Source organism: Carettochelys insculpta, chromosome 17 (assembly GCF_033958435.1).
Source record: "Carettochelys insculpta isolate YL-2023 chromosome 17, ASM3395843v1, whole genome shotgun sequence".
NCBI classification, from domain to species: Eukaryota; Metazoa; Chordata; order Testudines; family Carettochelyidae; genus Carettochelys; species Carettochelys insculpta.
The window spans coordinates 29529128-29655334 of NC_134153.1; the positions used below are offsets into that span (position 1 = coordinate 29529128).

Consider the following 126207-nt stretch of genomic DNA (forward strand, 5'->3'; position numbering starts at 1 on the left):
ACAGCTTCCATTTGAGGAGAGATTAGAAGACTGGGATTGTTCAGCATGGAAAAGAGAGGATTCCACTGATGCTCTGGATGTCCCGAAACATCTGACTGACAAATGTTGGTACAAGACGACCAGGTTTTGGTCATCCATCAAAACCCTGCTCTGTTCATTTTCTTTGAAGCATCTGCCATTGGCCACTGATGGATGGTGGGATACTGAGCTAGATGGACCTGTGGTTTTACCCATCGTGGCCATTCTTATGTTCTTAAGCACCACTGAGAGGCAGCCCCCTGTGAGGTGAGGAACAACTACATAACAATTCAAGATGTGACGTGGAGAAGAGTCTGCAGTAGTTGGAAGAAGGACATAGTGCATCTTACACTGGCCTGGGAGTCAGATGGCTTCGGTTCAACTCACAGCTCAGCTTCCACTTAATTTATCATTGACATCAGTGGGGCTAATGAAGGTGTAAAGTACTACTCAGTGTGAGGAAGGGTATCCCAATTTGTCCATTCTATTGCTGAGGAAAGCCCAGGGCATCTCCATGCCTACAGCTGGCTAAAGTCAGGGTCTTTATAAGGTTATCACCACCTCCATCATTTTAACACACTTCAGCAAGTGCAGAAGCAGTGGTCTATTACCGTCTCAGAGGAAGGACAGCCACCTCTTGAATTAGCAACATGTATCTAAGCTGATCTCCTGGTCCCATATTAATATAAAGTGCCATTTGAGAAAGCATGTGGGGTTTGCACATGAGGTTAAGCATGGTGAGGATGCTTCCCTAAATCAGGGCCTTAAAGCCGACACCAAAAACGAGTTGGATGCTGCAGTAGTTTTCTGTTTGAGTTGTTGAAAAGTCATTGAGGATTCCAGTGTACATGATTGGTCCCCTTTGCTAATCACAGGACCCATGGCCTCCTCATAACCCCCCTGGCCCCCCATGAAAGTGACCTCAGTGGTCTCCTCAGTATTATCAAAGTCAGGAGTCAATGTTGTTTGCGTCGCTGCACTCTGATTAGCTCCAGAATGCCCGTAACCTTATGGTAGTAAACCAGTGGCATATATAAAGTTGAACAATTATATGTATTGTGACTAAATTTCCCCTGAAGATCGCATTCAAGATGTTAGAGTGAAAGGATCATAAAATGAATTAATAGCTGATTCACTGTATAATTTCCTAGTTCAATATACTTTAGTGTACCAGCTAAATGAGCCATACACGGCATTCAGCTCGGCCAGTTAACAGCTTTATCATTGAGATCTCAGGCTTAGAAATCAAAGCAATTCTTCTGAAGTAATTGCGTCTAATTAAAAGAAACATTTAAAAAGTGTAACCAAAAGGAATTCATTTCAAATGGAAAATTAATGCTGAAAAATAGCCCTGAGCTCTCTTGTCTCTGCTAATAGCTAAGCATTCTCGGAATAATTAAACTGTTTCGAAATGTTGATACCTTCCTGTGTTAGAAATGATAGCCATCATGAAAGGCATTAGCAAATCATTGGTGGGGTTCTAGCTTTTAATAGTGTCCCATGTTCAGGTCAGCCCATGGACAGGGAGGGATGGCTGGATATGTGGGGTTTGTGAGGGAGGACGATTCAAAGTGTACAGCATTTTGTATTGCGCTGGATGTTTGGGACTTGTTTAAAGAAACAGCGTCACCCGATAAAAGGAGCTAAACTCAGTGCAGTGCTTTCATTAGGCTGTGTCAGATGCTGTGGCATAAGTAAATTGGTGTTATATGGGCTAATTAAATCAACACATCTGGGTAACACCTTGCAGTTTCCTGAGTTCTTCTGACATGGTGTGCTAGGGAACAGCTTTGCCTCACATGGCGCCTACGACAAACTCCAGATACACTCAGTGATATCCTGCAGCAGCACGTCATTTCACTCCATCTTGCTACCTGAACCTGAATGGAATTCATTGGTGCTGGGGGAGGCTGCTGTACTTCCCCCCACTCCCCAGCTTGAAGTGGTTTCTGTTATGTACAGGGTTTGCAGTTTGGTTCAAGGACTCCTCAAACCTCCATGATACATGTTGTTCCAGCACCCCCATTAGAATTGTGCATCATCAACTCTTGTCAGTTTTTAAATACTATAATGATGGAGGATCTACAGATGTAAGGTTGTTATAACACTAGATTTTCTATTCAAATTTTAACTTTCTCTTAACTCCCCTTCCATTGCATGCACAATCTCACACAGATGTATACACACCCAGGAATTCTGCCAGAATGTCTGTCTGTCTGTCACAACTGAGATGTGTTTGCATCCAGATCTGGTCTAGGCTAGGCTGTGACATTTAGCTTTAAGGGTGCACAAGAGCTGGCATTTGGTCCAATGACCAAGAAATCTCAAAGGCTGCTCTTTCTCTCTTGCTTTTGTACAGCTCTGAGTGCTCTGCTCAACACGTAGTGAAAATGATGATGTTGCAGTTCTGGACTGGGATACCAAAGATCTGGCCTTCATTCCAGGCTTTCCATGTCCAGACGTACTGTGTGATTTTTGGCATACCTCTTAATCTTTTTGTGCCTTGGTTCCCCACAACCCCACTATAAAATATGGGCAAACTTTATTTCTCATACCCACTCTCAGTCTCGTCTAGTTTAATTGTGAGCTCTTTGGGGCAGGGACCGTCTCTTACTGTGTGTGTACAGCACCTAGCACTACAGTAAACCCCCGACTTACACATGGATTGTGTTCCTGGGCAACCACGTGTAAATTGAATTTCACACAAATTGGGGGAACTGGGAAACTGACCAGCACTGCTGTGCTGGTTAGTTTCCTGGCTCCTGGGACTGGCAGGGAGCCAGGAACCAGGCAGCAGCTTGGTTACTGGGACTGGCGGGGAGCCACAAACCAGGGGACAGCCTGGCTCCTGGCTCCCCTCCCTGCAGGAGCCAAGAGTGAAGGGGAGCTGGGAGCCAGGCTGCCTCCTGTTCCTGGCTCTCTGCCACTCCTGGGAGCCAGGAAACTGACAAGTGCAGCAGCGCTGATCAGTTTCCCAGCTCCCACAAGCAGAGAGGAGCTGGGAGCCACCTGGTTCCCAGCTTCCTGCCACTCACGATTTTGACTTATGTTAATCCAAATAATACACAAGTCGAAGTCACATAAAGAGGGGGTTTACCGTACTGTGATAATAATAGTTTCAGCCCCAAAAGGGGGAGATCACACATGACCATGCCAGAACATGAGATTACCACCTACATGAGCCAACATGTAGACCCTCGCTCTGCAACTCCAAGGAATATGTTAACTTCTGTCCCATGAATCTTCCCATCCCTCTTTAGGGCCCAGCCATACTTCATTGATAAGAAAGGCAAAACCCTCATTGCAATCTGTGGGAAGGCCATAATTTGGTATTTGAAGTTTGCTTCTGAGATGAGAAACTGTTTGGCCAAATTTCAACCCTGAATGAGCTTGACGAGATTACATAAACACTCCTAAGCAGAGGGAGCTATTGTAAACAATGAGCTCACTTTAATTGCGTAAAGACCCATCATGAGCTTTTATCATCTTTGTGTGTATACAGTGTACAGGCTAATTGTAAACCACAAAGATCTCTGCATGGCTCAAGCTCTCCTGATGGCAAAGAGGTATTTAGGGATGCTATACAGACCCCCAGGTGCCACAGCGGCTGTGACTTGACTTGACTTAAGCCCTTGACCTCCACGTGGAGCACAAGCCATCAACAAGTATCCTCCACGTCACTCTGTCTCAAGACAAAACTTCTAACTGACTCCAGGAGTACTCCTGTTGTCCTTCAATCCCAATAGATCTTCTCCACATTGTCCAAGGTCTTTCTCTTTTGCATTTTCCTTGTGGGTTCCAATGGAGAGGGTGACGGATGATGCTGGACAGTGGTTTTCTGAGAGTGGGGCCTAGCCATCCCCACTTTCTTCCTAGATTTGAACGTCAAGTGGTTCTTGTCCTGCTCTGTTCCAAAGCTCCTCATTTGTGACCAAGTCTTGCCATTTGTTGCGAAGGATGACTGTAGTCACAGCAAAATAAAATTGGACATATTGGGAGTCCACCACCTATTGAATTAACACTATTGGATCCCTCTAACCCAATATCTTATCCTACTACCACAGCCAGTTCCAGATGCTTCTAAGGAAGTGAACAGCACAAGCCAATTATCAAGTGATCCATCCTTTGTCATACAGTCCCAGCTGCTGTCAGGCAAAGACTTATGGGCACTGAGTCCCTGGGGTTGCAGCCCTGACCACGCTGACCAACAGTCTTATGATTTTCCTGGCTTGTTTTTCCTGTACTTAAAATGAGGACACAATATTTTGCCTATAAAAACTTCCTGGTTTTAATTTAAAATGTTGTACAGAAGCTGTCCCTTAAATCTACGCTATGCTCATGTGGTATGCTGAGCCCACATGGCTGGGTTGAAAACAGGGTCCTTTTCTTGGCCTTCTCTTTACCTCTTCACTGACCACATTTTCACTTGGGGGTGGACATAAGACTCTTGAGACCCAGTGACCCTCATAGAAGTATGTTGCTTAACCTCCCTGGAAATAAATGAAATGCAGGTATCTGAGCAAAACAGAGCCAGCATATGAAGCAGGCTGCCCATATGCCTCTTAATAAATCTAATTAATTAACAGAAGTTTCCACTAAGCTGAGTTCACTCCACGCCATGTCCCATGAGACAGCATTGAGCAGGCAGATGACATACAGCTGCTGGGGGAACAGAGGGGAGGGGTTGGTCATCTCAGGGTGGCAAGAAATTATTTTACTTGATGTCGCCATTTGGCATCTCAAATCCAGATGTCACAGGCGCACATGCATTCACAGGCAGAGAGAAAATGGTCTCCGTGACCACTCAGGAGGCTAACCAAAATCAGCCACCCATGATAGCAGAGATGTTTGTTAGCAGAATTATACTGGAAACCTCGGAGATGTCTCAAAAGCTGTTTTTAGAAGGGGCAACATCCACTGAAAGTGCTCCTGAGTGCATCAAAAGGTAAATATGGCAAAAAGAACCATACTTATTATTGCCCATAGCCTAGATTTCCCCCTCAAATGTTTGCAGGGATCTATGTGTATCTACTATTTAATCTAGACCTATCAGCATTTATAGTAGAACCTATGCAGAATTACCACCATCTTTACTGTCCAAATTCTTTTCCTAAGCAAACCTATGCTATTACCGAACAAGTTCCATTTAATTCACAGTGAGCCAAAGCATCCTTTCCTTGACTTAAGAGAGCATTGGACGGATGTAACAGAGAATAGAATTTTCCTCAGTGGCTCAGTTACACAACATAGTGGTCTGAACTCCATAGCTTGCTGCAGGTGAAGTAGGGACCAAATCTTCCGAATATGTCAATAACCTGAACAGCACACTAAAAGTGAGCTCTCTTTGTATTCTTGGGTCATCCAGCACTTCCTCGAAATCCCTGAATTGTTTCTAATTGAGTTAACATTACTAGAAGGGGCTTTTGGGGGCAGGAAAAAAACAACAACAAAATTCCAAATTTTCTTATCATTTCAGCAGCTCTTTAATATGCAAGACAGCAAGAGATGAGCTGGGTCTAATTATGAGTCCCTGGAGTAGCCAGTCAGAAAATGAATTGATGCCTCTTTCCTTATGAACAATGCATGTACCACAAATTAGAGGAGCTATCACCAGAGATTTAATTACAAAATATCATTACTTTCACACATCATTTCGGATTTGGCCTGATCAAATCAAAGTGGCGGGGGCTGGGAACTGCACCACTGGCAGGGTCATTTGTTCAGGGGTATGTGGATGCAGGAGGGAATTGGCGTTATTTGAAGCTTCCCAAAAGGCATTTCTGCAAAGAGAAGCAATTGCACAGAGAGAGAAAATCACTTTCCTGTCACGAGGAAGGCCTAGGTAGTACAGTCACCTTGTGATGAAATCTGGTACAAGTAAGATCCCAGGGCTCTAATTCTGGTGCACCCTGAAGCTCTGTATTTAGAAGGTGAGACAGGCAAAGCCCAGCTACATCAGTTACTTTCTTGTGGCAATTTTTATCTCGGCCGTGGAAAGCCATGTAAAATTATTCTAGTTAGGAACACTGAGATTAAAATGGACTGTTATTCTGCCATGGGTCTGCTTCAGGTGGACTGCATCTGCTCTATTACTCTAGCAACAAAGACGGGTACTAAGACTTGCAGGCTGTGTTTGTATGTGAATTTTAGTGCTCACAAAAAAGGGAAGCTAATAGTTCTAAACTGGCTCCAGGCGTATTCCAGGCAAACACAGTGCAAGTTTTTCCTGCATTTCTACTAATGGACCTCAGTCCTGCCATGAAGCTTTTCCAGCTGTGGATCACTCCTGGCTAGAGATTGCCAAATGGGCCAGATTGTGTGACAACTTTTGTTTGCTATAGCAAACAGCTGCTAGGAAGCCTAAGGTGAAGAAACTCATTTATCCAGTGATTTAAACCTCCTCTATGTGGTTTTAAAGCAAATGCAAAGCTGTGGATAATCCAGTCTCCTATTTCAGAGTTTCAAGCCCTCTGGTAAGACAATCAACCTAGCAGAATCCATCTTTTGTGGGAAACCAGGAAGGGATTTCTCCCAGATCTCTAGCTCATTTATAGCATTGCATGTCTGACAGGAGAGCCAACGTTTTCAAAGATGGCCACTGATTTTGGGTCTCTCAGCCTGGAGGAGCACAGTGGCGTCTCATTTTGTAACCGAGCCTCTAGCTCTCTTGAAGATTGCTTAAGTTGAGCACCCAAAACCAGAGGCCCTTTTACAAAACCTTGGGCCCAGGTGCATTGTAAAGGATCAACATTATCCGCAACAACAAGTCAGAGTCACTGCTAGAGGAAGGATGATGGGCTTGAAGACCCAATGTCCCTGTGCTCCTAGAAGAAAGCATAAGCGTCAAGGGACTTCTAATGATGCACTGCTATTTCAGCAGGCATCTGCTGAAACTGAAGATTTCCGAGCATGCACCAGAGCAAAATACAGAGGCACATTCCCAGACCACCTAACGCATCCCTGAGCAAAGCCTGACTGATCAACGGGTTCTGTAGTAATAGAGAGACAGGTAGGTCCCACTGCACTGTAATTTTCCAGTGTGTGAGTTACATCATGTGCTTTGCTGTCACTCAGAGACTGGCTTTCCCATAGGGCTGTATGCTACCAGTTGATGCCGTAAACCAGGATGATATCTGAGTCAGAGGAGAGGGGGCAGGACCAGGGAGACAGAGCCCTCAGACTGATTTACAACCCTAGAAGACAGACTAGGCCATGGGCTGTGATTATTTCCCAGACAGGCAAGCTAATCCCTTCAAGGTGCTAAAACGCTCTTCAAAATTTATGAGAAAAATGACAGCTTGTTGAACACATGATGTAGCAAGATGTGGTTTTACATTAACTTAAGAGGCATTTATGGGGCAATATTCATCTTCTCTGTATTATGGAAAGTATAATAAGAGAAGCTGCTATGTCACAGGGATATTGTACCTGACAGAAAGACGTACGCAAAGCAAGGTTGCACTAGGTGTAACAGAAAGCGAGGGTGCCCCACTATCATGGACTAAGCATGGCAGGGCAGGCTATCATCAAAGCAGGAGCTAGGGGCCAGATCCTCAGTTGGTGTAAATCAGTGTGAGTTCACAAACATCAATGCACTAGCTGAAGATCTGGCCCCATGTGCACCACTTATTCCAGTAATAGCTTAGCAAGAATTAGAGGTGCGCCTCATTCATCAGACAAGAACCCCCTCAGCTTTATGTTGAGACTCAGTGGTTTGGTGTCCAAAGAGTTCATGATATTCACTTAGCTAGGAATCAAGGAGCAGCATGTACCATGGCTGGGGGGAGTATTCTGAAGCACTCCCACATACAGAAGTATTCCAGTTAACAGCATCCTGCACAGCAATTACATCTGAATGCACGACCACATTTGTACAGGTTGAACCTCTGAAATCCAGGACTTTTGGGTCTAGCAACATCCATAATCCAACAGCATCATGGATGTTGCCAAACCAGTGAGATCCAGCAGCTGGGAGTGAGGGCCAGGCACTGTTCCTTGCTTCTGGCAACTGGAAGCCAAGGAATCTTGGCCAGGCTGGTGGCAGGGGGACCAGTGGCAGCCAGGAAGCGAGTGGCAGCCAGGGCTGGGCCAGCAGCAGGGAAGCTGCCAGTGGCCAGGATTCCTGGCCAGGCTGGTGACAGAGGGGGCTGGCAGTGGCTAGGGAGCTAGTGATGGCTGAGGAGCTGCAGCCAGAATCCCCCACCAGGACCAGGCCAGCAGCAGGGAAATCAATGGCAGCCAGGGAGATGCAACCAGGAGCCCCCAGCAGAGCTGGGAGGCTACAGCTGGACTGGTGACAGTGGGGCTACTGGCTGGGAGCCCTACCAGACCCGGAGTGGAGCCCAGAGGCTAGGGCTGACAGCCAGAAGTGATGGCCAGGAGGGGAGCCTAGGAGTGGAAGGTGATGATGAGCAGGAGAACATTGACCTGCCCTGGTCCTGCAAACTCCCTGGTTCAGGTCCGCTCAGCTCCAGAGGGTGCCAGACCAAGGAGGTCCAACCCATACCCGAAAAGCGTGAGGGGGTTGCTCAAGTCTCTGGAAGCATGGCCAGAGAAGAAGCGAGTTCTGGGAAAGCCTCCCTGCTTTGTGGCTTATCTCTAAAGATAGCTGAGCGTTTGTAGCATTCACCACAGCTGGTACAACAAGTGGCCGTCTGCGACTTGTTCCCCCCGGGTTGCTCGTGCTATTGCCATGAGCGCGTAGTGGGCCAAATATTCATCCTGATCACCACTAGGCCTCCAATTTCTGCAGCCAGGAAACAGTAGGGTTAATTGCCCAAAAGGCTTGCACGCCCAATTTGACACCAGCAGGATGTCAGCTAGCAACACAGTTACAGGCACAATGTTGTGTGCAGCCATTCACATCTGTCAGCTGAAAGAGAGAACAGTGCCTGCAAATCTGGTCCCTCACGAGGTGTGGAGTGAGGAATTGAAAGGACACCCATAGCCGTACCTGCTGTGTATTGTACACGCCGTTCAGAGATCCTCACTAGCCTGGGTTGCTCACCAGTGCAGCATGGCGCATTAATGAATGACAGGCAGAGGACCTGAAGCCAGACGTTTGCCATGAGAAATGTTGCTCCCTAGAAGAGTGAAAATTGTTTGCCAAGGTGTAACTCGCATATCGTTGCCTCGTCCCAGTCAATAATCCATGTGTTAGGGATGCCTGTTTAAAGCATGCCCAGCCACGTTTGAAACACGCCAAGTGAGACAAAGCACTCTGCTATATTAGCGTGGATTAGAAAGGAGCTCTGCTGTAATCTTTGAGCAGGCCAGAGTTTGTGCGTGTGGAGCCATGGTTTGAATTCAAGCCTTATCTCTGCTTAGAGGTCAGAATCTGCTCTGAAATCTTTTTTAATAGTTTTAACTTAGCCTGCAGCCATTTGTCCTCTTGTCCACCCTTCCCAAACTCCTAGCACAGTCACTTGCCTTCAGTACACCGGTAAAAGTCGGAGGTCAAGGTTGTCTCCTGGTTGAGCATACTGGACAGAGTTATTTTATTTCTATTCTTATTTTAAACTAGCACCATGGACTTGTGTACTGCCAGGCAGACAAATATGCATTGTGAGTCCTGCCCTGAAGAATTTATAAGCTACTGGAGTAAGAAAGATGGCCTTGAGGTCAAGCCAACAGACCTGGATTCAGGGGAGCTGGGCTCAATTCCTAGCTATAGCACAGAACTTCTTGTGGGACCTCAGGCAAGTTACTCAATCTTTCTGTGCCACAGCCCCCCATTTGGCAAAAGGACACTGCCCACCCTTTGGCTGACTTGTCTGTGCACACTGTACCTCTCTGAGATAAGAGCAGTTCTTCGGTAGGGGTCCACTCCTGCTGGGAAAGCGTTTTGTTCTAACCTTGTCTTAGCTAACACGAGGTAAATTCTGGATGAAGGCGAGGGAGTCTGTAGATTCCCATGTGTTAGCAGGTCATAGGAATCACTATGCTGGACCGGGGGCTTACCTCAGCCTGTACACCACATGTTCAGACTACAGTTGCCTGGCCTGCACTAGGACTTTACCTCATTTTCACTAACACAGGGACAGAAGATACTTTTACTAAGGGAGGACAAGGCCTAAATGTCTGTACAGCACCTACCACAAGGAAGTCCTGATGTCACGTGGGGTCTTTGCAGCTGCTGTAATATCAATAATAGATTATGTAGTGGGGCCTCTCATGCTCCTGGGCCCCAGGCCCCTGTTCTGTCCACAAACTCAGCAGGGACCACTCCAGTTCCAGCACTCATGCTTTTATGATGTGTGAAAGTCCCACTACCTCTTACGTAGAGTTGATTGCAATAATCTCTCTAGTTAGTCAGCTACAAAGCAGCAGAGCATGCCATGCCCCGGCTCCGCTCCTTCCCATCCCCTCTCTCTCTCTCTAGCATTCTTGCACTCTGCCAGCTGCCTTATATAACCCCTCTGCTCCAGGGGCTCACAGCTGCCAGTCATAAGGCCCGGGTTTGTCAGCCGTTTCCTATGACCTTCTTAGAGTGGGGCTGCCCTATCAGAGCTCCGGCTCAGGCTCTCTGGCCAGTCATCTGTCACAGTGCAGCTGGGAGAGACTTTTGACAGTGACTGCAGAACACGTGGCATCAGAGAAGAACCCTTAAGGCAGGTGCTGTCTGGGGACAAGGAGGCGGAAGCCAGAACAGCAGGATGACTTATCACACCCATTCTGTTGAGGAGAAATTAAAAGGATTGATTGATCTCAATTATTGGGTACAATTTGTTACTGTGCAATTGACACGTTAATCACCTCCCTGCTGCATTTCAGCATGGCAAGAATTATTTTTTGGACCAATTTGAAAGGTTTACAGCAACAATATGATGCTGATTTATTTCTCCTTAATAAAAAAGTGATCAACTGAAACCTGCATCCATCATTCTGTTTATCACTCATGGTGATTTATTAACTAATTATACTTACAGTGGGTCTCTTTCTATACATATGGATAATACAGTGATGCAGTGTCAGTCCAAGTCATAAATAATGCCACCGTACAGTATGCTTAATACTTACTTCTAGGGCCAAGACATAACAAGGTGCCTTGATGAAGGGAACCGGCCGGCTTTGTTTGTCAGCAACAGTCCCAGAACGCACAGGCAGGAAAATCATCTATTTCTTCATAGACCTCCTGTACTATATATTAGCTAAAAAGCCTTGTCCAGATAACGTGGGTCAGGTGAAATACTTCAGACTGGCCCTTTGCTCTAGGCCTTGCCTTAGCACTCATCACACAATACATACAAGATCGAATAGTTATACTTACCGGGCATTGCTTGGGTCCTTAACTCAAGGGGATGGGGATGTGGGGCTCCGTGCGCAGGCTGTCCCAGGGACAGAGGACACCTCCAGCCCCCTCCACCCACTGCTGCTGCTCCAGTGGGCACAGCTACGAGAGGAGCATGTCTGCTGACTGGGGCAGGTCCAGGTTCACCTGCCCCCTGAGTGAGGAATGCAGCAAACTGAGCACTTTCCCCTCACCCCCAGACAAAGGGGAACAGCCAGCAATGTCCTCGTATAATTCAGGGGTGGTGGGAGCTGCAGCTCCCCACCCTCTCCCTGCAGGTCACCAGGGTGGTAGGAAGCTCAGACCGGCGGAAGTCCCCAGTGGGGGGTGTGGCGGGAGCTCCCAGCCAGCACCTTTCACCTGTGAGTTTGTCTCTCTTCTGTGTGTTTTTATGAGACGAAATCCCACTCCAGGCACATTGCATCCTGACCTTGCTTTACGTAAGGATAAAAGCTGCATACCAAATTTCATGATTTTAGCGCTTAATGTTTAGGAGGAGTTCTTGCACAAACAGACAGATAAATCACAGACAAGCTCTCTCAAAACATATATAACATTTTCCCAGCTCTTTGGGACCAAGCTCGTTGCTTAACAGAAATTGAGGAGAGGCTAAGTAAAGAACATGGCAATTAAGAATCAGCCAGGGCAAAAAATTCAATAAAACCAGTCAACAGCTGGGGGCTCCAAACAAGAAAAAAATCTGTGAGGTTACAAGAACTGGATGAAACATCTCACACTTAGAAGTGGTATCATTAATTAGGAGACCATAGAGAGGTTCCAAGATGGGGATTTACATCACAGAGAACAAGAAAGCCAAAAGGAGAAGTACGCAGAGAATTCTATGATACAGGAATAAAAATATGGGCCATTTTCTGTCTTCCCATAATGGAGGAGTCGCTTCAGTAGAGAAGGTGAGTAAATAAGGAACACTCTGCTGCTTCTGAGACCAGCAAGTAAGGAGAGAAGGGAATTGTCTGAAGGGAAATCTCTGAACTTATATCTCCATCCATCAAAAACATCTTTATAACATTTGTAGGTACCATAATTGGCAAATATATACTTGTCAGTTTTCCTTCTTGACAAAAATCTGTGGTCAGTCAGTCACGTTGCCTCACCCCAGGGGACTGTGCTGTGACTCTGTTAAATAATTATATCCGGTAATCAAGTAAGCTCAAGGAGAAAGGAACTTCTCAAATGACACATCGGACAGCTCCATACTGCAAAGCATCTTCACAGGCAGGGCATGGATCTGCAGGTGCCTTTCAAGCTTGAGACAGAAGAGGTTCTGATGAGAGACACAGAGACACCATTGGCAGAGGACCCTTGGCCAGAGAAAATGGAACAGATGCGCTTTAAGATTCTTTTTGTTTCCCTGACTATGAAACCCTGGAAAGCCTGTATCAGGGTTATTATCTTCATGTGGCAGAAAGCAATGCAAACACTAAGGGCAGGATTTTCAAGACCAGTCTTTAGCATTAAGATTCAGTACACAGGTCCGGCTGGGTCAAGCATCTGAGAGGAACTCCCAGGCCTTAACGATCAATCCTTCCTGGAGGACCTCTTTTCTACTCCTCCAACTGGAATGGGGTGTGGCAAGGCCTCTGCTCTCTCGCGGGGAGCATTGGCGCTTAGTCCAGCCCATTACCCATACGCAGATCACTTCATCCACCGCTGGAATGCATCTACTTCAGCCTGTCAGAGAACACAGCAGCTGCTTAACAGCACACAACCACACCCCACAATAACTTCTTAGAGGAAATGAAACCAGAATTCTATATCCAACTGAAAGTACAGGGTGCATCAAGGGAGGCGGAAGAGAATTTGCATGCCAGCTGCATGAAATCTAACCAAAAAGGGAACAAGTCTAAACATGAAAGAAAACTTATCTTAAAAAACTGAAGGTAAAAAAGTTGAAGTCCCATTATGCAGACACTTCAGAATGTCGTCCTGGCACAGACGGTGCCATGCAATGCAAGGGCAGCTGCAGAGAAGCTGCAAGAAATATATAGCACCTCTTAGGGAGGTGGAGGGGAATAAGTAACAGATCAGTAATTTGTGGGGGGCAGTCAGCACTTAATAAGTAACACATAAGGTCCACTAAGCCAGTCTAGTGATGGGCAGGCAGGGACTGTTTTCATAGATCATAGAATCATAGCATCCTAGGGCTGGAAGGGATCTCAGGAGGTCATCCAGTCAAGCCCCCTGCCTAAAGCAGTACCAACCCTAACTAAAGCATATGGCGCCCTTTGAACAGCCCTGACCTGAGGGTGGGACAGCTCAGTGTTAGAAAATTGACTCTGTAAACCTATGGTTGTGAGCTCAGTCCTTGGGGGAAGGGGCCTTTCAAGGGTCCAGGGTAGATCAGATTTAAAAAATCTGTCGGGGATCCATCCGCTTCTCCTCCCAAGAATTTATGTAAATGCGAGTGCTTTGCCCTCAGTCATGGGAAGCCCTTGAAACATTTTATGAACATTAATCCCTCGGTGTTCCTCTTCAGTCTCCTGACAAATGGAGGGAAGTTTTCCAGGAGTCAGGTTCAGCGTGAATGGACATTGCAGAGGTGTGTATGGAGAGGAATGTGTGTTTTACTTCCAGGACCTAATGAAGCACAACAGAACCCTGCCAGTGACTTGTCTGAAAGAAAAACTGCCAGTTGTCAAGAAAAATAACCTCTGCCCCATAATCAGGAATCATGTGCCATTGTATGAACAGCTCGTGCCTCCTGTCCCCATTGTGTCCCAGAACTTGACTAGCGCACTGGAGCTACTATTACAACAGCATCACAGCACCCAAAAGTACAGTGAGTGGAGCAAGGGGTTATTCCCAGGAACCAGACCAAACTCCAGCTCAGATAATCACATCCAACTCCTTCAATTTCTGCCTGCAGTATCAATTAGATGAGGGCTTCTTCATTTCCTGCCCTCTTCAGTTGTACATTGTTGTTAGGAGTTGTTAGACAGCTGCTGTGTTCCACCCCAGAGGCAGCTGCATTTCACCCAAGGGTAAACATCCGTGTCTCCCAGAAGTGTTGCAAGGCTGAATCAGATAATATCTCTGATGTGCTCTGATATTCTTGGACAACACAATCATTGTTTACATCACTATTCTAATAATACTGATGCCACTAGCACAGTGTATCATGGCAGGTGCAGTCACTACTATAGGACAGATGGCTTCAGCATAGCTGGTATATGAAGCAGCAGCAGAGGGGTTAAAATTGTCCTTCCTATGTGGTCCCTAAGATCTAGCAGGTACAAAATTGGTAGGAATTGGGGTGGAAAAAATGACCTAGCTTCATCGTTTTCTCATTTTATAAAAATAAATTTTTGAAAAACCTCCACGGTTTCACTATTTTGGGGCCCTAAATCACACAGCCTGACAGCCTGTCTAGAGCTATTTATTGCCAGACTCTGAGGAAGCCATCTTCCTGGAGCCAGAGGGGCTGTTTGGAAGAACAAGAGCAGCATCTGCTGGAAGTTTGCTGTAATATTGTCCCAGCCCCTTATCCCTTGGAGCGGTTATGCCATAAATCTCACTGCCCTGCAGGGAAATGGCTCAGAATAGTCCTAATAATAAGTGCATGTGTAGCTCTTTTTAGCTCTAGATTGCAAAACACTTTACAGAGGTAGGCAAGCACCCTCCTTCACGCATCACATCACTAAGGCTAGGGGACAGGATGTGACTTGTCCAAGGTCCTAGCAAGGCGGCACCAGGGCGGGCAACAGAAACCAGACCGTCCGATGGGTAACACAGACCATGCTGCCTCCTGCTTGGTGGCACTGTTGGGTGCCACCAGCCAGCTCATCAACTTTGTGAGGATGATTATCAGGTCTAGTTCAGCACACTCTTCTGTGTTATGATGGGCATGGGATTGGGGTCATGAGTAAGGTTCCCTCCAGTGTTTTCCATCCACGGGCAGAGTAAATTTTGTTATATGCACCGGGGCATGTGTGAATGGATGCACCAGGAATGCTGCCCCCGTGGGTGCTCTGCTAATCAGCTGGGTGGCACCTGTATCTTTACCGAGCAGCTGCCCAAGTGCTCAGCACACAGGGAACACGGGTCACAAGTCACTCTCTCGCAGATTAAACTGAACCCATTAGACTCAGCTGTGGCCGCTGCATGCATTCCGGTACAAAGAGAGCCTGAGGGGAGTGATTCCTGGCTCACAGGTACACGCTTGCCTAGCTCTCATCTCAGCTAGCGCACTGCGTAGAGCGGTGCAGGTTCAGTGCAAACCCACTGGAACCTTGTGGGTGCCTGCTCAAAGCAGCAGTCTTGTGCCGCTGCTGCTGCCGTGGCCACACTCCTATTCCGAGCGTGCTAGCTCAGCTGAGACCTGGCATGAGTGCATCTACACGTGTGGGAATCACACCCTTAGCACCCAGTGCAGAGGCAACCACAAACCTGTTGTGTTTCATGTGCACCGTGGGCTGCAGGGCACAGTCCCATGCCACAGAGAATTCGACCCCTATGGAGGAATGAACGGACACTGCCGGGGAAGTCAGAGGCAGGATCATTGGAACGGGTCAGGGTGAGCACAGACTATGTGGGCTTTGTCCAGTAGTGCCAGTGACACTGGATGAAGTGTTTTGATGTACAGTGCTTCAGTGCTTGTGCAGCCACAGGGATGTCTAGAGTCTGACAAGTGAGGCCCAACTCAGCAAGGTACAGAAGCAATACAATTGAATTAGGGCCTGGTGGACAGGTATTTCCGTACGAAACTGCAGAAGAGTCCTCCAGCAGAGGTTTACATGCCACTTCCAAGAGCTGCATGAAACCAGTCCCTTGCTCATGGTACTTGTGTCACCTGCCCACACCCTGGAGTACAATTCCGTCCTCTGCCACTGACTTCCTATGTAACCGTAGGTATGTCACTTGGCCTCTTTCTGTCTCAGTTCCCCATCCATAAAGTGGGGATAACATCCCCATGCTTCCTGGTGAGGGTAAATACAAGACAGACTATGAGGTGCCTAGATACTATGGTAATTGGGGATGGGTAGGTAGATAAGTTAGGGAACGTGTTACAAATCCCTGTCTGTGGCCAAACTGCTAAGGATCTGAGTCAGTTACAGACCAGGTATGCTTCACTCTGGAAGTCCTCAGTTCCAGTTCATTTGTTGGCCAGGATGATAGCTGTCACTTTCCTGCCTTTGGAGAAAATGTCCTTCAAAGATGAAGTTTTCACCAGGCCTTGGATTTTGGCCTGGCCAAATTTTCAAAGGCATTTAGGTGCCTAAGGAGGCAGACAGGGGCCTAACTGGACTTTCAGGAGTGCCTAGGACCCTAAAGCCCATAGATGCCAAAATCTCAGGTATGGAGGTGTTCAGAGATTAAGAGTGTGGTTAAGAATTAGAACTGGCCTGGGAAAAACTAGGAACAGGTGAGTATCTTCTTCAAATGCTGAACAATCCCAATTTCCATATTCCTGGCCATCCCCCTTCCGGCTCCTCCTAGTCCCCGATGAAGCTGATGCTTACTGACAGGCTTCACTTAAACAGCGCTACTGACTGTGGGGCTACCAGCCAAAGAACTGATCATTTTGGATACACTTTATCGCCGGAGGTCTCTTGATGAGAGTCCTGCATGTAAGGTGAGTCCTTAGGCACCTCCTTACCTAACTTGCATGCAGATATGCCATGTGTACCTGTGGCTGGGAAATCCCAAAGCTGAAATGCTGAGAGTTTGGAGGCAGCTTTAAAGCACTCAGGCCATCAGTTTCTGACCATTTCTCATGTTGCCCACAAAATGGTGGTGAAAGCTCTGGCTGCTGCTTCCCTCCTTGTGCAGTGCAAACACCAAGGAAGAGGGTGCATCTTAGACACTCCCCTTCCGACTGGGCCTGTCCCTACAAACTTTGTTCCCTCTTTGGTGTTTATAAATGTGCAGCTCTGAATCATTGTGTTGTTGATGGTGGTTGTTTTCCCAGCGTTGGCTGTTCCTCTTGCCAATGACCAGAGCGAATGGGCTGAGTAAACTCTCGTTTGCTGTACTGCCCACAAAAAAATGAACCATGCTTGGAACCCAGAAAGCTGGAGCAAACACCTGGCATGTGGAGCCAATACCTTGCTGCATCCCCCTAATCTCCCATCCATTGGTCTGTACCTGCCCATTGTTGTTTGCCTTGTACTTACATGGTGAGCTCCTAGGGGCACTGCACTGGCTTTTATTCATAGTTGTGAAGCACGTACAGCAACAGGGTCTGTGTGCATGACTGAGGCACCTAATGCTACTGCAACACAAGGGATGCACTAGCACAGAGGCACCAAGCGGGACTGTGCTCGGAGAATATTATCTGGCCATAAAAATATACCTGTTTTGTTCAGTGAAGACAGAGCCTGAGAATGAAACCACCCCCAAAAAAACATATGAAACTGACCGGTCTAGTTGCATCCCCCAAAAGAAATGAAATGCAAAAAAAGTAAACAGGCTGCCAAGGCGGAAAAGAGCAAATTGGACTTTAAAAAAAAAATTGGCCACTCAGGTCAGGTTAAGGACACGCCGAAGGGAATTACTGGTGATATTTAGGCCGAAAGTTTTGATTTTCACAAAAACAGCAAACTGTCACTGTCAAGCCCCCGCCACGTGTTTTTATGGTATGAAAAGTAGCATCATGTTTGTGTATTACTGAGTAGCTGGGGCCTGCAACAGTCACACGTGGGGCAACATAAGTTCTGTCTTCTCCATCTTGTTGCCATTTTGATCATGACCAAATGGCTCAACAGTTTCATCAAATGACACCGCTGTGTGCACATTAACTGCTGTGTTGGTGCTTGATGTGCCCAGTTCCTAGGACGGAACATCTCCTGCTGTATCTAAAACATTATCCCTGAAGGGCAACCTTCCTTGTATCAGATACATTGCCTCTGAACACCCTCCTGCCCCCCAACTCTGAGCTACAGCAGAGGACATCAACACGGGGTTACTACATGAAGAAAACACCCACCAAGACCTTCAGTGAACCCCCAGCACTTGTTACATTCATATCCCAGGCTCATTCGCCAACACCTTGCACCCTCATTTATACCAGTGCAAAGTGGGCGAGCAAGATAATGTCCTGGTTTGGGAATATTTTACATTGCTGGCAGGGACCGAGCAGGGTGATGGAGGCTCTGGTGCATGACACGAGGCACAGGAGAGGCAGCGTCTCCAGTCTGACTCCAGGACCAAATGACAGCTCCAATTTTGTATTAAGAACAAGCAACTGTCTGCCTTTCCCACCACACAGATCCGAGCCCTGGAGCAACCTGGAGAGTCAGAAAGAGAATCCTTGTTTCCTGTTGCAAGGGCTTCCCCTCAGAATTAATTTTCCTCTGAACAGGCCAGGACAAACAGAGTGAGGAGAGGGGAGGGCGGAGACGCCTGTTCTCGTCGGAATGTCCAGTTTCAGTCCAGCCAGCCCTGTGACAAAGGCAAAGACATAAATGCTGATTGGGTGTCGCTGACCTGAGTTCTGGGGTGCAGCCAAAGCAACAAGACGTGCCTGCAGGTTTCACAAGGGAAGGTCAGAGCTTCACCCAGCACTACAACAGGCCAGGGGTGTGGGGAGGCTGAGTGCTTTGGATCCTGCCCTCCTCCCCTTTCTTTCCTCTCTGCAAATGAACCTAGATAATAGCCAGGTCACTGGGGCTCAGCATTGGACTTCTCATCTTTGTGCAGTGAACTGACTGCCTGGAGGAGGAACAGTGTCTGTGTGTGAGCCTGGAGAAAGGCTCTCTCCAGCAGATGACACTAGGATCCAGAGAAGTCCTCATCGGCACTAAGACTATGATAAGTGGCACTCCAGGGCCCTAAAGGTCATGGGAGCTGAAGCAACACACAGCTTCAGCCAGCTGCACTTGCACTTGGACCCATCTCTGCACTGATCAATGATTGTGACCCCTGTTCCCCCAGTACAAGCGAAGACCTGGATCCAGGGTGCAATGGTGGTAACCCACAGCATCTGCATCTCCTTCAGCTCAGCTAGAACTGTCTCTGCTACCTGCTTCCTCTCTGATGGGGCTGACCCAGGAAAGAGTGGTGGGTGATGTGCCCCCCATGCACATGCTAAAAGCATTAAAGGAGGCTAAATGGGCCAATTAACTGCCAAAGCTGCACCCGCGTTCAGCAATGCTGAAAGAAGGATGCTGCTCACCTGGCAGGAGCAGGTAGGTTTCTGTTAAGCTGAGCAGCTGAGCCCTGAAGTGTCCTTTCCCTGACAGGTAGGAGAGATGGTGGAGATGGCAGCGTCTGGCAAGAAGTCAACAGGGAAAGAAGCCACAGGGAGCGGAGGAAGGTCAGACTGGTGGTAACCCCAGAGGATGGGAGGAGGGGGTTGGCTGAAGCCCAAGAAACCAGCAAGCAGCTCTGGGAGTAACTTGATGATAGCTGTGGTGCTTGGGGTCCCTGGGCTGGAACCTGGAGCCAAGAGTGGGCCTGGGTTCCTCCTACAAGTCCCTGAGCAAGTAGCACAGCCCTTGGAGAGAGGACTGCCTGGACCAGCAGGGGAACTCCTCATCCCGGAAGACATTGATCAACCCCAGAAGGAGAGGACAATAGCAGCCTGGACAGAGGGCCAGCTCAGGAACAGGGAGCAGGAGAGTGCTGAAGAAGGCTGTGCTGAGTCCTGGAAGTTGAGATTGAGCCAATGGGCTAAGCTATGTAGGAAGGAGCATCTGACGAGGGGTGAGCTCAGTCCCAGTGAGCCCTGAGGCAGTGTGCCAGCGATGACAGCATTCCAGCCACATCTGGTCGCCCCCCATTGTCCCTCACCCTGCCACAGACATGGGCTAAGAGGAGGTGCAAGGCTGGGTCAGAAGCCACCTCCCAAGGCTGCAGGGAGCACTCTTTGCGGTCTTTGCAGCAGCTCTCCATTTCCTGGGTGCCCCACTTCATTCTCATGGACTGGCTGTTCCCTCTTTAAGGCCCCATCTCCTAGCAGAGTAATGTCCAGGGGACCTTTGTATGACTACGAATGGGGCCCAGTGACCCCACACAGACCTGCAACCATGAGCTTTCACTCGCAGAGAAGCCAACGGTGAGGTCACTCAAAAGGCAGGGATTCATAGTTGCGTGGAAGTGCTTGGTTCTCTTTATTCAAGGCCTTATTTTTATGCTAGTGTTGGGGGTTTAATAGCTGTTAAACACAGCATATGGTTATTTTAAAATAAAACGGTGACGGAAGAATGAACATAAGCTATATTTGTGACTTCAAATGCATTATTTAATAAGTAACAAGCAGTCGTGTAACACCTTAGTGACTAAGGCCTGGTCTACACTGGACCTTAAAGTCGATTGCAGATATGCAATTCCAGCTATGACAATTGCACAGCTGGAATTGATGTATCTACAATCAACTTACCTGGCATCCTCCCTGAAGGAAATCGAGGGGAGAAACTCTCCCATCAACCTCCCTTACTCCTCGCAAGATTGAGGAGTGCAGGAGTTGACTGTTGGCCCCTGAGAGTTCAAGTGGTAAACCCAGAAATTAGACGCATCTGTATGATTATGCCCCTTGCCCCCAAGTGTGGAAATCAAACTCTGCCTATAGACAGGCACAAACATCCACATACCTAGAGTCCCTAGAGTTGGACCCAGCATTGCCCTCAGGGGCTATTGTGCATTTCCTACTGAAGTTAATCAGTATTGCAGGGGTTTCTTGCAAAGCAGAATTTGGCCCCTGTACCATGAAGTAAATTACTTCACCACCCTTGCAGAGCAGATGCCGCTGGCCTGGGACACAGTGGCTGTAGAACTGACATGCCGGGAAGTGAAGAATTCCACAGCCAATTGAAAATGTAGGGGGAAGCTGGAGATAGAAGGCAGGTTATAATTAACCACTTTGTAGCCTTTGTAGTAAGAAAGCTAGACCCCACTGCTACCTCCATCCTCTGCCTTTCTGCCACACTGGCCCAGGGAGTAAGACACTAGAACCAAAAATCAGTCCCAGGCATCTGGCATGCCCGTACAAAGCATTATTTCTGCACAAGCTTGGTGGCTTTCAAGTTGGTTTAACGTTGTGATTCCTGGTTTTGTCCACTAGATGTCTCATTTCCCAAATTAATAAAGGTACATTTGATCGGTGCTAATCTCTCAGGCAGGCTGTGGATGTGTAGAGCTGTGTTTTGGAAACATGGCATTACTACTGGATATTTCTGGAAGGGGAAAAGCTAAGCCTTCCCTACCTGTGGGCTTTGAGCCTGAGACTTGGGACTTGGGGAGATTTCTCAGCGCTACCTCCAATCTCTGGAGTTTTGCTGTCCCCTTTGGTGGCTTCTGCTAGTGCTGTCACCCTGAAAGTGTCATTGGACAGATGGGGAACAGCGACCAGCTCCTCAGCTGCTAGAGATCAGTCTATCTCCTTTGAAGAAATGGAGCCACACGGATGGAGATTTCAGCCTGGCATAGTTGCCGAGTTCTGAAGCCTAAATTTGCTTCACTTTGGAGATAGACTATTTTTCCTAATCAAAGGCAGAATTCATCCAGGTGAAGGACATTTGATACCATCTGCACGGCATTCCGTGGCAGGTATTCCAACCCACTCACTTGTTGTCCTCAGTTTACAGTGAAGAAGATAGTGCACAGGAGAGGACACCAAAGAGTTGGTGAGTAGGAAGGCTCAGCTGGCACCAGCCACAGAGGTAATTTGCAGGTAGGAAGCTAATGGACACACAGGTTCAATAGCAGCAGCAGCAGCAGTATCAGCTCTTTTTTCCAACATCAAGGATGGGTGGGGTGAAATTTTGAGCAGATTCTATCCATGGCTGTTTCGAGCCACCACCTGAACCTTTAGGCATGTTGCCTTTTTGAATCAACTGTTATCTCACTGTCTCCTTGGACATCTACAGCCTCTCTCCGCATGTGCTCTTCCACAGTGAACCATGTTAGGTGGTCAGTATGGAGCCATTCTAGTGACATGGCCAAAATGTTGTAATTGGCACCTGTTGATGATGGTAGGCATGCATCCACCCTGGATCCAGGATGCAATGGTGGTAGCCCAAACATCTGCCATGAACTGCAGACTCCAGGACTCAGCTCCTCAGCTTAATAGAAAGTGCACTGCATTTTCAGTCCTTCTGTAAATGCCTTGGATAACAAGGAGAAGATCTACTGAGATCAAAGGACAGCAACTGGGATACTTCTGAGGTCAGCTAGAAGTTTTGTCCCAAGACAGAGTGAAGTGGAGAAGGTGTGTAGAGAACCTACGCTCCACATGGAGTACAAGGGTTTAAGTCAAGTAAATCAGTCTGTCTAGCCTATGATGCCTAGGATACACATGCAGACACCTCAGTTCAAATGTTGGTGGCTTTTGCTTCATATGTTTTGTCAGGTCCTGGATATCACTACCATACAGTGGACAACATCACCATTGCACAGAACGTAGGTTTAGCTGTCACTGACACTCCTTTAAGGCTTCAAATACTTCTATTCTGGCATGCAGCCATTCTGCTGGCAGTAGCTATTGCTGGTTGATGGCACCTTCATGGCAGATGTTATATGTTATGATGGAACCCAAGCAGCAGAAATTGACCGGTAGTTTGGGGCCCACACCATGAGTTACTGGTCATTACTGGTCTGGGCTTTTGTTCACTCACTTGTGTCTGTTGTGCAAAGATTTGTTGCTGCTTTTTAGCAGTACTCCCCCACAGGCTGTCATCATACTATCATCCACTCAGTCAAGGTGACTGATAATTTGTCCCAACATCCTGCTGTCTCCACCAGTGTTACTAAGGGAGTTGAAAAAGATGTTGCTATATATAGAGCAAGACATATTGGACAGAGTACGCATCCTTGTTTGACTCCAGTTTTCACTTCAAACCTCTCGCAGCTCACAACTGACTCATACCACACACCAAGCTAAGCTATGCGTGCTCTGCAGCATTTGAATCAACTTGCTGCTAAAATAGTACCACTTGAGCAGCTTTCACAAAGCCTCTCTGTTAACAGAGCCAAAGTCATCTTCACATCAACACATGCACAAAATGGAGTTGTTGAAGTCTGTCTCCAGCACCTGATGAAACACAAATATCTGATCTATAGTGGACTATCCAGATCTAAACCTGTCTTGTGATTCTGCTCTTCTTTTAATTCAGCCAAGGATCAATCTACAGAATAAGCTGCTAGGACTGTTCATCAGATATTCCTCTGGAGTTGTCAGAATCTTCCAGGGCACCTTGTTTGAAGTGTGGTACAATGGCTGAGTGTTGCTACTCTTCAGGAACTTTACCCCTCGTCCAAATGAGGCTAAATAGCTTGCAGGAAGCATGACCTTGCTTCTTCTATCAGACTGTAACACCTCAGCAGGCCTATCATCTGGGCCAGGTGCCTTGGGGATTTGATTGTGGCTTCAGTTACTTTGTTGCCTTTGTAGTTAATAGCCTCAAAGACAGCTGGGTCAACTTCATGATTCACATTCCTTAGATGATACGAACATTCTTTCCACCTTCCGATCTCTCTACTAGAGAGGTCTCTCGAGCATTGTGTAGTTGGCTGGTGACAGATGTTCAGTTCTGTGATAGTAATCCAACTTTCTGAAAGAACTCTCCGGCTGGGGCTACGCTTACCTTGAATGTCCATGGCTGCTTTTAGATATGCCAATTACATACCAAACATCGATTTTGCAGTCATTGATATTTGTCCCTGTCCTCACTGCAGAATGCGGACAGGAGTGCCGGTCCCCTTAGCATTCCTTAATCCTTCTGGCTTGCAAGGAGTTCCAGGGTCAGCGTTGACCTCAGAACACACCGTTTCACACATGCACAAAACAGCACCCTGGAAGATCGAACCTGAGCATTCGATCTTCCGCAGCAAGTGTAGACCCAGTCTCCCTTTTCTGAAAGTTGTACGAAGTTTTTCACCTTCTGTCTTCAAGCCAGGCTTGTAGCTTGTCAACCATTCAGTTGAGTTCCATGGTGAGCGCGCTTTTTGTCCTCTCACAGCAACCCTCAGCTTTCAAGGACACAAACTACGCTTCGTGGGTGCATGCATGTGCCAGGAGGTCTTTAACATCACTGTGCACCCACACGCCCTCATTCGGTGCTTTGAAACTGGAGAGGAACAGGCAGAAAGGTAGAGCCCAAGTGTCACATGAAAAGGTTTGGTTTCAGCCATGTGTGATGGCCCAGACCTGTGAGTTCCCACCTGGCTGTCAAATCCTGGCCTCCACACAACGGCTATTGAACCTTGGCAGACAGAGAAGATACTAAGCCACGTCTACACGTGCTGGCTACTTTGAAGTAGCTGCGCCAACTTCGAAATAGCGCCCGCCACGTCTATATGTGGCGAGCGCTATTTCGAAGTTGAAATCGACGTTAGGTGGCGAGACGTCGAAGTCGCTATCCCCATCAGGAGATGGGAATAGCACCCTACTTCGATGTTGAACGTCGAAGTAGGGCACATGTAGCCGATCCGCATCCCGCAACATCTAAATAGCGGGGTCCACCATGGCGGCCATCAGCTGAGGGGTTGAGAGACACTCTCTCCAGCCCCTGAGCTCTATGGTCGCCGCGTGCAGCGGCCCATTAAAGCTCCCCACCCCCTGTGTTCCTGTGCAGGAAGCTGAGAGCACGTGCAGGCAGCAGCACTGCCATGCGGCCAGCCTGCACGCCTCCCTGCAGCCACAGACACCCCCCACTGCAATGGCCGCCCGCCAGCCCCCTAAGCGCCCCCAGGCCGCCCCCCCCAAGGGGAGCCAGGGCTCCCAGCTAGCCAGCCAGACTGGGAAGAGGCAGCGGGGCCCCTCCTGGATGGAGCCGAGAGCCGGGACCTGCTGGGGCTCTGGGGCGAGGAGGAGGTGCTCCAGGTAATGGGGAGCAAGAGGCGGAATGTGGATGCGTTTGCTCGGCTGGCCGAGGGCCTGGCTGCCCGGGGTCACCCTGCCCGCACTCCTGACCACGTCAGGAGTAAGATTAAGGAGCTGCAGCAGGGTTACGCCCGGGCCCGCGATGCAGCCAGCCGATCTGGGGCTGCCCCCGCCACTTGCCCCTTTTACAGGGAGCTCAGGGCCATCCTGGGCCCCCGGTACACCTCCTCCCCCCCAGCCACTCTTGACACCTCGGCCGACAAGCCCCAGCAGGCCCCGGAGACAGAGTCCACCCCGGAGGCAAGTCCTGCACCCCAGGGCCCCCCCAGGAGCCCACCCCTGGGATGCCGGAGGAGGAGGAGGGGGAATCCTCCTCCAGCGACAGGGGGGCTGCGGATCGCCATCCCATCCCGGAGCTCCAGCAGGTCATACACCCAGAGGGTGTCCCCCGACCCTGGGAGTGGGCCATCAGGTATGTACCCCCCTGTGGTGCACACCCCCAGGGTTAAGGGGTGGGGACAACAGACATGACCAGGGCCCTCCACATGCCCAGGTGACCATGGCCCCAAGGACAGCAGTGGCATGTCCCTCAGAAGAGTGCATCAGCCCCTGCCCCCCAGCAGGACAGTGCCATGCCCCATCCCTGGGGATGGTGGGAGCGGAACCTAGGGTCCCCCAGGAGGGGAACACCCATCATCATCATCAGCATCTCCCAGGGATGGGGATGGGGAACCAGCAGCAGAGAGGTGGGGGGACAAGGGCCATGGGTCAGGGCCCACACTAACGGCTGTCTCCACTCTTCTTCCCCCCTGTGTTCCGCAGCTGCACCATCGGAGGGCCCGGAGAGCGCCGGCGAGATGTCCGTGGTCCCGGAGAGCCCACTGGGGCCATCCCAGCAGGCCAGCCCCTTGGCGGAGAACAGACCAGCCCCAGGACGAGGCCGACGGCGGAGCCACCAGCAGAGGACGGCCATGGACCCCCAGCTGCTCGCGACCCTCCGGCATCAGCTGGAGGTGTCGGAGCGGCGCCTGCGGGTGGAGGAGTGGCGGCTGGAGCTCCAGGAGCGAGCGCTGGCCTGGTGCCAGGAGGCATGGGGGGCCTTCATGTGCACATTCGAGCGCATCGCGGAATACCTGGCCCCCCATGCCGTGCCACCCGCCACTCTGCCCGCCGCTCTGACCGCCGTCCCACCGCCATCCGCCACCCTGGGGCCTGCCGCCAAGGGGGGCCTGGGGTCTGCAGACACCCGCCGGCCGTATCTGCCAGTTCCCCCGGCCCTCACCCAGCCTCGGCCAGGGCTCCAGCCAAGGCGAGGATCGCGCCCTCCAACTGCGGGCGCTGGACAGTAGGGGTGCGGGGCCGAGGACATGGCCCCCCCCTTTGTACATATCCCCCATTATATTTGTATATAGTTTGTGTTGGACCCCTGATTCTGTTATGATACCTGCCCCCCCCATGTAAATAGTTCCCCCCTTTTGTTCTATATATATATATTGTATTAATAAGACATTTCACTGTTTTGGTTTCAAAAAACAGGTCAATTTATTTGCAAGAAAAGTTGGGGGGGGGTGCTCTTGGGTGCTCTGTGGTGTGGGCATGGGGGCAGGGAGTGTTGTGGAGGATGGGGGGGTGCAGTGGGGGGCCTGCCAACATTCACCCTGTGGCCTGGTTGAAATGGGCCCGCAGGGCCTCCTGGACCCGGATCCCCTCGGGGTCCACCTGGAGACTGGGGGCAGCGGGTGGCTGCACATCGGTCCTGCCAGCCTCCACAGCCCAGCCCTGGAAGAAGGCCTCCCCCTTGCTCTCCACCAGGTTGTGGAGTGCGCTGCATGCGCCCACAGTCTGGGGGATGTTGGTGGGCCCCGCATCCAGGCGGGTGAGGAGACACCTCCAGCGCCCTTTGAGGCGGCCAAAAGTGCGCTCGACCACCTGGCGCGCATGGTTCAAGCGCGTGTTGAACTGCTCCTGGCTGGCTGTGAGATGGCCCGTGTAAGGGTGCATGAGCCAGGGCCGGAGGGGGTGTGCCGCGTCTGCGCCGACGCAGAGTAGCACAGTGGTGTCTCCCACAGGGATCTCCCACTGGGGGATGTAGGTCCCCACTTCCAGCTGGCGGCACAGGCCCGAATTCCTGAATACCCGGGCGTCGTGGGTGCTGCCAGGCCAGCCAACATAAATGTCCAGGAAGCAGCCCCGGCTGTCCAGCAAGGCCTGGAGGACCACCGAATGGTAGCCCTTCCTGTTGAGGAAGAGTCCTCTGCTGTGCTCCAGGGCACGGATGGGGATATGGGTCCCATCCAGAGCCCCAAAGCAATTTGGGAAGCCCAGGCTGGCAAACCCCGCGATGGCGGCATCCGGGTCCCCAAGCTGCATGAGCCTGTGGAGGAGCAGGGCATTGATTGCGCGGACGACCTGCAGGGGAAGGACATGAGAGAGCACCAGTGAGGGGTGTGCAAGGTGTGTCTGGCGCTCCACCCCATGGCTCCCCCCTCCCAGGGCTCCCCCAGGGTTCCCCTCTCCCAGGGTTCCCCTCTCCCAGGGCTCCCCCCTCCCAGGGCTCCCCCCGCCAGTTCCTCTTACCTCCATGAGGACAGCCCCGACGGTTGCCTTGCTGACGCCAAACTGCTGCCCCACGGATCTATAGCTGTCTGGAGTGGCCAGCTTCCAGACAGCGATGCCAACCCGTTTCTCGACCATGAGGGCACGTCGCATGGAGGTGTCCTGGTGCCGTAAGGCAGGGGTGAGCCACTGGCAGAGCTCCAGGAATGTCTGCTGGCTCATGCGGAAGTTCTGGAGCCAGCGGTCGTTGTCCCACTTGCCGAGCACCAGCCGCTCCCACCAGTCGGTGCTCGTGGGGTAGCTCCACAGCCGGTGGTGTGTGCAGCGGGGGGGGCGGGTCGGAGGGCAGCAAGGTCTGGGGCTGCTTCCTCATCCCCTGGGGGCAGCTCCTCTTCCACGAATAAAAGGTGATCAGCTGCCTCCTGCATAGCATTGAGCAGGGCAAGCACTGCTCCTGCAGGGGCGGCTGGGTGGACGTCTGGCTGCCGCTGCTGCTGGGGGTCCATATTGCTTCGCCGAGGTGTGCGTGCCTGTGGCTCTGCAGACCTCGTGCTGTGCAGGCTGTGTGTGTCTGGGAGGGGCCCTTTAAGGGAGCGGCTAGCTGTTGCCCGGGAAGTGCTAGTCCGCCCTGTGACCCTGTCTGCAGCTGTTCCTGGCACCCTTATTTCGATGTGGGCCGCTTTGGTGTGTAGATGCTCCCCTGCAGCGCCTACTTCGATGTGGTGCTGCCCAACGTCGACGTTGAACGTCGACGGCACCAGCCCTGGAGGACGTGTAGACGTTATTCATTGAAATAGCCTATTTCGATTTCGCTACATTGAAATAAGCTATTTTGATGTAGCGTCCCCATGTAGACGTAGCTCTAGTGTGATAGTCCCAGTCAAGGCAGCACTGATGAGGCTCTGACTGGAGGCGATTGAGCCAACCACATTCTCACTGCTAGGCAAAGGAACAGGATGGAAATTTGTCTGAGCAACAAGGTGCATTCCTGCTGGGTCTGCATTGGATCCTGCTTGTGTCTGCCACATTCCTCGAGTCCTGCTCTGCTCCTGCTTTACTCCTGCCTTGACTCCTATTCCCACTTGGCATATGCACCATGTTTGATCCTTGCCGCTCCTCACACCTCACCTCCACGCCTCCTGCATCTGACTTCTGATCTTCGCTCTTGTATTTGGCATCTGATCTTGACTCTCTGACCCACAGCTTCAGTTCCTGGTTCAGACTCCGGCTCAATGCCTGGCTCTGGGAACTGACAGCTGATTCTAGCCCTGAACTGTAGCTTCATTCCCAAGCCTGGGCACCTGTTCCACTCACTAGACTGACTCCTGCTTTGACTACTAGGTAAGAACACCTACATCCTGCTCCCTAAAGGCCTATTTCTGCTGCACAGCTGCCCCAGTGGTGACATGGACGTGTTCACCCCCCACTTTGCCATCATAAAAGACCACAAACTCCCTGCTCCCCTCAGAGAGATCCCTCCCCTAGATCAGGCTCGAGATCCATTGGAAGGGAAGGCTGAGCACACTGTGGCTAAACATCGCATCACCCCTTGGGACCATCCCTCCGGTCTCTGTTACCAAACACACCACTCACATGGCCCTTCAGCATGTGCCAGGGCTGCCCACATGGCTGCCAGCACCAGGGGATGTTGAAGTAAATCCTCAAAAACACTGAAAGGGCATTGTTCCCACCAGCCTCCTCCTGAGCTGCAGTCTGCAGACTGTGCCTTGTGCATTCTGGCCCACCACTGCATTTGTGGTTTCAGAGAAAAGTTCCCCTTCTATTCGGGGGCCCTGCACCACTCACATAAAGAACAATAATAATACACTGACATTTACAGATTAATCCTTTGCTCCTGGAAGCTGGTGGCATATGGAACTGGGACAGCAAGCCCAATGCTGTGACATAATTTCTCTGGATTTGTGTCCCTTCTCTCCTGCTACTGTCTTTCTTCTCTTACTCCTTGATTGGCACAGTCCTTCGTGAATCAGAGCAGGAAATGCCCAGCCTGGTTCCTCTGCACTGGCAACTGACAACGTCCCCTTTCACCTGTGTGGGCTCCAGCATTGACATTCTGACATGCCAGGAGGCCAGACTGACATTTTGCTGTCTCAGGGCTAGCTCCTGGCTCACAAGCTGCGTTTAGCAGGACCACCTTCTCAAAACTTTTTTTGCACTTAGGTGCTAATCCTGCAAACTAGTGTGCAAGAGATCCCTGCTCCCCAGCAAAAGTCCTGCTGACCTCAGGAGGACTCTGCAGAGGCCCAGTGGACCACCCACCCCAGGGAGTGCTTTGCCAGATTGGAGCCTCAGTCTCTTAAACCGAGCCTACACTGACAATTGTCAGGAAATCTTCCACCTTCGCAGCTCCAGCGATGGGAGCATGAAGCAACACGGGCAGCAGGTGTTTTTATCACCAGACTGCCAACTTCAAGGGTTACAGAAACTCACCAACAAGGACCCCAAATTCATGATGTTGGCTGAACAATGATGAAAGGTAAAGAAATCACACAGCTGGGGTCTGCTGGGGTTGAGCCTTTTGGCGTCACATTTTCCAGCTTTCCTCTGCACCCAAGAAAAGTACTCTCACTCCTTTTTTTCCTAAGCTGAGTGTCACAATTCAGGGAACTGGAGCCTGAAGGAAAACACCCATTATCTTGAGACTGGAGATAAAGTCATAAGAGTTGGCAGCCTGCCAAGAGCTGCTCCGAACGAGGCCCCAGCCCCCATGTGTAATTCTAGTCAGGAGACTACTCTAGTGGTGCATGTGAGTGTAGGCAAGATGGGGGCCCTTGCCAGTCCCCCATTGTTTGTGAAGGGCAGTAGCATCGTTATGTTCTAAATGGGAGAGTGTAACAGCACAGACTGGGGGCGCGGCTCAGCAACAGGGCCTGCCCCCGGAAATTAGCTCTCATTTCATGGGTTGGGTTAGGTTTGGTTTGGTTTGGTTTTCTCCATGGTCCAGCCTGCACATTGAACTGAGTGGCCCTTTAAATTTTACATTTGCTCAGCATAAAGGCTGCCAAGAATAGAAGCCAGGTGTCATGAGACCCAGGCCAGTGCTCTGTCCACTAGGACATAGTGATGTAAACAGTGCCTCTCATCCCTCTATCCCTTGCATAGTTTTTCCTTAAATTTCCTGAGTCATGTTAACCCCCACCAGCGTTCCCCATAAGCTGAGTACTTGAGTGCCACCCAGGAGAGATTCATCTGCTCATGCCTCAGTGCACGTAACAAAATTTATTCCCCCCAGGGACATTGATTCCCACCTGTATGACAAGCAGCTCACATTATGTACTCACCTCAGAAAACAGGCTAACTTGTCAGCATAAAGGGTGGGTCATTTCTCTACTGCCCACCTCAGCTTCTTGAAGGGAGGCTGGCTGGGTATGAGGCACCTGGAATTAACAGCCAGGTGAGGGATGGTAGAGGGTGGTGGGTAGCATTGGTCTCCAGAAAGGAGACCATGAGCTGGGAGAGCTGGGGGCAGGCTTGCGGCCTGTAGCTGTGATCACAAATGTGTAGGCCCCTGAGGTGCAGAAATGCACCGAGGTTTCTGACTCAGACGCCAAGATGATTAAAACAGTCGATGTGGTGGGAAGAGGGCATCCGAGATACATATTTAATGAGAGGAACTCTTCTTCCCCTTTAGTCGCCTTCCTCCCACATGGCACTCGATGCTGTACTTCTGTGTAACAAAATAACTAATGTTCCCCCTCTTCCCTCCCAGCTCCTCCTCAATTCCAGACCTTGGCCAGCAGTCGTTTCATGAATGAACCCTGCCCCCACTTTGCACTGTGACAGAGGTCCCTATGGTTCCCAGAGATCTGGTGTGGCTAATTCCTGGCACTCAGAAGGATCCTTTTATTCTTAAATTTCAGCTAACGGGGGCTGTCGGATCAGAGTCTGTGCTGCAGCTCTGAAGATTCATAATTCATAGATTCCCAGGCCAGAGGTGACCACTAGTTTAATTTAATCTGACTTTCTGTATCTCTCACACCAGAGAGTTTCCCCACAATAATTCCTAGAGCAGGAAAGCCTTGCAAGTCCACGGCTAGTGGCTTTACGTCCACAGCTCTCCGTGTCCACGGATGTGGATGCAGATAATCCAGGGCTCCTTCTGGAAGATGCAAATGTAGTATCTAGAATCCTGCAAATTTGCAAAGATCTGCTTTTCCTCCATGGATCCCTGCATCCATGGACACAGATGCGTATCGCCACCGCTCATTTCTGTGGCTATGGGTGGGGCTACAAATTGCGTATCCGCATAGAGTGCTAAAGAGCAGGTCTCTGAAAAACTCCCAATCTTGATTTACAATTGATCGTTGGTGGAGAAATCACTGCGGCCCTCAGTAAATTGTTCTGTTGATTAATTGCCTCCACTGTAGAAAAAGGGCTGTTTCCAGACAGACATTGTCAAGCTTCAGTGGATTCTGTTCTACCCACGGCTGCTGATAGAGGTACAGGGGGAGCAGTAAAGGGGACAGCACGGAGGTCTGGCTGTTTCAAGCCCGATCCCTTCCGCACAAGGCCCCACCCCTCACAGGAGCATGGAGCTGCTCCCCCCTCTACGCACACACTCCTTCCCCAGAGGCCTGGCAATTCAGTCACCCCCACCCCCCACCCCAGTTCTATCTGTCTGTGTTAGACTGAAGAATCCATTATTAAATATTGATTTCCCATATAGCTACATACAGACTGTAACAAGTTATCCATTAATCTTCCCTTTGTTAAACTAAACAGGTTGAGTTCCTTGAGTCTCTCACTGTAAAGCATGTTTGCTAATCGATCTCATGGCTCTTCTCTGAACCCTCCAATTTATCCACATCCTTTGGGAATTGTAGACACCAGACTTGAAGCCAGTATTCCAGCAGTAGTCATGCCATTGCCATATATAGCGGTAACTCTACCAATCCCTGGACTTGTGTGCAGACTGGGGAAAGGCATGACTCTGAGTTCAAATCCAGGTGTACCTTGCCATAAGGACATATTCTTAGAGGCTAGACAGCAGGGACTGCCTTGAAAGTTAGTCTAAATTAGAAAAGTTGCACCAGGAAACAAAATCCATTTGAACTTGATCTACTTACTCTGGTATGAATGCTTTATGTAGACACATTTAAACAGATTGAAATCTTACTTGGATTGGTTCAACTGGTCAATTTCTGATACAAGCTAAATCTGAACCATCTGGGATTTAAGTAGATCTAGTTACAATGAGGGAATGTAAAGTCCCATTTAATCAGTTAACTGCTCCAGCCGAGCTGAAGAGCCCCCACGAGCAGCGCACTCCAGGCCACTGCTGAAGAGGGCTGCTCTGGTTGGGCTGGAGCACCCCCCACACAATGATGACCCCCCCACATGCAGCAGGTGAGGGGCTGCTCCAGCCCCCATCAGTTCATCATAATCAGAAGGGCTCATCTATTTTGGGTGAGATTTAGTGGTTAGCCATTAACATCCCTAGTCACAATGGAAAACTTTCTCAAGTAGACAAGTCTAATGTACTGCATTCTGGCTAATCCATTTCCTCAAATGACGTCCCTCTCTTACATGCCACATCCCCCTGTATGTTCCTCTCTGCCATGGAGTGTATAGAAGGGACAGTACAGAAGTTTATCAGTTTATGGGTTTGTACTTCAGCTGTACCATTAGCTAAAATCCCTGCTCAGACCAAGATTCTAACTTCAGCTCTGACCTGCTCTGTGACCTTGACCAAGTCCTTTAAAGCCACAGTTTTGAAACGGCCCTTTTATTTGGGGTGACTTCTGTTTGCAGGGGAGTGCAGCACTCCTTGAACTTAGGCCCAAAGCTTCTCATTTGTAGACCTCAAAAATGAAGGCACTCAGTAGTATCTGCTCTTGCAAACGGCAGCTTTAAATGTGACTCAGTTCTCCTACATGCAAACTATTTCCCCCTTGGTTGTGGAAAGCCAAAATATTTACCCTATTATGTTTGGAAGGAACCCTGTCCTTAAATAAAGTTACCAGATTTTGGTTTGTGAATGCTTTTTAAAAACCTTTCATGTAAAACCTAATCTGAAAATATTTTAGACAAACATTTCCCTGCAGCGTTGTGAGTGTGACAGCAGTTGGGTGTTACAGCATGAGAAATGGTAAGTGCAATTGATGGTGAGGTGGGCTGGAAGAAGTGAAACTGACTAACCAAAATTCAATTTTAAAGTGAGGAAACCCTTCTAGGGCAACTGATTAGATGGTTTCTCGTCTGTTGCACTTGCAGCCCTTTAGCATTGTAACAGAGCCATCTTGTTGCACTACGTCCCATGCGAGGGTAGCTTTTGCCAGAGCTTTCTGGGACTACTGAAGTGCCTACCTTAGGATGCCCATTACTGCTGCTGACAGCAAAACCTGTGGTATAGCTTCCAAATATGAGGCACTGCTGCTATGGGATGGAGCTAGAAGAGTGACTGCATCAATGTACTGCTTGTAGCTTCCTGAATGCATATTAAAGAGGATCCTCTGCACAGGTTAGCAGTGAAGAGCATGTGACACAGAAGAGGAGTTTGGGGTTTATCCAGTAGAAGGCAGTGTTAACACACAAGATGACCAGTTCATTATGAAACTGCTGAACGTATTGCACACGGTGTAATGCATTTTCAGAGATTCCTGACAAATGTCTGAAGATATAATTTTACCCTCATAATATAATTCAAAAAATATTGCTTTCACTCCTTTCCTGTTATCTACCTCTCTTCTTTCCATCTGACTCTTGGCACCAATAATAATGGCAAACAATAACAGCAAATGCAAGCTTTCCTTTGATAAAGCAAGCCAATATCAGCCGTCATACTCTAACTAGCAACTACCCAGGATTAGTCCATGCCTCTCCCCACCCAGGTGCAACTCAATAATTAAAGATAACCTTTGAAAGTGACCACTCACAATGACACCTGCTAGTTCTGCTTTATTTGCTCCTGCACCCTCCATATAAAACTGTTGGGCTCTAGACTGTCTTGGCCTTTCTCCCTACCTCCTCCCCACAGCCCTGGCCCTTTCCCCACCTCACCCCGCACCTCCCTGCCACCAGCCCTGGGATTTGCTTAAGAGGAGAGGGGTGGGGTGGAGCTGTGTGTGTGTATCTGTATGCGTGTCTGTGAGTGCATCAGACACAGGCCTTCTTTCAATGTGTACCGTATTGTCCGTACACACAAAATACAACAGCGTGCTGGGGTGCCAGCCTGGTTCACTCACTCAGTCATAGTGTTGGTGAAAGCCGTCCTAAATAAGAAATTACAACAATATGGTGACACTTGCGAGCACTTATTCCCATTTAAATCCCAAGGCAGGGGAAGGAGGTGACAGGCTGCTACACTGTTGCAGGCTCCATCAAATGGAGAGCAGGGTCTTCTCTGCTGAACAGGCAGGATGCAGGCATTGCTTCATTTCACCCCATTGATCCCATTAGACTCCACCCTGCTGGTATCCCCAGGGCCTCTGGGAGGATGTTGCTCACTGCTAGTAGTTCAGCATGCCCTGTCAGAAAGGGGACAGTACCACCAGCCTAATGCTGGCCACCCTTACCAGCTGCACCGTTCTAGTGCAGGATCCAGTCCCCTTTCAAAGGGTAGCAGAACTTCCAGAGACACAAGCTGTGTCTACACGTGCACGCTACTTCGAAGTAGCGGCACTAACTTCGAAATAGCGCCCGTTGCGGCTACACGCGTCGGGCGCTATTTCGAAGTTAACTTCGACGTTAGGCGGCGAGACGTCGAAGTCGCTAACCTCATGAGGGGATCGGAATAGCGCCCTACTTTGACATTCAACGTCGAAGTAGGGACCGTGTAGACGATCCACGTCCCGCAACGTCGAAATTGCCGGGTCCTCCATGGTGGCCATCAGCTGAGGGGTTGAGAGATGCTCTCTCTCCAGCCCCTGCGGGGCTCTCTGGTCACCGTGGGCAGCAGCCACAGTGCAGCCACAAGGGAATTTCTCGCAGCCCTGAAGTGCTCCTCGGAGCATAGTCCAGTTGGGCTGGTGCTAACTGCAGGATTTGACCTATAGATGTTCAGATACTAGGGGGAGGTGATAGCCAGGACATTGAGGTTCCACCTCTCTCTTTCAGATGTGCTATAAGATTGTTATCATATACCTTCATAGAACTAAATGATGAAAATATATCGGAGCCTGGAAAGTAGAAATTCAGGCAATCTCAAGATTTTAGATTTTCCTGAAGATTTTTTTAAATTCACCAGGATTTGTGATTTCATTCACAAATCTAGTTTCCAGCCATTTCTTTCCAAAGTTATCCCCTCAGACAATCCACAGTGGTCTTGTGGAGTCTGCTCAGGGACACATTAAACAACCACATTCAAGGATGTGGACTTTCCCATTTCCCTTAAGCTACCATGGCCCCCCAGAAGATATCAAAGTTTCACTTTGCGGTTAACTGCTTCTCTGCTGGTCAGTGTAACTGAAATGTCCGATTGAACTGGGTATCATGTACTGATGTTACATTCATCTGAATGGATGTTCCAGAGCACTAACAATGAAAGTTCTGAATGACAGATAGCTTCTCACTTATGAAGATAATGGATTGGTTCGCTGCTCTGCTTATAAATTAGGGTACAAAGTGATGTCAACTAAAACACTGCCGGACTTCTTTGCTGCAGTTTATAGGATCTTGCAGGGTCCTGTGAGATTTTGTGAGTTTTATAGAAACCTGGGCCAGCAGAAATAGCTACTCGGGTATTTCTGGTTAGCATGCTTATAAATTTCTTTTGAATTACCATCTTTTTGTCTGCCACTGATATCTGGTAATTGGCGGAGGCACATGACATCCAAAGATGGGAAGAGAAAACTGATGCATTAAGGTACGCTCAGAGCCAATTTACAACCATGGGTAAGATCATAATGTACCTGACTCAAAGCAGGGTAGGCACTGCAGGTGTTGAGTCTCTATGGCAGGTTACAAAGCACAAAATCACGGCTAAGCACAAGAGAACAATAATGGGGAAAAATCTGCATGGATGTTGGAAATATTTCTATTGTCTGCCTGTAGATTGGACTCCCAACAGAGACACAGTTCCATAACCTCAATCTCTTTTGTGGACAGGGTTTAATATTAAGGTTCTATTGTCCCTGATCAGGAGTAATTTTTATGCTAATCCTGTCTCTCCATGACCTCTTTCAAGGATCAGGTTAGAGAAAGGGTTGTAGTACTTTTCCAAGCCTAACCCATGAACCAGGTTCCACTCACTGGAGACACCAAAACCATGTGATGCTCAAGATATGACCTCTGCTGGGTTCCTTGGGATTAGTTCCATCATAGCAGGCTCAGCTGTCCTGCTGGGCTCTGCAAGGAGGCTTGTATTTCCCACCTGCTTGAGAAGCGAGTCATGAGGGTGGCACTATCACCCAAGCACCAGCCATCTGGGGTGCCAAAATGAGTTGTTACTAAATGCTTTGATCAACAGTAAAATAATTAACAATGTCAGGATTTAAATTATCATTAGTGGGATCTGAATTCACACTTCACCGATGGCTTCTCTACACAGTGCCAACAAAGTGTGCTCAAGGGGTTGTCTTGTACAGCCCTCTAATGTGTCACACTTTATTTGCTGGGAGCAGACCCTGCTGGTGTACTCTACAGAGTATCTAGTGTTAATGTCGCACTCATCTTCAGGGAAGGTTCAAAAATCACTGGTGCTGTTGTTTCAGGCTAGCAGCAGACATCATTTCACATGCTGAAGGTTTTCTTTGCAAACAAAAGAACTAGAAATATTTAAAAAAAAATCTAAGCAGAGAGTTGGCGCATGAGATCATACTCGTTACAGGTGATTGTCATTGTGGTATGCTGTACCCCAAGTTTGTTATAGTAAATTAAACTGCTGCTTCAAACAAATGTATCTAGGGCCTAGATACATTTGTTTGAAGCAGCAGTTTGAGGTTTCTAATACTGCCTCAATGCCATCATTTTGGCACCAGATAAATATCCAGCTGTAACAAAATGCAAATGGTGTAACAAACCATGGGACTCCTGAATTCCTGTACTCCCATAATAACCATTCAGAACTTCAGTGTGAGTGTAGAATAGAACTCAGATATGCGTGCTCTTTCCACTGGAACCAAAGGAGAATATTTGTTAGTGCCCATGTGACATAATTAACTGTCCGTACTAAGATATGTTGAAAAAGCTGTCACTAAATTAGTAGACATACATAAACGGATTTGGAGCCAGACATCTTTGGCTGCTGGTGGTAAAAGGGGAGTACTTAGAGCCACTTCTGAAGATTGGGAGAAAGTGATAGGGTATTGCCTTGAAGGAATACAAATATTCAGAGCAAAGAGGTAGTAGTGGCAGCTGCCTGATCGTGTTTCTAAGATCTTCATTTAGCCTGGCAGAATAGGATTATTTTAATGCCAAATCAAGAATCCAGTAGCATAAAAGAGCAAGGAAAAGATACATTTCACATGTAGCCATAGAAGGAAATGCCAAAATGAGGATTTGAAGCAGTTAGGTGAGATACAGTACCATCCCCATATAGCTAAACTTTCAGTAGATTAGAGAAAAAGTCAGTGAACTGTTGCAGAACAGAAACAGATGTTTTCATAATTGTTTATAGGAAAGCAAATTATTCATTCTCTCTCAATTTCCATCTAGGAAATTATGTTTATGGGCCTGTCTACACTACAAAAAATATGTTGACTGATCCCATTTTCAGAAGAAAAGATTCAGCCTATGGAGTATTCCTGACTATTGCCCTTGTCTTGAAGCCTTAAAGTACAAGTTTAGCTGAACATTTCTACAGCACCTAGTACAGTGTGTCTCTTGATCATGCTTATAATCTCCAGGTGCTACTGTGACACATTATACAATTTGGTAATCTGTTCAGGGTTCTCCACTGTATTCCCACCCACCCCCCACCCACATACTCACACGCAGTCCTGCTATGATTATCTTGCCATTTGATTTTGAACATTTCATAGGTTTAGATAGTAGTCACTGGGCCTGATTCTCCAGTCTCTGATCCCTGTTCTACAGTGGCACAATTCATCTAATTGTAGTGGAACTACTCTGTTGGGAGAACAGTGTGATGGAGCAGTGAATCAGGTCACAAATACATTATCAACTGCATTTTTTGAGAAAGATTTCAGGAAATGAAACAGCCAAAGTCAAGCCATCAAAATTAATTATTATTTATACTATGCATATTGTTACTCCTGGAGTTTACTAAAATATAAGAAGACTTGTTCCTACTCCAAAAAGTTAACAATCTTAAATAAACCATAACACAGAACTAAGCAAACAGCTGAAGTGGTGGGCTAGGCGTTATAAAAACACACAGTTAGTCACAGTCCCTGTCCCAGAGAGTTTACAATCTAATTGATCAAATATGACTCTGAAAATGAGCAATTAGGCTTACACTTGAACCCTTCTTGTGCTAGGAAATGGGCTTAATGAGAAAAAGAATTGGGGGGGGCTGGGAGATTATGTTGGCATCCTGTGGGCGGGGGGGCACACAGCCCCACCCAGTCCCATCCACTTCTTGCTACCCAATTGACAGCCTTCTCTCAGCCTGCTTGATGGGCTGTCATGTATTGTCCATTCTGGTCTCCCTGCCACGGCACATTCCTGTACTCCCTCCTCCCCAACACCCCAAAACCTGTTTGATCCCTGTGCAATGTACTGAGGTCAGAGGCAGCTGATAAGAGCTTGGAGGAGGCAGGTCGGAAAATAAAGCTGTTACTGCTGGTGCTCCCCAAATTCGGCACCTGGCTCTTCTCCCCTTCTAATGCAACCATTAGCTGTAGCGGCCACTCAGCAATCGGTAGTCCTTGCAACGAAAGGGGCGTGGCCTCACATGCAAATAGAGCATCTCTGCAGGGGAGTCCTTGCGCATGAGCATTATGCGCACGCTGGAACGGAATTTCAGGCAATCCTCCTTGGTGGGTGGGCATGAGTCGTCCCTCCGAGGAGGCGTGGCCGGATATGCAGATAGGAGCCTGCTTTTCCTTACTTGACTGGAGGAGAGCTATGGAGGGGCGGGACCGGATATGTAAATCGCGCCCGGCGTTCTGAAAGGAGGGAAGACAGCAGCGTACGCAAGCCGGCGTTTTTCGTAAATGTCGGAGAGCGGAGAAAGGGGCGTGGCTCTACATGCAAATCTAACGCAGAGCTCTGAGAGCGGGGCGGGGGCGTGGTCAAGCACGCAAATAATGGAACTCGCTCCGCTTCTCGTCCTCTTCCAGCTGCCAGCCCCGCCTCCACTTAAAAGCAGCGGCGCCTGCGCAGTGAGGGGAAATGAGGACTTAGTCTGTTACACAACCGGCTGCCGTGGTGAGTGAGGGGGCTGCATTCTCCCTTCGGCCAGAGACTCCGCTGCTCCCAGGCACCTCTGCTCCCGTGCAGGCCTCCCCAGCAGCCGGCATGAGCGGGGACCAGCTGCACAACGACTCCCAGGTGAGGGATGCGCCCGCAATCCCCCCGATATCCCCGCAGACAAGCGGGGCCCTCCAGCCCCCCCCCAGTTTTCCCTCGAGCAGTCCGAGGTGCCCCCGTCTCGTGGGGCCACGGGGTGACCCCCCATCACCATAGGGGGGAGCCCCGTCCCCTACCCCGAGCTCGGGTCCCTAACCCCCTTGCCCTGGGACGCTTAGGTGGGATGCCTCGGTCCCTGGCCGGGGGCATCTCCGGCCTCTCTGTGATTGGTGATTTCCCCATAAAGGGTCAGTAACTCCCCCTGCCCACCCCAGGAAAAATCCCAGCCAAGCCAACCACTAGGGGGGAGGGATTTTTCCCCTGTAAAAGGGCGCTCCCGAGGGGAGGGTGCCCGGCTGGGGTGGCCCAGAGAATGGGTGAATACGAGGAAGGGGGGGGGGGTTGGAAGTGGGAGTCACTGGGGAGCCTGAATGTGGCCGCTGCCCTTGGCTCGGGGGACACCCGTGGGGAGCTGAGCCCGCTTCCTCCTCCCGTGGAAGCTGCCCCCGGGATCAGGCTCTCGGCTGCCTTCGGAAAGAGCCGCGATTCTTTATTTCACTCGCCTCCCCTTGTCCTTACAGATCGAGGCGGATTTCCGAGCGAACGGTGAGTCCCTGCCCCCCCGGCCCCGCCTTTGGGGGCGATTTGCCCCACTCTGCCTCCCCCCGTCGCTCCCCCATCTGTGCGCCGGAGGGTGGTAAAGGACAGACATGGCGTCCCAGAGACTAAGTCCCGTCTCCTCGCTCACCGGCCCCATTGTTCCCATCGAGCTGCCAAATGCTCCCGCTTCCGAGCGGCTTAGGCCCCATCTAACCCGCCTTTCCTCTAGTGGGGGCAATGCAGGCTCCAGATCCGGCCCCCCGGGCTGCCTGGGCTCCCCTTCGGCCCCCGATTCCTGCCTGGAAAGTCGCCTTGTCGACGGTCAGGACTTAGTCTCTGCGCCATTTTCTTTTTCTCTCTGCTCTCTTCTGTGTGTGTGTCTCTTTCTCTCCTTCTCCTCCTCCCCTGAGCTGCGGAGCAGGAGCCTCCTGCAGAGAAACACGGGAGAAATCTCCCCCTCCCGACCCACAGACCCTCCCCGAGAAGGGGAAGGCAAAGTTTTTGAGGTGAAATAAATCACCGAGCTGGTTTTGTTCAACCCACGCCTCCCCAGTAAGGTTTCTTTCAGTCATTCCCTCTCATCTCCTAAAATGAACGGTGGTTGCAACATGTTGCTCTTTAAAAGGTTCTGCTGCATCCATTTTAAGAGCAGATTTATTTCTTATTGTGCTGTTTAATTGATCTAACTTTACTTCGTAGGCTGGAGAATTTTAATTTAAAAAGGTGCCTTTTTACTTGCTTTTTTATTTTTTTAAAGGACTGTCAGCAATTCCAGAACAGTATCCAGCATCACTTCAGAAAGTTTGCAAGTTGGCTGTTCATTTTAGGGGGATTAGGTTGTGGGTGGTTGCCTTTAGGAGGAGGATGGCTACTGATATTTTATTTTGTTTTAAATATTTATTTATTTATTTTCATGCTGCTGGATGGCATATTGGTTTCAGGCTTTTTGCAAGCTGGTATATTTAATGGGGGGCGGGGTGGTGGCTTGTAAAGCTTTTGCATATGTCACTGTCAAAGGACTGGATTTACATGAATAGCTCCGTCTGTCCCCTAAGTAATCTGGGTGACTGGGGGGATAGGCATGTTTAAAAGTGTTTGAGTTGATTGGCTCTTTATAAACATGTTTTCCTCTTGCCTGAGTAAATAATTATTTACAGGAAGAGGCTAAGAACTGCAATAGGCATTTTTAGAATTACTTCAGTATAAATATGTCTACAAAAATTTATAACCCACCATGTGTTGGAAATACAGGTTGAACCTCTATAGTACAGCACTCTCCTGTCCAGCAACATTTGTAATCAGGCGTGATTTTAGTTACCGGATGTCTACTTACGACGGGTGTGGCCAAGTTTCCCATGGTCCTGTAAAGTTTGTTTACAGCCACCAATCCTGGCTCTCAGTGTTCTATGCTGTTGTTATTTAGCTGTAATTTACCCCAAATGTCTTCTTAAGAGCTCAGTAAGCAATGGAAGCATTGGTAATGCTCCTAGAAAATATTGACCTCTTATGGTCCGGTAAATTCTCTCATTTGGCACCAGGAAGGTCACAAGGGTGTCAGGTTGGAGAGGTTCATCCTGTATTTGCTTAAGGGTAAGGTTCTGCTGTGGGGGACAAAAAAAACCAACCTCAATTTTTATGCTAATTTTTAGATACATGAAATAATTGACTGCTCCAGTCCTACTTCCAGTGGATAATCTTAACAGGGTTTCCCCCCCTTCCAATATATTAAGGCTGTCTGTACGTTGCTTTTATTTTTCTCAATTAGGAGTGGTTTAGTAATGTAGAGCACTTGACACCCCTTAGACTTGTACGTTTTCTATTGTCATCTCATACCTGCTGAATGGAGTCTAGTACACAGGTATAAACTAAGAATGTGCCACATATCGTAGAATTGTAGGGCTGAAAGTGACCTCAGGAGGTCATCTAGTCCAGCCCCTTGCCCAGAGCATGATCAACCCAACTAAATCATCCCAGCCAGTACTATGTCAAGCCAGGACTTAAAAACCTCTGGGGATGGAGATTCCACCACCTCTCTCTATAACGCATTCCAGTGCTTCACCACGCTCCTGGTGAAATAGTTTTTCCTAATATCCAACCCACACCTCTCCCTCTGTAGCTTGAGACCATCGCTCCTACCATCTCTCTCAATAACTGGAGAATCAGCTGTTCCTCATGAATTTCATGTAATGATGGTGTCATAGAACTCTTCCTCCCCTTCTTGATTCCAAGTCTTCCTTTTAACTGCCATTAATCATTGTTAGTAACAGAGAGGTAGCCATGTTAGTCCATATCTTAACAAAACAAAAAAGCAGTCATGTAGCACTTAAGACTAGCAAAATAATTTATTAGGCAATGAGCTTTCTTGGGGCAGACCCACTTCTTCACATCTGGCAATAGTGCTGTACTGCAAATAGCGCTATTGCCAGATCTGAAGAAGTGGGTCTGCCCCATGAAAGGTCATTGCCTAACAAATTATTTTGCTAGTCTTTAAAGTGCTACATGACTGACTGCTTTTTTGTTTTGTTAATCATCGTTTGTCTCAGACAACAGAGGCAAAATCCTCTTCTTCATTGAAGGCTTGTTAAGGCAGTCATGTAGTTGAAAGTGCGTATCCTTTCTAACCTTGTCACAGAAACTGAGCCTACTTTGGAAATTGAGAAACTTGGAATTTGTGTTTATGCCCATGTAAGGTGATCACATCAGATGGCACAACCTAAGCAAGGCTGGGTGTGCATCCTTTAGTTAATAGGAGATATCCAGTGTCTTAGGAACTGGTGATTTTAGTTTTGTCGTTGTCTTTTACTAGGGGCTAAAGTGATGTCCTAGAATGATGATAGGATCAAGGGGCTCTAGAATTGAGGTCAAGTGTACAATATAAGTGCTAACCATTTCTGATCATTAAATATCTGTGCCACTCCTAGCAGGTGTGTCCCAGGCACCTTCAAGCTTTGGTAATTGTGTTTTGTGTAACTGCCCAGAATCTCATTGCTATGTAATTAGTTGAAGAAAAATATTATTTCCTAGAGTGTCTTTTTTTGCTGAGAATTTGCCACCTTCAGTCCTAGAAGTGGGTGAAGTGGTTCCTGTTTTTGTATATAATTTAAGGTGACCAATCTTGTACATGGTGTGTTGTTGGAAATGCCAACTTGAAGTGCATGGGTTATCTGTAAAATGGGGTAATGCTTTCCTTCTTTGTAAAATGATTTGCTATCTAAAGATGAGTCTTTTTATGGAAGAGCTAAAAACGATCCTTGAGATCTGAATGCAGTAAAAGGATAACATGTTTTTTAGTATTAACTATTTTAAAGTACATTTATGGTCACTTTATGCAAATGACACCGTCTTGCGCCATAGGGTTGCATCTATGCTAGCAAGTCCTTTAGGAAAAGCAAGCCCTCTTCTGAAACAACAAGCAGAGTGTCCACACACAAAATGCTCTCAAATTCACATGATGCTTCTTCCAGAGGCCCTCTTCCTCTCCCAAATGAAGAGCACCTTTTTCTGAAAGATTCTTTTGGAAAAAAGCGTGATTAGATACTCTGTGGGCCCTTTGTTCAAAAGAGTGGTCCTCATGGTGCTGGATTTGTCTATCCCTATCCTGTTCTTTTCAAAGGGCCAGGGCTCTGTGGACACTCTCTTTCAAAAGAGCAGTTGCTCTTTTGGGCTGCTTTTTTGTGTGTGGATGTGCCCTTTCAAAAGAAGGTTTTCCAGAAGATCATCATATTTCGAAAGATAACTAGATTGTAGACACAGCCACAATGTGTACTCTGAATCATGTCTCTCTACTACAGATAAAACTAGATGTTACTCTTTTTTTTTTTTTTTTTTTTTTTTTTAAAGTTCTGTTGGGCTACAGAGAAAGAATTAAATATGCAGTCACTAGCTAGATTCATTTCTGCCTTTAACTTCAGCACATTGTTAACGAGGTTCAAGTTAAAGAACCTCTTATTGGCAATGGAGTAGGAAGAATCCATCTTGATTTCCAGTTCTCCTGTTGTGTTTGCAGAACATTGCAATTGGAAAAATATCTTTGTAAATTGAACAAACTGGATGTGGAACCCTATAGATGTTCAAGACCTACAATTATATTTCAGTAGTGTAAAGCCATAACTTGCCTGCCTATTCTGCATTCAAAACTCCTGTTAAAATTAAATGGTGATTTTACATAAAAATTAAGATGTGCTCCCTCAGTGAATTTCCACTTTTGTTGATTTAACTAAATATTTTTAAGATGGGATTTAAAGCCAACATCACTACAGTAATCAGTGAAATATTAACTGGGCTCAAGCACAAATTTTGATTGTCTGACTTTGTGGAAGCTTATTTTTAGACACTGAGGCCGTGTCTACCCTAGCCCCAAACTTCGAAATGGCCATTCAAATGGCTATTTCGAAGTTTACTAATGAAGTGCTGAAATGCATATTCAGCGCTTCATTAGCATGCGGGCAGCCGCGGCGCTTCGAAATTGACGCACCTTGCCGCCGTGCGGCTCATCCCGACAGGGCTCCTTTTCGAAATGACTCCACCTACTTCGAAGTCCCCTTATTCCCATGAGCTGATGGGAATAAGGGGACTCCGAAGTAGGCGGGGTCCTTTCGAAAAGGAGCCCTGTCGCGATGATCCGTCCGGCGGCGAGGCGTGTCAGTTTTGAAGTGCTGCGGCTGCCCGCATGTTAATGAAGCGCTGAATATGCATTTCAGTGCTTCATTAGTAAACTTCGAAATGGCCATTTGCGTGGCCATTTTGAAGTTTGGGGCTAGTGTAGACGTAGTCTGAATGTGTCTGACTGAGAGGTGCTTCCTTTAATAGGTAACTTTTTTAAAATGCCCAAAGTGTGGAAAAGCAAGTATCTTATCAAAAATTGACAGTGCTGTCCTGGTCGTTAATATGACAGCTTCGAGGCTATTATGAGGGGAGCACTTGAAAAGGAGTAAGCAATGGAAAAGGGAAATTTTAAATTGAATGGCATTCGAGCTGAGCAAGTGCATTGTAAGTGATGACAATTCAGAAGCCACTTCAGCATATGTTTTTCTATCTTGCACGAACTGCACATTTCATTTAAGCTGACAGAACAGGACATGCGAAAAATGTGAGTGAACAGAAAGAAATAAATATTTATCAACTTTCTTAGAAAAAGAAGATTATGCAAGGTATTTTGTCAGATTTTTTGTTGCATACAGCAGTTGTATATTGCTAATGCTGTCAGGAAAGTAAGAAGTTCAGGAAATACCATCCTGCTCCCAATTTTAATAATTAGGAAAACCCTTTTTTTTTTTTTTTTTTTTTGTTAAATCTTTTCCACTAGTCTTGTGACTAACAAGTATATTCAGTTTAAATGTGTTGTGAGTTATACTGGGCAGTAATTAGGAGTAGTAGGAGTGGACTAGCTCTCTAGATTTCTGCTTGCTAAGTCACTGGCAAAGCCAGGAATAGAGAGTGACCTTTGGCAAGTCACTTAGTCTCTCTGCTGCTGTTTCATCACCTATAAATATGTGGGTGTTAACGCTTACCTAGTTTGATCTTAACTTTAAAAGAAGATGGAAGAACTCCAAGCTTCTCAAAGCCATTCTCAAGCTTGTATATGACTTTGCTCAGTTGGGTGTCTAGCAAGTGTAGTTTTTTTGTGATCCAAAAGACACAATTGTAATAACATTTTAAAAACAGGTTGTTTGCTTGTCTGCAGATGCTCTCCTCTCTTCATATGATAAATGTATGTTCTGAGTCCTAAGAAATAGAAGAATTTAGAGTGCCATCACTTCTGAACTTAAGTGGTTTCATGATTCAGGCACCTATGAGGGCTGTGCAGATCCTGTATTTAGCTCATAAGCAGCTGTGATTGCTTGTAATTTGAAAACTGCTCATCTTTGGTTTTTAAAGCATTTTTAAATATCTCTGGTTTTGAACCAATGGTATGCCACAGCATTGGTCCCAAACACTGTTGCTTATGATAGCATTAATAGTGTTTGGAGCTAATAGTAGCATAGTTTTATGGGGAGTGCTGCAGCCTTTGTTACAAATGTAACACTGTGTAGCAGGCTGGAGATTCCTAGCATAAGTCTCAGAAATAACAGCTGCAAATTAAACTTAAGTGAAATGTAAATTTTAAAAACGTACTCCTAGTATCATCTTTTTAACATTATTTTGAGTAAAACTGGTGTTTCATTAGGGATGTTTGTGTTAATTGTTTTGGTGTATAAGTGGGCAGCTTTTAGGTTAAAACTTGTTGTACATCTTTTGGGAAAGCAGAGATGCAAGTTTCTGCTAAATTCAATTAATTGTGTTTCTATTATGTTCCAGCAAAGCTCCCTGAAATGATTAGAAGTATGTGTCAGGGACTAATGGGCCTGCAGAGTTTATGCTTGGCTACGACATTAAGACTTATTTTATCAATGAGAGGGGAAAAAAACTCTTAAGGTAACGGCTGTTCATCAGCAGTACCCTTTATGTCCTAAAATAAACTTCTTCCACAGCTGATATGTCTTTTTATGCAAAGTTTCAGATCTGTGCATGATTTCACATTTGAATTAGACACCCAGTTTATCTTTTTCATTTAACTGTAGCAGGGCAAAGAGCACAACTGTAACTTCAGTGGCCTACCCAACAAATAACTGAATCCCAACCTCTTACTGAGCTGCGCTGTCAGTAGAACAGGCTATAATATGTAATTATAGCAAGTACTTCACATTTCATTGGCTCAAGTTCGTCTATTAGTGACTTCACAGAATACTTGTTAAGGCAATACCTGGTAAAATAACAAAAGCTCTTTGGCTTATATCTTATTAAAAACTAGCCCAGGTTTTACAGAAAGTCCCACAATTCACAAGATGGGAGTAGAATGCGGTTTAGCAGCTGTGGGCAACTTAGGCTAGTCAGTGGGCTGCATGAGTGTCTGCAAATTGTTGTAATCATGATGGTCTCCTAAGATGGGTTGTCTTAGTCGCTGTGCCTGCATATCGATATTTTGGAGTGTGCCAGTTGACCTGTAACGGTGCTTTGATTGGATGCAAAGGGGAGCGCGTGGCTCTTGGGGACTTCTGTGTGCAGTCAACACGCACCTCACTTCTGAATGTTCTTGCTTTACCTGTGCGTCGTTTTAGTAATACTGGTGAGGGGGGAAAAACTATCCAGATGGAAAGCAGTGAAGTCTGGCAACCCTGTGCATCGGCAGCAGTAAACAAAAGGTCTCACAGGCCATACATAAAATCCCAATGCAGGCTGCCCACTGCTGCTGTTTAATGTTATGGCATTTTATATATTCCTAGCTATAGTTTGCAAAGAACTTAATCCAGTGTCTCATTTATCCAAATAGCAAAGATAATATTAATAGTTGTATATTCCAGGTTTATAGCCTTCATCTTCTGAGGCGTCTGATTTGATTCACACAGCAAACAGGACATGACAGATACGTCCAGCCATAGCTTTTTTTTAAAACCTCTTCCTGCTCAGCATAATTACTAGTTCTACCTGTTCAGCAATGTCAGCATTTATTAGACTTCAAGATGAACTCCCCCAATAAGGTAACTTAAGGAGGGTTTCCACTTAGACCGCGTCTACATGTGCACGCTACTTCGAAGTAGCGGCGCCAACTTTGAAATAGCGCCCGTCACGGCTACACGTGTTGGCGCTATTTCGAAGTTGAAATCGACGTTAGGCAGCGAGACGTCGAAGTCGCTAACCCCATGAGGGGATCGGAATAGCGCCCTACTTCGAAGTTGAACGTCGAAGTAGGGCATGTGTAGATGATCCACGTCCCGCAACATCGAAATAGCGGGGTCCGCCATGGCGGCCATCAGCTGAGGGGTTGAGAGACACTCTCTCTCCAGCCCCTGCGGGGCTCTATGGTCACTGTGTGCAGCAGCCCTTAGCCCAGGGCTTCTGGCTGCTGCTGCTGCAGCTGGGGATCCATGCTGCATGCACAGGGTCTGCAACCAGTTGTCGGCTCTGTGGATCTTGTGTTGTTTAGTGCAACTGTGTCTGGGAGGGGCCCTTTAAGGGAGCGGCTTGCTGTTGAGTCCGCCCTGTGACCCTGTCTGCAGCTGTTCCTGGCACCCTTATTTCGATGTGTGCTACTTTGGCATGTAGACGTTCCCTCGCAGCTCCTATTTTGACGTGGTGCTGCCCAACATCGAAGTTGAACGTCGACGTTGCCAGCCTTGGAGGACGTGTAGACGTTATTCTATTTCGATGTCGCTACATCGAAATAAGCTATTTCGATGTAGCGTGCACGTGTAGATGTAGCCTTAGAGTTGTTTAACTGGCAAGCCAAAAGGCAACAACATTCTGGATTATATTGTAAAACTGTTTTACCGCAAGATGGGCTAGGAAATGACAAATAAAAAGATAGAACCAACATTCTTCTGCAACTACAGTGAAATCTATGTTGCAGAATAGCATTAATGACTCACTGTTGTCCTTGGACTCTTATTGACTGTCTGCTCTAGGGAACTTCCACCATACATGCCTCTGGTAGCTTCCAGCATTTACAGCTGTTCATTAAACTGCTGAAAAGCATGTTTAATTGATGCAGTAGTTAAAAAATCCTCTTTTGGTCATGCCTGTGGAGACCTGTCTGTTCTATGGTTCCCACCATTGGTTTAACTAGTTGTAGCTCTGGTAATGATTTTTTAGTTTTAAATTCCGTGGTTTGGCCAAGATTGTAGTATCTAACATATTTTCAGCATAATGTTTGTAAAATTGCTGGTGCTGCTGTAAATTCAAGCTAACACCTTTGATTGTAGCACAGTTCAAGTTTACAGTGCTTTGAGATCAGAATCTGACCCAAATGTTCTTTGTATACACATTTAACACGCCTCCCCCCCCCCCCCCCCCAAAAAAAAAAACCCTGATCACCATAGGTTCTGCTGGTCCTGTTCACGAGTGAGCAAAGTTTACGTTGGGCCCAATTTTTCATCCCTACAGTTAGCAGGGCAACCTGCTCCCACGCCCATTTAATGTAATCAAAACCAATGGAAACTTAAATGATCAGTATATAAATGTGAATGCATATATATAAAAACAGTAACATATTTCTACATATTTAATTAGATGGATGAATCCATCACCCAGTAGCCAATTGTGCTGCACCTTCCCCTTACAAAATTTCACACACACACACACACACACACACCCCAGTTTACAAACCTTGCTTTAAAGGGTGATTTGCAAAAGGGGAAGAAAATCGTGCTTGTGCCTTCTTGCTGTATAAAGGATGCTTGAAAGCTATCGGTTGCCCTTGGTGTATGGGCATGCTCATGTTCTAAAATTGAGAAATTTGGGTCCTGTTTGGGCTATAAAAAGACCACATTGGTGACTGAAAAACTTCCAGAATTGTTGACATCCAATCTAAGAGTGAAGGTTGAGCAACTGAGAAGGAAAGGGAATTCAGCTGGACTCACTCAGTCCTTTCTGTTTGTTTGCTTGTGTGAATACCTACTTCACTTCAGTGATTAAAATTTGGCTGACACCTTTTTAGTCATACTGATGCAAATTACAATAACATAAAACAATTGAGTTATTTCTAACAATAAACATCATCCTCAGAGGTCACCAAAACCAGTGGAGACTGGAATTGACTCTTCTGATATTGGTAAGATGGTCGCAAGTGGAATGAGATGGAGCAGCCCTTTATACACCAAAGAAGAAGGAGGAAGGCTGGGATGGAGGGAGGTGAAGGGACGGGGGGAAGGGCTTTTTTTTTTTTTCTTTAAATAAGTCCTTGGCAGGGCACCTTTAGCAACTACTCTTTGGGCACGAAAGGGAGAAGATGGAATCTGGTGTGAGAAAAGATGATCAGAAAAGGGATGGCTCTCAGATACATAGCAAAAATACTTTTCTGTCATATTTTAGCACAAATATCAGACATTAACATACTATATTTCTTCGTTATCCCCCGTCAATGAGCAAATTGCAGAACAGTACCCCTTAATGTGATGTTTCAGACTGTAGTTTCATTTAGAAGAACCTCTGTTAAATCTTTTGCTTAAATTTTGATGTCTTTTTCTGTTGAAAGCAGTCTCCTTGGTTTATCCAGAGAAAACTTAGCTTGTCCTGGGAACTGCTCTGCAGTTGGAAACAGCTGGTTTCCAACATGAAGGAATTACAAGATCAGACAGCACTGAATGTGCTTTACTCTTGCTTTTGGAAAACTTTGGGGAAAACATAATCGTTTTGAAATGCTTATCTTGATAGAATGAGGGCAGTGCAGGCTCGGATATGGGGAGAGAAGTAGTGAGGCCAGTAATTGTTACATGTCATTGAGCTTCAGTGTACAATTTTTATTCCAGGAAAACAAATTTGTACATTTAGTTGTATAAATAGTTTTTTGAAGTTGGAAGCAATAATCTATGGAAAACATGATAATTACGGTGTGGAGGGGAATACACCAAGACAATAAACATTTTTTTTTTTTTTTATTAGAGGGTTCCTGTCCATCTGTTATGGCTAAAAATTGTTTCCCAAACAAATCCTGGTCAGTATCTTTTTAGGTTCCTGGTTGTTATTTTTTGGTCATCCCACTTGTAAACCCATTTGTGCATTCTCATAATCTGCTACGATTATTACTGGTTGAACCCCCTAAAACTGGCACTCCCTGGCCTGGCAGGACCAGGGATTCTCCTGGACCAGAAAGCTGGGATAGGAGGACAAGCAGAGCTGTCCTTCTGGCAGCCCCACAGGGAGCAGCGGTACTGGACCCAGAGTGCCAGCATCCCGTGGGTGGCTGTGGGGGCTGGCATCTCACAGCTGCTGTATGGGGTTGGAGAGCCGTTGGCAGGCAGGAAGTGGGATTTGGATGGCAGTAGCCTCTCTTGGTCCAGCAACATCTCTTGTTCGGGACCACTTAGGTCCCGAGGGTCCTGGACCAGGGGTGCAACCTGTACGTGTGCAGTCTGTACTTGTACGTAGTTTTGTAGGTACACTTGTTAAACTGCTTTGTCCGCATTAGATTTAAAAATGGCATTGGGCCTTATTGAAACACTGCCTTTTGCTACGCTCAGATAATGGCGTGTTAGGGTGCCTCTGAAGGAGTGAGTCAGTGTTTTGTCATCACAGTCCGTGTAGAGTTTTGTGTTTAAAGACAGGATTTCTCTCGTATGGATAATTTCTTAGCTAGAGTGGTTCTGCATTTAGCAGATTTCTTTAAAACAGTAAATTGAGATCATTTTCTGCCTCAAGAAGACCGCTGTGTACCTCCAGCTCCACTAATCTGTTATGCATCCTGCTCAAAACATCCTTTAGAGTCAGATTTCAAGACCAGAAGGACTACATAGATCAAGGCAATAATTTTTGATGAGAGGGGCCACTCTCAAGAATTTGGTAAGTGGTCAATGGCCGCACTCTTCCATGATATTAATCAGGAGGTGGTGGATCTGGGATGGTGGTTGGGTAGAGAAGGGAGCTTGGGGTAGGGGACTGGGATGCAGGAGGGGAGTGTTGGACATCTGGGAGGCAGTTTGGGTATAGGAGGAGGGTGTGACCTGGAGCAGGGGATTGGGGTACAGGAGGAGGCAGGGGTGTGGGTGCAGGAGAGGATTCTGACCTGGAGGGTGGATGCAGGGTCTCAAACAGGGTTGTGACCTGGGTCGGGTGTAGGAGGGGGTGCAAGGGTTAGGGTTATAACCTGGGTCAGAAGGGTGTTGTGACCTGGGGCAGGGGTGCAGGAGTTCGGTTTGTGACCTAGAGTAGGGGATTAGGATGCAGGGTCTGGGATGGGTTATGGGTGCAGGAGCAGGGGTGCGAACGGTTAACAATTTGACTTTGAGCAGAGGTATGGGATGGGAGAGCAGAGCTGGGGTGTGGAAGAGGCCGGGATGCCCGGTGCAGGTTGTGACTGGGAGGTGCTTACCTATGCACCTCCCAACAGCATGTCCCGCGGGCAGGCTTCCAACCTCTCCCGCAGCCAACCCCTTTTGCTTCTCTGTAACTGGCCACTTTGAGCAGCATGGGGGAGCAAGGAAGCAGGAGGACCAGTGGAGGCTCCTGCTGGGCTGTGTGCTGGATCAGGCAGCCTGGGAGGCTTGATTTTGTACACCCCTGATCTAGATCATGTATCAGTTCTCTCCAAAGATATTCTGTACAGTCATGCTTTACTAGTTAAGTGTATATTTTATGTTTTGACAGCTGCAGTATTTAATGTTATTTAAAGAGCCCCTAAGCTTTCAGGGAGAACTTAAGATGTTTTCAATATAGATCCAATGGAAGATTATTCAGTTTGAGGTAGGTGATGAAACATAGGAGTACATGAATTCCAAGGCCTCATCTACAATGTGGCTAAAGCAATGTATAAAAGCAGTTATTCCCAAGCTCTCTAAATCCAGTGTTCCCTGTAAGCTGAGCACTTGGGCAGTTGCCCAGCAGAGGTTCAGATGCACCCCCAGCTCATTAGCAGAGCACCCACAGCCAGCGGCTTATGTTTCTACTGGTGGTGCACTTTCCCATATGCCTAGTTGCACATAAAAATGTATTCTGCCCATGGATGGAAAAAAAATCAGAGGGAACCGTGTCTAAGACCCACTTGGACTACAGTAGTGTTGCAACATTCGTGAGAGCTCAGTGTTCAGAACCCTCGCAAATGTTGATTTTTCACGAACACAGGCGTACTCAGAGCCCCAGGGACGCAGTGGCCATCAGTGCTCCTAGCCCTGGGGAAGCAGCCGCTCGCAAATAATTGAATTTGCAGAGGTTAAGTTTGTGAATGTGGGGACCTTACAGTACTTGAATGAACTCTGATAAGCCACGGTTGACCAGGTCTAACTACTTAGGCCTTCCCAAAGTATTGGTGGACTACTCCCCTGTATAGATGTGGGACTTCTAAGCTCTCATTTCAGTGCACATGTTCATAGTAAAGCACCATCAGGAAAGAGCTATAGAATATTTTAAATTTTTTCATTAGACATCAGCTGTACATTAAAGTGCAGCTGCATGGTAAAAGTTAGCAAAATAAGTAATGGGAATTTATCAGTCCCTAAACATAGATAGCTTTTTATTTGTCACTTGTGCTCTGCAGCCTAATGCTGCTCCTGACACATGAAAACTGAAATTGCTGAGTGGGGACTCTTTGGGGCCTGGTGTTCTCCCTGTGCAGCTACTTTTATAGGCTTTAATTTAACAATTGCTTTTAAACTTTTGTGTTAAAATCCCATTTTAATATGGAATGTGGGGCTGGAGTCTCTTCCTGTCCCCTTCTAAGCCTTGGCAAGGTTTTATATTGAAGATTTTCTTCCCCAGAAATGTGTTCTTGATCAGGTTGTATATTGCAATATTCAAAGAAGGGTCAGACTAATTGAAACAGTTCTTCCTTCATCTTATTCTAAGATTGCAGTCTCTTGTTTGAGAGAGATTTAGGAGATGCTACAGGTGGAGATGGGACACTTTTTCTTCCATATACGTTCCTGTTAGAGAATGCCTTTTGATCTTTAAGCAAGGACATAATTGAATAACACTGTGGTCTTGTTAATTGGAAGTGTAAAGACTCTATAGACTTGAACTATTTGGTGTTGCATAATAAGTAGCACGAGATGGGTTTCTGTTTTTTGTTTTGTTTTGTTCCTTTTTTTTTCTTGTTGGTTTCTGCAAGCAGAATTTGAGAACATAGAAATGCATGTGCTGAATAAATATCAAATAAGTAGCATGTAGGAAACGGAGTATGACCCTGCTTGGGAGGTGGGATTGTTTGGAGGATTGATTTCATGTACGGAGTCTCTACTTGGGGTTGTTCTGAATCTGACCCATGTCATGTGAAAGCTACTCCCTTTGAGTGGAGAATAATAGCATCTGTAAAAACAAGTTCTGTATTTTCAATCCAGGTCCAGTTTGTGTGACAGTATTCTGATCTCACCATGTCACCATAGTTTCTAGTACTTGGGACACTTGTAGACAATATAAGGGTCAGTCTATGTCTACATAGCAAGTGGAAACCTGAAGCATTGAGTCTCAGAACCTGGGTCTACACTACAGACTAAGGCTCATGTTACAGTGCTAGCAATAGCTGTGTAGAGGCTTTGGCTCTGAAGCCTAGGAAGGGGAGTGGGTCTCAGAGCTTAAGTGTAACTAGCATCTATCCAGCATACTTTCTTCTACTGGTGCTGTTGCATAGTCCTGACAAGTGTGAGTAAGAGCCCATAGAAGAGAGGTGAAGCAAAATAGTCAGGATGGTCATGCTCCAGTTCCAACTTGTCTGGGAAGTTAGGTTCTCGGGTTAGACAAGTGCTGTCTTCTGGTGAAACGGAAGCATGAGCAAGGTGGAGAGATCTGTGTGATGCCATGATTCATTACAACATTAGCAGTGTACGCAAAATGGAGTAATTGACCAACACCAACAACAAGCTCCAAGGTTTGTATGGAAGACTTAACGACCACTAGATGGGGAGTTAAAAAACCCACCTGCTCCTTTGCAGAGTTAATGTCATTAATATTGTAAAAAAAAGATAATGTAAAGATGTCTCTTATTGAAATGCTATTCATTTTAAATGCCTTCAGCATGAAACTGAATCACTGTTGTTTAACTAGTATTTCCCCTCTAATATGTGCAAGCTGAGAGTAGGAGTTAAAATATTCAAGCATTTTATTGCAGCAGAAGAGAAGCAAATCCTTTTCAGATATTTACACGCACTCTGTAAACACTTCTAGAGATAATAGGTCCATGTGCATAACATAATAAGTAGGGGTCACCAAAGGAAATTAATGGGGAGCAGGTTTAAAACTAACGAAGATTTTCATCATGCAGTGCAGGGTAGGCCTGTGGAACTCCTTGCCTGAGGATGTTGTAAAGACCAAGACTTAACAGCGTTCAAAAGTAACTAGATAAATTCATGGAGGTTGTGTCCAACAACAGCTATTAGCCAGGATGGGCAGGAATGGTGTCCCTAGCCTTTGTTTGTCAGAAGCTGGAAATGGATGACAGGAGAGGGACTGCTCAATGACTACCTGCCCCTCTGTGGCACCTAGCATTGGCCGCTATTGGAAGATAGAATGCTGGGCTAGACGGACCTTTGGTCTAACCCAGTGTGGCTGTTCTTACGCTGCTAGTGGTTGGATCTTTTTTAACTGAAAGTTTTCCGTCTCCAGTGTTGCCCTATCCTGGGCAAGCCAATTGACTGTGATCCTTCCTTACAACAGTAGGACTGTGGCCACACTAGCCCCTCCTTTTGGAGGGGCTATGGTAATGTTGTACTTTGGAATATCCTAGTGAGGTGCTGCTGTGAATATACAGTGCCTCATTTGCATAATGGCAGCCTCGTGCTTCAAAACTACCGGTTTCAAAATGCATGCCACCCATGGGGGCCTTTCGAAACAACCCCCCGATTTTGAAAGCCCCTTCTTCCAAAACAAAAATGGGAAGAAGGGGCTTTTGAAATCAGGGGGCCTTTCTGAAAGGCCCCCAGCTACATGGGTTGTGTGCATTTCAAAGTGCGCACGGTTGCCATTATGCTAAAGATGTACTGCATATTCATAGCAGAACTTCATTAGCATATCCCAAAGTGCCACATTACCATAGCCCCTCTGAAAGGAGGGGCTAGTGTGGCCACAGCCTAGGAGACAGGTAAAGATCAGTTGAGATAGCAGTACTTCACTGTATTTGGTACTTGCTGGCTATCATCCTTGAATTGATTTGCTCCAGCATGAGAAAACAAGTTCCCTATTTGTCTGGGATGGTTTTTCAAAGGAGAGCTGAGTTGCCTGCATTCTGTGAATTTTGTGCCTTCTGTTTTGTGGAATTGTAAGACTGCAAGGGACCTTGAGGGATCAGCTAGACCAGTCCCCTGCATTCATGGCAGCACTTAGACCATCCCTGACAGATGTTTTCTAACTCGCTTTTTAAAATCTCCAATGATGGAGGTTGCACAGCCTCCATAACAGTTAGCAAGTGTGTCCTAATGTCCAAACTAAACCACCCTTGCTGCAATTTTAGCCCATTGCTTTTTGTCATGCCCTCAGAGGTTAAAGAGAACAATTTTATTCCTCCACCTTGTAACAACTTTTTGTGTACTTGAAAACTGTTGTCATATGCCCTGAGTCATCTCTTCTCCTGACTTTTTCCTTGTCTGTCTTCCACCACCAATCAGGAATCTCTTCAAAGGACACTGAGGCACATCTTAGTCATACTTCCTGTTGTATGTGCTGAAAGATCTTCTGTGAAGGACAGCTTGCTATGTTTTATTAAAATACACTTAAATCAGAGACACAATCTTCTGCTTTTATAGCTGCAGAATTGTTTTTTTTTAAATATTCTAGTTATAAAGAATTAGCTGTGTTATCAGAGTTCTGAGATGTGCTTACATAGAGACAAATCTTAAATGCACATGTAGGTTTATAGGATCTGTTTAACTGAACGTCGAAGAAATATACTCATTCAGAAAGTGCCACGGGCTCAAATACTTGGGTATGTTAACTCTTTCTTATTGGAGGCTATTAGGGGTGTGACTATGCTTGGTCCCTGTTTGCTGTTGCGTCGTCTTGTTGACTTGCTGAACTTGACCTCCTGTTAGGCTCTCTTCTGGCCCTATATCCAGCTTCTGTGAGTTGAAATACTTGACTTACAATCCATCGGCTCAAGGATGCGTGGTTGAAGGAAGTGGTGGCAGCTTTACCACATCATCAGTTGTGCCTCCAGCATCTGTTGTTCCACTCATTTCATTTCCTTCAATGGGTGTGTCTTTATTTTCTCCCCACTTGTCCCTGTGTATAATAATCTTAAAATATACACACCCAGCAACATTTATCTTCCTTGATAACCAGTCAGCTTTTTCTCAGAGCTGTCTTCATATTGAAACTGACCTGTTAAGAACACAGTGTATTAGAACATAAGTCAGACCAATAGTACATCTAGCCCAGTATCCTGTTTTCCAACAGTGCCTGGAGCCAGATGTTTCAAATGGAATTATTGAGGGAGCCACCTCATAGTATAGATTCCCAGCGTCAGGTTGGCAGAGGTTCAGAGACACCCAGCTATTATCTGCTGAGGGTGCCCATGCAGCTATCCTCTGGATGTCCCTAAACTTCTGATGCCCAAAGCTGGACTTCATAACCTTTTACAGACCTGTAAACTCCATTGTGTGAGCTCTGGTTCATGTATTTTGTGAAGGAGCAAATAACACTTGCTTTTCAGCATTTGTGATTTTATAAACCTTTATTATATACTCTGTCATTTCTTTTCTAAGATTAGCAATCTGCCTTTTAAAGGTTTCCTCATATCGAAGCGGTTCCTATACCCCAACCTGTTCTAATTTTAATACTTTTTTTGAGGTGGGGAAATGAATACTGCTTTCATTCCTTCCTACTATTCTGTTCTCTTTTAGACCTTATCAGTTTGTGTGTGTAAGTGGATTATATTTTCCAATCGCTTAAGTTTGGACTTAGAATTGAAAGTCATCTGCAGTTTTGTTGCCCAGTCACCCCACTTTTTTTTGAGATTGCATGAGTTACTTTGAGTCTCCACAGGCTGGATTGGATCAGCCATGAATTAATCTGCCCTTGGATTGAAACATAGCTCATATCTCTCTATTTTGTTAGAATGACAAATGATTATTATCATCAGGCAGTAAGGAAGAGCATTTACAAGGTCTAGATGTTATATAGATATCTAAATAGGTCTTGCATTTCACATAGATTGCTTTTGAGAGAATATATTAGCTGGGCTTGTTCTTGTAAAATGTTTTGTTCTTAAGAAATCTGTCTTTGTTCAGTTGTGTTCAAGACACTCTAAAGAATCCCATTCCCTGCTAAATTCAAGGCTGACTTTTAAAAAAACCTCTTCCGTTTTTCCCGCTTTGTAAATACAGGGTTTTCTTCATCTTATTACGTTTCTCTTTCCACTGAATTCTAAAGAGTGAGAAGAGTGCCCAGAGCCCCACTGCTTTAACCATAACCAAAGACAGTAAGGGCCAAGTCAAGCCTGTCTGTATCCAGTGCCCAGGTTCCTCTGTTTTACCAATGCTAATATTTTTGGAAAATAGGAAAAAATTGTGTGTGTGTGACTTCCACTGATCATAAAGCTTGGGTAATGAGTGTGAATGGAGAAGTCTCTAGCAGTTTGCTGTTGTCAAATAAGCCTGCTGGTTTTATTTAGCATGTATAGGTTTGTTGTGCCTTTTTTTACTAGATCAGGGTGGGCAATAGTTTTTGATGATAGGGGAAGGGGGGCATTCTAGGAATTTGATAAGTTGTCAAGGGCTGCACTATCATGATAGGGTGCATCTACGCTTGCATTCCTCTTTCAAAAGAGGTATGCAAATGAGGTAAATCAAAAATGCAAGTGAGGTATAAATTTGTCTATTTGCCACCTCATTTGCATATTCTAATTTCAAAATAGCTTCTTTTGAAAGAAGAAAGCCAGTGTAGATGCTGCTCTTTTTCAAAAGTAAACGCCATCTTCAAAAGAATCCTTCTTCCCATTAAATAAAGGGAAGAAGGATTCTTTCGAAGATGGGGTTTACTTTCGAAAGAGCAGCGTCTACGTTGGCTTTCTCCTTTCGAAATTAGAATATACAAATTTATACCTTTTTTTGCATTTTCTATTTACCTCATTTGCATACATCTTTCGAAAGAGGAATGCAAGTGTAGACGCACCCAGTATGAATGGAGGAGGTGCAGGATCTGGAATGGAAGTTGGATGCAAAGGGAACTCAGGGTAAAGGATTAGAATGCAGAGTGCGTTGTGGTGTGTGGGAAGGAGAATGTTGTGACCTGGGGTGGGGGTTAGGGGGCAGGGTCTGGGAGATGGTGTGGGCGCAAGATTTTCATTTGAAGGAGGGAGTGCAGGTTTTGGAAGGAGTTCATGACTTGGAGCAGAGGTGCAGGAGGGGATGCAGGGGTTTGGATTGTGACCTGGGGAAGGGCATTGGGGTACAGTCTGGGAGGGGTGTGGGTGCAGGAGTAGGAGTGCAGAGGATTGGAGGAAGGGAGGGGATGAAGTTTCAGGTGTATACCCTGGCCAGGAGGCACTTAGCTGGCTTACGGCCAGAACCTCAGCCAGGTGCCCTGCCTGCCATGCTCCCACATGCAGCTCAAAGCGGCTGGCTGCGAGGGGCCAGGCACACTTCTGTGCACCCCTTGTGGGACAGGGGCTCAGTGTGCTGCCTGTGCAAGGCAATTTCCATGAGATTGTGCTGGCAGCGCATGACCAACTCTACCCTTCTTCCCCCCTCCTGGCACACAGCCCGCAGAGACAGTACTACTTTTCAGCAGCGGATAGGGGTGCAGCAGCACAGACCCTGCCCAAGTCTCTGAGTGGGCTGCAGAACAGTGGCAGGGCAGATGCAGCCTGCAGGCCAGCCCTGTGCTAAAACATCTTTCTTTTGTGTACTAACAACATTGCCTAGTATCAGTACAGCTTTGGCAGTAGGGTTCATTCAACTACATTAAGGAAGTGTTTTTGTGTTGTTTTTTTTTTTTGTTTTTCCAGATACAGCAGACATGACTGAATAATTTTGTGTTAGAAATACTTGGTAGCAAATCACTTTAATCTACATTACAATCCATTATGTTCCTAACTACCACAGAGCCTGGAAATCCTTTTCTTTGTCTTCTTCACATTGAAAGACCAACTCTCACAAGGATACCTGTGTGGTGTTTGGAGATATAAAAATGGTTCAGTACTTCTGTGTTATTTGTAGGTTTCTCTTGATTCTTTCTCTCATCCTGTGTTCTGAAGTCAAAGTACAGCTCCAGAATTTGAAAATGACACATGCCAGGAACTGGTTCTGAAGTCAGAGCAGTTTAAAAATGTTTTGTGGTGGGGAAAGATGGTTTAAAAAGTCAAAATATCATACTGAACAGTGCTGGTGCTATTGGTTGAATTAATGCTATGTGATCTAAATCTCTTGGTCTGACTCTCAACTTGCAATGACCACTCTTTGATTAATTGGAGGTATCTATCTTAAGTTAAATCCCACCCTTTTTTGTTGGGAAGAAAAACCTTGCATTTCACCCGTGATTTACTACTGCAGTCATAAATATTTACCTGGGGCTCAGATGCTGCAGAGTCAAGGGCTGAGATTCTATGGTGATGAGCGCTCTCTATAAAAATTATGTAAAATAGACTTTCAAATGCCTTTTTTAACGAATGCTCTTTTAGAAACTATGTTTAGCTCATTAGACTCTCTCTCATTTATTGGGACCAAAGGTTCATTATTACGAACCCAAATCTCCATAAGTTAAAAACTTATTATTAAGACTTGTCCTGTCACCCAGTCTATGTGTCTCTTATTTGGGAAAAACTTTATTCCACTGGACAGCTTTAGGGATGGGATGTTAAGATCACAACCTTAAAAGCTTCAGGGAGCCATGTTAGTCTATTTCAGGAAAAACAACCAGGAGTCCTGTGACACCTTGAAGGCTAACATTTATTTGGGCCTAAGTTTTCATGGACTGGCACCCACTTCATCAGGTGCATAATAAAATTTTCACTCACTGATATTTTAAGATCTTCCTTTTTATTGTATTAAACCCACAGCTCACAATCCATTCCTTCTTGGACCCTTAATACATGTTTACTCCAAAACATTGATCTAAAATTAAGTAAAACTGACTTATGACAGCTTTTACCTCCTAAAAGAAGCAGATAGCTTAAAACCAAAAACAGGTATGATTCTGTAAATCTTTGGAATTATATAACAAATATATCTAGATTACTAGTATATTAGGAGTATCTGGCTACAGCTACGCTACCCAGATGTTTTAAAATGACAGCAGTTATTTCGAAATAACTGAGCTGTCGTCTATATTATGCACATGCTATTTTGAAATAGTGGATGCTTTATTTTGAAATTGGTAGCCCTCAAAGGTGGTGGCTACACTAACCCTGTTTCAAAATGCATTTTGTGTGTAGTTGTGTTATTTTGAAAAAGTGTTGTGGTGTAGCCATAGTCTCCAACTTTTGTAGTTTTCTGAAATCACTGAGGCTGCTTTCAGAGGCTTCTCTTCTGATGCTGTTGAACAAATAGCAGTCTGCCACTTTGGTTGTAAGCTAGCTTCCTGCCTACAGGAGAGAACACAGAATCCATGGTCTCCATTGTAGGTGTGGTCCCTCCCAGTTCTGTCTGAAGTACATGGACAAGGCAGCATAGAAGTTTGTGCTGCTGCTTCATCTGATCTGTGAAGTACAAAACGAGTTAAATGGCCTCAGTGTCTGGAGCTTTCAAACTATAATCTTTCCAAAGAATTAAATGGGTTTAAACACATTACAATACATGTGCACTTAATTTTGATTTTTTTTAATAAAGATCATCATAAAGCAGCCACTCACATCACTGAGTGTCCTAACACTTAAAATTCACAGCTAAGTTGTTTAAAAACTGAATGCTTATATAAACAGTGCACTGCATCATTTGACTGTAAGGACAAACAGATTTAACCACCATAATTGTTAAATGACTCCTTATAATCTTTTCCATCTCTGTCTCTGACTGCACATATGGAAAGAGCTGTTCTTTCTCACCCATCTCACAAATATTTGCATGTGCTCAAGCCTATTTCAGCTGATTGCTATTCTCTTTCAGGGGAATCTGAAGAGAAAAGCAAAGGACACTTATTGCTAGGGCTCACCTCAGTGGTTCTTAGCAATCTCAAAGCTGTGCTTGTTATTGCTTAATGAGTTGACGTGTACAGTAACTAGTACAGAAGTCCAAAGCCTAGTTGGTCTGAGTACTTCTTCCTACATATCTCACCCCCCAGCTCCACTCCAACTTGCCTCAAAGAAATTTATAGGTGCTTCAGGAAGTGGTATAAATTATTGCATCCACATTGAAATGCTACTCCATCTTATTATTCAGTACACTTTGCTTGGAGATAGTCTATAGTGGCTGAAGTTGTAAAACCATGTTCTTGTTTTATAATGCTCAATCATGGAGAAAATAGCAGTCTTTCTTTCCTTCCCTTTGGAAGGTTTGTCTTCCTTTCAAAGCAGATTCATATGATTGACACTTGAGTTGGCGTAACTGGAATCAAAGCAGTTACAGTCAGGCGTAGTGGTCAGGTTAGCAGCTCAAGTGTTGAATACCTCTGGGATAGCTAGCTGAGATGCAAAGCACCACCACAGAAGTGAGATGGGCTTTAATGTGGTGATGACCCTTTGGTGAGGGACAGTAAAACAGGAGACGTACTCAAGTGAAAACCTGAGTTAACTCTGCAGTGAAAATAAGCCCTGAGTGAGATAACTTATAAGTCTGTCTGTCTCTTCTGGAACAAATTTAGACAAACTTCGGTCCCAGTCCTACAATCAGCATGTGCGCATGGATCTCCTTGTTTAAAGAGAGCCAATGACATCAGCAGGTCCCTGCAGGTGTCTGCATTAGTGGATTTGGTTGCAGGATCAGAGTATGTGCTTATTTTGAGCAGAGAGCAAGACTGACCTGCAAAAAGAATTACAAATAAAACAAATTTGAATTTTTACTAAGCTCATCCTGATCTTTTTGTCTCAGTTCACAATTTGATAGTGCTCAGCAATGAAGTTATATAACCCATAGCCAATATTGTATCCTCTTGGATTTCTTGAGCAGAGCATGTAGGAGAGTAGTACTGCCTGAATCCATGTCATGCTCACAACAGATCCTCTGCACAGAGAGAGGAAAAAATAATCACTTACCGCTCTAACCTCTTCACTGGGGATGCTGCATATGTTTCAGCCTAGAGGCTCTGCTGTTTATATCACAGATGAAATCCTAACCCTAATGCTTTTGCCACTGACTTCACTGCTCTGGATTTCACCCTGGTCTTCCTTGTTCCTCAGTGAAGATCTGACTTGGAGGAGACCCTCTTCTGGATCAAGCCAAGGTATCCAGATGTACCTGGTATGTCCTTGTATTGATATGAGTAGAAGCATTATTTGAAGCATTGTTGAGACCCTGCTGCCAACACGGCTTAATGAAAGCTTTACAAACATCTTTTTAGCATATCCAAAAATGTTAGCAATGTAAGATTTGTGCTGTGCGGTCAACAAGTGAAAATATTTTCCAGTTCACTGTAAACACTGTTACAGTGTGATTTATTCTTGACAATACAGGAGTTTTCCTGTTGGCTGAAGTAGCATTGAAACCCAAACTTTGTTCAGATTCTCAGCCTGTTTTGGGAATTAGACTATGCTAGGAACTGTGCAGTTTCACACTTCTGTAAAGATGCGGCATGCATTCAGTTACATTACAGTGAATAGAAATAGAAAACTATTACTAGGTTGAATCTCAGCCTCTGCAGTGGTAGGATACAGTCCACACAGTCCTGACTTTATCTCACTAGGTTTGCACAGTGCCAAGTATTCAGTGGTCAATAAATAGTAATCGTCCCTGATATAGCTTGTACCGGCTGACACTATGGTAAATCTTAGGCATGTGGCCAAGAAGCCATTCATTTCATCTACTGATAGGTTAGCTGCAAAAGCATTAGGCAGGAACTCTGAAGTAAAAAATAAAGGACTTTATGGAGTTGTTCAGGAGCCGAAGGGTTAACTGAGCTGTTTTGCTTTTGATCTTGAGGAAGTAAGGGACACATTATCTCCTGTGGTTGGCTGATTACTCTGAAGTCTAAACAGGGCTGTGATGTTGCAATAACGTCTGCATGGGGAACACTTCTGGAAAACTGAAGAGCAGAATTTTCATAGCTGAGGAAGTGCTTGTAATTAGTGCTTGTTGTTCTTGCTGTGAATGTAACTCCAAATGGCTCCTGGCAGTTCCTTTGTATTCCTACTGACATGAGTGCCTTTCTCCACTTTCCTCTGTTGGAGCTGTGTGGAGGAGAATGGCACCAGCATCGACTGGGATATTTGGTCATGTCCAGTGAAATAAAGATACTTAATATTAAGCCAAAGCTTTAGCTGAGAGGAAATTGTGAAGTCTGACTGTCCCAGTAGTGTACTAGCACATAATTTGATAACTGCCTTTCATATAGTCCCATGAATGCCCAAATGCTATTTTCTGTCAAGATTTAGTAATGATAATGTATGGAGATACCCATCTCATAGAGGTGGAAGGGACCTTGGGAGGCTAAGTCCAGGCCCCTGCCCTCTTGACAGGGCCAACCACCATCCTTGACAGATTTTTTTTTTTTTTTTTTTTTTTTTAAAATCTATTTGCCTCGGACCCCTGAATGGCCACCTCAAGGCTTGAGCTCACAACTCTGGGCTTCAGCAGGCAAATGCTCAAACCACTGAGCTATTCCTCCCCGGTTTCTGTGTGACTCAACATAAACCATGGCCCGGCCTTGCGTTTCTTAGTAGGTACAGTTGTTTTTGCTGTGCTTGTTTGCTGTATTTAGCACAGCTGTGGTAGGTGTAACTTAAGGAGTGATGGAAGAACAAAGTAGTCTGGAAAAGATTTGATACTTTGATTTAAAAAAAAAAAAAAGCCTCCTTGAAATATATCTCAACTAACTTTGTGCAGCAGGATTTGCCCAAAGCTTCCTCTCACTCATTTACGTTCCCATTTCTCTTGCAACATCATTAGAGGACTTGTGCAACCTTCTAATTAATGATGTATCTTCATACTTTTGCCATATGAAATAGAACTTGTCTGGTTTTTGTAGCTGGGAATAAAGTTCTAAAACCAGGTTCAATTATATGACTGCCTGTTGCAGTTGTGCAGTGGGTTCTAACTGGGCCAAGGTGTTCAAGTCAACACAGATCTAATTTTGAAATGAAAGAGCCTTGGTGGTCACAGTTAACTAGTTGGGGCTGCTCCAGCCCGGGTGGGTCTGCCGCCTAGCCCAAGAGCACTGTGGGCAGGAGTGCTCCAGCCAGGCAAGACATACCCCTCTACTCTCCTCTCCACCCCCTGCTGCTCTCCCTCACGTTTGATCGGTCAGCCAAGTGGGATTTTATATCCCTAGCTGGGAAAGATGGAGATTCAGCACTTATGAAAGCAAGACCCCAGTGAAACAGAATGTATCTTGGTGTGATGCATACTTTCACACTCAGTTCTGTCAACATGTCCCTGTTTCTGACCTACACCCTCTGCTATATTCAAATTGAGAACTCCCACAGAGAGTGCTATGGGCAGTTTTTAATACACCTTATTCCTGAAGTAGCATTACTGTTCTAGTCCTGGGTTTCTGCTGAGCAGAGAACTATGGAATTTACTCATGCACAGTAAGCACATACATATGCCTTTGTTTTTACAACTAAAGGCTAAACCATGTCTTCAGTATAGCTTTTTTTTCTTTCGTGATGTACACACAGCATGGTCACTTAGGCACAGATGCACTCCAGCTGGGGAAAAACCTCATCAAACTATTTCTCCTAGAAGCGGGAAGAGGGAAAGAAAGCACTCTTAAAATGAGTGCTAGTATGTGTGGTGCAGGAAGTGAGTATAAGTATTAAAATTTCATTCAGACCATATTATGTCGTCTTATCAAAAGGACAAAATAGAGGGAGACTCTCTTTTTTTTTTTTTAAGTCTTAATTACTCTTCCCAATTGATAACATTTTATCCAAAATAGAAAATGAAAATAAACTGATTAATTTCATTGTCTGGTTCTCATTTACACAACCACAGAGGAATGTTTCACATTATCTGTCTGTGAAAATGTATTTCTATTCATACTAGAGTACATAAAATCTTTTATGGTGACAAGTATCAGAGAGGTAGCCGTGTTAGTCTGTAGCTTCGAAAACAACAAAACGTGTTGTGGCACCTTACAGACTAACAGATATTTTGGAGCATAAGCTTTCGTGGGCAAAGACCTGCTTCATCAGATGCATGAGAGAGGGTGGTTTCGGAGGGGTATTTAAAGAGTGGGGTCCCAGTAAAGGGGGAGGACCTTCTGACAGCTCTGGCCCTCCCCCTTTACTGGGACCCTACTCTTTAAATACCCCTCTGAAACCACACACACACCCCGCTCATGCATCTGATGAAGCCCATCTTTGCCCACAAAAGCTTATGCTCCAAAACATCTGTTAGTCTATAAGGTGCCACAGGACTTCTTGTTGTTCTGTAAAATCTTTTGAGTTTTTTAAATACAAAAGTTGCATTGAAATCTTTTTGACACAATTGACATGTGAAAGAAAATCTTTTAATTCCGACACAGCTAGTGTAAAAACCTTTTCCCAGCTGTAAAGTAATCAAACATTCCTATTTTTATACTTGAAGGTTTCTCTTCCTTTTTCTTTTCCATAGTATCTTCTTGTGAAATGGAATTATTTTCAGTTTATGAATAAGAGCATACAAACAAGCCTCATCTTTCAGAAATAGCCATGTAAAATGCTTGCACATATCTTGCATGTTACAACTGTATTCAATCTCTCAAATTACTCACCTCGCTGTATATTTTTTTCAAATACCTCTTTAATGGTTAATCCAAATCTTAGTCTCATTCCTATGGTTTTTGAACACCTCACAATCTTTAATGCCTCTCTTTAAAATATCCCCATAAAATAGAGAGGTATTTTTACATAATGTTGCCAATTGGAAACAGAGGCATAGGGACACTGTGACTTACCCCAGGTCACACAGGAAGTCTGTGATAGAGCAGAAACTTGAACACAGCTCTCCTAACTCTTGGGTTAGTGACCTAACCGCTAAGACATCCTCCCTCTCTATAGAATGGCTGCTCTCTCACTGCATCTTGCTTAATATATCTGCCTCCTACCTGCCATAGGATTGTTCAGGTTATTTAAATGCCAACAATAATGTGATCTGACTTCAGCCTTTGGTATCCTGGAGACTTCAGTCACGCAAAGAGTGGGCGTTAGTGATCATTGCAGTCTGTCTTTCTTTCTGGCCAATTAAACCAGTCAATTAAATTGTGGAACTTGACTTGCATACAAGATGTGAATAAATCTTTGGGAAGCCAGATTTAGTTTGCAGACTGACATGAGTGTGTGGAATAACTTTGCCTTAATAGTTTTGTTGAACACGTGTCAGATGCGGCAGTTCTCGTCTTATGCCCAAGCTACTGATGAGTAGTTGCCCTCAGATGAAAGTTCATATAGAATGCAAGAGATATGAAGACTGGGTGGTACATTCACACTTTATGGTGCTGTATAAACCATGCTCTTTGGTTTTGGTGTTTAAAATTTCCTGCCAGCTCATTGGTGATCGTTACAAAAATTAAAATTAGGTGAGAGCTGATGCAAAAAATCAACTTCACTGTTTTCTGTTTATATTGAGGGATAGGAGGACAGAGAAAAAGAGCAACAAATAGAGAAAAGTAAAAGTACTTCTGACTCTTCTTCCCTCCATTCGTAGAAAGATAGCTGCTTGATAACTCGGGCACCCCAAAGTACCCAACCACCTTCTCTCCTTTCAGATCAGGCCTGGTGGTGAAAGGTTCAGAGCACCGTCACTTTGTACCATCTCTTCTGCTTCTGCATCCACTTCAGGAAGAGAGATGGCTGTGTGGTTACTTGCACTTCTTTTTTTTTTTAGGCTTCATCAGTGACATACATATGTGCATAAGATTTTTATAATTTGCTATGTTACCTTTAACAGTATCGCATTTGCATTTGGACTTTAAGATATTGCATGTCTTTACTGGCATCATCTAAAATATGGATGAAAACTGGTTAAAAAACAAACAATAAATACTTGTGGATTGTTTTGGGTAAAAAATCAGTAAAAACTACAAATGAAGGATTTTGTGTATAAATAAAATAACACACCTCTGCCGTGTCTACACTAGCCCCAAACTTCGAAATGGCCATTTACATGGCCATTTCGAAGTTTACTAATGAAGCGCTGAAATGCATATTCAGTGCTTCATTAGCATGCAGGTGGCCGCGGTGCTTCGAAATTGACGCGGCTCGCCGCCGTGCGGCTCATCCAGACAGGGCTCCTTTTCGAAAGGACCCCGCCTACTTCGAAGTCCCCTTATTCCCGTCTGCTCATAGGAATAAGGGGACTTCGAAGTAGGCGGGGTACTTTCGAAAAGGAGCCCCATCTGGGCAAGCCGCATCAATTTCGAAGCGCTGCGGCCGCCCGCATGCTAATGAAGCTCTGAATATGCATTTCAGTGCTTCATTAGTAAACTTCAAAATGGCCATTTGCATGGCCATTTCGAAGTTTGGGGCTAGTGTAGACGTAGCCCTCGTGTCTATCTTGATAACATACTGCTTTAGCAATGCCTGTCCTGCATCATTGTGCAGACTTTGGGGATATGAATTGTAGAGCTCTCCAGAGAGTTGCACTACACCTGCCCTGTGTGGATGCTGCTGGCACAAATTAATTTACCTACTTCGTGTTAACATGGTCTTACTTGGAAGAGGACAATATCAATGTGAAGTAGGTCAGTGTTTCTCAGCCAGTGGTACGAGTGCCCTTGGGAGGTACACCAAGGTCTTCAAGAGGTACACTCCTCTAGATATATGTCTAGGTTTACTACAGGCTACATAAAAACACTGGTAAAATCAGTACAGTCTAGAAGTTAATTTAGACGATGACTTGTTTTTACTGCTTCCTATGCCTTATGCTGAAATATAAATGCAATATTTCTATTGCAATTCATTTATTTGATAATAAGATGGTAGAAAGTCAGCGAGTTTTCAGTAGTAGTCTTCTGTGACATTTTTGCATCTTTTTGTAAGTAAGTAGTTTGAGTGAGGTGTAACTTGGCGGCCTGCAAAACAGATCTGACTCCTAAAAAGGGTACAGTGATCTGTAAAGGCTGAATGACACTTATTTCAAGAAAAAACAATGAGAAGTCCTGTGGCACTTTATAGACTGACAGATTTATTGGACCATAAGCTTTCATGGGCAAAGATCCACTTCATCAGATGCATGAATCTAACTACGTGGATCTTTGCCCACAAAAGCTTATGATCCAATAAATCTGTTAGCCTATAAGGTGCCAAAGGACTTCTCATTGTTTTTACAGATACGGACTAACATGGCTATACCCCCCGATACTCCATGCTACTCCATGTTTCAAGACCTCAGGTTACCTTGTTCTCAGCCAGTGGTACGCATACCCTTAGAGGTACACGAGAGAAGTCTTAGGGTACGTATTATTTTTTAAAGGGGTACTTTATTTTAAAAAAAAAAAAGGTTGAGAAACACTTAACTAGGCAGCTTTTAGTTCACGCCCTTTGGTAAGGTACAGTTCGAATCCTCATAGTCTTCTCTGGAGTGCAGTGTGAGCAAGACCTTTGAGCGATTGGTTTTAGTTCCTCCAGAGTCTGTGTGGCCCATCCCAGAGGATTCAAAGAAAAAAGTCGGGGGGGGAAGGGTGTTAAAAGCAAAAAAAAAAAAAATTTTTTTTTTTTTTTTTTTTGCAAGTAGCTCTTTCTCCCTTTATAAATGCCCCCTCATCAAGGTTCTGTGCAATATTATTTCCTTGATATCCCCCCCCCCACACACTTCCTTCTCTGCTGCACAGTGATGGGAAGTACGGGGGGCGGGGTGTATTCAAATCTAGAAGTTCAGCTCCTATGGTTTATTTCCTTTATTGAAAAGAGAGTTACCAGGAATTGTATCAAAATTCTGTGCTACAAAAGTACCTGGTTTCTTTCTTTATCCCATTGTATCTGACTGGGGCAGAATCCTGAGGATGCTGGAGCTCTAACTAGAGGGTCATATTAGTTTCTAGAAGTTAGGTGGTTACAAGACCATAGGCCTCATCCTGCTCTAATAACATTTACTGTTAAAATCTGCCTTGACTGTAGTGAGAGCAAGATTCAGCTTTTATATACCCCACAGTTCATTCCTCTCTTTCATGCTTGTGAGGATTGTCGGTCACCTGCTGAGTCTGCTTAATGAACGGGGTATCTAGAAGCAGAGGATTCTTGGTGTCTGTTTGTCTCTAGCCTGGAGAGTAGTTGGAGCTTTTAGACTGGAGATGCTGGATTTCCTTCTCTTCTCCACTTAAGAAAAAACACTTCAGGAGTGTTGCCATGCTGCTCCTTAGTTTAAGAAGTTCCTATTTTGATTGGTAGGATATTCTACCTTGTTTGCCCTGAAATTTTGATCACTAGTTTCTTGTTGTACTCTGTTAGTGAATCTAGAAAATGGATGATTTGAGTTTCAAATGAAACATAAATTATGATTCTAATTTTGAGGCTTGTTAGCTCCTGTGTAGGGTTTTCTGTGTTCCCAGCTCACAGCTAACGCCAACATTTATCGTGACACAGTGATGTGAAAATCTTGCATCTTGTGATTAAGTTTAAGGAACTGAGGTGTTTGTCCCAACCATCACTTAAAGTGTACCAGACCCCACCTCCTCTTAAATAACCAATCTGAACTGGAGAAGACCACAAATAAACAGGTCCAGATAGATCCATGGCATGTTTTTTTGCATTAGATGGTAAAAGCATCTAACAAGTTTTTTAAAAATAGTGTCTACTGTTTTCATTAAGGCCAGATAGTTTCCTTGGGACGTCATATTATTTGAAAATATAAACCCACTTTCTTTTTTTGTCTTTTCTTTTTGAGCAAACATTTTATTCCACCCACTGTTTCTAAGGGAACAGAATTTGCATGATCTGCCACTTAAAATCCAGAGAACTGTCCCGTCTCAGACAATTTAAGGAGAATCAGAAAATGGGTACATAGAATGTGTTTTGTGAATTATAATAATTCAAAAGCACTTCTGTGGTACCTTTCATTTGAGTATCAAACATTTTACAAGCGTTTAATGAGCTGAACCTTGTAACACCTCTCTCAAGTAAGAATTGGTGGGCCTGTTCCACAGTTGGGGAAATTAAGACCCTGGGACATTCAGCAACTTATCCAAAGTCTATCCCAGTCCAGTTTGTTATCCACAAATCCATATTTCAGCTTGTAAAAGTGCCATTTAAGTGTACTGATTCCTCTTAGGCCTCCAGCCACGTGCAGAGATCTGGAAAACAGCTACATCTTCCGCCTCCTTCTGGTGCTGCTGTTTTCGTCTGATTAGTCTCTTTTCTACCCTCAGTCCTGCCTTTGCTTAAGGCTGTATGGTCCATGATACTGCACGTAATTCTGTTGTCCCTTCTGAAATCATCTCCTTCCCATCTAGAGCTTCAACCACTCTCCTCACCAAGTGCATCTCTTATCTCTATACCAATCCCACATAATAGAAATTCAGAAACATGGCGCAGTCTCATAAGTAATTTAGAAACCCAAAGTATAACCATGGCAGTTATAGTATTTTTTTTTTTTTTTTTTTTTTACCTGAAGAACTCAGGCTTATAAATGCTTCTCAAAAGGCCTGCGAGTACAGAAGCATTACTATTACTTTAAAGCTGGTTAAACTGAAGTGTGTAATATTTAGATGACATTTTCATGGCTGCAGAAAGAGTCTAGCTATCTGGAGTCCTAGATGCCAGTCTCCCTCCCTCTGCTACCAATCTTACTTCCTCCTTTATACATCTGGTTTTGTCAACATGCATGAGGGCCTTGCTACTGCCTTTCTGCTCCTTCTCACTCTTGTACTTATCGGAAGCTGTCTGAATCTCTTCTTTGTGACATACACTTCTTAACAGTTAAAAACTAGCCACAATCTGCCCAGAACTAATTTTATAAATGGGATCACAGTTAGGCTGATAGATAATCTTCCTCTGTAACCAAGTCACTTTGTTCACTTTAAAGAGCTTGCATAACTGCTAAATGTTAAGGTGCACGATTTTTTTTCTTTCTGCTGTAATATATGTCCGACTTTTTACTACAGTACATCATTATAAACTGATGCCTATCAAGGTAAAGTGGGGGTGGGGGTTGTTTTTGTCCTCAGTGCCATGACTGATACAATTCCTTGAGCTTCATGTATGCAGTGAAAATTTTAAGTTTAATCCTTTTCAGTGTAACCTCCCAGGATTCTTTCAGCAACTGAGATAGAATCTTCTTGCTTCAAGTCATTCTTAGAATACAGTAGAACCCCAAAATACTTGCATTCAAGTTGTGCAAATCTTGGGTTAACGCGACTTAGTGGTGGGAGCTGGCGCCTGTCTCTGGGCTGCGTCCTACTCTGGGGAGCTCGGAAACTGACCAGTGCAGCAGTGCTAGTCAGTTTCCCAACTTCTGTGATTGGCTGCAGCTAGGAGCCAGACACCAGCTGCCTGCCACTCTGGGAAGCTGGGAAACTGACCACTGCAGCACCAGTCAGTTTCATGACCCCTGTGAATGGCCTCAGCTGGAGAGCCTGACTCTGGGCTGCTTCTACAAACAGGAGCAGCTGCCGCCTCTGACAGAAGTGGGGAGACCACTTCTGTAAGGCGTGGTGAGAGTCAGGCTGCTGCCCTGGCAGGAGCTGGGAAACTGCCAGCACAGCAGTGCTGATCAGTTTCCTGTATCCTGTGAGTGGCAAGGATCTGGGTGCCAGGCTCCAGCTCCCTACCAGTCATAGGAGATGGGAAAACTGTCCAGCGCTGCTGTGCTGGTCAGTTTCCTGGTTCCCCCTAGTAATGTGAAATTTGACTTATGCGGGGTTTTGCAGGTGTGCAGCCACCGTGTAAATCGTTCTACTGTAATGCTGTATCATAGTATATCAGCCTGCCTCTCCCTGCCAAAGAATGACTCTGAACGCCATTGTGAGTCAAGAAGAAGGCCTGGCTGCAAGGGATCTGAAGGAAAGATGAACTTATCAAGTGTGTCCAGTGGGGCAATTTTTGGGCATGTGGTTTTGGAAAATATTTTTTTCCTGTGCTTATAGGAGGTGGAATTAAAGGAACTGGAGTCTAAAACCAGACTGTCCACAAAAGAGGTGATAGCACATGCAGCAATTGTATAATTTCCCTAAAGTTTCTTCAGGATGCTGGTTAAGATAGGTGGAAATCATATCGAGGAGCCAGTGGAATTCAGTTTTCATGCCCTTCCTGTGACACTGGTTTCTGTAGTGTGGGTACCTGAGCTGGAATGAGATGACAGAACTCACTCCAGGCAAGCCAACAAGTAGGAGTCAGTAGTGACCCCTGGATGCGTTCCTCTGAAAAAGAGGGGTTTACGTCATTCTTTTGGGGAAAAAAGGTGTGTTTTTTTTAAATGAAGCCCATCAACACTGCCGTTTTTTTTTAAATCTCTTCCGAAAAAGCGATTGGACAAGATTATGCAAATGATGCACAATATTTGTAAATGAGTGCTTCATTTGCATTTTTGATTTCCCTCATTTTCATTTCTCTTTCAAAAGAGGAAGGTAGTATATGCGTAGCCTTATTTAGTGAATGCTATCCTATTAGCCAAAGTTACTTTTTGTGCACCTATCATTCATCCCATACCTCCACCAAGAGTGTGCTCCATTCTAAGTAACCCCCTGTTCTGCTTCTGTAGGGAGCTCTCCCTCCATCTTTGGGTGAGTTTGGCTAAATGTTTTCTCCTTGTTTTCCCCCTTAATTGCTACTAAACAGCTGTCTGCTTCCCACTTGTTTCCCTCTGCCTGTTGGTCTCTGTCATATGGCAGTATTCTGGCCTTGCCACTAAATATCCCTCCTTTCTCTCCCCTCAGCCCCGTCCTATATCAGAAAGTGACAGAAAAGCTGGGAGGAACTTGATGGTTCAGAGGCAGGATTAGTCCTAGTGGCCAGAAACACCACTGTTGTTGTACCTGAAAAATCAGCCAGTCTGCAGAGTTGCTTCCTCCAGAAGAGCTATGGAGTTAGGACTGTAAGCATGTCTTTCTTTTTGAGGAGCATTTCCTTGATTTCCTGTGCACTGGGATGGAATAGATGGATGGTGTTACCCATCCTCTTCAGTATATGTTTTGTGGTGTTTGCTTCTCAGGATAGGTCACAAATTCTGAATTGCACAGAGAATTCCTTTCTAAGCTTGACTCAGGTGTTTACTGTTTGGCCCTGCCAATAATTCCAGCAGGAGCTTGCCAATAATAAATGTCAGATTTAAATGGAAAGCAAGTGGACTTGCTTGGAACGGAGTCCCGATGCGAAGATAGAGAACATTTCCTTCCCTTATTCCCTCCCATTTAAAAAAAATAAATAAATAAAAGGTAATCTTGCTACTGTCTGAGTAAAAGAGACTAGTTTCACTAGCATGGCCACCTACAAATATTGTACAACATTGGAATCAAGGGAACTAGCTGCCATAAAATATGACACCACATCAATGTAAAAATCAAATGCAGTATAAAATAAGTATGTTTATGCAGTTGTACATATAGCAGTGTTTGTGATAATTTTTCTAGTGATTTAGCCCATTTTTCAAATGTAAATGGGTGGTGGTTTTCTTCAGCAACTGCTTTAAGAATCCCAGAGGAAGGTCCTGTGGAATAAAACCCCAGCAGTTTCCAAATTGGTTGGGCTTCCAGTCAGCAACCTTATTGAAGAATTGTGAGATTGGTATGTACTGCCATGGAAAAGTGTGCTTTTGTTTTTTGGTTTTTTTTGTTTTGTTTATAACAAGAAATCCCTTCTTGGCAGTTCTGCGCTGTAAACATACCTGCCCAGAATTTGCTGAACAATTGCTGCCAGGCTTTAAGTATGCTGGGACTTTGGAATACTCTCCTGCTTGTGTTGCTCAAAACTCTTACTTGATTAGAGCAGCAGCACTAAAATCCTGAAATATCCCATCACTCTGTCAGCAGTGAGAGTTGAAGTTTTATTGGCATATTATTTTGTTAGCATTTGTGCTAAAAGTAAATGAATGTTTTGAGGGTCTTTGAGCCAGGTTTGGACAGGAAAAAGAATGAGTTTGTCTTTTGCTCTAGACACAGGGTTATGTCTACACTAGAAACCAAGTCAAACAATATTAGGCTGACTTGCAGCCATCACAGTAATTATTTTGGGGGCTCGTGTCTGTGCTACTTCACTGGGTCCACTTCCTCAAGAGAAGCACTTCCACTGACCCAAGAGGGGTAGTTAGAGAGAACTGAGAACCTGATCTATAAGCTCTGCTGGGACCCTTACTGCACTGAAGATGTCTAACAAGCTGGCACTTCCCTTGTCTACCCAACCCCCTCTAGGAGTGGGAGGCAAGTTGCCTGGTGCTTCTTGCCACCTCCCACCACCATTTACTCCCCACTGGGTGCTGAGCAGCTTACAAGGTAGCCAACCTTCTCAGCTGGGTGCAGCCCCACAGCTCTTCACAGAAACAGGGGACAGCTGTCTAGCTTTCACACTGATTTCATGCCTTCAGCCATGAAATTGACAAGACAGCCAAACTAAGTAAGGAAGTGTCAGCACAAATGCTGTATCACCCTAATTACACTGGTATAAGCCCTACACCTTTCACAAAGGTGGAGCTATTATTTAGGTGTAGTAGGGTGCTCACATTGGCGGCAGCAAGGCATGGGTATAATCAGATTGACACACACTGCTGAACTGTGCAGTGTAAACCAGGCCTAAGTTCTAGACAACGGATTCTCTATCCGATTCTGAAAAAGTCGCTAATCTGTTGTGCTTCAGTGGCCCCATCTTTATATTGAGTGTAATAGCTGCTTTACAGAGGAGATGTGAGGATTATACATTTGTGAAGAGTTCTGGGATTCCGAGACATAAGTCACAGTGGAGATGCCATCATCAGAAATCCAATGGAGCTACTATACATGTTATTGTAAGTTTGGAGTTGCTGATTTATTCTGTCTTACTGAATCAAAGCCAGCAGCAGTGCATTCTAGTTAATAAATGGGTGTCCTGAAGAGAGCTACTTACCAGGTTAGTGGCCTTAAAGAGTGCACCTAGAATAAGGAAGTGTGTGAGGGTGAATTCTTGTGGATGCATTGCATATATTTTTACTTACAAACAACATCACATGCCTTGCAATCCCTAAAGAAACCGATGACAGTGAGGTGGCTTTCCAGATCAGGTCAACGCAACTGTGTTTCAAACATTGGCTACTTTTAAAATCTTCCTCTTTAAAAATAGGTTTTAAAAAAACCTTGTTTTACCTCTGTTTTTCCTGTGTTTGGCCATCTATTTGTTCTGACGATTTAAATGGATTTTGTTAGATAGCATTGTACAATACCACAAGCACCAGTCAGATGGGAGAAAGCACTTCTGAAAATAAAATTATTGAATTATTGTATTTGTCTAAACTTTATTCTCCTGCTGTATGAATAACCCTGATCTGTGTAGCGTGGCTTCTGCCTGGTTATGCATATCGTGAAGGGTTGTCAGAGGCAGCTTTCTTGACTAATCTCTTCTTGAAGACAGTTACAAATTTTTGTGGTGTTTTGGCTCTAAAAGGAGAGATGTTTTCTGCTGCTGAAAACTGAGAAAGAAGGTTCATAGCCTTCTCTTATTGTCTGCTTTTGCCTTGTTCTGTGTCAGACAGCCCACTCACCATGTGGCTAGAGGTAGTGTACTTCAGTTCTTTAAAGGCCTCTTCTCCAGTATTAAATACTGCTGGAGGTAGCATGACCTACCTGTTAGAGCCAGAAGACCAAACATAATTATAACAGAAAGAAAGCCATGCTAGTCCATATACTATCAAAAAAAAAAAAAGCAGTAAAGTAGCACTTTATAGACTAACAAAATAGTTTTATTAGGTGAGCTTCCGTGGGACAGACCCACTTCTTCAGACCATAGCCAGACCAGAACAGACTGTTCTGGTCTGGCTATGGTCTGAAGAAGTGGGTCTGTCCCACGGAAGCTCACCTAATAAAACTATTTTGTTAGTCTATAAAGCGCTACTTTACTGCTTTTTTTTTTTCTGTAATTATAACAATGTTTGTAAAGCATTGCAGAATTGTTGGTGCATAGGCTCTATAAAGTGCAGCTGCTGCTATCTTGAGGTAATTTGTCTCAACACAGTGTTGTATTAAATTAACACCATCGGATCTTTCAGTGCTGAGATTGTGTTCCTATGTTTGGTGAAGGACATTTTAAAAAAATAAATACAAAGCTGGGTCAGGGAGTCATGACTTGACACACATTTCCCTCCTGATGTTATTTCTTCCTTTCCTCTTCTGCTTACAGATTCTCACAAACACAAAGATAAACACAAAGACCGAGAACACCGGCACAAAGAGCACAAGAAAGACAAGGAAAAAGACCGGGAAAAGTCTAAGCACAGCAATAGGTGAGGAAAATCAATCAGCAGGTCACTGTTGCCAAAACCATTGCTCACCTACAGTCAAGGCTTGGAGAGTTAACATGGCAATTACAAATAGCAGTACTCTGCATATTAGGTGCTTTAAAAGCATGCTCACAGATAAGTGCATGCATTTCTACATGAAAAGTTTTAAATCATGTAATTTTAAAAATTAAGATGTGTGTTCATATAGATTAGTATAATTAAAAATCAGTTGAGAAAATGACTGTAACTGCCAACTATGGGAACTGTAGCTTAATCCTATTGATACTTCGATTTTTTTGTGGTATTGTGTATTTATTGTTAATAGCATCATTAAATTATGCATCTTAGATGTTCAGAAATGGCAGACACTTTCGTCTGTTGCAACCAATTTAATATTGCTAGCTTACTTCTTGATCTTCTTGTTTTTTATTTTTGTTATTAAATCATACAGCAGTGTTGTATAGTTTTGTTTATGTACTTCTTTATAGTAAATATCTTACCATTTAATCTCCTTGGGATTTTAAGCCTATTTGCAAGAAAAATAGTTTACGAGACTTACCAGTTTCAACAGAAAAAATTGTTAAAAACCTTGTGCATGACTACTCCATGTTGTTGCTCTCATATTGGCAACACAATATCTTTGTGTGCATTCTTGGTCCCACATTTCCAAAAGATTTTCACTTACTTTAAAAAGTAAAAAAATCTTTTGCAAACTTAGTAAAGCGCATGCCCTTCAATTACATGCTAATGTATTTGTTGTATTAGAAGTTTCAAGCTCACTTATATTTTGAGCCCCTTTCCATAGGGTAAAAAATGGTGGAAAAATCTTCCACTGGTTCTAAATTTCATATTTTGGCAGCTAAAAGTTTAGGGAATGGAATTGATGGATTATAATGGTGGTAATGAAAGTGATTGCTCCATGAGGGTTGGCCCTTTCATGAGTTAGGGGAAAAAAATCTCTCATTAAATACTATCTTACTCTACAAGTACTTCCATTGAAGTCAGTGGGACTGCTCATGGTATGTGGGCTGTCTCTTGTGATAACAGGCAACATAGTGTCTTCTGTTACATCTACAGCCTTCAGGCACTCTTGCCTTGTTCTTGTCCTGAGGGCAAAACTTCACAGCTCTTGCAAAAAAAAAAAAAAAAAAGTCAGTGAATTCTTTAACAGATACACATGGTGTATATGAGGCTTGTGGTTTTGAAAAGCCTGGCACATCTGGCTGTGCATGTACAACAGATTTTTGCTTGTTTGGCAAATGTTTACCTAATATTGTTGTTCTCCTTTCCTATGCATAAGTGGTCTGCAAGGCTCATAAACGGAGGCTCATAAACTTCCCTTTGGCAGTTTACTTCCCCAGTCTGTGCACACAAGTCTCAGGTGTGTGTGCTTGCATTTTCAGCCTTTTCAAAAGATGTCCCTGAAAGTGACATATCAGGGCTGTTGTATCAGTCTCACTCAGGAGTATCAGCCTGCAATCATGATAATGTCTATCTCAATCTCACTCCACACACACGCACACAGAGAGAGAGAGAGAGAGAGAAGGAGGGAGAGAACATTTCAACAGGACTTTTTATTGAGGAACACTGGGAAAACACCTGACTCTACCTCAGCCACACTGTCACGTGCAGCATAGCAGCTGCTCACTGAGTCAAATATTATTTTTAAAGTAGACTTGACTGACTAGTGGAAATGATGGACTTTATTGTGCAATCCTTTCTCTCCTATATTTTCTTAATAATATTCACCAAAATAATTCCATAAATATAAACCCTGCCTATATAAATCCCAGAATAAATAATCCCTCCCTTATAAAGTGAGTTCAGAATGGGGGCCACAGTTTAGAAGAGTGATCAGTGGTGAGGAAAACTATTGGGGGAAAATTGATGGACTTTATTATTATTAATTATTTGAAAAAAAGCCGGTCCTTGGTAGATGAAAAGTGAGGAAACTTCCAAGTGCAGGGAGACCTAACAGAAGGCATGAATTTACTGTGAGGAGGAGTCTGAGCAGAAAAATCAGAGGATTGGGAGGAAATGGAGAAGCAAGATAAGTAGGGGGAAACTGTGCTGTGATGTAGCGCTTTTGGGACAAGGATGAAGGCGTCTGAACCTGAAGAATGAAAGTCTGCTTGAGATGGGGACTCAAGGAAGATGGCAATAGGGTCAGCAGTGAGAGCAGAAGATACAAAAACTCTTTAGGTGTGTCTACACTACAGAGTTCTGTTGACAGGTATTTCCTGACAGAATGTCTGTCTATAGAACATGTCCACTCCTAATAAAGGTGCCCCATGCTGATGCTGTCTGTTGAAACAGAGAGGCCAGACTGCCCAGCCCTCTGACAGAACAGCCAACTGGAAGCTCTGTAAACAGGGTTGGCTGATGAACTGGAATCTCTCTCTCTGTCAACAGAGCATCTACGCTATTTTTCTGTCGACAGAGGTGCTATGCCTCAAACTTTCCAGACATAACCCTGCCAGGGAAAAGGTTGCATTCTGTTGACAGATTCTACACAGAATGCACTTGTAGTGTGGATGCTCCCTAGTTATGTCAACAGAAGGCCTCTTCTGTCGACAAAACTCTGTAGTGTAGATGCAGCTTTTGAGAAGTTGAAACCTCTGCCCAAAAACAAGTATTCATTGGTTTTGGAATTGTCCTAATTTACCTAAAACTGGGGTTATTTAAACAATATTGACAATCCTTGATGATTTGTTTGATTTACTGACTGGATGTGAACTGGCAGATTCATTTTAAGTACCTTTCATTGTCTCTCTTACTGTGAATTTGTAGCTCAGTGGTATAATTTGTCCACAGAGGTTTACGCCCAGTTCTGCGGTATGGTGGTACACTTCTGAAAATGCAAGTACGAAATTGCAGATTAGCTGAAAACTTTGCTAGTATAGGTTCATCTGGATGTAATCACAACTTTCTAACAGCACTGCTATATGTCTGATACTGTAACTTCTGTACTAAACCTGTTGGCTTAAAATAAAAACTGCCTAGTAGTTAGCCTTTACTTGAATTCCAACTAATATCGGTTGTGACACCAGAGTGCTGTTTGCAACTAGCTTTGATGCTTAATAGAAAATTCCCAGCCAAGGTACCACAAGCTAATTACAATTGAGACAATGAGGGGGAAATATGGATGCTTTAGATGAAACTTCTTTCCCTGCTGGCGATCTGAAGTTGGAATGGAAAAGGCACTGGAAGTGGAGGAAGAGGGTTATTTAATGTATATAAATGGCACCTGGAGAACACAATGTTAAAATACTCAAAGCTGCTGTGGTTTGACGAAGGAAGCTGTGTATGTGCATGTCTGCCATCCTTTGGAAACAACTTTCCACTTCTGGCTTTCCATCTGATCGCAGCATAAGCGGCTGCTGCCAGGTGCATGTTCTTCCCTCCCCTGCCTCCACCTGTTTTGTTTGTTTGTTTTTCCAAAAAACAAAAACAAAACACCTTCATCACATTTTCCCCCGGGCAGCTCAATTAGGGAGGTCTGCTGGAGCATTCAAGGAGACAGATTCCATTTCTGACTTCCTTTCATTTCCTTTGTTTTTCCCTGGCCTCCCCAAAACCCTCTGAGAGAGTGTTTGTAGAACCCCCTAAACAGAGAGGCAGGAAACAGAGTTGATGTGTGCTTTGCGGCATTAGCTGATCTCTCTCTTACCTGCGTGTTCGGTTAATTTCTTACTTCCTCCAAGAGATCTGACCAATTCCTGCTGCATTACAAATATGACTTAGTTGCAGCAAGACTATATTGGTTTAATAGGTCTGTCTAATCATAAATGTTGTACCAGTATAACTACATCTTTTTTTTTGGGGGGTGACCTTTTTTACTGAAACAATTACATTGGTCCTCCCTTAAGACAGTATAATGTATTCATGAATGGAAAGGTTGGGCATTGCTGTAGCAGTATAAGGCCTCAGACTTCATATTGATCCCCTTCAGTGTGTTTTGTGGTCTGACTTCTGGGTTTTAATCTGTCAAGCTCTGCAGGGTAACATGCAGTTGAGATAACAAAAGCACAGATACAGGGAACTGTAAGGAAGTGGGATACATGTCTTAATCCTGTGGCTGCATCACATAACCTCTTTCTGTAAAGAGGGGATCGAGCAGTGTGTAAAGTCAGAAAAGGCCAGAAAAAGATTCTCGCATCTTAACAATGTGATACATCCAGTCTAATGAGAGTTTTAGGCATCCTTGTGAGCTGTGTCCCTATGGAAGGCTGAGACCTATTCTTCAGGTTATGCGTGGTGCCCTGAAGGAGATACCAGGTGGCCCTCTAACTGTTACACTTGCCAAACTGAAGCGTTTCGCCTGCAGGCTTGCCTAGATAGCTTTGACCAGAGGTTCTAACACTTCGTTGCACCTCAGCCTCATCCTGACAACAACATTTATACGTGACCCTGGGTGAGGAGAGGGGGGACCTGAGCCCCACTACCACAGGCTGGGGAGGGGCACGGACTTCAGCTTCAGCGGTAGGTCCTAGCAAGAATAATACTAGCCCTGGTGACCCCATTAAAATGGGGTCATGAACCACTTTGAGAACTGCTGCCCTAGCCTGTTCAACACCCGTACCAGGCCTGTTCGCTTGCTGAACTGGAAACATTTGGGGAAGCTGTGCCTCTTGGAAAGAGGATTGCTGGCTGAAGTCTGCAACCTCAGCATGTTCCCAAACAACACGCACTGCTCATTACCACCGGTATAAATCAGGCTCCTCCAGGTAGGCAGGATGGTATGAGCCTGCTTCTGTTATTGAGTGTGTCAGATTTCAGACTTTCTCATCTGTCTATAAAATCAGAGCTATGTTTTGGTGCCCAGAGAACGTGTAGGTGTGGCGTGCAATCAGTTTATGAATGGGAGAAAAAAATCCATTCTCCTTTTTGCCTCCAAGAAAGTGGTAGGTGGAATTTTGGTTTCTTAGGGAAGCTTCTGGTAGCCTTGTAAGAGGGGTGTGAAATGTCAGAATTTTATCACCTACGTCCCTGTTGCTTTGAAATAGGCTTTGGAGGCTAACGGCCAGGACACTTAGGATCTTGGAGCTGTCCCTTCCCATCCTGCTTCATACTGAAGAACAATGAGAGGTGACTGTCAAAGATATTGGAAGTTGAGATATAATTTGTCTTGCCACAAAGCCAAGGCACAAAGGCTAGTCTTATGGTAAAGACCCAGGACTGAGGGTCAGAAGTTGAGATTTACTTGGCAGAGAGCAAGTAATTCAAACCAACAATTTCAGAAGTGGCAACTGATTGAGCTTGGGGTATCTCAGTTTTTGGTTGCCCAGTTGCAGACCTTGGGAACAAGAGAAGTGGAAGTCATGGGCGTACATTCCTCACTTCTGAAAATGGGGCCTGCAGTTCTGGAATCTCAAGTTTGACGTCCTGAAGCCATGGGATATGCTTGAAAATATTGATCTTTTATCTCCAGTCCTTTGTCACTTGTGAAATTGGGACAAAGCCATTTCCTTGCCTCACTGACTTGAATTCAAGGTTTAAAATACATTGCGAATCATGAATGCAAACTGCTGTAAAAGCTGGTGAAATATTTGCCTGAATTCTGGGAGCCATGCATTTGCAGGTAGGACTTCAAAAACAAGCATGTAGATGAATGTGGGCTGACAAGAATCTGCCATTCGGAAACTAGACCACAAGTCTAAGTTTAAGACCAAGGTTGTGTCTACACTGGCCCCTCCCTTTCGAAAGGGGCTTGTTAATGACGCACTGACATTTGCTTTTAGAAAGAATGGGCTTTCGAAATCGAGGGTCGTTTTTAAAAGCCCCTCTACACAGGTGGCAGCGTTCTGAAAGCGGCACTTTTGAATTGCATGCGACCGCTGCATATTCGTGTCAGCACCTCATTAGCATCTTTTGAACTCCCCCATTAACTTGCACCTTTCGAAAAGGAAGGGCCAGTTTAGACACAGCCCTGCCGTGGTAGGTAAATGACTGTATAACCCTTCTCACCTGAGTGGCACATCCACATGTCTGTCTTCTAAACTTACAAGGCCCCTGCTGGAATAGTTTTCATCTGTTGTCCCTGGACTCTTCCTTTATACTTACACTTTTATAATCATGAAATTGGGGCTCACGAAGAATGTGAGACTCATTAGCTTGTCTCCTTTTTCTTTTTACCTCTACAATATTTCCCCTTTTGTCCAAAATAAAGTGTCAGTGAATGTTTTCTTTCTTGAAACTAAACTGACATATTTTTAATGGCTAAAGTCTGAACTCCTTAGCTTTAGGAAAGTCAAACATCTCAGAAATTTGGCCTTGCTGTAGTAATTGCAACTTGCATAAAAAGTGCTTTGTCTATTTTGTAGTTGTTCTTCTATGATTTGGCTGTCTGAATGTGACTGTAGTATTTTAGCCTCTGCAGATCATATGTATGTATAAAATAACCACCCAAACATAACAGCTCAAGGGCTTATGGTTACACTACAGCACTCTAACAGAAGTCACTGTAGGAAGAGATTTCCCGACAAAACTTCTGTTGACGGAGTGTAGCTATACACAAAAGCCAATCGGGAGAGCGATCCACTCTGTTGACAGAGCAGCCGGGCAGCTCGGCTGCTCTCTTGGCAAAACAGGCACCTGGAAGCACAGCAAACAGGGCTGCCCATTGTTGTGGATGCCATGTCTGTCGAGAGAAGGCCCCCCAGAGTGTCCCCGCAGCTTTTTTGTTGACAGAACCTGTTGACATCAGCATTATGCCTCATGGCTGTGAGTCAGAATGCTGCCTGCAAAAGTACTGAGTTTTGTCAACAAACTGTGAACAAAATGCATTTTGTGCTTGTCAACAAAACCAGGGTTTAGTCAGTAAAACTCACTAGTGTAACTGTAGCCAACATGTTTATATCCATTTCCAAGTGGGTTTGATATGAGATTCTTAATGACATAGCTTTGTGTGTCAAAGGGATACTCGGCTTGGTTACAACAGTGGGAGGTGGAAGCAGGTGTCCTCTGGGTTTCAGGGGCATTAAGGGAGTAGGGGGAACAGGATACTGAAGTTGGAAGGGTATTTGAGGTGGTAACTTAAGTTTTGTACTATCAGGTATCCAGGTGACTTCTCAAATCCAGTGTCAGGGTTTTATATGTGCTGCTGTTGTGATCACATGGTGGAAACAGCATAATCTTCAGTATGTGGTCTTTAAATCTGTGCTAGCAGGCAAACCATGGTATGGCATATCTGTCTGTGGACTCAAGAAATGCTTAATCTCGTTCAGCATTTAGGCACTCTTGAATTAAGAGGTGTTTTAATCTTACCTCTTAAAATCCAATCCTCAAATACTGTCACCAGAGAGTTGAATGGAAGCTGACTTCTACCTGGAAGCTTTATTACAAGGTTCTTGTTTCGAATTAGTGAAATGACCACCTCTTGGCAATGTAAATGAAGCTTTTCATGCTTCTGAACCAGCAATGGGAGGCTGCCCAATGCAGTGGTGATTACCCAGTTCTCTGCACTGTACAGTCTGTGCAGTAGAGTCCAGATTCATTTAGCTGTTGCGTGGCGTACAGTGAGTGCTAATAGAACTGGACTCTTGCTCCTTACCTGCTTGGATTCTGGAGAGAGATGTGCATCTGACAATATGATGCTTGGAAAATGGTCCTCTGGCTAGAATAGATCTTTAGCAAGTGCAACTCTTGGGGAGTCCAAAGGAGTGGTAGGCATTAAGTCCACTGTATGAGATTCAGGTCAGGTTTTTCTCTGTAGTCCTGCAAGCATAAATTCAGGAGTGATCAAAAAAAAGATTTCATTAAGGCCAAGGATTGTTCTAAAGTTAAAACAGTGAAGGATAACAGTGTTAAAAGAGAAAATATATCATGGGAATTGTAGTCCAGATGGAATTCAGTCTGCAAACTGTTAGGACAGGACAAGGCAGCTCACTTGTTCTTTCACTGTCCCCAGCATGAAAGAACCCAGTTTCTATCTTGTTTCTGTCTTGCAGTGAGCCACGGCTTCTATCTGAACAGGACTGTGTACGGTTCTGTAAACAAGTCTATCTGAGGCATGTGCAGCTAGAATTGCTCTTGGCTTCAAGAACAGTGCTGCTAATCTCTGCATTGCTAACTATTCTGATTTTTTTAAAAAAAAAAAAAAAAAAAAAAAAAAGTCTTGATGTTTGGTGTATTTCCTAAACCTGCTTTCAGATCAGCTAAATACATGAGACTCTGCTTGCTTTTCCTTACCTCTCAGTGGAAATTTCTAGGCCTCATAGGTGTGGTAAAAACACTTGCGACGGTGAACAGAATATATCCTAAAGGCTCAGAGACCAAAAAGCCTTACTTGTTATTTTTGAACACTGGATTGGCAGTGCTGTAATCTGTGGCACTTGAAGCTGAGCAGGAATGAACTAATAAAATGTGCTTAAAACTAGGCACAGTAACATCTCCGTCAGTGCACTCCTGTCCTGACTTGTAATTGTTACTCTGACCTGAACTTCTCCAAAGCAGATAGCCAGATGAGCTGAGCTCTGTAGTGGTTTTGACAGTGAGGCTGTGTGAGAGCAAACAGCTAGGAATTAGGGACTGCTGAGTGGGATTTAGTGTAACCTAGGCTTGTCACTTATTTTTCTCTGCCTCAGTTTCTCCTTTGTCAATAGGAGAATAATCACACCACTTAACAAATGTTTATAAAGTAAATTTTAGCTCCTTGGATGAAAATGTCAAAACTATAACATTTGTTTGTATTACTTACTGTCTAAACAAATGTCCATGGAGGGCTGGAATGTGACTATCAATTTTGCTTCACTTGTGACCTTTCAGAATGTAATTGGAAACAGAGAAAACAAGAACCGTGAAAAGCCAAGCTGTAGGATTAACCTTGGTAAATGCATCATGCTGTGATTTTTTTTTTTTTTAAACTGACAATGCCAGACTGATGCTGGTATACTGATTTGAAACATTTAGCAGCTAAGAAAGTAATACCATGCACCTTTTTTTGTATCTTCCTGGTAATGTGACTTTATTTTATAGGATTGTGAGCAGTGTTCCTTCTAATATTTTCAGTCTGTGGGTGGAATAAATTTTGTTATGTGCACCAAAGCATGTGAGGATGTGCACCACCCGTAGAAACACATGACGCCAGCTGTGGTGCTCTGCTAATCAAATGGGCGGCACCTTAATCTCAGCGGGGTGGCCACCCAAGTGCTCAGCTTACAGGGAACACTGATTGTAAGTGTCATGCCTCACAGCTTTGGTTAACGCTGTAAGTTGCTCAAGTTGATCAAGCCTCTTGATAGCCCTTCATTGAATTGCCTCTTCTGTCTTTCAGTGAGCACAAAGATTCCTCGGAGAAAAAACACAAAGAGAAGGAGAAAACCAAACACAAAGATGGCAGCTCAGAGAAACACAAAGACAAACACAAAGACAGAGACAAGGAGAAACGAAAGGAAGAAAAGGTACATAGCTTTTAATGAGTGTGGAAAAGGTGCTGTTCTGCTTTAACTATTGCATTATATGTAGACACATGAGCTGCTTCTGGTTTTTAGTTATCTGGTAGAGAAATAATCCAAAACTAAGTCTGTGACTTCAAGATCAGCATCTCATAAACCACCAACTTGAAGGGCCGTATTCTCAATTGCTGTAAATGGGCACAGCTCCACGGACATCTTGCTTTACTTCTTCTCTATTGTGATTCCACTCTGAACTCAGTGTCAGGTTTGCATTCGTAATCATCAAAGGTCAATTTATATTAAGTTCATCCTACTCTACAGCAGGATGCGGTTCCCTAGTATAAGAAGTACCAGATACTGTGCTGATAGCTACATTTGACCTTTTGCCAACTGGTGTTAGTGGAGGGCTAGACTGTAGCTGATAACGAAGATGTGGGTATCCTGGGTGTGCTTAATCAGTGTTGAAAGGGTAAAGTGTCTAAGTAGTAGTGCCCTTGTTTCCTGATGAGGGTTCTCTGTCCCATTTGGTTTGGGTGCTGTGTGATTTGCCAGTGCATGATATTCGATTGACCTGCTGTCGCTTTTGTCTTTCAGAGCAAATCATCTGGTGATGTAAAAATAAAGAAGGAAAAGGAAAATGGCTTCTCCAGGTAAGAAAGTGAGTCTGGGATCTGTAATCTGATGTAACAGTTTGTCGTAGTTTTTTTGGGGCGTGGGGCTTCTTTGCTTTTGTTTTTTTTTCCCCAATCTTCAGTGTTAGATCCCCTCCCACACAGTTTGTGGCAGCACACTCTTTTCAGTGACATATCTCATCTATCAAGATCCAACCCCCCTTCTCTCTCTTTCCGCACCTCCCCACCAGCAATTGGACACACTTTTGGGTAATTGGCTGGCTTCCCAGAAATCAGTGATAGGAAAAGACCTGTTAGGACATCTGGTCTATTCTGTGCATGCAGGGCTGTTCCCTACAGTGGATTGTTTAATGCTTTTGTCCAGTTGTTTGGAAACGAGTTCTGTTCTGGGCAGAGCAGTGGAAACGGTGATAAGTGGGAGACAGAAGTTCTTGCCCCACTTTAAAGTCAGTGTCCTATCAAGCATTTGACTCTCACTGTGCATTTTGTCTTTTGGAATTGGGGCTGATCATGCTAAACATCCAGATACTTGGTCCTCTGAAGGTAAGACCAAGAGACTAGGACGTGAAACTATAGTTTATAAAGAAATTGCAAATGAATCATTTGTTAAAATCAAACCAAAAGATCAAAATTTGTCATTTATTCTATTCTACAGATTGCCTTCCTAATCCTTAGAGAGCCATCTAGATTCCAGGACTATTGGTGCAATTCAGTCACCACTAGAGTTAGCTGTAGTTCATTTACTCGTAAATTTTTAATGACAGTACTGTTTATTTCTTAATCTCTAACATTCATTAAGATTTCCTGGTTTATTTCTTTAAGTCGAGCTCCCAGACCATGAATCTGGGTCCCGAGACCTTGCAGGTTTTACGTTGGGGTTGCCAAACCATCTGCTGTGCATCGACATAGATCTGCTGCCTTGGAAGCAGATCATATCTAGGGCTGGGAAATATTCTCTCTCTCTCTCTCTCTGTGTGCGTGCGCGCGCGCGCACGTCTGTAATTTTATTACTGAGCATTCTTCTCAGTGTCACCTTGGTCTGAAGTGGAATTGGGGCAGGAAGAGTCATGAGAAGGATCTTGCCTGTGGTGTAGTGTCCCTGATAAGACTCGTGTGCTTATTTTTGAATGTCCCTTCTTGACATAGGGATCTTTCCGTTTGTTCTCAAGCAGCAGTATTTGAATGTTCAGACTCTGCATTTAACACTTTTCTGACTTGGTAGAGGAAAGAGAAATGCCCCTCTCCAAGCATCTTCTGAAACTAGGATCCTGAAAATGTAAAATGTAATTATAAGACCTTGGTAATTGCCATAATTACCTAACGTAGCATATGGTACCTGTTGTCCCATCAGAAGGGGTTAACTTACTGCCAACAAGAGTTTATGGCTGCTCCTTCTCTGTAGGTTTTCTAAAGGATGCTGGATAGCCATCTGTCTTGGATGGTTTAGACATCACAAATCCCGTATCTTGAGAGTGGATGAATCTTGTGGTCCCTTCTAACCATATGAGTTTAGTTGGATAGCTGAACACTTTCATGATTTCAGTCAACATACATGTTTTAAGCCTGGTGTCTACATTTAAAAAATTGGGTTGACTCAGCTGTATCACTCAGGTGTGAGTCCACATTCTCAAGCGCTGTAATGAATCTGATTTGTTGATCTCGTCAGTATAGAAAGTGCTGGGTGGCTGGAAGAATTCTTCCATCAACCCAGCTGCCCTGTCTGGGATGTGGATTACCTGTGCTGATCAGAGAATGGTCAGCATAACCTGTGCTGGTCTTTCTGGCCTGACCTACATCTTGGCGAGGTGGACATGTGTGCTCCAGAATAACGTGCCACCCAGTTTATTCCACTTTTGTATTGTCTGCCTCCAGTTGCATTTCCTATTGTTGCCAAGTGCTTGGAGATCTCTGTGTTGAGATTCCTTGTATAAGGCTGACTGCATTTTACTAATTAGTGACGATGGTGATAAGAAAATTCTGGAGAGCTCTACCTCAAGGGAAAGTAAATTGTACTGGGTAAATTTAATACCCTTCTCTCTCCCTCCCTTCTTCTCTCCCCCCCACCCCCCCCGGGTGATCATTTTCAAATATCTGAAAGCTTAAATTGTGGGTAGTTATAAGTAACGCCATAAAAATGGCTTTTTGTAACAGCACATACGTGTTCTGTATGTCTTTTGAGTTTTTAGTTCTGCTAGTGCCACAGAAGCTATACAGCAGTGAAAGAGCAAACTACCCAGTTCTGCCTCATCAACACAATTGTTAGCTAAATTAAGATTCCAGAGTGTCTCTTTCCAAGGGTGATGTACAATGCAGACTGCTGCTGGATTTCTCTTCTCCCATTCCACCCAATAATGAAATCTGAGTGTTGACTTGGAAACTGAGCTAATTTTGATACAGAAATCCTTTAAGGGGACGTGACTAGAAAAGCTCAAGATGTCTCTCTGAGTTGCTTTCCTGACCGGAATTGCATTTAGGACGATTCAGAAATAGTTAATTTTCTGATTCCTTTTGCAGCTTATTTATTTGATAAAGATAAGTGAAATGCTTTTTACAAAAGCAAGGGCTGGTATTTAAAAACAAGTTAATTAAAATGACAGTCTCTTTAAAAATCATGTATTTCAGTTGCTACCATCAAGGAATATTATGATGGAAAATATTATGCCTAATTTAATATTTAAGTTGTCTGTTTGGGAGTGTGTGGGATGGGGAAGTGTGCACATGCTGCATTCTTGCAGCTTAGATCTTGAAAATAACTAATGTAACTTTTTGTTTCTCTTTCATATCAACTTTACATAAACTAGTGTTATGCTGCAACCTTCTGTTGCAGAGGCTGAAGGGGGAAATTGTTTTTAAAATCAAACTGTTCTTATTTGAGATGCTATTTTTAGCAAAGACTCTACACTTCTGCTGTTTGATGTCCCTGTTCCACAGTATAAATGCATAGACTTCAATAGATCTTAAACAATACATCTGTAAACATTTCAAATCTGCATTCTGTTTACTTAAATATGAGTCTGAGTCATGTGGAACCCTCACCTTAAGACCTAAAACATTGCGACATTCTTTTTTCTGCTGTAGGCCTTTTCGATGGTGTTGGCAGCTGTGAGGGAAATTATATACACCCAGACAATGTGTAAGGTGTCTAGCTGGCTATTCTGGGGCAGTGTTGGGAGAAATATGGAACTCTGTGCTTCAAGAGCAGCTGGCAGTGTTTCTTTACATTTCACTTCCTAAACTGAAGTGGTTCTAGTTTCCAAAAACTCTTTGATCTATATTCGTTGTTTAAGCAAACAATCCTCTGCCTCTTTCCTTAGTCCGCCGCGTATTAAAGATGAACCTGATGATGATGGTTATTACGCATCTCCCAAGGAGGACTCCAAGCCCCTGAAGAGACCTCGTGAGGATGACGAGTAAGTAACTTGTGGTCTGCACCTGTGGTGAAAAGTGATTTAGAGCAGTCTCGGACCTTTCAGAATGAACAAGTTAGATATGACAGTGCGGGTCTGGGTCCAGTTTATTTTTTTATTTATTGAAGATATGCTTGCTGTGCTTGAGATCTATGAATGATCTAGTGTAGTTTTTTTTTTTTTTTTTTTTTTGTATTGCACCCCAGCTGAACTTTTGGAAAAAGTGTCCTTTAGTGTGCTCTGTCTAGGAGGAAAAGGTGGTGGTAAGCATTGCAAAACCAATTAATCCAAAATCAGAAGGCAGTCAGAAAACAGGGATGTGAGCAGTAAGAAAGTAAAACATAAATCTGAGCAAGAGGACCATAAATGTTTGCAGTAATTTGTGCTGCATGGTGAAATGACTGCACAGGAGGAAAAAAAGCTTTGTCAGCCCAAATATTGCCTGCACGGTTTGGCAAGGATTCCCTTTTAAAAAGGTCTAAATATGTTGTGAGTTATCCCGATGATTTGGTCTTTAAATCAAACGCAAAAAACAGATCCATAAGACTGAGAGGCTATGTAAAGTCCTGCAGTAAAATGTGCTTTTTGCAAAGCACAGTTGTATCAGGTTGTGAACCATTTGAGTAAATCACTGCCACTGCTTATCACTGCTAGGGAGTTTAGGAGCGTGGTCTGGTCATACTTCCGTAAGCTATGTCTGCACAGCAGCCTTATTTTGAATTAAGCTGTTCAGGAAGAGCTATTCTGGCATAGCATATTTTGAAATAATGCTGCTGCACGCAAGAATACATTTCAAAATAGCACTTGGCTACTTAGTGTAGGGCAGAGTGTCTGAATCCATTCCAGCAGAAAAATGCTCCTCTTTCCTTTAGAAGAGCGCTATGGGAACCCCACTGTATGTGTGGAGGATGGGAGAAGGAGTACAGATGGCCCTCCTAGAAGTGTTTGTGAATATGCATGTGTACCCTTCATGGTTATATGCAAGTATGAAGCAGGAAATGAAATGATTATTTTTGACAGCTAGTCTGTGTCTCTTATAGTGATGAGTATAAACCCAAGAAAATCAAAACAGAAGAAATCAAGAAATCAAAGAAGAGGAAACAGGAGGAAGAGGTAAATTCAGGCGACCAGACTTGTAACTTCTTGACTTAAAAGAGGAATGCTGGTGCTGTCTTGTAGTTTAATGTCTTGTTAGCCCCAATAGGAATTAATGGAGTGTTTCTGCCCTGGAAAAATACTTTGTTTGTTTTTTTTGAAGCTTCATTCAAGAAGAAGCTTTGAATGGCCACTCCTACGTTGTGAGGGGCTATGCTGGTGTAATCCTGTAGTGTACATGCAGCCTGAAGCCTCTCTCAAATGTAGCCACCACGAGCTTTTCATGAGGCCACGACAACCTCCTGGGTAGTGATGGGGGGAGGCAGCGCATCAAGCCCTCCCCCTCCTTTGATGTGGCTCCCAAATTGCTGCCCTGCACCCACTCTGGAAAGAGGTGGAGCACGATGCTGTAGGAGCCAGGAGAGTTCTTGACCCACCTTGGAAGGAGGGGGATTGAGTGGCAGACTCTGGCAGTGGAACTTCAGGAGTCTAGTATTGCAGCCCCAGGCTCCCAGCCGCAGGGCAGCAGGCACTGACTCCCCTCTCTCAGCTCTGGCTTTGCAGACCTGGCCTCCAGCTGCGTGGCAGCAGGCAGTAGGCCGCAGCTCCAGTCCCAGGTTACAGCCCCATAATGAGAGGTGCTGGCAGCGCTACCAACCCAGCCCCTGCTGCACAGCAGCAGGCTCCAACTGCGGGCTTTGGGTGCCAAGCCCTGGCTCTGGCTGTGGGGCAGCAGGTCCTGATCTCCGACTCCAGACACAGAGCTTCACTGAGCCTCTTGCCCCCAGTTGTGGCTGTCCCAGGTTCCAGCTGCACAGCCCAAACCCCTCATGTTGATCCACAGCTCCAGCCCCTGGCACTGGTCCTGCCCAGCTCCACAGCAGCAAGTGCCAACCCACAGCTCTGTTTCCAGGCTCAGCCATATGGTTGTGTGTGTAGACTCCTGGCTCCAGCCGTGCCGCATGGGCTCCAGCACCTGGCTCTGAGCATGCAGCAGCAGGCTCTGATCCTGGGGTGCTGTCCCACCGCTCAGGCTGCAGTCCTTGACCGGGTCCACGTCGTTGCTGTCGCCAGCTCTGGGCTTTGGTTGTGGGCACTGAACCTGGCCACATGGCTCCAGACATCAGGCCCTGGCCAAGCGACAGAATCATCACCCATCCCCATTGTCCTGGCCCCTAGTGCTTCCCACAGCTCTGTATCCATGCCCCCGTCCCCATTGTCTTGGGTCCCTGCTCCTTCCTCCTCCCCTGCCATCTAGGTCTTTTTGGGTGCCAGGGCTTGCTGAGAACAATGATATTAATAAATATCCAAATATCACTTTTTGCGGCTGACTTAACTAGCTGTCTGTGAGAAATTATGCTTGTATGTTTAATATCACTTTTCATAGCCTCCCAGGCAGCAGCTAAATGTGCTGTGATATTAATGCATGTGCAAATAGCACTTTTCACAGCAAGTCCCAGGAACCATTAAGACCTGGAGGGGAGTCTGAAGTGGTAGGCAGCATTGTTTTTATTATTGACTCTGCCAGAAAACCTTGTAAACACAAATTACAATGATTTGGATGAGTATCTGCATATTTAATTTATTTTCCTAAGTTAATTGGGTATTTTAGGGAAAACTATTGTGTAGCCACCAGTGTGAGTTGGTGGCTGCATTCTGAGGCCACCAAAAATTTATTGTGAGATCCTCTGGCCTAGTGATCTGAGGGGGATTTCCATTGCTGTAGGTGCTTCACCTCCCAGATTGACAGTAGCCAGGGTAACAGATGTATTCTTTTGTTAATCTACCTGTGTCTTCCCTGGAATAATGTCACCTCCTGCCAGTTAACTTAACTGGTAATCCTCATCTGTTCACACCTCTCCCTAAAATGATCAGATATTTCAGCTACTTGCTGTATTGGAGCAGTACTCAGGATCCCAGTATACTGGCAGAGGGATGCCGATGAATTGCTCATTGTGACCAGTTTCAATTGGTATGCTTAGCTCTTAAGGCTCAATCTACACTGAAAAGCTATGCTGAAATAGCTGGACTGACAAAAGGCCCTGGTGTAGATGTGGCTATACCAGCAGAAAAGTGCTTTTGCCAGTGTGACCTATACTGATTTAGGGTGCAACTCTAAATCACTCTTCATCCAGCATAACTCAGTATACACTAGCGCTTTTGCCCTCAAAATAGTGTCACAGAAGCTCCCACCTCTATGATTTGCTGCATATGCAACTTTTGTAGTGTAGACCCGCTCTAAGTAAGAGTCTTTTTATTTTCAACATGTCTTTTGAACAAATTGTAGCTGTGTTCTAATAATCAGTGTGTGTTTCCTTGTGCTCTCTTTGTAGGACAGCAAAGCCAAGAAAACTAAAAGCAAAGATAAGAGAGCTCCTGAAGGAGGGGACAAGAAAAAGAAGCAGAAAAAAGAGGAAGAGCAAAAGTGGAAATGGTAGGATTTCTGTGACAAGCTAATCTTTGTCATTCTCTGCTTACCCTCCAATCCACTGTGGTGTTCTCTGGCTAGAGATTAAAGAAGCTGGGCACCATCTTTTACTGGTGTTGACCGACCTCAGGGTTTGCATTCTGAATCCACGTTGTAGTTTTGGATAACATTTTTAATATTTCAGAATATTCACTTTTTACATTTAAAAACATTGGAAATTTGACTCTCAAATGCTCGTTTTTTTTGTTTAGCTTTTCTGAGCTGCCTTAAAATGAACATCATCATTCCTCTCCCAGCAGACTGGAGCAAGTGATCCCAGAAGCTGCTGAGTCAATTCCCTCCCTGTTGTAAAACAGAGGCTTCTTCTAGTGATCAGCCCTGGTGCTCCTGTGCTAAGAGCTCATCCGTTGGGTTTCTGCCATCATATGACAACAAGAAGTCCTGTGGCACCTTACAGACTAACAGATATTTTGGAGCATAAGCTTTCATGGGCAAAGACCCGCTTTGTCAGATGCATGAGCAGCTTATGTATCTGATGAAGCAGGTCTTTGCCCATGAAAGCTTATGCTCCAAAATATCTGTTAGTCTATAAGGTGCCACAGGACTTCTTGTTGTTTTTGAAGATACAGAATAACACAGCGATCTGTCTGATACTTGCCATCATATGGTGTATTGGTGACTGAGGGAGGTTTTTGTTACATGCAGGTACGTTAATTGGAGACGAAGTACTGTGTCACTTCAAAGATCAACTTGATCCTCGGACCACCTTAAGCTGTTAAGTGATGCGATTGAAATAATTTTGCCTTTTACCCCTTCTATTACAGTCTGATCTCAGCTGCACCACCCTGTCCCTTCAGGAAAGGGATCTTACCTAAAGACAGATGAATGAAAGCTGATCATGAGACGCATTCTGAGTTTTTAAAAGCATGTTAAAGATGTAATCTGTCCAATCTGTAAATAACTGGAATTCAGCTTCGCTGACATTGACACTTATAAATATAGAGCTATAAAATAAATGGGGATTCTCCAGTTTGAATGCAGGAGGGAGAAAATTATCTGGCTTAAAACATCAGAAGCACCTGTGTCACTCTGCCCTTGAAGAACTTGTCAGTTCAGTGACTTAGTGTATGAACTTTTCCTTACAAGTTGTTTTGTACTGGCATCTCTCATACAATCTTGTTTTGTCCCCCAGAATACTCACAGGGTAATGAATAGGTAAGTATTTGAAGACTAGCCCTTCTCACTTGCTCCTTTTTAATACAGCTTGTCTTCAAATATAAATAATTTCCAGACTCCTGCTAACTCAGCACTATTTGTTTTGTAAAGCCTTTGTGCAACTCAGCTTCAGAGCTGCTATCCAGTCTTTTATGTTGAGTTGTTCTCATTTACTAGACCTTCTTGTTGGGAAACTCCTCTTGACATTCACCCTGCATTCCTCCTGGCTCAGTTTCACCCTTGCCACACCCTGAAATCACTCCTCCTTCCTCATAGTGCTTACAGCCCTCAGGTAGTTGACTCAAATTGTCATGGTTTCAAATGCAACCCTTATCACCAAATGTCCTTGTATGTTTAGGTTTTTCTCCTTCATCCAAAGTCTGTCATTTCAGGCTCTCCATAACTTCCTGGTGCTCTTTCCTGAATTTCCTCCTCCCTTCCTGACCTCTTTCAGGTGCTCTGGCTTTCATCTATTTCAGTTTTAATGTAACCATTAGTACTTAAAGAAATGGTGATCCAGAAAAGGTCACTTGCCCTAACAAGCCTCTCTTTTGGCTTCATTTCAGGCAAACCTTCCTGCTTTTTGTCTCTGTATCCTAATATTTCATTACCCCCTTTTCTAACGTAGCCCATGCTAACAGCAAGCCTTCATTGGAAGGTCACAGAACTTGCTCCTTGCCTTTCTTGGCAGCATAATTTCAGTTGGTTCTGCCAGAGCTTGGCAAATTGTGCTGACTGCATTTGAAAGTGCAGAACCCGGCAGCTAGTAAGAATGTCCTTCTGCTGGTGTTCACTTAGTCCATCTGCAGCTTTTTATAGCGAGTCTTTTCTGCAGTGAACTTCGTCTACAACTTGTACAGCTCCAGCTTCATCTCCAAGAGATGTCATGTTCCATGCCAGTTTCCCGAGGATCTCTCTCTTTGTTTATTTTCTCTGGTGTTTGCCTTCTTGAGAATCTTAGTCCTGGTGATGATTGATAACAATGGTGTCCTCATTTTACATCTGGGGAAACTGAATAGCCCAAGGTCGCCCGGTTTGTGGTGGAGCTGCAAATAGAACAGTCTCCTGGATTCCAGTCAAGTTGCTCTGTCACTAGTTACGTGCCTCTGCTTTAAGACCAATGTCTGTCCAGTCTAATGCATCGCGAATTGGAACATGGAGTGAATAGTCCTTGCTGCTGTCTTTGAGCTACTTTAGTCAAAGAAGCACACTGTTGAACACGAATTTGATTCCAGAGCACAGAATGACAGTCTGAAGTCCTCTAGCATGGAGTGGGCTATCCCAAGGTATACCCACTTGGCAGGTAGCTCGGCTTCCAAACCTGAGGAGCGCCTCCAAAAAACACTACTCTCTGAGCTCAACATCACACTTCAGAAGTACGTAATCTCTGCGATGGAATATCGAGAGGTGTGCCGTGGAGGGGCTAGTGAGGCAAGCAAACGTTAAAAGGAATAGTAGCAAATCTATCCTAAAATACTGCAACAGTAATAGCAGATTGCCTGCTTCCTTCTTCACTGTCACAGCTCGCCGCCAAATATGTGGGAGTCATCGTTTTCTCAGGATTCGATTGGACTTGAGTGGTGGAAACGTCATGTTAGAAATCGCCTTGTGCTACAAATTTGAATCTCAGCATGGTCAGCTCAGCCATCACTCTTGCAGGCGAGATACATCAAGACTTGAGAAACTTAGGCTGTGTCTCAACCACATTGCAAGGCAGACTAGAGAAAGTGTGAATTGCAGGGCTTACCAAACTGCTGCACTGTAACTTCCCCAAGGGGAGACTGCTGGCTTGAATTAAGAGGTATCTAGTTGGCATTAACAGAGCCCAAGAGGGCTAAGTTGGCATGAACTAAAGTGGACCTTTTTAGTTCATGCCAGCAGCATTCATACAGAGCAGTTACAGTGTTGTACTCTCGTCTGTGTGGCAGTTCACAGCCAAACTGCAAGGCTGTGAAAGCAAAGTTTTAGTTTGTTGAGGTCTTTACTCTGTGACTTCATATGCTTGGACGCTGATTATTTCACTGTATGTCTTGTTCAAGTAAAGATTGGTCCAGGTGCCTTGGCCAAAAACAGTATCATCTAACCATAGCAGGGGACCACGTCCCAATTGATCCCTGGTCTCCTCTCTGGCTGTGGTTGTATTTCAGTAGTGTCCATGTGCGTATAGGTTAATAAGCACTTTGGGCTCCTTTACCCCGTTTATAGATTTGTATGGTACCTGTCTCTTGTACAATGACCTTGTTATCTAATTAGAGCTGCAGTTACCAGCACTTATTTGAGCACATTTCCTGTGTTGCCACCGGTACATGTATATCTTCTGCCAGCTGATGACTCACCCCAGCGAGAAACTGGCTGGGAGGCAGGGCACGCACGAGTCAAGAGCAGCATGGAGAGATCGAGCTTTTGGTTCACCAAGTTGGTGGGGCAATTAAGAGATGAAATGCTGTGGCAGGATAATGGTGTCCCTCTGCTGCATAAATGCTAGGGTGAAATAGTGTTCTTTTCTCTGCAGGTGATCCTGTGCCAGTGGCATGTAGTAATTACTTTATTGCCAGTCTAACAAAAGATCAGTGCATATGTATGGAAAGAGTAAGAGGTGGCAGTTTCAGTAGAGTATTGGGACACTAGGAGCTAACTTGGAAGTTAGCGTCAAAGTTAGGCAGTACATGGAAGTAGCCGTCAGAGAGTCTACACACATTTTCCCTTACTTTGAAGTTAACTTCGAAGTAGGGAGCCCAACTTCAAAGTCCTTAATCCATTCCTGCAAATGGAGTGGTGCCCTTCTTCGAAGTAGTGTGTATGTAGACACTCAACTTTGAAGTTCCTTACTTCAAAGTTATTTTTGTAGTGTAGACACAGCCTAGGACTTCGGGATATTGGATGTCATTAACCATTGCATGACCCCAGGAAAAAGCTTTCTGCCTCAGTTTCCCCAGCTGGGAAAAAACCCTCATGGTTATTGTGAGACCTAATTAATTATTGCGATAGGTGCATAAGGATCCCTTTGTCCATATCCTTTGTTTTTTGCTTACCTTAAGAACATGTCCTCTTTATTATGCAAAAAAAATCACTTAATATTCATTTTCCAAACATTGATTTGCTGAGGTTGCAAATGAAATTCAGTTTCCTTTGTAATCTCTATCATTAATGAGACAAGAGTCCACATCAGAAAGCGTTTGTATGATTTGCTGCTAATGTCCATCATTGTTCTGAAGAGATCTTGGACTGAAGTTAGTTGAGGGCTTTGTTAAACTGACAGTTTGCAGTGAAGAAGCCTGCATGATAACCAGCAATCAGTCCTGTACTTACTTGAGTACACATGAATGCATTTGTTTGGTGAAGAACACAATGGGTTAGCCTCATCCCTGCTGCAGCTCAGTTCAATATACCTCTGGCATAACTTCAGTATGCATTTGGCCCAGAACATTAATTTGCATCTGGACCCCATTCTCTGGCACGGCTCATTGTGAACTCTGAAATGCAAAGCAATGGTTGCTTTTTGGTTTTATATGCTGCTCTGTCTGCATGGACACTAGAGGGTGAATTTGTATCAGTTTATTGGTCTCTATTTAAAGGTGGGAGGAAGAACGTTATCCTGAAGGCATTAAATGGAAGTTCCTAGAGCACAAAGGTCCTGTCTTTGCAGCACCATATGAACCTCTACCTGAAAACGTCAAGTTCTACTATGAAGGTAAGTTGCTAAAGTTTGACGCTTACTGGGCTAGATGGCAGCATTCTTGATGGTAGGGGAGGGTTCTCTTGGGAAGTGGTGGGGTGACGTGATGGTCTAGTCAGGTCCTCCACCTCTTTCAACCTAAGGGGTGGGGAACCAACCCCCACTCCCACCTTGCCCATAGTCCTGCGGGGTCTGTCACACCACTGGGTCTAGTCTAATTATTTGCTGTGTAGACACACTACAGGGATGCTAAAAAGAGGAATCAAGTTCTTAGAAACAAGGAGCCCTGTGTTTGGATTGAAATGATGGGTTGCATTTATTCTCTCTCTGATCACAAGGGTAACATGTGATGCATGTCACCATAAGTGACAATGTCTGACCAATGTAGCATGGAGTTATAGTCTTGTTTCTTCTTTTCTGGTCTTTCTTGGGCCCTTGTCCTTCTCATTAAGTGTTGAGGTCTTTCTTTTTTAATTAAACTGTTCTAGGCCCCTTTAAAGTGCCGCAGCAGCACCGCACCATGACACTTGGGGAGGAAGGGAGGGCAGGGCGCTATGGGCTGCCTGTCCTTGTGCCCCTCCCTCATCCCCTCCGGGCACACACATGGGTGCCACCTTCTGCTGGGGCCTGTGGTGGTTGTTGGCCCTGCTGGCTGCATATTGTGTATTCACAGAGATCCCCATTTCATGGAAGGGTTCCTGGACTTCTTGAAACATCAAGTGCAAACAGCAGAAGGGTTTAGGGATGAACATCTTGTGCTGACATTTTTTTCTTAAATGTCTTCTCTCATAGGTAAAGTCATGAAGCTGAGCCCCAAAGCAGAAGAAGTAGCTACGTTCTTTGCGAAAATGCTTGATCATGAGTACACTACAAAGGATATCTTCAGGAAAAACTTTTTTAAAGACTGGAGAAAGGTGCGGACCCCTGGATTGGGAAGACAACCTAGGCTGCTCTTTTCTCCTGAGCATAGAGAGAGAAGAGGGGCTACTCCGATTTCGTGTACAAAACGCTAGTGGGAGAGAGAGCAAAGACGGGCCACATGTTAGCACTGATGCTTTCTGTTTATGCTGTAGCTTTCAGGAAGGGTCTTGTGGTAAATTATTCCTTAAGCAGACAAGGGTCGACCTTTTGCTCGTGGTGTGGCTGATCACTACATTTTTATCAAGAACCTGGAAGAAGACATAAAATCATCACCAATAAGGTTGCAGATGACACACAAATTAGGAGACTGATAGAGACCATGTCCCCGATCCACAATGTGATTGCTTGGTAAACTAGGTGCAGTCAAGCAATTTGCAGGTGAATATAACTGAATGTCTGTATCTAGGGACAAAGACTGTAGGCCATTTGTGTGGGGTGAGGGGCTCTATGCTTAGAAGCCGTGACTCTGATAGAGATGGGGGATCATGCTAGATAGTTAGGCGAACATGAACTTCCACTGGGATGCTGAAGCCAAAAGAGCTAAGGCAGTCCTAGGGCTATGTCTGCACTTAGCGGGAATGTTGATGGCGCCTATGCAATTTTCGGTACACCGTTTGCATGCTTGAAATCAGTCTTGCAACCATTGATGTTGGTTCCTGTCCTCACTGCAGAATGTGTGTCGACAGGAGCCCTCCTCCCACCAACATCCCTTCATCCTTGTGGCTTGCAAGGAGTTCTGGCGTCGACGTTGACCCTGGCATGTGCCGTTTCGTGCATATGCAAAACTGTGCCCTGGAAGATGGAACCTGAGCGTTCGATCTTCCGTGGCCAGCATAGGCCTGGGGTGTGATGCACGAATGGGAAAGAGCAAGAGTAGGCAGCTTATTTTACCTCTGTATCTGGCACTGCTGTGACTATATGTGGAAGCTTGTCCCCGGCTCTGATGCCCACGCTACAGGAAGGATGTAGATGAGTGAGTGTGGGTTCAGTGGTGGTCCGGGAGAATGATGAAAGGATTAGCAAGCCTGCATTACCGCAAGCAAATGCAGGGTCTCAGTCTGTTTAGTGTAACCAAGAGGAGTCAGGGTGACTTGATTAGTTTATGAGCACTAACACGGGAGCAAATCTTTCATAATGGGCTCTTTTCTCTAGCAGATAAAGGTGGCTGGAAGTTGTAGCTAGACAAAGTCATGCTGGGAATAAGACCCGTCTTTTTAACAGTGAAAGTCAGTGGTTGTTGGAACAATTCACTGAGGGTGGTGGTCAGTGTTCCCTCTATTTTTTTTCCAACCGGATGCAGAATAAATTTTGTTACATTACCTGAGACGTGTGGATGTGCAGCACCATCAGAAACACATGCTGCTAGCTGTGGGTACACAGCTGGGCGGCACCTAAATCTTTCCTGGGTGTTCACCCAAGTGCTGAGCTTACAGGAAATGCTGGTGGTGGTGAGTTTTCCATGCCAGAGAATTTGAAATAAAATTGGGTGTTTTTCAGAAGGCTCTGCTCTAGGAATTATGTGGAGAAGCTAGTGGCCTGTGTTACACAGGAAGTCACACTAGACAGTCACAGTCACAGTGGCCTGTTCTGGTCTTGGCATTTTTGAGTCTTTGCCCCATTGAAACCGTGGAAACGAGGAGCCATCTCTACCTGTTTATCAGAGGCGAGCCCCTTTCTGGGCCTTGCAAAGCGAACATTTCACTACCCAAACTAGTATAACAATGCAAAGATATCAAGTGTATTCAATCACTTGGCCCTGGTTACCTAGGTCGCTTCTCTTGCCCCCAGTAACTTCAGCCACTCTTGAATGGCCACGTGGTTTGAAAGATTGTTGTGTAATAGAATATGCACCCAAAATGCTAGCAAAGATCAAACACTATCTTAATGTTAGTCCTGGCTAGGGTGAGTACTTACTAGAAGTTGGCAGCTCTATGTTTATTAGGAGCACCTACCCTTTGGTATCTTCAAGGGATTGGGAGGGGCAGTTGAATATCCTCATTCTAACTAAAAAGGTTTAAGCACCACTTTCATCCTCTCAGGAAATGACTGCAGAAGAAAAGAGTACCATCACCAGCCTCAGCAAGTGTGACTTCACCCAGATGAGCCAGTATTTCAAAGCGCAGACAGAAGCTAGGAAACAGATGTCCAAGGAAGAGAAACAGGTACTCTAGGAACTGTGGAAGAGCATTCTAGCCATTTAAGTGACTTTCGATCATAACCCTTTACTCATTCTTCTGGCCATATCATCTGTGCGCAGTCTGTCACTCCTTTCACACTGAAGAGATTTGCTGGAACCTTTGTTACCCAGTGAGGGCGGGCAGAAGTACTGTGCTTACAGCTAAGTCAGTCTGTCTCTGCTGAGCTTATTGTGATGAGTGAGAGGCCAGTGCTTGTTCCCTAGTAACATCCCTGAGATTCTTCTTGCCTCTTTTATTCCTCTAACAAGGCTGCACAAGTATTATCTCGAGCAATTTTGAGTTGGAAACCACCTGCTGCAGTTTTCTTTCTGATGATAACACAGTTCTGGCCCTTTCTTCTTCTGCACTCTGGCATTACTAGGATGACTTTTTTAAGGTGTATCCACTTGTCTTCCCTACACTCCCACAGAATATGTAGATATCAAGAACTAGAAACTTATCTCAAGATCTCCCCTTAGTGCCTTTGGTAATAAAATTAGTCAAACAGTCCTAGGTAGTGAGGTTCAGAGCTCCTCTAATTAGATGGGAGATGGTTTTCCACATACAATTGAATCCCATGGTGTCAGGATTCAAGGTTCCCAGTATGGCAGAGAGCATACCCCTGATGTGGCTAGCTTTTGAGCCTTTTATTTAATAAGTATTGGTTGACACACATCTTGCCCCACATAACTAATGGAGTCAAAGGGGCTTTGTTTTATCTGTTTCTCAGCTGGTGCAACTTCATTTAAGGATGCATTGATTTCATCCTGCCTTTCGACCTCGGTGTTAGGTCTCGAGGTGAGAGGCTGGTTTCTTTAAGCAACATGATGTTAAATGCAGCAGATCAGAAGTACTTAAGGTTGGTGTTCATGGCGCTTGCATGGGTGGAGCGGAGAGGCAATTGGTTTGAAGATATAAGACAGAAATAAGTGAAATGCAATGACAAAATTAGAAAAAATAGTACATATTGCATATATAACGCTTGGCTAAGATTTTGTCGGGGGTATTTTTACTAAAAGTCATGGCCACTAAAGAAAACTTCACAGAAACCTGTGACCTGTGTATGACTCTCTCCCTAAAAAAGCAGAAGGCTGCAGTGTCCCCACATTGGTCTCACTGGCTGAGCAGCTGCTGGGGTCCAGTTCAGAGCCCCAGGGTTGCAGCCATAATGACCCAAAATCACAGAGGTGGCTGATTTTCATGACTTCCATAACCTCTGTGACAAAATTGTAGCCTTTTGCTATCAGTTCCTGACTTTATGCCTCTTAGGTTTGCCATTTAGATTGTACACAGGCATGGCCAAAGCCTGCTGAACTATGCAATGTCTTTGGATGCACTGCAATTTCTCTGCCTTATGTTTTCCTAGAAAATCAAAGAAGAGAATGAGCGGTTACTGAAAGAATATGGCTTTTGTATCATGGATAACCACAAGGAAAGGATTGCCAACTTCAAGATCGAACCCCCAGGCCTCTTCAGAGGGCGTGGCAACCATCCCAAAATGGGCATGCTGAAGAGACGGATCATGCCAGAAGACATCATCATTAATTGCAGCAAGTGAGCATGGGATGCTTTGCACCTTGCTTTGCTTACTAGTTTTGGATACCTTTCTTTTATCATGTACATAAATTGATATAGCATCTCAATATTTAAAAGTTCTTGTGTTGGGTTTTAGTCATTTTTTCGGGGATGGCGAGAGATACAAGTTGTATACAAGCCTTCCCTTATGTAAGTCACACCAAGGACTCCATCAATGCACTTGTGTTGATCAACACCAGTGTTTGCTCTTATGGTGCAGGGCAGCTCCTGTTAATTCTATTCACTTGGGGTCAAAGAATATTTTTTTATCTATGAATGTCCCACTTTACTTTTTCATGCCTCCTTTAAGAGGCAATGAACCAATGTGTAGCATCTGCCACCTTCTCCGTGTAGATTAGTGAAGCTACAAAAATATCCCCAAATCAAAGCAACAACCCTCCAGTCATGGTACTTCTCATTTTAAGGGTACACACACACTTCGGGGAAGATTGGTGTGTTGGCGGTAAATTTTCTGGGGTTCAATTTAGCGTGCCTAGTGGGGACCCACTAAATTGAACTGTCATGTTGCTGCCATTGACCCCGGCACTCCTGGTAGTTACGAGAAATAAGGAAAGTCTACTGGGGAGTTCCCGTCAGTGTGGGAGTGGCAGAAATCAATTTTAGGTAAGTCAGCTCCAGCTATGCAATTCTCATAGCTGGATTTGCATCTCTAAAATCTATTTGACTTCCTAGTGTAGACCTGGCCTTACTACCAAAAGGGAACAACGCAGTAAGAAGCATAAACATGGCTGCCTCATATCTCTTTGAATTTCTGTGTGATAGATCCCGCTATAAAATGGGAATGTCCAGGCCACAGTAGTGCTAATGTCTTGCTTAATAGTTACATTTTGTCATTTGCAGTCTGTTAACACCATTTTTTTTTTTTTTTTCATCCTGCTGCTTTTGTTAACTTATGCAGGGATTCCAAAGTCCCCCCGCCGCCTCCAGGTCATAAATGGAAGGAGGTCCGGCATGATAATAAGGTGACCTGGTTGGTGTCATGGACTGAAAACATCCAAGGATCTATTAAATACATCATGCTGAATCCCAGCTCTAGAATCAAGGTAATACTTTATCTGGAAGCCTGCATGGCTGTGCTGAATCTTCACTTATTCTCTTCGGGGACAGGGATGAGTGTGGCCACCTAGTGGTTAAGGCAGAAGACAAGGGAACAAGACTGACTTTTCTCTTTGGCTTAGTTTTCCCAATGTGCAAATAGAAGTAATGGCTATTCTGCGGAAGGATGGAATAACGTCTGTGAGTGCTTTCAGATTTCTAAGTGAAAGGATGTTGTCATCCTAGTTCGGAGCTTTTCATCATCTGGAATAACCTTGAAAAAAAACATATTTCCATCCCCAAAGCAGTATTGATTCATCTTTCCCTGTTTTAAGTGTTTACATCTTAGGCCAGGTCTATGCTAGGCTGAAAAGTCGATTTGAGATGCTCCATTCCAGCTGTGAGACTTGTGTAGTTGGAATTGACATATCCTAAATTTGATTTTTCTGGCTACCCACACAGCGGGAAGTAAACCGGAAAAACCCTTACTCCTTGCAACAGTGAGGAGAGCCAGGGTTGATTTAGAGTCCAGATGGTTTGATTTAATCCATCCCTGCTAGACACACTAAATTGAATGCCGAAAGATAGACCCTGAACGAGTTGATCTTCTGGTAAGCGTAGATGCACTCACCCTGAGTTTGGCCCCCGAGTTTCCTGCCTGATCATGCAGTGTGGTCTGAACTACATTCTGGGTGGCAGTCTATTGAAAAGACACAAATACAGCTTTTGCTTTCATGCAAGATGGAGCCGGAGGTGATGTTCTGAGAGGAACAAAGCCCACTGTGAGCTCAGATAACTGGTAATTGTCAAATTACATAAAAGAAATGATGAGCCTTTGAAGGTAAACAGACCTGCATTTTTAGTAGGACAAGTTTTTGTGGCTGCTTCTCAGCAGGAAAATTGTCTGGTTTTAAAAGATTCACCATGTGTAAGGACAGCTCCCCTGGAGCAAGAAGAGGAGTCTTGTGCCATCCCACATGCAGGATAACATTCCTGGTGACCAACAGTAACTGTATCATCACACACAACTAATGGGGTGTTCAAAACTCTTTTAAAATGAGTTCTCGACTGTCTTCTTAGCTTTATCGAGTGGGTCTCTAGCTGTGAGAAGGAGAGCGCTAAGGAACTAGCAAACTCCTTCAGGAAGGAGGGGGTACCTTTGTACAGTTAGGAGCCTGGAAGACAAAGTGCCCCTGTTATCTGTTTCCTGACTTCTCCACAGGCACTTCATGTCATGACTGTGTGCATTGCATGTGAACTTAGTTCAGGCAGAACTTTTGAGCAGTGAATTCCCTGTGATATGCACGTAGGCTTGAGCAAGAATTCTCTGCTTCTGCTGTTTGCTTTCAGGTGTGTTTAGCTTTCTTGTGACTGTCTCTGTAGGGGGAGAAGGACTGGCAGAAATATGAGACGGCTCGGCGGTTGAAGAAGTGCGTGGATAAAATCCGGAATCAGTACAGAGAAGATTGGAAATCCAAAGAGATGAAAGTGCGACAGAGAGCGGTAGCCCTGTACTTCATTGATAAAGTGAGGGTCGATCTCTGGACAGTCTTTCCTTCTGGCTCATTATGAATTAAAATGCAGAGCTGTTGGGCACTGGTGCCTAAGTCCAAATAAAACTCCAATAGGAATGTTCCCATGCAGCGGGGACTTTGATTGAAACGATTGGTTATCCTCTCAGAAGTCCAGTCCTCGGGCTACTCAGAAGTCTCTTCCTGGAGTGATTCTGATCTCTCCTTCCTCCCAATTAATTGGAAATCCAGATCAATAAACTGCCATGCTGAACCTGGCTATGTTGAGCAGTATGATTTGGTTCAGACAAAAGTCACAGCTAAGTTAATGCCAGAGTCATCCTGAAGTGTGTGCGTGTGTATTATAATCGTCATGCCAATTCACTTTCAGCAACATTTCCAGTACAGCACTATCTCTGGATCTAAAGAAGTGGGTCTGACCCTTGAGAGCTCATCACCTAATAAATTATTTTCTTAGTCTTTAAAGTGCTCCAGAACTGCTGTTTTGTTTCATTAAAATAACAGATGAACGTGGCTACATCTGTTACTATTCAGTAAATTATCAGGGCAGTTTGAAATGCTAAACCTCCTTTCCTGTCTCCATTTGCTCATCTCCTGTCTTTTTTGCTCAATTTGCAGCTTGCCTTGAGAGCTGGTAACGAGAAAGAAGAAGGGGAGACCGCAGACACTGTGGGCTGCTGCTCCCTCCGTGTGGAACATATTAATTTGCATCCAGAGTTGGATGGCCAGGAATACGTGGTTGAATTTGACTTCCCCGGTAAAGACTCCATCCGATACTACAACAAAGTCCCCGTTGAAAAGAGGGTGAGATGTTTCCCTTTCATGTCCCTGTGCAGCATTACAAGGAAAGCAGAAATAGGCTGGTGGAAAATCTCCAGAAGTGGCTGTTCCTGTGCATCATGTTTTAGCCAAATGTGAAGGCAGAAAATGAGTTAGCGTATCTTCTGATCATCCCTTCCTGTGGAGGAGTCAGCCTGCCACCTGCCTCCCTCTGGTGTGAAGTAACCATACTGTGAGGCTTTTATTGAGGTTTCTCCTTTTCTAACATCTCCATTCTTTGAGCTGGTGGCCGTTTAAGCCATGCGATGCCCATGTCACCAGCAATGGTTATTTTAAAGCCATTATGTGGGTCTGTTGCTAGACTGCAGGCTTGGCAAGCTACATTTTTCCTGTGGTAGACTTATTTTTGGATACAGTCCTATCCACAAACCTTCCCAGCAGCCTGAAGGACACAGGGTGGCCTGTACTTGGCTGCACTGTTACTAGCATAGCAGTAAGTAACTTGGAGTTATGCTTCAAATATCATGGCTATGTGCCCGAATTTTGTATGAGGAATTGTCGTCTTTGAAGCTCCTCTCTGAATGTTTGCCCTCAGTGGTCTAGGCCATGCTCTCAGGTACTATGGAGTGACTCAATGGAGCAGCTTCACTGACGTATATCTGACCTAAGAACTATTGTGCAAAGTACGTACCTGCTGAGTGAGACCTTTCTGTGCCATGCAATGTTTATTTACTGTGTGGATATTCAGTCCACCTGGTCTGTCTCTGTAGTTACTTGGATGGCTCCAAAATAAACCCCCATCCATTCAATGTGAGTAGAGGCATTTAAAAAAGCCAAGAAGTTATTAACGGTATATTTACTCTGAGGTCAGAGGAAGTAAATCTGGCCCACTAATGACCTCTTAAATTAAAGAAATGGAGGGGGAAGTTTTAAGAATGAAAATCTGTTGTTCAAATGCATTGGTAATAGTCCCTCTTGGAGTGCATTCTTTAAGAGTTAACAGAAGGGGAATTGATTATTATGGAAATAGAAATCTCTGCATATTTAGTGGCTTGTTATTTGATTCTGTTGCTAACCAGCCTAGAAGTTGAATTTTCAAGCGATTTCAGAGTTGTGTAGAGCTGAGAATCATGTTCTGCCTGCATAATCTAGGGAGCCTTGATTGTTTTTCTGTGTAACTGCTTGCAGTGCAGTTGTGTGAAACCTCAGGCACAGCAATTGATGTGGCTGTGTCGGGGCTGCCAAGCCAATTTCCATCATTGGTTTGGGCCTGAGATGACCACTCTGTCTGTCTGGGAGAAGGACCAGGGTGCACATTTGACAGGAAGGGTGGTCTGCGAGGAACCTTGTTCTACCAGGGAAAAGTGCCAGCTTGGCTTTCTTCATCCAGGGTGTTTTATAGCAAAGGTGGCAGCAGAGTCTCCTCTAGCCTTGAGCTAAAGTGATCAACTCAGAAAGGCGAGATGGGCCATTCACTCCCTTGGCTGTTCTGCTGCCAAGGAGAAGACTAGAAGCCCAACTACTAGTGGTGATTTGGGATGTGGACACCTGTTCAGTAAGAATGGGAGCTAGCTCTTCTCACATGGGCCACCAGGAGTCTTCAGAAGGTAGTGACCTTCATGCATTATTGAACTGGGTCCCAGAAGCAAAAGCTATCTATCCCACTACAACTCCCCAGGGCCACCTGAGTCTCTCCTTGCTTTGCCTTGTGAAAATTATTTCTCTTCTTTCATGTAGGTTTTTAAGAATCTTCAGCTGTTCATGGAGAACAAGCAGCCTGAGGATGATCTTTTTGACAGACTTAATGTAAGCAACGCTGTTTCTTCAGAGCCGTTGATTCTAACCCTGGTGGTTCTTACTGTGCTAGTAGACTAATGTGCAACGGCTCTGTTGCTTGGGCCAGTCAATAGGTAATTGCATTGCCACAGAAGAGGCATAGATTTCATCTGGATCAATCCAGCAGGGCTTGGCGGAGTCTGGCACAGAGGCAATAATCTGTCTCCGGGAGGGATTTGCACGTTTAAGTGACTGGTCTAAAATCTAAGTCTGAAAGCAGACTGCTTGCTCCAGCTAGAGGCTTATAGCTATGCGATAGCAACCTGAGCATAGAGAGGAGATAGCCTGGCTTTCCACCACAGACACAAGTGCATGCTCAGATCAGCTTGAACACCATGAAAGTGCTGAGGTGAGACAGACCCATTTCCACATACTGAGGCCAAAAGTATAACAGAGCAAGAAGACAAAAGACTTTGCCGTTCATTCAAGTAGTCACATCAGATGCAAGTTCCTCCTCCTCCCTAGCATCTGTCAATGCAGATCTAAAGCCCAGTTGCACCCCAGCTCCTTGTTTGTGTAGCCACTAGTTATGGCTACTATGTGTACCTTTCTTTCCTCTAGTGGCCCAAGGAAGGTTCCAGGTATTGGTTATGTATCATCCTTGACTTGGTCCTGTGTGCACCTTGAAATTCACAGCTACACCTCTGACCCAATGGCAAGACTGTGGGTCTAGCAAGGGTGCAGAAGTTCAGATGTATTCTGGTCCTAGTGCTGGAGAGACTGAAACCTCAAATTCTTTTTGCTCCCTTAGACCAGTATCTTAAATAAACATCTTCAAGACCTTATGGAAGGCCTGACAGCCAAGGTATTCCGTACGTACAATGCCTCCATCACGCTACAGCAGCAGCTAAAAGAGCTCACTAACCGTAAGTGCTGTTGTCTGGGACCACCTAGCTTTATTTGTGGTGGTGATTTATGTGGTGGTGATGCCTTGAGGTGGATCCCTGCTGTGTCATAGTGAGTACAAAATGATCTTGCTAGGTAAGGAGGCCTGAAACCCCAGGAACAGAATGGACAAGTTATGTAGAATGAAACATGGCGTAGGATTTACCATATAAACTCTTACCCTCCTTCATCTTACGGCCCAAAGTCTGACCTTTCTTGGACTGTTTAGGTTATTGGGAAGGAGTTTTCTCATCCCCCACAAGGCTGCATTGTCCCTCTCCAGTGGCAACCTCAAAGAAGGCTTTACTGGCATTCTAGGGATTGCCCTAGGATGGTGGCATTGCCAGGTGGCATAGGATTGGCTATTCTGCTCCCCATCTTAAGAGGTATGGCTGATGGGAGGGAGTTTTGAGAGGTCTACAGAGCTGCAGCCCATAGACAGCCCACAACCGCTAAAACAGCTCTGTGGTTACTGGCTTGACCTGAGGATGGGCAATGCAGACTTGCCCTATAGCTGTCTTCCTGCACTCAGGCCGTCATCCCCAAGTGTGCTGAGACCAGCAGAGCTAGGTCTTCAGGACCTGCCCCCCGCCCCCCCGTATTAATGGGTGTTTAACTTAAGATACTTAACATTCTAGAAGTAACTCTCTGCGGTGGGGATGTGGGGAGTGGCTGTGTCCCTGGAAAACCCCACCCTCTGCACCTGAGGTGTGTAGGCCAACCGTAGCACTTGCGCATTGGTGTAACACCTTCCAGCCAAATGCTGCACGAGACATGGATGAGCCAACCCACCTTCTAAGGCAGGGAGAGGCTGTTCCACCTTCCGGAGGACACATGCCAGCGTGGCACAGTTAAGGCTCGAATCCCAGGTTGTATACTATGAAGAATAGCCCTGATTTATCTTTCTCTGACTGCCAGATATGCTGCCCTCTCCATTGTTGACTGAGCTTTGTTTGTTTCTGCTGAAATTAGTCACAAGAAACAAATGGCATCTTTAACTTTGGTGCCAAAATAAAATCGGGGTTTGGGATTTAAATGCAGTGCTGCATTTGGCATAGTAGAGACGGATTCACGCTAACGTAGCCTTGTTGTTGCGTATGAATCGGTAAAAGCTGTGCCACACGTCCCCAGCTGCTCAACCTCTGAAAGCTGTTTCACCTGCTTTTTCTTTCAGCCGATGACAACATTGCAGCAAAGATCCTTTCCTATAACCGTGCCAATAGAGCTGTTGCTATTCTATGCAACCACCAGAGGGCACCACCAAAGACCTTTGAGAAATCCATGATGAATCTACAAACCAAGGTAATTTTTAGTCTCCTTTAGATTAAAGGCAGAGCTGGAAACCACTTTTGTCCTTTGGTTTTGAGTATATCCTCATTTGCTTCTCATTGTGGCATATCAGCACCACTGAAAGGGACTCCACTCTGGCTTCTTGAGAGGCGAGTCCTCTAGTTTTTCAAAGAAAATGTCAGGCTGAAGTTCCCCCTTGAGAATAGACCCTCTCAGACATGACCACCCTCTTCTGTTTGGATGGAACAAAATCTGCCACCTCTCAGCTGACTTGAAGCCCCAGCTCGATCAGGTGCTGGGGAGGCCTAAGCTGGCTTCGTAGGCTAGGAAAGTCCCTAGACTGATATTGTTTTCCCCTCAGCAGACTGATTGCTCTTGGTGGACGTTAGAACCACAGTCCTTATCGCTGATTTGTGGCCCTGAGAGGAAACCAGAATGGGTGTCTGCTCTCGTCAGAGTGGCCTGGTAGACCAATTCATGAGTGCAGCTTTTTGCATGCTATGCTCTCTACTCCTTTAACTCGACCTCTTCCTTTACAGATTGTTTCTGCCGATGGCCATGTGGTCAAAATGTGGCTAGGTCTGTTCACAGCATGACCTCACCATAAGGTGTTCTGGTCTAGCCCTGGGGTGTTCTCTTGCTTCTGTAACTAACACCCAATTTGGCTGCTCCCACCCCGATTTTTACAATTTGAGTTCTGGTGTTGGCTAGGGACGAGATGGAGGGCTGTAAAATAGCAGTGACGGACTCAGGAGAATCTTTAAACCTTACTGGATGCCGGGCTAAGGCTGACTGCCTAGACTGAGCGTTTGATATTTTGGAAGGTTACTTCTGTTTCTGGGCATAAAGTAGTCATCAGCTGAGCCAGGTCATTTCCCTCCATGGGGTTGTATGGCACATTTGAAATGCATTTTGACTGATTTGTATCCAGCATATTCAAGAGAGGATATCAGCCCGCTCTGCTTTGGCAAATCCTATTTTAGTTCTGCTCAGCTGCCAATTTCCTGAGCGGTAACCGGAGGCTCTGTCCTACTTACTGCCTTCCGTTTAGCACTGTCCATTTCTAATGCCTCAGGAGCCCCTTTCTGCACTGTATCCAAGCTGGTCTCTGTGCAGCACACTTGCAAGACCAATGTTCTTCCTGTTGCAGAAGTGATCAGTGACGTGGAGTGACTCCATTTTCCAGAGTTCACCTTGATTGTCAGAGGGCAAGTACGTAGTAAAGGAGGCACCTGTCGGGGTGTTAAGTCATGTTTGAAAATGTAGGCCCAGTGTGTGAGGATGTATTTACATCTCCCTTGGGGCTTGAGTCCTTCTCAGCCATACGCTTCCGTGGCTGAATTCCAACCCATTGGAGGCAGATGGTGAATGTGCCAGGAGGTTTATACCGTTCCCCTGGATGTCAGCTGACCCCTCCCCCGCCTTCTGCAGTTGTGGATGTGACTCCTGACTCCCGCCCCGATCTGCGGGGTTTTGCCTTTTCTAGATTGATGCCAAGAAGGACCAGTTAGCCGATGCCAGGAGAGAACTGAAAAGCGCCAAAGCCGATGCCAAGGTCCGGAGGGATGAAAAGTCTAAGAAGTAAGTATGGCTTCAGTGCAGGTGCAGAGTAGGAAAAATGGCCCTCTTTCTGCTCAGACTTAATACTGCAGTCTTGTCCTTAATAGATGCAGGAGTGGCCTACCTGGTCTTAGACTGGGGTTGCTCTTTATACCAAAATAGGAATGTTACCTATAGATTCCTGGACAAATTCCCACTTTGGGGACTGCACTTGGTCTCTTGAAAACGTTATCAAATAGCTTTAGTTGAGACCAGATTCTTGATTTTGTGCATTGAACTGTTTAAATTGTTGTCACCTTTCATCTTGGTGAAGACTGTATCTCAGTACTGATGGGCATCATTTTCCAAGTGCTGGCTCTCTTCAAGGAAGGTGCAGGTTGCCAGGCTGTCTTTGAATCCCTGTAGGGCAGTAATGTTTCCCCACACAGTCTGGCTCTTTCTGAACAGTTCCCTGATTCTTTCCTAACACACAGGACAGTGGAGAGCAAGAAGAAAGCCGTGCAGAGGATTGAGGAGCAGCTGATGAAGCTGGAGGTTCAGGCCACAGACAGAGAGGAGAACAAGCAAATTGCCTTGAGCACCTCCAAACTCAACTACCTGGATCCCAGGATCTCAGTTGCCTGGTAATCACCTGTCTGGGGATGGATTCCCTCCTGCCCTGTGGTTTGGGTCCACTGTCTCAGCGGTTGGAGGCTTAGCCCAGTTTTTGCTTTACCCATTCCTGAAATCTTAGCTTCTCTCAATCTCTTATATTTTAGTCTGATCTCAATTATCATTTTTCCTAAGAGCATCTTCCAGCAGGAACAGCAGTGTCTCTGGGACCAAAAGGGCACTGACCACTGTATTGTCTCTGGCTTGTACAGATGCTCAGTTAAGACAAGCACACTGTGAAAACTTCCTTCCTCTCTCCCTCCACTTTCCTAGTACTTCTCTTTTCTTACTGGCGGACACCCAACCCTGCTCCTCATTTCAGGCCTGAGCCCTTTCTGAATCATGCCAGATGTGTGTGTGGGAAGCAACTTCTGATCTGGACAGTCTCAACATAATCTCTGTCAGACACAGAAGTTGGGGGTTCTGCACAGTCAGTGGTGAATTTTAGCCTTTATAGATTGGCTCAGTATTAGAAATTTCTAAGGTAAAGGCTTCTGTTTGAGAAGAGGCAGTGGATGCCAAGGGTTTTCTTTTACTCTTAATGCATCCAAAAAGACAAGATGAAAAACTCTTCGGAAGCCTAGATGATGCTTAATAAAGAGGCACCTGGCCTGTGGTCTCCATTAGCCCTCCGAACTTCTGCTTTGCTCCTGGCACTTGTAGGATGGGCACTTTGCAGATTGAGTGCTGTCCGTGTGAATTAAATGCATCCCTTAATAGTGCCTCTGACTGACTAAAACAGCTTGGACATGGTAGCCACAGCTCCTGCCACCTGATATCAGGAAGGTTTTTTGCAGTAGCATCTGGCATGTGACCTCTGATCAGAGAGAGAGCCAGACTGGGTGCCCACACCCTTGAGTCTTGCTCCTGGAAGATTTAAGAGCTATGGGAAGAGAAGTAAATCTCCAGCAGATAATGTGGGTAGGGGGTGAGATTGGGAATAGTAGTAGCAAGTTGTAAGTCTTTGACACAAGGATGGTTATATGCCTTTGAATCGTGCCAACCACTCAGTGGAATGCTGGCCATGATTAGCCTCTGTAAATATTGAGCTGCGGGCGAACCAGAAGCAAGCTGAGCTGGGCTACGTGTACACTAGGCAAAGTAAGTTGACCACACATATGCAATTCTAGTTACAGCAGTTGTGTATGCACTCACCTAATTTGTCTCTCTAGACTGGGGTAGATTGATGGGAGAGTTTGCATCCCACGAGGAGTACAGGGGCTGACTGCGACCCCTGAGAGGTCAATTTCGCACGTCCATATTAGACACACAGAATCGAACCCTGGAAGATCAACCTTAAGCTGGTCAACATTCTGGGGCAGTGTTAACGTAGCCTTGGTTACATGGTGGCAAGGCTAGTGGAAGGATCTAGGTGGTGGCGTAAGGAGCTTTGTGCGAGCTAATGGGTAGAGGGGTGCAGAGAGAACAGGAGAACTGTTGCATTGGAGCTAAAGGAATATTGATTTTCAAGTGCTGCTGTTAGAGAGCATGTTTGTATGCATTGGTGAGTAACGTCTGTCTCCTTTTCTCCTGCAGGTGTAAGAAGTGGGGGATTCCTATAGAGAAGATTTATAACAAAACCCAACGAGAGAAATTTGCCTGGGCGATTGACATGGCAGAGGAAGATTATGAGTTTTAACCTGTTTTTAATTAGCTGGATTTTATGGAAAAAGGGGTGGGGGGAAGCTGGTTTTAGGGAGATTGATAAACTGTGAGCCTTACTTGTCCGAATTGTGGGGGAGGGGGTACGGAGGGGCAAGCAAGTATCCAACAAAGAAACCAACATCTTTGGGAAAAGATAACCCTGGAAATAATAGAAAGGAACTGAGCCAGTTGTCCTATGGACAACTTTTATACAAATGTTTCAGACATCCAGATTCTAGCTGTATGACTTGGTTAGGTTTTGTTTTGTTTTCTCTTGAGGCAGGGTGAGTGGAGAGGAGATTTGTCAACCTTCCACCAGGCAAATGGGGGATCTTTAGCTACTGTACACAAAATCCAATTATATTGGTGTGTTTTTACAGGTAGGGTTTTGCAATAACTTCTATATTTTAATAGAAAATGGACTCACTCAACCCCTGCCCCTCCCTCTGCCCCATTTTGGGAATTTAACAAAATTTAAAAACCCAACGCACCTGAAGCAGCTGTCACAGTGGTCATGGAGGTACACCTGCTTTTATTCTTTTTTTCCCCGCCCCCCCACAGTTCTACTCAAAACAATTGTGGCATTGAAACATAAATTTAATAAAAACCCAAACAACCCCACCACAGCTGTTCAAAGCAAAGCATGATGGGAAACCGCTCCTGACTTGAGTGTTCTTTTTTAAATGTGAATTTTTATTTCTTTTAATTATTTTAAAATATTTAAACGTTTTACTTCTTGATCTTAAAGATCGTGTAGGTTTTGTGGGGAGGGCGGGGTGGGATGGATGAGTGTGGCATTGGAAGAGAAATGAAATCAGTGACAAACAATTTTCCCATCATCCTTTGTTCTGCGCATGCTCGATACACTTCAAATATGGCCACCTTTTAGGTCTGGCAGACTGTTTTCTTTGCTTTTCCCCCTTTTTCTAGCCCCCCTCCCCTCTTTTACTTGAAAGATTTTATTGTGTAAAAAGTTTCACAGGTCAATAAATTTCGAGGGAAATGAGCATTGGTCCAAAAAACAAAAAAATAATCAAGATTTTAGGGCTTTTATTTTTATTTTGTAATTGTGTATAAAAATTTTAAAAATTAAAAAGCAGAACTTTAATGTGAAACCTTTTTTTTTTTTTTTTTTTGCTATAATCGTTAGTTTTAGAGGCATTGTTAGCTTAGTGTGTGTGCAAAGACCGTTTCCCACAGTCTTTCCTCAACAAGTATCTTCTATTTTTATCATGAATTCCCTTTTAATCAACTGTAGGTTATTTAAAATAAATTCCTACAACTTAATCGAATGTTGGCTTTGTGTGTTCTTCCTACCAGCTCCCCAGGGAGCTAACAGCAGCATCCAGCAGTGCCCTGCCATTTGTCTGTCTAGAGTAAAGTGTTTCAGGGCAGAGAGTTTTTCAACTACTTGTGCAGCATGTAGCACAGTGGGGCATCGCCATCATACAGGCTGTTGTGCTAAGTGTAGTTCTTAGGCTGGTCCTGTAGTTGGATATGGGAACCTCAGAGAAAGCCAGGTGCTCCAAAGAGTGATTTGGTGACTCAGTAGGTGGCCTGCTTCCTGCTGTGGCAGTAGGGCCCCAGGTGACTGGCAGTGCCAGCTCTGTGATGAGCTCTGAAATAGTGTCTGATGGAGCGATCCGTCGATCCCATGGAATTTCCTACCACAGTCGAGGGTGTCTTGTCCTGACGTTTTGTCATCGTGCTGCCTTTCGAAACTTCCTTGTGTTGTCTACCCAGTCTTCACTTCTCTTCCAAGCTGTTGTGTAGTGTTTGTGTGCTGCTGTTAAATAGCTGCAGCGTTCCCTGTAAGATGAGCGATGGGGCAGCCGCCCAGGAAAGAGTCAGGTGCCACCCAGCTGACTGGCAGAGTTCCCACAGCTGTCAATGTGTGCCTCTGTTGGTGGTGCACATCCATGCATGCCTTGGTGCACATAAAAATTATTCTGCCCATGGATGGAAAAAAATAAGAGGTAACTCCTATTCGGGGTCCAGCTGAAGAGTGGAGGCTGGAGACAAAGGTGTAGCCATACAGCTGTATTACTTCATTTTAACAAAGCCGACAGTTACCGTCACCGAGATTGGAACAGAGGAGGAGCAGAGAGATGATTTGACTTTCACCTGTTTGTATTCTGTAATGCTGGATGGCTCCTGCAGCTTTCCCTCCCTATCTGAGTTGGCTTTTGCCTGGAGTTGAGTGAAAGCAGGTGAAAACATGAGTGTTTGGCTAAAAGTGATCATTCTAGGTGCCTGCTCTGCCAAACACCCCACACCCTGAACTGCACTCACAATTGCTGGACGTTCCTCCCACAGTGCAGGGCTGTCATTTGGCCATTTCAGCTGAAGACAAGGCTTGGTTTTGGAATGGGCTTTCCTGTGTGTTTGGGGAAGCTACCCAGAGGGGCAGCTAAGTGGGAGTCTTGGAAATCGGTGAGTTGTCGAGCGAGGAATGTGGAGATTTGGTGGGCGTAGCAAGGGCTCCTGCAGCTGTGGGCGCCATAAGCTCTTTGAGGGGAAGAGGCGTGCAGGCCAGGGGATCACCTGGAAGAAAAGCATTGCGCACTCTGATCTTGCAGGGCTTAAAGCAGCAGCCCTGGATAGAAGCCTCTGTTCTGATGGTGGGACCGGAGATGCCACCCTTGGCTTGGAGTTGATGGCATCGAGTGATACTTCGGGATGAACACCCGCTGTACCCTCATTTATACCCAGGTCAGCAAACTTGGCGTGGCCCTTTTGTTAGTGTTTGAGCTGTTGATTGTCTTGACCACCTCCACATGGACACAGTTCAGCACTGGACCCCTGGATAATCAGTAGCTTCGGGGGACGGGGGAAGGAAGCTGATCTGCCCTCCACCCCTACACAGTAGGCCTTGGGCTGTGCCACAGGTTTGGAAGCCTGCTCTGCCCCGACAACACAATAAAGGGCTTCGCACTGGCACTTCTCCCACTGCTGAACTCAATGGCAAAACTAGCAGTGTGACTGGTGGATGGGGGCGTCCCAGAGAAAGGAGTCAGCCCAGCCACTGTGCAACTCTGGCTCCCATCTGTCCAGGGCAGAACCTCACCACTGGAGAAAGGCTGGAGGGTCTGACATTGGGCAGCGCATTTGGTAGAGTTGTGGGGTGGGTGCTGGGAGCCCCGGTGCTCAATTCCTGGCTTAGCCTTTGATTTCGGTTTTGGACCCCCTTCTGCCTTTGGGGGGAAGCATGGGGAGGCAAGGAAGACTGGCCGGGGTTTCACCAGGGACAGAAGCATCAGCATTCCCTCTGGTGCAGCTCTGTGTTTCAGGTTCAGCCCAGGAGTGGCTGGAAAAGCCACCAGGCTGGGGTCCGGCGAGCAGCGTAGAGGTGCTGGGTCTCTGCAGGAATGCTTCTGTTTTTTGTGGCTGCCCTAAAAATAAATGGGGAAAGCAGCATGATGGGGCTTCTCCCTGGGTTTGAGGCTAATTCCCACATAATCCTGAAGGTTGCGGACATTTTCCATCAATCTTGAATGACCCTAAGGCTTTGCTTTTTGGTGGTTCCCCCCACCCAAATGCTGCGAGGTAGGAGACAGCCCATTTCAACAGCTCCCCCCCTTAGCGAGTCCTGCTTTGTCCTCAGGCCGCTGGAGGCATGGCTTCCTGTCTGAATTCGTCTTTGTTCTATTTTCAGACCTGCTTTTTTGTTTGCAGTGATTTGCTCTGTAGGTAGCTGCAGTGATGTGACTTTTGGGTCCTCGGGAGGCTTCCTGCTAAAGCAAACACACTGCAGAAAAGACATGCCAACAGAACTGGGACATCCGCAGTCCTGGAAATAGCCTTCCTGAGCCTTCCCGGCTGACTGTTTGGAACAATGCAGTCATATAAAAATACCCTTTCTCTATCGGCCAGCCCCCGCTTGTGCAATAGCTGTGAACTCTGGGCTGGATTATTGTCTGATGCCTAAGGTTACGGAGCAGGAAACTGAGCGTATGCCCCATATTACAGGGAACTCTTCCCACTGGGGATTCCTTCTTTCTTTGTCTGCTCGGAAGCAAGCAGGAAATACAAAGCTCCAAGGCCTCTCCAGCATGAAACGTGATACTTGACGTGCTCAGTGCTGCCAAGTGGGTGAACGCAAGGGTTGGAGTCTATTCAGAAGCAGCTTAAAGTGATACTAGCCCCATTGTTCAGCCCTGGAGCTTGGCAGCCTTTGCTGCTGATACTGAAATATATTCTCGGTGATGATATCTTGGGCCTTTGCTTGCTGCACGTACGGTGGCTGATTGCAAGACCTGTGCCTGCCAGACTGGCAGACAAAGCTGTATCTGGATGAACCCTGTGGTGCCAAATGGAAAAGGACCTAATTATTCTTTCTGGAGGTGGGAGGGAGAGCAATTGTAAAAGCCAGCAACTAGCCTAACGGATCCAAGAAAGCAACCTGGCCTGACCCTCTTATTTAGAGAAATGTCCCTACCGGTTGGTGTCTTTCAAGCATGTTACAAATGGTGATTGATCAACCTTAGCTCCCTTTCATGTGGCTAACACAGTTCTTCCTGTTTCGGAGATGGGGAAACCATGGAGACATGGGCCCGATCGGAGAGCTCAGTTCCCAGTTGGGCAGCTCAAGGGGAGGGGTTGTGGCTGACACTGGCTGCTCTAGGAGGCTGAGCAGGTTTGGATGTCGATTTTCGAGAAGCTCTCCTCTCCCCAGGGGTAGGAGCTGAGCACCTGAAAACCAGCTGCACAGGTCCTGAGCCAAAGCCCCCCTGCCCCGAATACGACAGGACAATGGGCTTTGTGTCAGTCCCAAAGAGGTGAAGTGACTTGCACCCAAAGGTGAAACTGTTGCTCAGTTCCCACATCCCCTGCAGTTAGTGTCTTTGAGGCAGCTCTCTGGGCCCTGCTGCACCCGGGCGGCGGGGGAGGTGTTTCCATCCATGCACAGGACACAGTGTATTGAAAGTAGCTCCTGCTGCAGGAGGCGGTATGCTCTTCTCCTCCGTCAAAGCGACTCAAGGCACTTGTCTAGGTCCCGTCTGGGGGAGGCAGTGGCTCCAGAGCCCAGTTCCCACCCGTGGTCACTGCAATGTGTGCTCCATAATCCCTTGGGAGCTTTTGAAAACTTCCCCTTGGGGCCCTGTGAAAACCAGCTTGATTCATTTTCTGTGCACTCCTCCTGCATCCTCCTCCTGCCACGTGCCATTGAGCTGACGCTGTGTACTCAGCTCTCTCACTGGGCCCGGCCTGGCGAGGATGCCAGAAGTTCCAGCCCTCTCTTGAACAGCAGCCCTGCCCAGGGGAACACTCCCTCCGCGTGACCTCCCTTCCCGGTTGCCCACGGCTTGGAGAAGAGCAGCGTTGAGCGCTGGGCAGGAAGGGGGCAGAGCGCTGGCCCATGCCCCACTGAGGGGCTGGGGGGAGCCATTGATGCTATTCTAAGAGAAGAGGATGGGGAGCAGGTGGAAGGTCACCACTCAAGCATCAGCGAGAAGCCGCCCACAGTCGGTCACCACCGGCTGGACAAGAGGCTTCCAGGTCCCGAGCTGGAGCACGGAGAAAGGCAGCACAGTTTGGGGCCAGTTCTCCGGGATCTTGGGATCCGACGCGCAGCGGCTGAACATTTAGGGTTGGCAAATTCCTCACGAGTCACTGATGCGCTGACGCAGCGAGGCATCTTCCTGGGCGCAGTGGAACTGTCCAGGTGACGCCGTCTGTGCCAGAGAGAGAGGTTCTGATCCCGGACTGCAGAGACTTCCCACCGGCACGAAGGGGGTCTCAGTTCTCGTCTGCTGCTGCGAAGTGCCAGGGGCACGTCTCTGACTGGGCCTCCCTAACACAGAGCAGTAGGTATGTAGAAGCCGGTGACGGGGTCAGCTGCCCCCAGGCCCAGGGTTTCCAAGGGGCTGGACTGAGGCCTGCTGTGAGGGAGTGGGGAGGTGGGGCAGCACCCCAGTCTGTATGGTGCTTGGCCCCACCCCTTCCAGGATGCAGAGCCAGGCCCACCTCTCACTTTGCCCCAGAGCCCATGGCAGCTGTAAAAACCCTAACAGGCCCCCATGAACGGGTGGGTTGTGCTCCCCCGGCTGGGTGGACTCTGGATTTTAGGCATGGTGTCTGCACCAGAGTGGGCAGCCACTAAATGGGTCTTTATGTTCATGTCCTGGTTAAGATTTTCATGGCAGCATTAAGCTGTGCATCCAGCGATTGGATGGGTGAGCCGTATGCAGAGACTGGTGCATAATATTCAGCCATTGAATAGACTGACACTGGAGTCCCTGTTCAAAGTGCCAGTGCATCATCACCCTGATACCAGCAAGCTAGGGGACAAGCCTCTAGATGTTGCCTGTTCCAGATGAGCATTAGAAGTCACACGTCTGTCCAGGGTTATGGTCAGGTCCTCTGACACTTGTTCATCTACCCCATTGACCACAGAACGTGACACTGAATGGTTCTTTGGTAGCCGCCTTCTTTAGGTGAAAGGCTGTTACCAAGGTTTTGGAGAGCTTGGGGTGTGGCTTTCAATAGGGAACGCAGAGGAAGCAGCCAATGGTGGTGAGATCTTTACCTAGTACTGCAAGAACGATGATAGCCAAAAAAACACAAAAAAAAAAAGAGAAGTTCTGTGGCACCTTATGCTCCAACAAATATGTTGCCTGTAAGGTGCTGCAGAACTTCGCCTTGTTTTTGCACGTACAAACACAGCTACTCCTTTGATAGGGGTCAGCAAAAAGAATTTACACCAAAGTTCAGAATGACTGACTTCAGGTTGTTTCTCTCTCTCTCTCTCTTTGTGTTCTTGATTAACAGAATGAACGTTGTGAAAAGGCTACAGGACATCCATTTGTTGATCTGGTCTGATAAGGGTGATATATAAACCTACATACTGTAGAACAGGTCAGTAACTATTCCAAGGCAGAGTGCCAAAATTTTGATCTCTATGTACAGTCCAAGTGCCAGGGGTACCTTTTTAAAGTCACTAATAGGCCTACTTACAACAGCTTCATTAATAAGTAAATTAAGATGCAGAGCTTTACCATTTGGGTGGTGGTTGGTAGCATTAGCTGGTCTTTTGTTCATCCACAGGTGGCATTGCTTTGAGCAAGCTCCTGGCTGCATGGGGAGGGATGGGGCTGATCTCCTGCCTCGTGCCAGTGAAAATTGCCTCTCGTGCCGCTCTTGGCACCAGTGCCAGGGTCACTGTCCCCTGCACTAGAATATAGCATATACATGTTTATATGTTTGAAATGTTTTGCTAGTACAAAAGTATTCTCTAGGAAGCAAACACTCCGGAAGGAAGAGTCAGTGTGCAAGAGATGGGATGCTGGCAATGGGATGCCAACTGGCTTATCTGTGCTGGATTGCCTCAATATTAGCCATGCTCGTGCTTTGCTTGTTGGAGAAAGAGCACTGACCAGTGTTGAGACTGTGGAGCGCAGATCTCTGGTTTTTTAGGCCTGGTCTACACTGGAGGATTTGTTCCAATTCCAGCAAGCCTTGGAGATGCCTCAGTGCAACATATAAGCTGGGTGGAAAATGGTTTTCCTGTCCTGCAAGAATCTATGATATCCAAGTTTTCCTGCCCTTAATCAGGATGTAAAGTCAAAATCTGGAAAAGTTTTTTGTGTCCCAAAACTCCAAAGATAAATAAATACAATTTCAATATGGTTCAACATTACATTTGTTTAGTTTTTCATGTTCAATTTTCTTTTACTATAGTTTGATGACGCTGCAAAATGAGAAGGCATTTCAGACCAGAAAATTGGATTTGTGTTCTCACTAGAAAACATCAACATGAAACAAAAAAAAATTATTTGAAACGGACGTTTTTGAATGTTTTCATGTTGAAAACTGAATCCGATATGACCCTTTCTTGTGACAGTTCTCTCTTTTGGCACATAGTAATTTTTAACCAAAAATCCTTTAGTTTGAAAAATTGCATCAGAGCCAGTCAGGGAAGCCGTAGCTAAGATAATCCAGCAGATGAGATGGTGAACTTCACCCAGGCACAAATGAAGCGAGTTGCTTTGATGCAAAGCATGATTTACCTTACCTCTGCTAGGCATCTGCCTGGAATTGAAGCACACCCTGCTTCTCTGTATACAGCCTTAGCGGATCTTTGGGAATTGAAACTGAGGAGAGGGTTATGCTGTCTGTCTGGACATTACTCTTGTGTTTAAATATGGACACGCAATAGTCACTGCGCTCGACAGCTAAGTCACATCCTTGTGGACCGTGGGGAGGTGAAAAGTGGCGTGTCGCTCTTTCTGCTCCAAAATCATTGGTTAAAGGAGAAGCTCTGGATCTGGAAGCCACCAGTAATTAATAGAGGGCTGAATATCTTAGAATCTTAGAACATTACAACTGGCAGGGACCTCGAGAGGTCACCGAGTCCAGCCCCCTGGCCTCACAGCAGGACCAAGCGCCATCCAGACCATCCCTGGTAGATGTCTGTCTAACCAGCTCTTAAACATCTCCAGCAATGCCGATTTTCACAAGCTCCCTAAGCAATTTATTCCAGTGTTTAACCACCCAGACAGGAAGTTTTTCCCTAACGTCCAACCTAAACTTCCCTTGCTGCAGTTGAAGCCCATTGCTCCTTGTCCTGTCCTCAGAGGTCAAGGAGAACAATTTTTCTCCCTCTTCCTTGTAACCCTCTTTTAGGTACTTGTCAACTGCCATCATGGTCCCACTCAGTCTTCTCTTTTCTAAACTAAACAAGCCCAGGTCTTTGTCTCCCCTCCTAGCTCATGTTCCCCAGACCTATTATCATTGAGGGGAGGGATAGCTCAGTGGTTTGAGCATTGCCTGGCTAAACCCAGGGTTGTGTGCCCAGCTCTTGAGGGGGCCATTTAGGGATCTGGGGCACATAGGTTTTTAAAAGAAAAATCTATCGGGGATGGTGGAAAAATCCTGCTGAGAGGGCAGGAGACTGACTAGATGACGTCTGAAGGCCCCTTCTAGTTCTGAGATACGTATATCTCCATACATTCATTCTTGTGTTTTCTCCCTGGACTTCTCAATTTCTCCACATCTTTCTTGAAATGTGGTGCCCAGAACTGGACACAATATGCCCACTGAGGCCTAACGAGTGTAGAGAAGAGTGGAAGAATGATTTCTCGGGTCTTGCTCATCCCAGAATCACGTTTGCTTTCTTTGCAACAGTGTCACACTGTTGACTTGTATTTTGCTTGTGGTCCACTTCTGACCCCAGATCCATTTCTGCAGTACTCCTGGCTAGACAGCTGCTTCCCATGCCGTATGTGTAAAACTGATTGTTCCTTCCTAAGTGGAGTACTTTGCATTTGTCCTAAGTAAGCTTCATCCTGTTTACCTCAGACCATTTCTCCGGTCTGTCCAGGTCATTCTGAATTATGACCCTCTCCTCCAAAGCACTTGCAACCCCTCCCAGCTTGGCATCATCTGCACACTTACTAAGTGTACTCTCTGTGCCAATATCTAATCGTTAACATGAAATCTCTGCGCCCCGCTCCGTAAGGTGGCACAAAAATCACAAATAGGCGTGCAACTCTGATTCCATCCAGAAGAGGGCATCAGAGCATGTCTGACTCCATCCTGGGCAGGAGACTGGTGAGCTTTCCTGGCGGCCGGAGCAGCTGGGACTGTCCGGTAGAGGGATGTGTTGTGTCTGATGTGGGCCCAGGCCACGACCAAAGACTTGGGTGCATGCAGAAGAAAGTGCTCAGCGAGATCCTCTGTGGGATGGGTTGGCACTGCTCTGTGGCCGCAGGATCTAGCCTATCTGGCAGCATGGATTCAAATCCGGTCCATGTTAATTAACCCTTTGCCTCCCTGAAGAAGAGGAATTGAGCTCCCTGTCTGTCAATCGCACCATATGTCAATTGCTTCTCCTAGAGTCAGGTGCTTTATGCCGGAAGCACCCGCGCTCCACCCGGAAGCTGAAGGTCGACCGACGCTAGAGAAATTGGGCACGGCTGACAGCAGTGTTCCCTCTAAGTCGAACCCTTGGGCGGCCTTCCAGGAGAGAGGTGCTGCCCAGCTGATTTGCAGAGCAGCCACAGCCAGCAGCATGTTTCTACTGGGTGTGCACGTCCCTCTATGCCTTGGTACACATAAACAAAACTTATTCTGCCCCGGATGGAAAATATTAGCACAAACGAGGGTTTGTATACAGAAACGGAGAGGTGCCAGGATGCCATGGGGCAAAGAGAAGGACACAGCTCTAAAATCTGGGAGGGAAATCCCTCTTCAATGTAACAGATTGATGTTTACTCATCTGATCGTATTACGGCCATGGTCCACCATGAGCTGTGGAAGTGGTGAGCAGCCAACATGTTTCTGGTGGAGACAGAGCGAGGGCCATAAGGGAACCTAGGGCAGTGAAAATGGGACAGGAGGGGCTGTGCCTCCACCGACAACTCCATGTGTCTAGGCCGGAGGGTGGGTGGTGAAATGCGGTGCTCTCAAACCCAGCGTTCAGTGCTGCCCATGATGTGGCCCGGAGCTGCCTCTTCCCTGAGTTACTATAAGCCTCTCGCCTCCGTATACTGGACAGCCTGTGCTCGCTAGACTGCAGCCTGCTGGTGTGGCTGAGTCAGGTGAAGTGTATTTCAAATGATTCATTAGTTCGGTCTGTTCAGGAACTGGAGTGAGCGGGGAGAGGCTTCCAACAGCAGCTACAGTGCAGTTACCGACTCCCTAGAGAAATTGATCTAAAAGCTTTGGCAAGTGCAGGATGGACAGTTTTAGTGCCAGACATCCTGAGCTGAAAGGGCAGTCAGCTTACCCCTGGGATGGCCATTAAGCTGCAGCAGAGCCACATTCCGGTTCATTTTTCACTTAACCTCCTTGTCTTTTACCACTCAGATAGAGATCTGCCAAGGAATGGGGACAGGTTGACTTTAAACAGTCACATCAACCTGCCTGCATTTTATTAGTTACCAGGCCAATTTCTGTGAACTCCAGCGTAAGGCACTGAA

General features: G+C 45.5%; 1 protein-coding gene across 1 annotated transcript; it reads left to right on the forward strand.

Annotated features, from left to right (window-relative positions):
- The first annotated feature begins 39024 nt into the window (after positions 1–39024).
- Positions 39025–116565, forward strand: TOP1 (DNA topoisomerase I). The gene is made up of 21 exons (XM_075011627.1): positions 39025–40058; positions 40658–40682; positions 77431–77533; positions 86805–86931; positions 87520–87575; positions 90872–90967; positions 92005–92077; positions 94393–94493; positions 99278–99393; positions 100171–100292; positions 102339–102461; positions 103843–104030; positions 104971–105115; positions 106491–106634; positions 107258–107443; positions 109157–109225; positions 110007–110121; positions 111315–111442; positions 112917–113011; positions 113464–113613; positions 115178–116565. Exons 1-21 carry the CDS (start codon positions 40026–40028, stop codon positions 115278–115280), a joined length of 2298 nt encoding a protein of 765 aa, XP_074867728.1. The 5' UTR covers positions 39025–40025; the 3' UTR covers positions 115281–116565.
- The last annotated feature ends 9642 nt before the right edge of the window (positions 116566–126207 follow it).

Bases quoted from the DNA above. Each gene is read 5' to 3' on its own strand.
- TOP1 (XM_075011627.1), top strand. From the start codon at position 40,026: ATGAGCGGGGACCAGCTGCACAACGACTCCCAG. The intron at 40,059-40,657 runs GTGAGGGATGCG...TTGTCCTTACAG, and splicing joins AGCTGCACAACGACTCCCAG to ATCGAGGCGGATTTCCGAGC. The intron at 113,012-113,463 runs GTAAGTATGGCT...CCTAACACACAG, and splicing joins AGGGATGAAAAGTCTAAGAA to GACAGTGGAGAGCAAGAAGA.